The following is a 144,179-nucleotide window of genomic DNA, read 5'->3' on the forward strand; positions in this document are numbered from 1 at the left end:
GCGAACCCAACAGTGGTCGCAAATGTGAGGCTTGATCTCGCAATTGTGAGATCAGAGGCTCTGCAACAACACTGAAACACACCAACAAAACTTCTAAGTTCAAAACACTTCGTAGCCTATCCGAAACTCACCCGAGTCCTTAGGGCTCCAAACCAAACATGCACACAAGTCTTAAATCATCATACGAACTTGCTTACATGATTAAATCGCCAAATAACATCTAGAACTATGAATTCAACACCAAAACTCATGAAATTTCCAAGATAATTCAAACTTTCTATTTTCTCAACCAAAGGTCCGAATCACGCCAAATTACTTTTGTTTTTCACCAAATTTCACAGATAAGGTTAAAATATTAATACGGACCTGTATCGGGCTTCGGAACTAAAATACGGGCCCGATACCAACAAGTTCAAACATTATTCCATTTCTAAAAACTATTATATTTCTAGCTTAATAATTTTCTTCAAAAATTTATTTCTCGGGCTAGGGATCTTAGAATTTGATTTCGGGCATACGCCCAGGTCCCATATTTTATTGTGGACCCTCCGGGACCTTCTGAATATGGGTCCGAGTCCTTTTACCCAAAATATTGACCAAAGTCAACTAAAATCATCTTTTTAAGCCAAAAATCATCATTTCTTAAGTTTTTCACATAAAAGCTTTCTGGTATCGCGCCCAGACTGCACATGCAAATCGAGGAGAGATAAAAAGGAGGGTTTTAAGGCCTCAAAATACGGATTCAACTTTTAAAACAAGAGATCATCACATGTATGCATGTTTGTAAGAATCAAGCCACTCAACGGGCCCATATAATATACAATCAAGTCACTCTATGGGGAAAATCATGTCATATCATAATGTACCCGACCTCGAAGAGGACTCGGTCGTACCCGGTGTTAATAAGACTCGGTAATGTCTCATGTCATATCATAATGTACCCAGCCTTAAAGAGGACTCGGTAATGTCAAAACTAGCTGCAATGGTGCGCACATATAAGCGTTGTACCCGGCCGACTATAGTGCGACTCGTTAAGAAAATAGATACAGACACACACATACATACATATATATATATATATATATATATGTATGTATGTATATATGTATATATGTATGTATATATATACACGTCCAATGCAAGCAATGACTCTGAAGGGCCTTATGTAACTGTCTATATCAATTATCTGAGAGTCAAAAAGGATCATAATAAGACATAAGATTCAAGATGCTATCAAGGAGCGAAGTGATCCCAACAAAGAACAATAAGAGTCATGAACTATCACAATATGAAATAAAGAGGTGCATAAGCTTTAATCTTGAGAATAGAGTTTCTTTTGAAGTAACAGTGTTATAGTAACGTTCTTTGTCGATCATGTCAAAAAAAAGAAAGAGAGAGACTTAACGTACATTATACCGAATCCTTATGTATTCATATGAGCTTAGCCTCATTTACTCTGAATCTACAATCAATAATAAGGACACCAACATTGCCATAATGAACTTAACAACTTTTATCGAGCGACAAATTCATTCTATAACAAACCGGACAACATCGCCCTTTAATTTATTCACTTCCCCAAGTTTAAACAGCAACAACACACACAATAGCTTACAATATATTTTTAGAACCATACCAAGCTCAAAAAATCAACAACAACATGCCAACGATTTTCAGAAAATTGGCAGCACCTATATCACTTCCTTCCAATTCAAACCAATACCAAAAGCAACAAGAACAACATAAAAAATAACATATCCAAACTACTGCATCAAGAACCAACTGAAACTTAGTCAAAAATCTTCCAAAACAGCCCCATACGCACAATAGCTAAAACATACTTCCAACTTCAAGTTTAACATATTTTCCTTCAACATCTAGGCTTGCCATGGCCTAAAAACAACTTAACCCAAGTAGAGGGGTTAAGAGTATAATTTATAGAAAAAAATACCCAACTTGTAGAGCTTACTTCGTTGCTATGCATTCCTTAATCAGCCACATAGAGAGAAAGAGGCGAACTATCGACTAGTTCGGGTTCCTAAGGATTGAATCCACTATGTTTCACCTTCTCCATCTTTGATTTGGCTTCCAAACCCTAAGGATATGTTTGGGAAGACTGGAGAGAGTTTTAGGTTTGATTTGGGTTGAAACTTAGGCTTGGATACGAAGGCCACCACTTTATATAACAAGATATTCCCCACTAACCTTGTGCAGTCTCGCGGAAATGCTAATATCTCTTTACTCCAATATTGTATCGATAGACGATTTAATAAGTTGAAAACTAGACTTGTAGACCTTAAATTTGGTGGTGGAACATCCCATAATTCCAAATATATTGTGAGAAAAGCTCTACAACATTTGAACCAAATTTCCAGTTAATTTATTTGCGAATACTTTTCCTGACTTTTCTTTTACAACTCGCTTGACTTGAAAAATTAACACATGACTACTATAAAATTCAAATACCTCATAACATGACCTTCTTAGAATGCTAAATAATCCTAGTATTACCCCAAAAGTACGGGTTATAATATTCCCAACTTGATGACTTTCGACGAAACTTATTTGCTTCTATTTGTTTGATTTTTAAACCTTCCAACATGTTCTATGCATGGTTTATACACTCATTAACTTGGAATAATCTTGATCTTCGAATTATGTTGACTAAAATACGACACAATTTAACATGTGAAAATGCAGGATGTAACATCGGGCTATGCGTGCGTAGCGTTATTAGACATCGGGGAGTTGTTGGACACCGAAGAGCTGTCAGTTAATGTAGTGGTTGAGCTTTATCATGCATGGATATTCTGTACTTATGTAGAAGCATTTATACACATGCTAATTATTGCATATCTTCTTTATATACAAATGCAATGCCTTAATTTATGCATTTGATCGTTTTACCTGAAAAGTATACATATTATCTCGTGCTTTAACTGTTTTTATCTCATGCACTATTTCTTAGTTACTTCTTTACTATTTTGTTTGCTTAAGTACTACACTTGTTAGAAATAATGAGTATCTTTTGTCAAACCTCGCTGCTACTTTGTTGGGATTAGATTTGATACTTTCTCAGTATACTTTGTCTTTAGTGTTGATGCTATACTTTTGCATATTTTTATGTAGATCCTAGCATTGGTCATATCGGTATTTAGGAGGGAGCTTAGGAGCGTGATTTTAGATACTTCCTAGTGAGCTTTTGTGCTTGGATTCGCAGCTTATGAACTCTCCTTCTATCTTGTATTACTTTTTCTTGTACCAGAAAAGATTTTGTACTTTGGAGCTATGTTGTATACCGTTTAGTGGCTCCTAACTTATACTACCAGTTCTTGGGGATTGATGTACTATTTCTGCGCTTGATGTCGATCCGGAATTATTTTTGCATTTATCTATATTATGGCAGTTGAACATCCTTTATATTGCTTGTTATGGTTATTTGTGTGTGTTGGTTCACCTAGACGGTTGGGTTAGTTACCATCACAGTCATGACGGGGTTTTAGGCCATGCAAATTTAGTATCCGAGCTCTAGGTTCACAGGTTTTATGAGTCATGAGCATGTCTAGTAGAATCTTGCGGATCTGTATGGAAACAGATACACTTATCTTTGAGAGACTACAATGCATTTAGAAAACTTTCCTTTGTTTCTCTCCTTGTCGTGTGACCTTGTTTCATCTTGAAGTTTGAATCTTTACTCTTTTATTCTCTCACAAATGGTGATGTTACTTGCATCTATATCTGTTAACCAGGAGCTAGTATCCTAGTATGAGCCAGGAGAGGCGAGGGCCAGGGTAGGGCTGGAGCTCAGATCATGGCACGTATGACAGTACCCACGAGAGGTGGAGCACCCGCAGATGCTCGTGGTCGTGCTAAAGCAACTTTAGTTGGGTCATCTGCAACTCTAAAGGTAGATTATGTCACGAATCAGATCGCTCCGTCAGGTCCATCATTGGTTCTCGAGGGTTTTGTTGCTACTCCAGTACTTCAAGAGACTATGGTTCATATTTTGAGTTTCTTTGATAGTATGGACATGCGTGTATGATTCCTCTTATCTCAACTACTTCTCAAGTTGGAGGGGGACTATGGACCTGAACTACTCATTCCTAGAGCAAGTTACTGCTATGTTCTAGACTCTAGGAGTTCTACCTGTAAGGGTAGTTCAACCTACTTCTCCAACACAACCAGAGATTAAGCCCGCTATGACTGTGGAGGAGTAGAAGAGGATGGTTCAGTTCTAGAAGTTAGATCCTCCATGTTTTGATGTTAATCCCATAGCTCATCCTCAGGATTTCTTACACAGGTACCATGCCATTCTACGCAATTTGGGGTTTGTGGAGTTTAATAAAGTTAATTTCACTATTTTTCAGTTGAAGGGTCCAGCCAAGATTGGTCATTTTACTTTCTAGATCCCTATTCTCCTAAATAGACTCCTCGTATTTACTATTCTATGACTTGCGGAGATGGTTAGTTCGGGATTTAGAAGGGTTCAGGTTGAAAACGGAACACTTAATTCCTTAATATTGGTTTTAAAGGGCTAAGTTTGACTTGGGTTAACATTTCTAGTAAACGACCTCGGAATCGGGATTTGACGGTCCCAATAGGTTTGTATGATGATTTTGGACTTGGGCATATGTTCGGATCGGGTTTTGGATTACTCGGGAGCATTTCAACGCATAAAGTTAAAAGTTGGCGCATTAAAGGTTTTAAAGTTCTTTAAATTTGGTTTGAAGTATGTTTTGGTGTTATTGAGGTCCATTTGGGATTCCAAGCTCGGAAATAGTTCCGTATGGTGATTTAATACCTGCAAGCAAAATTTGGAGTCATTCCGAGTAGCTTAAGTATGATTCGGCGCGTTCGGAACAAGTTGGAAGAACTTGAAGTTTATAAGTTAGTTCGATTTAGTTTGGAGTGTGATTGTTAGTTTTGGTGTTGTTTTCCGTGTTTCAAGAGGTCAAGTAGGTCCATTTTATGATTTTGAACTTATTGGTATGTTTGGATGGGGCCTCGGATGCCATTCGGACGATGCGCGAACTCGTTTGGGCTTGGAAGAAGTTGTTGAAGCAGCACGACTTCTAGTGCGCTCACACCTGTGAAGGATTGGCTGCATGTGCGACACCGCATAAGCGGCTCATTGGCCGCATGTGCGCATTTGGCCTGTGTGGGGCAGTTGCGGATAAGGGGGCGCAAATGCACGACCGCAGAAGTGGTCAGTGGTCCTCAAAAGCGGGCAAGGTCGTAGGTACGGCACCTACGCCGCAGGCGCGGGCTCGCAAAAGCAAGCCATTTTTTGCAGATGCAGAAGCAGGCCAGCTGAGGGAGAGCCGCAACTGCGATGTATTTTCCGCAGATGTGGAGTCGTAGAAGAGGCCAATTCTCTGCAGAAGCGGAAATCGCTGGGCAGTGAGGTTCATTTAAGACGGGACTTAGGCCATTTTTGGTATCACTTCTTGGGCAATTTTGGAGCTTTATAGAGAGGAGTTTTCACCTAGATATTGAAGGTAAGTAATTTCTATCTAATGTAAGTTAAATACATAGATTATAGGTAGATTTTAACATTTAAAATTATGAAAATTATGGATTTAGTTGAAAAACTTAGGTTTTGATAACGGCCAAATACATAAATAGCCCCTTAAACTTGTCCAGAAATTCTAGATAGATACCTAAACTAAACCCATGACCTAGTGAACCCTCCATCTCTATTCAAATTGTGCCTATTAAACACAAGAAACAATAATATGCAAGAAAATAAAATGCGTGAACCTCACACATTAGTGACGTGGCAAAGCAGCTAATAAATTAAAGACACATGCTCTTAGTGACAAATATCCCAAATAAAATTAAAAAAACCTTTGACGGTGAGGACTAATGGTGGGTAAGTGCCACAACTTGCTGGCGGTGATGGAAGTCCGTGATGAAATAGGAGGTGATGGCATAAACTCATCAGTCACCTCAACACTCCTCGGTATATTCTTAAAGTTCTGAGTATAGGTAAAAATTGGTGATGAATTTTCTATTTGTGAATTTCCAGGTTTTCGGTGTGATTCAAAAGATGGCTGCTCAATGTCAAGCTTTCCATAGCTCTAAGGCGGCAACAGGTGAAGTTGAAAGGATCGAGAAGTATGTGCATTTGTGAGTTCATCCGTAATTATAAGCCTAGATCCATTGCAGGGGCGGTCCAAAAAGGATTGGCGGCCTAAAACCAATTTTTAATGTGGGATCCATCAGAAAGAAGAAAAAAAATTCATCTATATTTTTAATGGAAGTCTATTTTTCTATCTTTTTAAGATGTAAAGTTGTCAGTAGTTTCTTTTATAAATAATTTAATCTCTCCTAAGATATTATTGATCTTAGATAATTGAACTAGATTCAACAAGTTTATAACTTGATATCAAAATAATTTTTGATGTTCTAATATACTTGTTGAAATGCTTGAAACCTGAGAGGGAAAAAAAGGAAAAAAATGCGCAATATAGTTTTATTCAATGGTACTCTTCAACTCTTGTTTTTTATAGAAAAAATAAAATTCTTTTTTTTCTACAGAGAACAGCATAACTTATCGAGAACTTAAGTTTTTTTGTAGAAATCAAGAAGAGAATATAAGAATGTAGCACCCGTTTTTTGATGAGAAAGATAAAAAATAAGACTTGGACTATTGAATTGCACTTTTTTAGTGAGAAATGTAAAAGGAGAAGAATAATATAGGTACCTCACTAATGATGCCAATCGTCAAATTTATATAATGAAAAGTTTTATATTCGCGACGACGGTTTAGGGGGAGTGATTCTCTTTCTCTTATTTTTGCTTAAACGTTTACATCAATACTAAATTAAAAGTTATATTTACTTTTTATGAAATAATTTGTTTTTAATTTTAACATACCCAATATATTTAGACCCTACCTCTAAAGATTGTTGTGAGATATATATGATCCAACTTACATTATATTGGGTTCGAGTCATGTGGTTGAAATAAATGTTATTAAAATGTGTTCTCTCTTTTACTAGGTCTTATGCGATACAAATCTAGATTAGTCGGGGGCTCAATACAAATACGAGTAGAAAACAAAAATAAAAATTTGGGGGCCTAAAGCCTTTGCTTTAGTGGCTTGACCCTTGGGCCGCCCCTGATCCATTGTTTTGGCTGATTTTTTTTTTTATCTTATACTATTTTACACTTTAATATTTAATTTAGTTTTATGAGACTTAGCAATTAACTGTGATTGTGTATGAGAACCAAGTAGACCTTGATTTTGTATTCCATACTCGATCTCGTCTGATATTTGAGGAGAAGCGGAGTTCTTCGATAGACTGAGGTTGCATAGTGAAGTAATGGTGTTTGATTTCGTTGACGAAGAAGAAGACCTATTTAACTTTTTACCTTGTTCACGCGCTCAAAATAGGTGAGAGCTACGTTTTGTGCCAAGTCAGCTTCTTGTGTCTAATAAGAATAGTTTGAATAGAGATGGAGTGCTCAATAGGTTGTAGGCTTTGTTTAGGTGTCTATATAGAATTTCTGGACAAGTTTAAGGGGTTGTCTATGTATTTGGACTTTGAAAAATATGGGAGTTAACCACAAAAATAATTATAAAATTGTTATAGCCCCAGAAGATCAAGAGAAACGACTTTCACATGCCCTTATGGTACTTTTGCTTTCAAGTGAATGCCATTTGGTCTTTGCAATACACTGACCATTTTCTAGAGGTGCATAATATCATTCTCACCGATATAGTGGAAAAATTTGTAGAAGTATTCATGGATGACTTTTCAGTCTTTGGGTGTTCTTATAATGATTGTTTGAAAAGTTTGTCCAAGGTGCTAGCATGATGTGAAGAAATGAATTTGGTGCTGAATTGAGAAAAATGTCATTTTATAGTGCAAGAGGGCCTTGTTCTGGGATATAAAGTTTAAAGGAACGACATTGAAGTTGATAAGGTGAAAGTGAAGGTAGTTGTAAAATTGCCACCACACATTTCTATGAAAGATATCCTGAGTTTCTTGGGACATACAGGTTTTATAGACGTTTTAGTAAAGATTTTTCTAAAATTGCTACTCCATTGTGCATATTGCTCGAAAAGGATATGATCTTAAAATTTGATGAGGCCTGCCTGAAGGCGTTTGATGAACTCAAGAAAAGGTTGGTGGCTACACCAATTATTGTGGAATCAAATTGGTCCTTGCCGTTTGAACTCATGTGTGATGCAGTGACCATGCCATTGGAATGGTGTTGGGACAGAGAAAAGACAAGATATTTTACTTCATGTACTATGCGAGTAAGACTCTTGATGATGCACAGGTAAATTTCACCTCCAACGAGAATAGTTGCTGGCGGTTGTGTGGGCATTTGAGAAATTTCCAACCTACTTGGTAGGAACAAAAGTCACAGTCCACACCGATCATGCAAAAATCAGGTATCTCAAGAATAGAGTCCAAAGCTAGATTGATGTGCTGGGTTTTATTGTTGTAGGACTTTGATGTAGAAATACGAGATCGGAAAGGCATAGAAAACAAAGTGGTAGACTACCACCTATCTTGGCTGGAGAACCATGAGTACGTGGAGGAAGGGGAAAAATTAAGGAGACATTCCCCAATGAGCAACCTTTTGCTATCATAAATTATCTTGGCTCATGGTACGCGGATTGTATGAACTATCGAGGTGCATTCCTGAAAGGGAGGTGGAACAAGTGTTATATGATTGTCATGTCTTGCCTTATGTGGTTATCTTGGAGACGATAGGACAGCTGCAAAGGTGTTGCAGTCGGGGTTCTATTGGCCAATTTTATTCAAAGATGCCTATGCGTTTGTGAAGAAGTGTGACCAGTACCAAAGAACAAGAACAATCACAAGGAGGCATGAGATACCTTTGACTAATATCCTCGAGGTGGAGATTTTTTATACGTGGGGCATAGATTTCATGTGATCGTTCCCATTTTCAAGAGGAAACAAGTACATCTTGATAGCGGTGGATTACGTGTCCAAATAGGTGGAGGCTGTTGCTTTGCCGACCAATGATGGCAAGGTGGTGACCACTTTTGTGAAAAACAACATATTTTTGAGGTTTTGGACTCCACGTGCTTTGATTAGTGATAAAGGAACAAACTTTTGCAATCGGTTATTAAATAACCTTCTATCCAAATATGGGGTCCTCCATAGAGTCGCCACCGTGTGTCACTCCCACAGAAGTGGACAACAAAAAGATATTAGACAAAACAGTGAGTGTGAATGGGAAGGATTGGGCAGCAAAGTTGGATGGTGCCTTATGGGCATATAGAACTGCATACAAAATGCCAATTGAAACATCTCCGTACAAGCTTGTGTATGGGAAGGTATGTCACTTGCCGGTCGAACTTGAGCATAAGGCATACTAGGCAGTCAAAAAGTTCAAATATGGACTTGAAAGCTGCGGGCGAGTAAGCTCTTGCAATTATATGAGTTAGACGAATTCAGGATAAATGCTTATGAAAACGCCAAGCATTACAAGGAGAAAACCAAGAGATGGCACGGCAGGCGTATCCAACCCCATTACTTCGAACTAGGACAAAAAATATTATTATTCAACTCTAGGCTCAAGCTGTTTCTTGAAAAGTTGAAATCGAGGTGGTCGGATCTGTTTGAGGTGGTGAAGGTCATCCCATATGGTGCAATTGATATGCGTGCTTTAAATGGAGAAATAACATTTTTGGTGAACGGAAAATTAGTCAAGCATTTTTGGTGATGTGTGATTTATCGTCAAAGGACTAAAGTCATGCTCGTCGATGAGTAGGTGAGGCCTTGCGTCATGCCGCCATGTCAAATCAAAGCTTGTTGGAAGACAACCTAATTTTTATTGCTTTCATAGATTTATTTTTGTCTTTTTAGTTAGAATGTAGAATAGTGTTTTGATTTTTCTTGTAGTTGTAGAAGTCGTGGGTATAAATGTATAAAATGATGGGGTGGAACATGGAGCTATATATAAAAAATAGAAGCAGGTGACCCAACGCCAGGCCAACGCCTCGCGCTACACTGGCCCTGGGTCCATATTTGATTTTCATCCCCAGCACACAGGCAACGCGCTAGCCTAATGCCTAGGTAGGTTTTTTGAATTTTTTTATTTTTTTTATTTTTTTTATTTTCATTCTTTTATTTATTAACCTGTTGACCCCTACTCGTATACTCGTTTTTACTCACATAATAACCAATCCCCACTACCCATTTTTCTTTTACACTTAACAAAAAGTAACCCTAACCTTTTATTTCCTTTCTTCTCTCTTACCCTTCAGGCTCTCTCTTTCTCTCTCTCTCACTGTTCCTCTCCTCTCTCTCTAGTTATGTTCCTCTTTTTTTTTCTTTTTTTTTTGCTCTTTTTTTGCCCCTACCCCTCCATTCCCCCCCCCAAATAATAAGTTTCCCCACCCCAATTTCCCGTATATTTGAACTTGAAAAACATTGGTGGGTAATGTTTCATGTGTGGGAGTTGGATGTTTTGATTGTTGTGATTTGTTTATACGAGGTAGTAAACTATAAGCCCTACTATCTTGTTCACATTTGGGAGGGTAATTTGGCTACCCCATTATTGGACCATAGTGAACACATTTGATAAATTACTTGAGAGAAAAATTTATGCACTGGTGAAGTCTGAGTAGCCGAGCGTTTATGTAGGATGTTTCAAGCTAAGTGTGAGGCGTTTGGGGGTGGTTTGACAATGCCCATACCCATAATATTTTTTCCTTGTATGTTGAATTGAATAAAGTACTTTAGGATAGTTTGGTATATCATGTTGGTTTTTAGTAGTTGGCAGTCAAACGTCTCACGATTAAACTTGTACAAGTCCCGTTAGGCTCTATTTGAATGATTGAATTGGTAGGTTGTGTAATACGTGACATATTTTTATTTGGCATGGGAAATTTTTGAGTACCCATTGTAATTATTATACAATACTTATTTGGTATGTTATGAAACCAATGCGAGTATTTTGCATATGGCCTTCGGTTCTAAGTGTGAGGTCATCTTAGACTTTCACTTTAACCTTGGGCGAATTTCTTGATCGTCTCTCATGTGCGAAGTAATTCTTTTACAGGTTGCAATGGCTCGTGATGGCCCAGGAAAAGCAAAGGGTGCAAGGAAGTCGTCCACTATTGCTCCCCCTCCCAAGAAACGTAAGCAAGGGCAGGCCACTTCTAGTAAGAAGGTAAAAGGCAAGCAAGTAGCCGAGAGATCTGGGAACACAGCTTCGGGGCTGTATCCTAAGTTGAAATTGGTTCGAGATGATGCTATCAAATGGCACCACTCGTACGTGCCATATGGGAGGTATGTCTCGGATATGGGGATTAATGTAGCTGCTTTGGAACAGAACTTCTCACAGGTGCTGGAGCGGCTGAATAACTTGAAGATGGAAAAATTGCTGGAGTGTCCTAGGCATGCAAACTTGAGCATGGTCAAAGATTGTACGCAAATTAGAATGACAAAAGGTTCATGTCTTAGGTAAGGGGAAAGGAAGTACCGCTTGAGAGGGATGCTTTGTGCAAATTTCAGGGGTGGACAATCCAAACTTGAAGATTTTGACGAAGTTCATGAAAAGCCCAACCTACACTGCCATTCGTCACACACTTTGTATCATGGATTCTAATGCTAAGTGGACGAGGGTAAAGGATTGCACCCATAATGATCTTCTAAGGATGGACTTCAACAAGACTACCAAGGTGTGATAGAATTTTTTGCAAGCAAGGCTCATACCGGTGGAACACAATACTCGGTTGCACTTGGGCTCGGGTGTGGTTGATCTACTTCTTGATGATTGAGAGGCCGGTCTATGTTGGTGAGATTATGCTTGGGGAGATGTACCACACTCGGTTCAGCTGCAACATAAAATGGTATTTTTTTTGGTAATATTCTAATCCAATATATGTTATTTCTTGAGGTGCCTGGGTATCCAAGGTAGAGTGAGGTGGAGGAAGCTTCCAAGGGCTTGATGGATATCACGACACTGTTGGACACTAATACCAAGCTAAGCACTGTAGCTAGAAATGAGCGCAAGGAGAATTTCAATAGGTATATATATGGGTCACTAAACTTGATGATGCGCCGACATGGAGTGGATAATGATGAGAGGATACAACTGAACATTGAGTACCCGCTTTCTGAAGACACGAAGCAAATATTAAAGATTGTGCCTGGCAGTCTCATTCACCTGTCGGAGGATGAAAACATGCTTACTGGCTCGGATGTAGAGGGTGATGCTGATGGTGAAGTTGTCGGACCAATGGCATTGGTCCCTCTTACTCCAGATGAGGATGAGGTTGAAACTTCGGCCGGTGCACATTCTGATGATGGACAATCTGAGTATGACCCGGAGGGGTTGGATTAGCAGGGAGTCTTTATTTTTAACCTACCTTAGTTTTGTATTTTGTTATGCATCAAGGACTATGCATATTATAAGTGTGGGGGTGGGGAGAATACCTTTCTGTGTACAATACTTGTGAATAATATGTATTTTGTTTAGTAGTCATAATTCGTATTTTAGTATTAGTATAGTGTTTAAAGTTAGTACAAAAATATGAAAAACAAAAAAAATTGAAATATTGAAAGAAAAAAATCAGAACAGTTTGTGACTTTTTCCATCGATGGATATCTTGGACAACTTTCTTGAGGGATTAAATTTCGATTAAAAATACCAAAAAGATTTTCTGTTATTTTCACTAGTGGTAGTTAAGTAATAATCCCCCTCGGTCTTTCTTTGGGCTCACCGATTCTTTTTCAAGGAAAGTAAGTTAAACCGGGTATTTTTTTATCTTTGTAGGAGTTGGATAGGAAGGAAAAACTAAGTTCCTCTAGATACCTTTTGACGTGTTTGATGCTAGCATATTTAGGCTACGGTAGGTTATTTATTTTCCTGTTGTATTTTGTTTGAAATTTGATGCCTTAGTTAAAAATGAATAACCTGTTTGATGACGTAGACATTTCTTTGTTTGATCATGGATTTATCTGCCAATTACAAATAATTTTTTTTGTTGTTAGCCCATTTGAGCCTATAGACCTTTTCTTTGTCACCCATATTACAAGTCGTATCCTTATTTTGTTCTTAACTGAAACTTTTTTGAACCTTTACCTTCGAAGGCACTTATTCGCTAGAAAAATTAAGGTGAGATCTTAGGAAGTAGCTTTTGAGTGGAACCATGAAAGGTTCAAAAGGTGCACTAATTTTATGAAAGACCACTAGCCAAGAACTTTATGAAAATGACATAGCGTTCCTGATAGAAAATGATGACTCCTTCAAAAAACAAACTTATTCAAGTTCTTTTTCCCAAAGAAGTCCCACTCCGACTGCCCCTCTTTTCCTGCTACACCCGAAACACTATACTCAGGGTTCTAAACCTCCTGTAAGTGACTATAAACGATTATGTCATTGAGATTTTCCACTAAAAACTAGTCATGATGTGTGTAGAGAAAAAAATGAAAATAAAATAAATGAGAAAAATATTGATATGCCAAAAAGGAAAAATAAACCTCCTAATCTTCTTAATGCATTCTAGTGGAGACATAGATGTGCTTAAACGAAAAAGGCTAAATTGTGTATGATTTTGCGGCAAGGTGTTGAATTGGTAATGAAAGATATGTGCTTGAAAGTCAAGTGTAGTGTATTAATGTACTTAGGGGGGTTAGTCACTAATATCCAAATATATCCTACCTGTCTTTTAGCCTACAATACAACCCAAAAAGATCTAGTTGATCATAGACTTGGCAAGCTTAGATTAGTAGAGTTATACACTACGGACAACCCTATGGTACGATCACGGGGTACACATGAATTCCTTTGCGAGAGTGAGTGACTTTTGTTCAATCGTGTGATGTCCTTAATTTATGTTCAAGTCATACTTGAATGTGTGACTGTCTTTATATTCACTATCTTGTTCTATGGTGAGCGCACATGGTCCCCTGACAGATAGGTAATGTTGCTAACTTCTCTTATTGCGTGAGTGCACGAGTTGAGGATGCTTAGTGGTAACAAGCCGGCTTTTGAGGTAAGGTAGTTATGGGTAGCTTGTTTGAATTCTTTGAATTGGGATTTTTATACTTTGGCATGTTCATGATGGAAAGGATGTGAATTTTGTATGCATATGCTTAATTACCGGTATTAACCATAGTCAAGAATAGAGTGCATGATTAAAGGTGATTTGCTCCTCCATAATTGATGCGTGAAGATGTTGGGTATAGTAAGGAGTTAAATTACTCGAGGGAGAGCAAAAGTCTAAGTGTAGGGTGTTGATATTTGGCTTAAAGTATATATATTTATATGCATGTCGACTCATATTTTACTCGAATTTTATACATTTGCATGAGTATTGTGATGATTTGAGCTAAATTATGGTGTTGTTATGTGTAGGAGTTAACCAAAAGCGATGTGGAATGAAAGATCAAGAGTTAGAGCAAAAAAGAGAAGAAAAGAGAAAAATTGCACAGGTTAGCACCTAGGCCACCTGGGGCACAGAAGGCAGGCCTAGATCTTTTTATTGCTTTCAGCTTAGTGTAGGGCCAGTGCAACGAGCTTCCCTGGATGATGAGATGGTATTTTTCTTACTTTGCTCGGGATTTGATTTTGACAGTCCTACACAACTCTAACTCATATAAAAGGAGTTTAAAACCTAATTTGGAGGGGAGACGCCACTTTGAGAGCTGAATACATGCGAAGAGAACTCCAGAGCAAGGATTATCACTATTCTTTCATTCTTCTTAGTATTTTCAATCATCCAAACACTTGTGAATTTTTTTAGTACTATCATGAGTGGCTAAGACCCATTAGTTTAGGGTTTGTGATTTGGCGATGAATATTATTGTTTGACGTTAACTTCTTCTTCATTACAATTCATTATCATAGGGTTGTTTCTTCAATTCTATGCTTAATTGCTTGATTGTCTGGCCAACAGTTAAGTTCTATCAACTATCTAGATTATGCTTGATAAAGATACATTTAGATTAAAAAAAAATTGAAGAGAGCATGATCTTAACTCTAAAGTAGGGGGTCGATTTGCAGTTAGGATAGGATTATACCTAATCACCATGCTTAATCGAATATCGTGATCTTAATACGTTTTGATAGATAAATTTCATAGGAATATATGCTTTAATCTATTTTGGGCAGGCAAATAGTAAATCGGGAGAGTACTACAAGCACACACTACTCGGATAATTAACAACTATAAAACAAATTGCATAAAAGGGGCGTTAGCTAGAATACAATAGGATTGATGAATCGATCTCAATCCTGGAATATTATTCTCTATTGAATTCACAACCAATTTTCTACTGTACTAAATCATTTAATTGTTAATGTTTCTTCTTTAGTTAATGATCATGCCCAACTCTGACTTATAAAAAGAACTAAGCGGTAGCTGCAAATATATTTCGGTTTACAAGTCCGGAGTCGAATCCCACAGAGAACTAAGGCTTAACTACAGTTGTTGCCTATTACTAAGAAGACAAGCTCGAACAATTCCTAAGTTATAAATATTAAGATTCTTGTATCTAATTAACTAACAAATTAAATTAGTAGATTAACAACTAAAGATACTACAGGTTGGAGAAAAGATTAAGGAGGTCTAGAGTTATGATTTTTCTTATTGTCGGAATCCTTTCCACTACGTTTTTTTACAAATTTGCCTAAGTCTTCTCCACCGATCATGAGCACTCCGACTGTCGTAACTCTCTCCTGAGTAATTTCCACAATTTACTAGACATATTCTCCCGAATTATGCTAGCTGACATTAAGTACGGCTCACTCGAATCACACCAAGGTTTCGTGATCTCTAATCCCACCTTTAAATCCTCTGTATTGATCCCTCATATACGTTAGGAGTGATATTGTTCAATAACTACCTAAATATGCACTCTCTCCCGAGTAATGCAGACTAAAAAGGAACAGTTAATTGAGGTCCCTTCAATCAACAACAATAAGCATATAGTTGAACAAATAGAGAAAATACTATGTCAAATTTATATTAATGTAATGAGAAAATCATCCTTCAACAGGTTCCATCAAAACCCTAGATAACAAATTAGCTATTCATAATAGTATGCAAAACTAAAATACTAGAATTCATAACCAATAGTGGAAAATAGGAAGAAGGAAGTGAAAAACTCGTAGAAGAATTCTCCGCCTTGCTTCTAGTGTGTTCTTGCCTCCTTAGGTCGAATCTCCGGTATCTACGATGGCTACGTGATCTTCCTAGGTCTAAAGTGTGTCCAAACTCGATCTCCTCTTCAAAAATGGCATTTTTAGGTCTAATTATATATGTAGGAAAAGACCTAAACGTGTAAGCCAACTCGGTCTGGACCTTGTCTTAGGCTGGCCTCGCCAGGCTAAATCTTGGTTCAGCCTGGCCTTAGGCTGGCCTCGCCAGGCTAAATCTTGGTTCAGCCTGGCCTTAGGCTGGCCTCGCCAGGCTAAAGCCTGGTTGAGCTGGCTTTTGCATCGCCTCTCCTTTTCACTGTTCTCGCGCACACTTTCAACATTTAAGTATCCCTTTTTTGCTCTACTTTAATCTCCAATTCACCTACACATAAAATAGACTTCATTACGCGCAAATAAAGTGTAATTTATTATTAAAGCATATAAAATGCAAGACACATAATGCACGAAACTATGGAATTATAGCCATACATCAATACCCTACACTTAAACATTGCTCGTCCTCGAGCAATCAAGCTATACTTATAGACACAACCTTTTTAAGCAATTCTCCTAACTCATCACACCAAGAATATTTAAAATAGACTAAGCACAAGGGTGTAACATCTTCACCTCAAGATTTGACTCGCAAGTACCATACATTATTCACAATTCACTCACTTAATCTAACATGAAGGTCAATGACATTACCTTTCCTTCATGAATCAAGTGCTCTCATAATACAAATGCAATGCAAACACACGAGGCAAGTTCTAGACATCAAATGCAATGCACAGAATACAACAAACCTCACGCGCACATGGCACATGACTCACTCAAAATTGGATCATCAGGACACTCTATTCAAAGCAGTTAAGCGAATTAAGGTCACACAATTTAAGGTACTTCTACAAGAGTCAAAAATTGAGCCTAAGCGTCACAACCAAAGTACTGACTTGTCACGACCCTAAATCTGAATTCAGTCGTGATGGCGCCTATCATGAAACAAGGCCAACCAACACAATACCCAATTCATTTTAAACAATTATAATAACACAATTTAAGTCATTAACATGCTAATAATCCCAAAATAAAAGTGAACTAGTACAATTTGCAGAAAACCAACACAGCCCGACATCGGGGTGTCACCAGTCATGAGCATCTAACATAACTCTAAGAGTATGAAAGAGTTTATACAGTCTATTACAGAACTAGAACAAGGGAAGTAAAACAGGAGGGAGAATTACTGGTCTGTGAACGCTGAGCAGCTATCTAGTGGACTCCAAATAGCCTGCTGGGAGCAATCAACCCTTACTGGCAGGACCCAAAGCTCCTAAATCTACACGCATGGTGCAGGGAGTAAAGTGAGCACTCCAACTCAGTGAGTAATAAAAATAAATGAAAACTGAGCGATAATAAAACACGTAAAACACAACAAAATGCTACAAGAGGCAGTGTAAAACCAATACAATGCAATAGAATAGTGAAATCTTATAAAAACACCTTAGTTCACTATAAGCTTCTTTAAAACACCCTTTTAACAGTTAAACAAGTAAATGAAAAGCAATGAGAAAAGATAAACACATAAAATCAGCTCTTCGGGCACAATGTTAACAGAAATCAACCCATTAGGCAATAACCTGGAACAACCTCAGCCCCTCGGGCTATATCACATATCATACTAGATACCCACGCTCACTGGGGATGTACAAACTCAGGGAGGGGCCCCTTACAGCCCAAGCGCAATATCAAAAAGTCTATCAAACCACGTCCGAATAACCTGGAATTTTGCACACACATCCCGAATGACACAACGGACCTACTGCAACTCCCGGAATTCCATTCCGACCCCTATATCAAAATCTCACCTATCAACCGGAAAATGCCAAAATTCCAATTTCGCTAGTTCAAGCCTAAATCCACTCCGGACCTCCAAAACACATTCCGATCACGCTTTTAAGTCTTAAATAACCTCCCGAAGCTATCTGAACCATCGAAACTCACATATGAGCCCTTTAACAAATCTTACCAAAACCTCTCCGAACCCGAGCCAACCAATACGATAACAAATAGTACCGCTGAACAAGACAATAAGAAGCAAAAATGGGAGGAAATGGAGTGGTAACTCATGAAACGACCGGCCGGGTCGTTACATCCTCCCCCTTCTTAAACAAACATTCATCCTCAAACGAGTCAAGAAACATAGTTGAAGCCTCAAACAGGTGAGGATATATGTACCGCATCTCCCGCTCGGTCTCCCAGGTAGCCTCTTCCACGGGCCGACCTCTCCACTGCAATTTCACTTAAGCTATATCCTTTGACCTCAAACTTTCGAACCTGACGCTCTAAAATAGCTACTAGCTCCACATCATAAGTCATGTCATCATCTAACCGAACCATGTTGAAATCCAGAACATGAGACGAATCCTTACTATACTTCTAGAGCATAGAAACATGAAATAACGGATGCACACTCGACAATCTAGGTGGCAAAGCAAGCTCATAAGCCACCTCCCCAATCCTCCGAAGCACCTCAAAAGGCCCAATAAACCGAGGACTCAATTTAACCTTCTTCCCAAATCTCATAACACCCCTCATGGGTAAAACCTTCAACAAAACCTTCTCACCAACCATGTAGGGCATATCCCGAACCTTACTATCAGCATAATTCTTTTGTCTCGACTGCATTGTACGAAGACTCTCCTGAATTACCTTCACCTTTTCTAAAGCATCCTGCACCAAGTCTGTCCCCAATAGCCTAGCCTCACCCGGCTCAAACCAACCAACTGGAGATCTACACCACCTCCCATATAAAGCTTCATATGGAGCCACCTGAATACTCGACTGATAGATGTTGTTATAAGCAAACTCTACGAGCGGTAGAAACTGATCCCATGACCCTCTAAAATCAATGACACAAGCATGCAACATGTCCTCCAATATCTAAATAGTGCGCTTGGACTGCCCGTCCGTCTGAGGGTGAAAAGTTGTGCTCAACTCAACCTGAGTACCCAACTCTCGCTACACAGACCTCCAAAACTGCAAAGTAAACTAAGTGCACCTATCTGAAATGATAGAAACTGGGACACCATGCAAATGAATAATCTCCCGGATATAGATCTCTGCCAACCGCTCTGAAGAATAGGTAGTACACACAAGAATGAAGTGCGCGGACTTGGTCAGCCGATCCATAATCACTCAAATAGCATCGAACTTCTTCAAAGTCCGTGGGAGCCCAACTACAAGTCCATGGTGATCCTCTCTCACTTCCACTCTGGAATATCTATGCGCTGAAGCAAGCCACCCAGTCTCTAATGCTCATATTTTACCTGCTGATAGTTAAGACACCGAGCTACAAATCCTACAATGTCCTTCTTCGTTCTCCTCCACCAATAATGCTGTCTTAGATCCTGATACATCTTTGCGGAACCCGGATGAATGGAATACCGCGAGCTATGGGCCTCCTCCAAAATCAACTTTTGAAGCCCATCCACATTGGGCATCCGACCCTGCATCCTCAACACCCCATCATCACCAATAGTCACATCTCTGGCATCATCGTGATGAACTCTGTCCTTAAGGACAAACAAATGAGGATCGTCATACTGGCGCTCTCTGATGCAATCATATAAGGAAGACCGAGAAATCACACAAGCCAATACTCGACTGGGCTCCGAAATATCTAACCTCACGAACCGATTGGCCAAGGCCTGAACATCAACTGCAAGAGGTCTCTCCCCAATTGAAATATATGCCAAGCTCCCCATACTCACCGCTTTCCTACTCAAGGCATCGGCCACCACTTTGGCCTTCTCTGGACGGTACAAAATAGTAATATCATAATCCTTTAGCAACTCCAACCATCTCCGCTGCCTCAAATTGAGATCCTTCTGCTTGAACAAGTGCTGGAGGCTACAATGATCAATAAATACCTCACAAGACACACCATACAAGTAATGCCTCTAAATCTTCAACGCGTGAACAATGACAGCCAACTCCAAATCATGAACATGGTAGTTATTCTCATGGGGATTCAATTGACAAGAAGCATAAGCAATAACTCTACCCTCCTGCATCAACACACACCCAATACCAACTCTCGAAGCATCACAATACACGGTATATGAACCTGAAGCTGATGGCAAAACTAACACTGGAGCTATGGTCAAGGCAGTCTTGAGCTTCTAAAAGCTCTCCTCACACTCATCCGACCACCTGAATAGAGTACCCTTTTGAGTCAACTTAGTCAAGGGCGATGCGATAGTTGAGAATCCCTTCACAAATCGGCGGTAATAACCCGCCAAACCAAGAAAGCTGCGAATCTCCGTGGCTGAGGACGGTCTGGGCCAACTCTAAACCACCTCTATCTTCTTCGGATCAACCTGAATACCCTCACTGGACACCACGTGCCCCAAGAAAGACACTGAACTAAGCCAAAACTCACACTTGGAGAACTTTGCATAAAGTTTCTCCTCTCTCAACCTCTACAACACAACTCTCAAATGCTCCGCGTGCTCCTCCTGACTATGTGAATACACCAGGATATCATCAAATAAAACTATGACAAACGAGTCGAGATAAGGCTAGAACATGTTGTTCATTAAATGCATGAACGCTGCCGGGGCATTGGTCAGCCCAAAAGACATCACCAAGAACTTATAATGACCATATCGGGTCCTAAAAGCTGTCTTAAGAATATCTGAGTCCCTGATCTTCAACTGGTGATAACTTGAACGGAGATCAATCTTGGAGAACACTCTCTCTCCCTGAAGCTGGTCAAACAAATCATCGATACGAGGCAAAGGATACTTGTTCTTAATTGTTACTTTGTTCAACTGCCTATAGTCAATGCATATCCTTAAAGTGCCATCCTTCTTCTTCATAAATAGAACCGGCGCACCCCAAGGTGACACACTAGGCCGAATGAACCCCTTATCAAGGAGTTCCTGAAGCTACTCCTAACTCCTTCAACTCCGCTGGTGCCATACGATATAGTGGAATAGAGATGGGCTGAGTGCCCGACACCAGGCCAATACCAAAATCAACATCCCTTTCCGATGGCATGCCCGACAGGTATACAAGAAACACATCGGGAAAATCCCTCACAAGAGGAACAAAATCAATACTAAGAGTCTCTATACTAACATCTCTCACAAAGGCTAGATATGAAAGACAACCCTTCCCAACTATATGGTGGGCCTTCAAGAATGAGATTACTCTACTGGGAACATAATCAGTCGAACCTCGCCACTCAATCTGTGGCACACCCGGCATAGCCAATGTCACTGCCTTAGCATGATAGTCCAAAATAGCACGACACGAAGATAGCCAATCCATGCCCAATATAACATCGAAGTCTACCATATATAACAACAACAGATTCACTCAGGTCTCCAGAACCCCAATAGTCACCACATATGACCGGTACACACGGTCTACAACAATAGTGTCATCCACTAGAGTAGATACACGAACAGATGAAACAAAAGACTCACGGGGCGTATCCAAATAACAAGCAAAGTATGATGACACATAAAAATAAGTGGAACCGGGATTAAATAATATAGAGGCATCTCTGTGGTAGACTGAGACAATACCTGTGATCACGGCGTCTGAAGCAATAACATCGGGTCTAGCTGGACATGCATAGAAACAGGCCTGACCGCCACCTGATCGACCTCCCCCTCTAGGGCGACCCTTAGCTGACTGACCTCCACCCCTAGCTGGGTGGGTGGGTGGTGGTGAAGTAACTGGCGCTAAAGCCGATAGTTAACTCCTCTACCGAGATGAACCCCCAAGACGACGAGGATACTGCCTCCACATATTACCCATCTCTCCACACTCATAGCAACTCCCGAGTGCTGGAGATGGGGACTGAAGGGATCCCCTAGCACCGGAATGAATAGCAGATGCACCTGGCATAGAAGAGCCCTAAACTGATGGAGCACGGGACGAACTCTGAGCTACAAGGGCACTGAGTGATGACTGGCCCTAATGAGAACTGTGAGAACCATGGCCCAATGACGCCCCACAATAACTTGGGCAAGCTGGCTGAGCATGCTTGAATAGACGACCTCTGCCATGCTGAAACTGACCTCTCAAAGGAGCAACACCATATCTACCAGATCCCCGAGGCCTTTTGGCCTCCCTCTCATCTCGCTCCTGGCGATGAACTGACTCGATCTCACGAGCAATGTCAATAACCTCCTCAAAAGTAGCAACATACACCCTCTCCTAGGTCATGAGAATACGAAGCTGCTAAGTGAGGCCATCAACGAACCTCCTAATCCTCTCTCTCTCTGTAGGAACCAGACAAATAGCATGACGAGCTAACTCCGAGAACCTCATCTCATACTACATCACAGTTATCTCTCCCTGACGCAAACACTCAAACTGCTTGTGCAGCTCCTCTCTACGAGACTGTGGCACATACTTCTCCAAAAAGAGAACGGAGAACTGCTACCAGGTAAGGGGTGTTGCACCAACAGGCCTACGCCTATCATAAGCCTCCCACCAAGTGAAAGCAACTCCAGAAAATTGAAAAGTAGTGAAAGCGACCCCGCTGGTCTCCAGAATACCCGTTGTATGAAGAATCCTCTAGCACTTATCCAAGAAACCCTAAGTATCCTCGCCCTCTGCACCACTAAAAGTCGGAGGCTGAAGTCTACCAAACCTCTCCAACCTATGATGCTCATCCTCTGGCATGGCAAGATCTACATAGTCCTGAATAACTGCAACCGGCTAGGCTGGATGTGCCCTCGGTGTTTGAAGTCCTTGCACGACCTGCTCAGGTGTGCGACCGACGGGAGTCTGAGTGCCTCCCCAGCCTGAGAAGTAGCTGCGGTTGTGGTAACTAAGACCGCCTGAGCTATGCCAGTGCATACTGATAGAATCTGAGCTAGGGCCTCCTGAAGACCCGGAATCACAATGGCACAACTGGTGCCTAAACTGGTGATGCTGGATCGTCCACAACTGGGACCTGATCCTAAATTGGGGCAGCTTGTGGATCTGCAAGTGCTGTCATAGCTGTTGTGCGGGCCCCTCCCCTTCCCTTACCGTGACCATGACCATGTCCTCAGCCTCTAGTGGCCACAGCTGGTGGTACTGGTGGTCATCCATCCTGACCAGTAGCGCGTGTCCTCACCATTTGTGAGAGAATAGAATAACAGAAGTTTAGTACTCGGATCAACAGATTCGTACGACAAGAATTTCAAGAATACGAAGTTTTTCTAAAGGTTCTGTAGCCTATCGAGGATAAATACAGATGTCTCTGTACTGATCCGAAAGACTCTACTAAACCTGCCCATGACTCGTGAGACCTATGTAACCTAGGCTCTAATACTAACTTATCACGACCCTAAATCCGTACCCGGTTGTGATGGTGCCTATTGTGAAATAAGGCCAGCCAACACAACACCCAATTCATTTTAAACAATTATAATAACACAATTTAAGTCATTAACATGCTAATAATCCCAAAATAAAAGTGAACTAGTACAATTTGCGGAAAATCAACACAGCCCAACATCGGGGTGTCACCAGTCATGAGCATCTAATATAAGTCTAAGAGTATGAAAGAGTTTGTACAGTCTATTACTAAAATTGAACAAGGGAAGTAAAACAGGAGGGAGAAACACTGGGCTGCGAACGCCGAGCAGCTACCTAGTGGACTCCGAATATCCTGCTGGGAGCAATCAACCCTCACTAGCAGGACCCGAAGATCCTGAATGTGCACACATGGTGCAGGGAGTAAAGTGAGTACTCCAACTCAGTGAGTAATAAAAATAAATGAAGACTAAGTTATAAGAAAACACATAAAACACAGCAAAATGCTACAAGAGGTAGTGTAAAACCAATACAATGTAATAAAATAGTGAAATTTTATAAAAACACCTTAGTTCAGTATAAGCTTCTATAAAACACCTTTTTAACAGTTAAACAAGTAAATGAAAAGCAGCGAGAAAAGATAAACACATAAAATCAGCCCCTCGGGCAATAACCTGGAACAATCTTAGCCCCTCGGGCTATATCACATATCATACTGGGTACCCGCACTCACTGGGGGTGTACAAACTCTGGGAGGGGCCCTTACGGTCCAAGCGTAATATCAATCCATCTCGTGGCATAATCAATAGGCTCTCGACCTCATATCAAGCCACCTTGTGGCATACAACACAGCCCCTCGGGCTCATAATCATAATCAATACAACACTGCTACGGTGTGTAGCCCGATCCCATAATTATCCTCACAACACAGGCCCTCGGCCCTACTTAGTCAGAAATCTCTAAAAGCCACTCGGGCATAGTAAAATATGATACTCATCCCCAAAATATCATTTAAGATGTAAAAATAGAGTAAACATGGCTGAGTTATAAAAATAGTAAAATATAGCATGACTGAGTACAAGTATAAAGTCAAAACAGTGAGAAATCGTAGTAAAAATCCCCTAAGGGTCCAAAACAGTTAGCATTCGGCCCAAATATGGCATTCAACCCAAAACATAATGATAGCAAACAATTTTCAATCAAATACTCTGTAAAACAGTCATTCGAGATGGACTAATTCACAATCCCCAATGGTGCACGACCCCACGCTCATCATCTAGTGTGTGCATTACCTCAACATACCACAACGATGTGAAATTCGGTGTTTCATACGCTCAGGACAACATTTACAATCACTACTCACCTCTATCCGTTCCGAACTCTAGCCCGCGATGCCCTTGCCTCTCGAATCGGCCCCCGAATGCTCCAAATCTAACCAAAATCATTGCAAAACCATCAAAATATGCTAAGGGAACAAAGCCCACTAGAAAGAAATCAAATTACAACACAAATCCCGAAATTGGTCAAATCCGACCCCCGGGGCCCACATCTCAGAATCCAATAAAAATTATATCAATAGACTCCTTATCACTCCCCGAGTTCATTCATATCAAAAGCACCAAAATCCAACCACAAACGACCCCTCAAATCCCAAATTCTAGGTCTCCAATTACAAGCCCTACTTTTTCAATATTTAGGCTTAAATTCTACAAATTCCATGATTAATTAGGTAGAAATCACATTAGGATTGAGTATTAAGTCCATAAATCTTACCTCTAAGTGTTCCCCCTTGATTCCCTCTTCAATCCCCTTCAAAAAGCTTCAAAATCGCCCAAAAATGGAGGAATTTAGGCTAAAACTTGCTGAATAGGTCTTTTAAATCATTCTGCCCAGTTATTTTAATTCCTTCTTCGCGAACGCGGTCAATGCCTCGCATTCGCGAAACACAAACTTAAGTTGACCAGAAATTCCTCTTACGTGAACATGATCACCCCTCGCGAATGCGATACCTCAGCAACTTAACCCTTCGCGGACGCGGCATCACCCTCGTGAACGCGATGACCAACGAGCTCAACCCTTCGCAATCGTGGGACCTCCTTCGCGAACGCGAAGGCCAACTTCACAGGTTCCCATCCTAACCCTTCACGAACGCGAGGATCCACTCGCGAGCGCGAAGAACAACTATCTGCAACATCAACAACAGATTTTCTGCAATTTTATCCAACTTGAAATGGTCCGTTTAACCACCCGAAACTCCCTCGAGGCACTCGGGACCTCAACCAAACATGCCAACATATCCCATAACATCATTCAAACTTGTTCCAACCTTCGGAACGCTCAAAACAACATCAAAACACCAAATTTGCATCAGATTCAAGCCTAAGAACTCTAAAACTTCCAAATTCCGCTTTCGATCAAAAAGTCTATCAAACCACGTCCGAATGACCTAAAATTTTGCACACATCCCAAATGATACAACGGACCTACTTCAACTCCCAGAATTCCATTCCAACCCCTATGTCAAAATCTCACCTATCAACCGGAAGACGCCAAAATTCCAATTTTGCCAATTGAAGCCTAAATCCACTCTGGATCTACAAAACACATTCCAATCATGCTCCTAAGTCCCAAATCACCTCCCAAAGCTATCTGAACCATAGTAACTCACATCCGAGCCCTTTAACGCATAAGTCAATATCCGGTTGACTTTTTCAACTTAAGCTTACTCAAAAGAGACTAAGTGTCTCAAACCTTACCAAAACCTCTTCGAACCCGAGCCAACCAACCCGATAACACATAGTACCGCTGAACAATACAATAAGAAGCAAAAATGGGAGGAAACGGAGCGGTAACTTATGAAACAAACTGGCCGGGTCGTTACATCCTCCCCCTCTTAATCAAACATTCGTCCTCGAACGAGTCAAGAAACATACCTGAAGCCTCAAACAAGTGAGGATATCTTCTCCGCATCTCCCGCTCGATCTCCCAGGTAGCCTCCTCCACGAGCAGACCTCTCCACTGCACTTTCATTGAAGCTATATCCTTTGACCTCAACTTTCAAACCTGATGCTCCAAAATAGCTACTGGCTCCACATCATAAGTCAAATCCTCATCTAACCGAACTGTGCTGAAATCCAGAACATGAGACGGATTCCCAATATACTTTCGGAGCATAGAAACATGAAATACCAGATGCACACTAGACAAGCTGGGTGGCAAAGCAAGCTCATAAGCCACCTCTCCAATCCTCCGAAGCACCTCAAAAGGCCCAATGAACAGAGGACTCAATTTACCCTTCTTCTCAAATCTCATAACACCCCTCATGGGTGAAACCTTCAAAAGAACCTTCTCACCAACCATACACATCCCGAACCTTCCTATCAGCATAACTCTTTTGTCTCGTCTGCGCTATACGAAGCCTCTCCTGAATTACCTTCACCTTTTCTAAAGCATCCTACACCAAGTCTGTCCCCAATAGCCTAGTCTCACCTAGCTCAAACCAACCAACTGGAGATCTACACCGCCTCTCATACAAAGCCTCATATGGAGCCATCTGAATACTCGACTGGTAGCTGTTGTTATAAGCAAACTCTACGAGCGCAAGAAACTGATCCCATGACCCTCAGAAATCAATGACACAAGTACGCAACATGTCCTCCAATATCTGAATAGTGCACTCGGACTGCCCGTCCATCTGAGGGTGAAAAGCTGTGCTCAACTCAACTTGAGTACCCAACTCTTGCTGCACAGACCTCCAAAACTGTGAAGTAAACTAAGTGCCCCTATCTGAAATGATGGAAACTAGGACACCATGCAAACGAATCATCTCCCAAATATAGATCTCTGCCAACAGCTCTGAAGAATAGGTAGTACACACATGAATGAAGTGCACGGACTTGGTTAGCCGATCCACAATCACCCAAATAGCATCAAACTTCTTCAAACTCTGTGGGAGCCCAACTACAAAGTCCATTGTGATCCGCTCCCACTTCCACTCTGGAATATCCATTTGCTGAAGCAAGCCACCCGGTCTCTGATGCTCATATTTTACATGCTGACAGTTGAGACACCGAGCTACAAATCCCACAATGTTCTTCTTCATTCACCTCCACCAATAATGCTGTCTCAAATCCTGATACATCTTTGTGGTACCCGGATGAATGGAATACCGCGAGCTATGGGCCTCCTCTATAATCAACTTCCGAAGCCCATCCACATTGGGCACACATATCCGGCCCTGCATCCGCAACACCCCATCATCACCAATAGTTACATCTCTGGCATCATCGTGCTGAACTCTGTCCTTAAGGACAAGCAAATGAGGATCATCATACTTGCGCTCTCTGATGTGATCTGTCACGACCCCAAATACTGGTCGTGGTGGCGCCTATCACATTACTAGGCAAGCCAACTCAATCATCTAACCGCAACCCTTTTTCCTTACAGTAAACCATTTTATAACACATGTTTTAAATACCAAATTTTTATAATAAGCGTTTAAAACACAATTACATATGCGGAAGTCAAATAAACATGAAAACTACACAGCCCCCAAGTATCTCGTGTCACGAGTCTAGAGTCTCTACTACATAACTAACTGTCTAATACAACACAAGTCTAAAAAATGCGGAAAAGAACAAGATAAGAAGGAGAAAATAGGCTGCGGACGCCATACAGCTACCTTGAAATCTCCGGCAACCTCTACATCAGCTGAGGACCCTTAATCTGCCACTCAGGCATCTGGATCTGCACACAAGGTGCAGGGAGTAACGTGAGTACGCTAACTCAGTAAGTAACTAAGGTAAATAAGGTCTGAAAGCAGTGACGAGCAGTTAAAAATCATATGAATGAATAGACAACAGAATAATAGATCAAATTCTACAGTTTAAAACCAGTTTTGTCGAAAAATCATCAATTTCAATTTCAGCCTCTTAGTCACTCATGACTCAACTCTCGTTACTCAATACCCACTCTTAGCACTCAGGCTCATTAATATCTCACAGTACTAGAAATCATAGTAACTGTTGCGACGTGTAGCCCGATCCATAATTTATAGTCAACTACGCTCATTGGGGGTGTAAAGACTCCGGAAGGGCTGCTACAGCCTAATTGTCATATCACTGTGGCGCGCAACCCGATCCAATATATATATCGCTGCGGCGTGGAGCTCGATCCATATAAGTATCGCTGCGACGTGCATCCAGATCCATAATATATACATATAATATCCTCACAATTAGGTTCTCAACCTCTCTCAGTCATTAACCTCACAACCTCACGGGCACAATAATAGAAATTAGGGAACTCAGCCCAAATAGTCCTCTCAATTAGAAGTGGAGCGATAAAACCAGTTTTAAACATTTAAATAGATAAAACATGACTGAGGATATGCTTTCAACAAATAAAGTGAGGAAAAATAGTAAAAATACCCCTAAGGGTATCAATAGGTCGGTACAAGGCCCCAAACATGGCATACAACCCTAATACATTATAAATGACTAAAGTACGGAATATCATAAGGTTTCAAATCAAATACGCGGCTCAATAGTTTTTACGGGATGGACCAAGTCACAATCCCTATCGGTGCACGCCCACACGCTCGTCACCTAGCATTTGCATCACCGCATTTATCAAAATAAATCAAATACTGTCGTTTGTACCCTCAGTTCCAGATTTACAATGGTTACTTACCTCAAACCGGTGAAAATACTACTCCGCAATGCCTTTACCCCTCGAATCGGCCTCCACTCGCATCAAATCTATCCAAAATCAGAATCACGACGTCAAAATATGCTAAGGGAACGAAGCCCAAACGAAAATAATCAAATTATACCAAAAAATTCCGAAATTGGCCAAACTCGACCCCGGGCCCACGTCTCAAAACTCGATGAAATTACATCAACGGAATTCTTATCCTCCCATGAGTCCATACATATCAAGAACACTAAAATCGGAGTCCAAATGACCCCTCGAATTCTCATTTTAAAGTATCTTAATCTCAAGCCCCAATTCCTCAATTTTAGGCTCAGATTCTATGATTTATTAGGTAGATTTCACATTAGAATCGAGTTTTTAAGTTCAAAATTCTTACCTCCAAGTGATTCCCCTTGAATCCCTCTTCAACCTCCTTCAAACAGTTCCAAAAACGACCAATAATGGAAGAAATAAATCCCACATTCGCGGACAATATGACCTTTTAAACCTTCTGCCCAGGTTTGAAATCTTTCTTCGCGAATGCGGTCAAAGCCTTGCGTTCGCAAAGAACAATTTAATTTTGACCAATTTTCCTCTTTCGCGATCGCGACATCCCAATCATGAACACGATGCTTTGCTCAGACCAACCTTCGCGATCGCGTTCCGCCTCTCGCGAACGCGATGAATAAAATCCACAGAAGCTTAGCTGCCCTTTTTGCTCTATGCGAACGCGACTCCTCCCCCGCGAACGCGATGAACAAACCCTTAGTCCTTCGCGAATGCATAGCCTTCCTCACAAATGCGAAGTCTTAAATTCCACCTTCCTCAACTGACTCTTCGCGAACGCGAGGGTCCACTCGCGAACGCGAAGTGTAAAATACCTGCAACAGCTGAAACCAAAATGTGCAATTTTCTTCAACTAGAAATGATCCGTTCAACCCTCCGAAACTCACCCGAGGTCCCTGGGACCTCAACTAAAGGCACAAACATATCCCAAAACCTTATTCAAATTGGTACCAATCTTCAAAACACCTCAATAAATATCAAATTGACCTAAACACATCGGATTCAAGCCTAAGTTTCCAAAAACTTCTAAATTCCGCTTTTGACCAAAAACCCGACCAAACCACGTCCGAATGACCTAAAGTTTTGCACACACGTCCCAAATGACAAAATGGAACTACTGCAACTCTTGAATTCCATTCCAACCCCTATATCAAAATCTCACCTATCAATCGGAAATCGCCAAAAATCCGATTTCTCCAATTCAAGCCTAAATCTACTCCGAACCTCCAAAACTCATTCCGATCACGCTCCCAAGTCCCAAATAGCCTCTCGAAGCTAACCGAACCATCAGAACTCACATCCAAGCCCTTTAATGCACAAGTCAACATCCGGTGACTTTTCCAACTTAAACTCACTCTAAAGAGACTAAATGTCTCAAACCTTACCAAATCCTTTCCTAACTTGATCCGACCAAACCGATACCACATAAAATGGATAAACAAAGCATAAAGAAGTAGAAACAGGGAAAACGGAGCGGTAACTCATGAGACGACTAGCCGGGTCATCACATCCTCCTCAACTTAAACAAACGTTCGTCCTCGAACGAGTCAAGAAACATACCTGAAGCCTCAAACAGTTGAGGATATCTGCTCTGCATCTTCCGCTCGGTCTCCCAGGTAGCCTCCTCCACGGGCCGACCTCTCCACTGCACTTTCACTAAAGTTATATCCTTTGACCTCAACTTTCAAACCTAACGACCCAAAATAGCTACTGGCTCCACATCATAAGTCAAATTATCATCCAACTGAACCGTGCTGAAATCCAAAACATGAGACGGATCTCCAATATACTTCTGGAGCATAGAAACATGAAATACCGAATTCACACTCGACAAGCTGGGTGGCAAAGCAAGCTTATAAGCCACCTCACCAATCCTCCGTAACACCTTAAAAGGCCCAATGAACCGAGGACTCAATTTACCTTTCTTCCCAAACCTCATAACACCCTTCATGGGCGAAACCTTCAACAAAACCTTCTCGCCAACCATGTAGGACACATCTCGAACCTTCCTATCAGCGTATCTTTTTTGTCTTGACTGTGCTGTATGAAGCCTCTCCTGAATTACCTTCACCTTTTCTAAAGCATCCTACACCAGATCTGTCCCTAATAGCCTAGCCTCACCGGGATCGAACCAACCATCTGGAGATCTACACCGCCTCCAATACAAAGCCTCATACGGATCCATTTGAATACTCGACTAGTAGCTGTTGTTATAAGCAAACTCTGCAGGAGGCAAAAACTGATCCCAGGACCCTCCGAAATCAATGACACAAGCACACAACATGTCCTCCAATATCTGGATAGTGCGCTCGGATTGCCCGTCCGTCTGAGGATGGAAAGCTATGCTCAATGCAACCTGAGTACCCAACTCCCTCTACACAGACCTCCAAAACTGCGAAGTAAACTGAGTGCCCCTATTTGAAATGATGGAAACTGGGACACCATGCAACCGAACAATCTCCCGGATATAGATCTCTGCCAACCGCTCTGAAGAATAAGTAGTACACATAAGAATGAAGTGCGCGAACTTGGTCTGCTGATCCACAATCACCCAAATAACATCGAACTTTCTCAAAGTCCGTGGAAGTCAAACAACAAAGTCCATAGTGATCCTCTCCCACTTCCACTTGGGAATATCCATCTGCTGAAGCAAGCGACCCGGTCTCTGATGCTCATATTTCACCTGCTGACAATTGAGACACCGAGCTACAAATCCCACAATGTCTTTCTTCATTCTTTTCCACCAATAATGCTGCCTCAAATCTTGATACATCTTTGCGGCATCCGAATGAATGGAATACCGCGAGCTATAGGCCTCCTCCAGAATCAACTCCCAAAGCCCATCCACATTGGGCACACAAATCCGGCCCTGCATCCTCAACACCCCATCATCACCATTAGTCACATCTCTGGCATCATCATGCTGAACTCTATCCTTAAGGACAAGCAAATGCGGATCATCATACTGGCGCTCTCTAATGCGATCATATAAGGAAGACTGAGAAACCACACAAGCCAATACCCCACTAGGCTCCGAAACATCTAACCTCACGAACCGATTGGCCAAGGCCTGAACCTCAACTGCAGGAGGTCTCTCCCCAATTGGAATATATGCCAAACTCTCTATACTCATTGACTTTCGGCTCAAAGCATCGGCTACCACATTGGCCTTCCCCGGATGGTACAATATAGTGATATCATAATCCTTAAGCAACTCCAACCACCTCCACTGCCTGAAATTGAGATCCTTCTGCTTGAACAAGTGTCGAAGGCTACGATGATCAGTAAACACCTCACAAGACACACCATACAAGTAATGCCTCCAAATCTTCAACGCGTGAACTATGGCAGCCAAGCCCAAATCATGAACGGGGTAGTTTTTCTCATGGGGCTTCAAGTGATGAGAAGCATAAGCAATAATTCTACCCTCCTGCATCAATACACAACCAATACCAACTCTCGAAGTATCACAATACACGGTATATGAACCTGAAGTTGATGGCAAAACTAACACTAGAGATGTGGTCAAAGTTGTCTTGAGCTTCTGAAAGCTCTCCTCGCTGGACACCACGTGCCCCAATAAAGTCACTAAATTGAGCCAAAACTCACACTTGGAGAATTTTGCATAAAGCTTCTCCTCCCTCAATCTCTGCAACACAACTCTCAAATGCTCTGCGTGCTCCTCCTGACTACGCGAATACACCAGAATATCATCAATGAAGACTATGAAGAATGAATCGAGATAAGGTCAGAACACGGTGTTCATCAAATGCATGAACGCTACTGGGGCATTGGTCAGCCCAAAAGACATCACCAAGAACTCATAATGACCATATCGGGTCCTGAAATTTGTCTTAAGAATATCTGAGTCCCTGATCTTCAACTGGTGATAACCCGAACGGAGATCAATCTTGGAGAACACTCTCGCTCCCTGAAGCTGGTCGAATAAATCATCAATGCGAGGCAAAAGATACTTGTTCTTAATTGTTACTTTGTTCAATTGTCTATAATCAATGCACATTCGCATAGTTCCATCCTTCCTCTTCACAAATAGAACCGGCGCACCCCAAGGTGACACACTAGGCCGAATGAACCCCTTATCGAAGAGTTCTTGAAGCTGCTCCTTTAGCTCTTTCAACTCTGCTGGTTCCATACGATATGGCGGGATAGAAATGGGCTGAGTGCCCGGCACCAGGTCATTACCAAAATCAACATCCCTGTCTGGTGGCATGCCCGACAGGTCTGCAGGAAACACATCGGGAAAATACATCATAACCAGGACAGAATTAATACTGGGAGTCTTAGCTCCGGCATTCCTCACAAAGGCTAGATACGAAAGACATCCCTTCCCAACCATACGCTGGGCCTTCAAGAATGAGATCACTCTACTGGGAACATAATCAGTCAAACCTCACCACTCAATCTATGGCACACTCGGTATAGCCAATGTGATTATCTTGGCATGACAGTCAAGAATATCACGACACGGAGATAATCAGTCCATGCCCAAAATGATATCGAAATCCACCATACATAGTAATAAAAGATCCACCTGGGTCTCCAAACCACCAATAGTCACCACACACGACCGGTACACAGGTCTACAATAATAGTATCGCCCACTGGAGTAGATATATGAATAGGTGAAACAAGAGACTCACAGGGCGTATCCAGATAACGGGCAAAGTATGATGACACATAAGAAAAGGTAGAACCAGGATCAAATAATACAGAGGCATCTCCGTGGCAGACTGAAACAATACTTGAAATTATGGCATCTGAAGCAGCAACATCTGGTCTACCTGGGAGGGCATAGAAACGAGCCTGACCACCACCTAATCGACCTCCCCCTCTAGGGCGACCCCTAGCTGACTAACCTCCACCCCTAGCTGGCTGGGCAGGTGGTGAAGTAACTGGAGCAAAAGTCGAGGGCTGACCCCTCTATTGAGACTGACTATCATGAAGACGAGGACACTGTCTCCTCAGATGCCCAAACTCTCCACACTCATAACAACTCCCCGATGCTGTAGATGGGGACTAAAGGGAACCCCTGGAACCAGATTGACCAGTAGAAGGACCTGGCATGGAAGAACCCTACACTGATGGAGCACGGGACGAACTCTGGGTTGGGAGGGCACTGAGTGATGAGTGACCCTGATGAGAACTGTGAGAACCATGACCCGATGATGCCCCACGATAACCTGGGCGAGCTGAATGAGCCTGTCTGAATGGACGACCTCTGCCTTACTGGAACTGACCCCTCGAAGAAGCACCACTAAAGCTACCAGATCTCTAAGGCCTCTTGGCCTCCCTCTCCTCTTTCTCCTAGAGGCGAATTGACTCAATATCACGGGCAATGTCAACAACCTCCTCTAAAGTAGCACTTGTCACCCTCTCTCTAGTCATGAGAATCTGAAGTTGATATGTGAGACCATCAACAAACATCATAATCCTCTCTCTATCTGTCGGAACCAACCAGACCGCATCACGAGCTAATTTAGAGAACCACATCTCATACTGTGTCGCAGCCATCTCTCCCTGATGCAACTGCTCGAACTGCCTACGTAGCTCCTCTCAGAGGGACTATGGCACATACTTCTCCAGAAAGAGAACAGAGAACTGCTGCCAGGTAAGGGGCGCTGCACCAACAGGCCTACGCCTCTCATACGCCTCCACCAAGGGAAGGTAGCCCCAGAAAACTGAAAGGTGGTAAAAGCCACACCACTGGTCTCTAGAATACCCGTTGTACGAAGCATCCTCTAGCACTTATCCAAGAACCCCTGGGAATCCTCGTCCTCTGCAGCGCTAAAAATCGGAGGCTTGAGTCTACCAAACCTCCATAGTCGACGCTGCTTGTTGTCCGACATAACTGGTACCACATACTCTTGAGTTTGTGCAACCAGTTGGGCTGGAGGTGCCTCCGGTGTCTGGAGTACCTGCACAACCTGCTCAGGTGTGCGAGTAACGAGAGTCTGGGTGCCTCCTCCGGCCTGAGAAGTAGCTGCGGCCGAAGTAACTGAAACCGCCTGAGCCAAACCGGTACACACTGATAAGATCTAAGCTAAAGTCTCCTAAAGGCCTGGAATCATAATAGACATAGCCGGTGCCTGAGTTGGTGCTATTGTAGCATCTACAACTGGGACCTGATCCTGAACTGGGGCAACTTGTGGATTTGCAGGTGCTGCCTTAGTTGCTCTGCCCCTACCACGACCTCGACCGCATCCTCGACCTCTGGTGGCCCCAGCTAGTGGTACTGGTGGTCGTCCATCCTGCCCGGTAGCACGTGTCCTTACCATCTGTGAGAGAATGAAATAACCGAAGTTTAGTATTCGAATCAACAGATTCGCACGACAAGAATTTCAAGAATATGAAGTTTTTCCTAGAGGTTATGTAGCCTCTCGAGGATAAATACAGACGCCTCCGTACCGATTTGCGAGACTCTTCTAAACCGGCTTATGACTCGCGAGACCTATGTAACCTAGGCTCTGATGCCAACTTGTCACGACCCCAAATATCGGTCGTGATGGCACCTATCACATTACTAGGCAAGCCAACTCAATCATCTAACCATAACCCTTTTTCCTTACAGTAAACCATTTTCTAACACAAGTTTTAAATATCAAATTTTCATAATAAGCATTTAAAACACAATTACATATGCGGAAGTCAAATAAACATGAAAACTACACAGCCCCCAAGTATCTAGTGTCACGAGTCTAGAGCCTCTACTATATAACTGATTATCTGATACAATACAAGTCTAGAAAATGCGGAAAAGAACAAGATAAGAAGGAGAAAATAGGGCTGCGGATGCCATGCAGCTACCTTGAAATGTCCAGCAACCTCTGGATCAGCTGAGGACCCTTACTCTGCCACTCGGGCATCTGGATCTGCACACAAGGGGGAGTAACGTGAGTACGCGAACTCAGTAAGTAACTAAGGTAAATAAGGTCTGAAAGCAGTGACGAGCAGTTAAAAATCATATGAATGAATCGACAACAGAATAGCAGATCAAATTCCACAGTTTAAAACCAGTTTCGTCGAAAAATCATCAATTTCAGTTTAAATACTTGAATTCATATACTTAGCAATTTCTCATAACATAGGCTCATTTTAAGAGTGAAATCAGTGAAAATATCATAACTTGGCCCCTCGGGCAAGGTATCACTTAGAATATGGCCCTTTGGGCAGCCTCTCAGTCACTCGTGACTCAACTCTCGTCACTCAATACCCACTCTTAACACTCAGGCTCATTAATATCTCATAGTACTAGAAATCATAGTAATCGCTGCGGCGTACATCTCGATCCGTAATTTATAGTCAACTACGCTCACTGGGAGTGTACAGACTCCGGAGGGGCTCCTATAGCCCAAACGTCATATCGCTGCGGTGCGCAACCCAATCCAATATATATATCGCTGTGGCGTATAGCCCGATCCATATAAGTATCGCTATGGCGTGCAACCCGATCCATAATATATACATATAATATCCTCACTATTAGGTTCTCAACCTCTCTTAGTCATTAACCTCATAGCCTCACAGGCACAACAATAGAAATTAGGGAACTCAACCCCAACAATCCTCTCAATTAGAAGTGGAGTGATAAAACCAGTTTTAAACAATTTAATAAATAAAACATGACTGAGGATATGCTTTCAACAAATAAAGTGAGAAAAAACAATAAAAAGCCCCTAAGGGTATCAATAGGTCGTCACAAGGCCCCAAATATGGCATACAACCCATAATACAGTATAAATGGCTAAAGTACGGAATATCATAAGGTTTCAAATCAAATACGCGGCTCAATAGTCGCTACGGGACTGACCAAGTCACAATCCCTATCGGTGCATGCCCACACGCACGTCACCTAGCATGTGTGTCACCACATTTATCAAAATAAGTCAAATACCGGAGTTTGTACCCTCAGTTCCAGATTTACAATGGTTACTTACCTCAAACCGGTGAAAATACTACTCCGCGATGCCTTTGCCCCTCGAATCGGCCTCCACTCGCGTCGAATCTTTCCAAAATTAGAATCACGACATCAAAATATGCTAAGGGAACGAAGCCCAAATGAAAATAATCAAATTATACCCAAAAATCCCGAAATTGGTTAAACCCGACCCCCGGGCCCACGTCTTGAAACTCGATAAAAATCAAATAAATGGAATACTTATACTCCCACGAGTCCATACATACCAAGAACACTGAAATCAGAGTCCAAATGACCCCCTCAAATTCTCATTTTAAAGTCTCTTGATCTCAAGCCCTAATTCATCAATTTTAGGCTCATATTCTATGATTTATTAGGTAGATTTCACATTAAAATCGAGTTTTTAAGTCCAAAATTCTTACTTCCAAGTGATTCCCCTTGAATCCCTCTTCAACCTCCTTCAAATAGCTCCAAAAACGACCAACAATGAAAGAAATAAACCCCACATTCGCGGATAAGACGACCTCTTAAACCTTCTGCCCTGGCCTGAAATCCTTCTTCGCGAACGCGGTCAAACCTTCGCGTTCGTGAAGCACAATTTAACTTTGACCAATTTTCCTCTTTCATGATCGCGACATCCCCATCGTGAACGCGATGCTTTGCTCAGACCAACCTTTGCGATCGCATTCTGCCTCTCGCGAACGCGATGAATAAAATCCACAGAAGCTCAGCTGCCCTTTTTGCTCTATGCAAACGCAACTCCTCCCCTGCGAACACGATGCACAAACCCTTAGCCCTTCGCGAACGCGTAGCCTTCCTCGCGAATGCGAAAGCTTAAATTCCACCTTCCTTAACTGATTCTTCGCGAACGCGAGGGTCCACTCGCGAACGCGAAGAGTAAAATACCTGCAACAGCTGAAACCAAAATCTGCAATTTTCTTCAACTCAAAATGATCCGTTCAACCCTCCGAAACTAACCTGAGGCCCCAGGACCTCAACCAAAGGCACCAACATATCCCAAAACCTTATTCAAACTTGTACCAATCTTCAAAACACCTCAAACAATATCAAATCGACCAAAACATATCGGATTCAAGCCTAAGTTTCCAAAAACTTCTAAATTTTGCTTTTGATCAAAAACCCGACCAAACCACGTCCGAATGACCTGAGATTTTTCACACACGTCCCAAATAACACAACGGAACTACTGCAACTCTTGGAATTCCATTTTAACCCCTATATCAAAATCTCACCTATCAAGCGGAAATCGCCAAAAATCCAATTTCGCCAATTCAAGCCTAAATCTACTGCGAACCTCCAAAACTCATTCCGATCACGCTCCTAAGTCCAAAATTACCTCTCGAAGCTAATCGAACCATAGGAACTCACATCCGAGCCCTCTAACGCACAAGTCAACATTTGGTTGACTTTTTCAACTTAAACTCACTCTAAAGAGACTAAGTGTCTCAAACCTTACCAAATCCTTTCTGAATTTGATCCGACCAACCCGATGCCATATAACACGGATAAACAAAGCATAAAGAAGTATAAATGGGGAAAACGGAGTGGTAACTCATGAAACGACTGGCCGGGTCGTCACACGATCATATAAGGAAGATCGAGAAATCACACAAGCCAATACCCGACTGGCTCCGAAATATTTAACCTCACGAACCGATTGGCCAAGGCCTGAACATCAACTACAAGAGGTCTCTCCTCAACTGGAATATATGCCAAGCTCCACATACTCACTGCCTTCCTACTCAAGGCATCTGCCACCACGTTGGCCTTCCCCGGATGGTACAAAATAGTAATATCATAATTATTTAGCAACTCCAACCATCTCCGTTGCCTCAAATTGGGATCCTTCTGCTTGAACAAGTGCTGGAGGCTACGATGATCAGTAAACACCTCACAAGACACACCATACAAGTAATGCTTCCAAATCTTCAACGCGTGAACAATGGCAGCCAACTTCAAATCATGAACATGGTAGTTCTTCTCATGGGGCTTCAACTAACGAGAAGCATAAGCAATAACTCTACCCTTATGCATCAACACACACCCAATACCAACTCTCGAAGCATCACAATACACGGTATATGAACCTGAAGTTGATGACAAAACTAACACTGGAGTTGTGGTCAAGGCAACCTTGAGCTTCTAAAAGCTCTCCTCACACTCATCCGACCACCTGAATAGAGCACCCTTTTTGAGTCAACTTGGTCAAGGTCAATGCGATAGATGAGAATCCCTGCACAAACCGGAGGTAATAACCCGCCAAACCAAGAAAGCTGCGAATCTCCGTGGCTGAGGACGGTCTAGGCCGACTTTGAACCGCCTCTATCTTCTTCGGATCAACCTGAATACCCTCATTGGATACCACCTGCCCCAAGAAAGCCACTTAAATAAGCCAAAACGCACACTTGGAGAACTTTGCATAAAACTTCTCCTCCCTCAACCTCTGCAACACAGCTCTCAAATGCTCTACGTGCTCCTCCTGACTACACGAATACACCAGGATATCATCAATGAAAACTATGACAAACGAGTCGAGATAAGGCTGGAACATGTTGTTCATCAAATTCATGAACGTTGTCGGGGTATTGGTCAGCCCAAAATACATCACCAAGAACTCATAATTATCATATCGGGTCCTGAAAGTTGTCTTAAGAATATCCGAGTCCCTGATTTTCAACTGGTGATAACCTAAATGGAGATCAATCTTGGAGAACACTCTCGCTTCCTGAAGCTGGTCAACTAAATTTGTATCTTCAACATTCCTGGTTGACTCTAGTATTAGTTATTCAACATCGGCATCCTCAAATTCTAGCCGGTTAGAGTGTTGGGGTTCTACTTTGGACCCCTCCATTGACACCTCAATTTTCATCTCTAATGCACACTGCTCCTGGCTACTATCCATAATATTGGAATATTGAGCATTAAAAGCATCAACTAGTTGACTCACTTGAGCCTCCAAGTTGCGAATAGTTGCATCTTGCCTTTGTACCCGCAGTTGTATCTCATCATATTGTTCCACAAGGCACTTTAGCATATCCTCGATCTTTTTCAGGTCATCATCCCTAGGTTCTTTGTTCCTATTAACTTCACAAGAAAAAGAAGAACCATCAAAGTAAAGGGTTGGGGGAAGATAAGAAATATAAACACAACCATGAAATTGACCATCTTGACTACCACACATATCACACATATTCCACACATAATATTGAGTTGGTGCACATAACTCGCTCTCAGGAATATTTTGATAATTTTGCCCTGGGTGGTTTCCTCTACAATATGCATAAGGAGGATCAAAAGTAGAATTACCAACATCAAAACTCTCATAATTCCAAGATACCATGTTTTTTTAAAATCAACTGGTAACACAAAAATAAAAAAATAAAAAAATAAAAATAAAAGTTCAAACTTGAAACCTAGCACTATGTACACCTACAACTACACCGTTAGTTCCCTAGCAACAGTGCCAAAATTTGATCACGCCCAACTATGTCTTATAAAAAGGACTAAGCGGTCGCTGAAAATATATTCTCGTTAAGAAGTACGGAGTATAATCCCACAGAGAACTAAGGCTTAGCTACAGTTACAACTACAACTACACCGTTAGTTCCCTGGCAACAGCACCAAAATTTGATCACGCCCAACTATGCCTTATAAAAAGGACTAAGCGATCGCTTCAAATATATTCTGGTTAAGAAGTCCGGAGTCGAATCCCACAGAGAACTAAGGCTTAGCTACAGTTGTTGCCTATTACTAAGAAGACAAGCTCGAATAATTCCTAAGTTATAAATATTAAGATTCTTGTATCTAATTAACTAACAAATTAAATTAGTAGATTAACAACTAAAGATACTACGAGTTGGAGAAAAGATTAAGGAGGTCTAGAGTTATGATTTTCCATATTCTACAAATTTGCCTAAGTCTTCTCCACCAATCACGAGCACTCTGACTGTCGTAAGTCTCTCCTGAGTAATTATCATAATTTACTAGACATATTCTCCTGAATTACGCTAGCTGGCATTAAGTACGATTCACTCGGATCGCACTAAAGTTTTGTTTTCTCTAATCCTACCTTTAAATCTTCTGTATTGATCCCTCATATACGTTAGGAGTAATGCTGTTCAACAACTAACTAAATATACACTCTCTCCCGAGTAACGCACACTAAATATGAATAGCTAATTGAGAGCCTTTCAATCAACATCAATAAACATATAGTTGAACAAATAGAAAGAATACTATGGCAAATCTATATTAATGTAACGAGAAAATCATCCTTCAACAGGTTCCATCAAAACCCTAGATAACAAATTAGCTATTCATAATAGTATGCAAAATTACAATACTAGAATTCATAACCAGTAATGGGAAATAGGAAGAAGAAAGTGAAAAACTCGTAGAAGAATTCTCCGCCTTGCTTCTAGTGTGTCTTGCCTCCTTAGGTCGAATCTCCGGTCTCCACGATGACTCCGTGCTCTCCCTAGGTCTAAAGTGTGTCCAAACTCGATCTCCCCTTCAAAAGTGGCATTTTTAGGTATATTTTTACGTGTAGGAAAAGACCTAAACGTGTAAGCCAAGTTCTAGTCAAACCAGGAGATGAATAAGGCTTCAAAACTCGGACTAGACCTCCTCGCCAGGCTAAAGCCTAATTGATCTGGCTTTTGCCCGGTCTCTCCTTTTCACTGTTCTCGCGCACACTTTCAACGTTTAAGCATCCATTTTTGCTCTACTTTCATCTCCAATTTGCCTATAAATAAAATAGACTCAATTACGTGCAAATAAAGTGTAATTTATCATTAAAGCATATAAAATGTAGGGCACATAATGCACGAAACTATGAAATTATAGCCACACATCAGTTAATATTAACTAAATTCAACCATTGCTCGACTTGACTTAGTAACAAATTGAGTTGAAATTAATAGGTAGTTGAAGACAAGTCTTTGTGGAATTGACACTCTACTCATCATTATATTACTGGTTGATCACATATACTTGCGTGTGCATTTGGAGCTAACACCACCTCTTCCGTTTGTTGAAGCATTTGGATTGGAATTTTTTTAACTCAACATCATTTCTTTAGAAAATTATTAAACGGCAAATTTTAATGTCTAAGTGGCCGTCATTAAATTTCGGAAATTGGAAACATGTCTTGCAATCAGGAGATTATGTACCTGAATCTGAGATGCGGATATGTCCCTTACAGGAGAACCATTAATAATGCAGGCCATGACCTTTGGTTTCTTTTGTTTCAAAAACCATAAGAATCTATATAATTTATTAGGGGTGACAAAATTAGCTTATAAAAATATGATCTGCCCAACCGTCCAAGTTTTGGCAGGCATGATCCATTGTTTAGCCCATTTAATTTTGATCATCTCATTTCGGTTCAAGTGAAATTTGAACAGGGTCGGACAATAATTCATTTATTGAATCAATTTATTTTGATCCACCCAAAATCAGCTTATTCGTCCGTTTGTCACCCGAAACTTATGATGAAGTCAGCTATATTCCCTATTAGACATTGTTATTTATTACCAATTTCTCTAATTCTCCTGTTGCATTTCTATTTCTCTTCTAGTTAACTGTTTGTCATTCGCTATTGTGTTACATCGGTTAAGATTATCCGAGCTATATTAAGTTTTTCAATTGATGAGTTCAAAGTTTCTTTTTCCATTCTTATCCAAAACAAATGAAAGAAATTAAAATAGAACTCTGGCCAGCAGAGTATGCCATGCTCTAGCCAAATGAAACATCTAGGTTCTTCTCTTACAGTTTGTGAGTTAGCCCATATATAGAGAGAGAAGGAGCAAAAAATAAGCACATGACATCTTACAACTTGTTTGGATGGTTGTTACGCATTGTATCGTATCGTATTGTTACTTTAAATACAATGTTTGTTTTGATTGTTACTTAAATTTTATTGTATCGTATCGTTAAATCCGTCGTTACATAATGACGAAATGTGTCATTTTATGTAACGACCGAATTGGTGTGGTCGCGTCATTACATTGTCTTTTCTCTCAATCTCACCCTTTATTATTATTAAATTATTTTATTTTATCATTTACCCTATCTTTTTTATATAGTAATTTTACCTTGCATCATAATTTTTCTTTATAATATTGCAAGTTTATTCTTCATAATACTGGTGCTTGATATCATGAAACGATGACAAACGACACAATCTATCCAAACATTGTATTTATTAAATGATACAGTACAATACAATATAGTACGATACGAAACATTATGAAACGATGCGTAACAACCATCCAAACAAGCTGTTAGTTGCATTTTGTTACAATAATAAAATTTGAGGCTCAAACTTGAAGTATAAACTAACAGTGTTTTATACTGATCCTTTGAAGAACTAGAACTCCAATTCGCTGGAGTCGTTTGGTTGAGAAGCAAGTTATCCCAAAATTAGTTATCCTGAGATTGTTATCCCGTTCTCTCATAGAAATAAAAATAACATTACCATTTCTGAATTAATTATACGGCGATTTTATCCTAACCAAATATGGGACAAACTCATCTTAAATTTAATTACGGGATTAATTATCCTTTATTTCTCGAACCAAAACAAACCCTAATAGTATAGTTTATGTTATTAGTACAGTAAATGACAAGAAGGTCCTTTTTGTATGTTTAAGGATCTCTCTTTGATATTCATATAATGTATGATTAATGGGGACCAATTATTCTACATTCTATTGACTCTCTCTTTAATATATGTCAGTACAGGATTCATCCAATCTTTGCCTACACCAGACAGCGTCATTTCCTGTTAAAATTTTCTCTCTAGTCCTTGATTTCTAAAATAAAAAACAAAAGAGAAACCCCTTCTGTTCCCTCATTTATACATATATAAAAACCCTTTGAGTAATTCCTTCAATTCCAAACAAATTCACCAACCACACCATTGTTCTTTCTTTCTTCTTCTCAACCTCAAAAAATTCCAGTAAATTAACAAGAGGAAGGAACCAAGAAATTGATGTATAATAACATGGAAGAAAAAGCTGGCAAAACAAGAAGCGCAAGTCGTCCATCATCATGTTCAGCATTAGAGATGAACAAGAATTCACAAATAATATCCAAAGTGAAGCCCCAAATCCGAATAATTCATGTATTTGCACCAGAGATCATCAAGACAGACGTGGCGAATTTTCGGGAACTCGTTCAAAGGCTCACAGGGAAGCCATCACTGTCAGATAAGAAGAAGAAGAATAAGAAGAAAGAAACCAATATTTACAACATGAAGCAAATTCTTCCCGGCAAAAATAATAAGTTATTAGAGGAGCCGTCGACCATGTTGAACTGTGTGACCACCTTTCTTAACAAGAAAATGGAGTTAAGGACTGGATTTATTAATCCCTCAGAGTGGAGAGAAAGAATAAAAGGTGAAGAAGAGATATGGAGAAATGCAAATTCTGGTGGAGGTTTCTTGGATGGTTTGATGGAAGAGTTTAATCAGTTTCCTTTTCTTCCTTCAGATGCTGTTCACATGGATGCCCATGGAGAATCCCAACTTGCTTAATTAATATTGCTAATTAGTTCATATCTTGAGAGATGAGAACTATAAATGGAGTTAATTATTATAAGTCTAATGATGATCACTATTTAATTATTATTATTTGGTACTTAGGGTTTTACTTAATTAATTCTTTATATGATCATGATTAGCCCTTCTTCTCCCGCTATGGTGTTGACTATCTCCTACTAATGTTATGCAGAGGCTTGATACAGCTTTATCCAATGAGGCCAACTAAATCCACTATTTCTACACAAAATTCAGATTATACGTGAACAAATTATTTAAATTTCAATAAATATTATCTAAAATTTCACAAGCACGAAATGCATTATTGAAACCATCAAATTAAAATCTTGAATCACCTATGTGCAGGGCCTATTGTATACTCAAAAATTAAAATTTTGTTTTAGTTGTTTTTTAAAAAAAAAAAAATCAGGATATTAATTAGTTGTCTATCTCTATTTTTTTTTGTTATCTCAAGATACTTTACTAGGTTTTTGTTTGATCATCTTGGTGGGCCTTTCTTGTTTGCTTAAAATCTAATTAACGTATGGAGAAACACGATTTTGGTAAAACTATGAAGGTTTGATGAATATTTTACTTTTCTTGCAAGTTTCAGTATGGAGTATTTCTTATTTCATGATAGGATGAGATTTTAAAATGAAGAATAGTGCTAAAATAAGTAACCAAGTTGCTACTCAGTGTTGCATCCCAAATAAATGCAGTTATTTTAACCTGAATCAGCAGAATACATACAGTGAACGAGGAATGGAATAAAAGCTTATTATGTCGTCATGCAATTCGTAGAACTTATTAGGGTAGTCAGTGATTACAAGAAAAAGAAAGAAGTTCAAATATTAATGTAAAATTTAATCTTTAATGTCATGTCATAGAATAAGTTATACTCAGTTAAGAACAATTACCTCAACCGATACCTAGATGTATTATAATACCTATCTTTTTGCCTCCTAAATTGATTATTATTTTGTTTACCTCGAAAAATGGGATTGACAATTAAATATGATTTGTGGTTTTAATGATATGTGATTTATTCTAATATTAGGGAATATACAAATAATATTAGGTCTAAGTAAGAAGAATTGATGAACCAAACCAGTATTACTAGAGCAATAAGGACCTCGAGCTCGATTTTCTTAGGGGCCTCGAGGTGAGCTAAGAGCAATGAAATATGAACAGTAAAGTAAAAGCAATAAAGTTGAAGAACACTTGGTCATGAGCACGGTAAACAAGAAAAATAGAGTATAATATTCTATTGCAGTGAATAATGTGAGATGATGCTTACAAAATGATTGGGGCCCCCTTTATATAGGAGGAGAAAACCCCAATATAGTACATTTCTAATTATAATAAAGAATTCTATTGGTACAGTTGTATAACAACCTAGTACGGACTTGTACTATTTCGTATAGATCTTATCCTATAATTTCTGTCCTGGCCCACGTGTTCTTGAGAAATTCCTGCTCTTTCTTGAGTGTCTATGAGATAGTACTGCCCTCGATGTAGGTCATGTCAGGCCTTCGATCTACTTCCTCGAGGTGTGTATCCTTCAGTCGGGTTCGACCCCTACTTCGAGTCGCCCGAACTCGAACCCATGGCCCAATTTAAGACTTCGAAATTGGGCTCCTTGATTTTTACCATATACAGATAGTCCCCGTGTTTCTTAGAATAAGGTGATAAGAAACGATTTGATCCTCGATCTTCCCAAGCCTCTCAGGATGATGTCATGCTCGTGATGTAGGCGCTTTAAGTGATCGAAAATGTCATGTCAGCATGTTTCCCCAAAATATCAAATACGTTTCAGCTTTTTCGGCCACTTGCGCCGCCGGTTCCGTCGTCGGCTTTCTATAAATAAGGGGGTATTTGGCTGAACAAAAACTATACTCGTTCCTTCTTCATCTACTTTTAGCCCTTTCCCTGCTTTATCTCTTCCTCTAATCACTTATTTCTATGGTTCAAGTCTGTGACCACAAGGTCTCATAGAAGAAACTTTCCAGTTATGCCAAGCTTTCCTTTTTTAAAGCTTTGGCTCGAGACAACGAGAGAAGGGAACTGAATCCTTCCCGTATCAGAAGATATGCGAACTTTATACTGCTGCTCATCTCTCTTAACTTCAACCTGGTGTGGTGCTTCATTCCTTTTGCTTTCCATGGAATGAGGTGGCACTATTATCTACTAACTTTTGCATCCCACACCGGAACAGAGTTCCGAGGATGAACACTCTTGGATTGTTGCTTGTGCATCTTGCAACCCCTTTTGTTTTTTTCCTTTAGCTTGTTCTTTCTTAATATATTATGGCCAGAAATTTCAACGGAATGCTCAATCTCGGTTACTGAGGGTATAATTACAATTACCGAGGGTCTTCTGCCAAACATTTCCAAAGATCGGAAATGGTGCCCCCGAGAAAGGGATTTCTGGAGACACTCCTCACGAGATCGTGGCCTCAAAAGTGAATTAGGATCTTTGGCTTTTGTTTTTTGCTTCTTTGTTCCTGTGTAAGTATCCTTCGTGGGTGCCATAGTTACACTTTGTAATCATTTCTTGGAAGTATAAAAGGATCCCTTTGTATCCCTTTCGGCCTATGCTGAATTTTATTCTATCTTTATTCGTAAAAGACTCAATTTTATGATTTTAATGACCAGCCCAAATATCGAGCTTAGGACACAACAAACCCTTAGATTTTTAATTGATCAATGCAATACACTTCGAGGTTTTTGTTAATCCTTGAGCTGAGCTTAAATGTGAACTCAGAATGTCGGGATTCTCGAGCCCGAGTTAGGTGAGAGAAAAATCTCAAGTTGAAGTAAATCTTTAGATTTCCTTGCAATCCCCGAGTGAGAAACTTCTCCACCTCGGGTAGCCCATAGGCTTTTACAGTCGAGTGAGCATTTGCTCGAACTTGTAATAAGGATAGCCCTTAGGCCTTTTCACAGTCTTCGAGTGAGTAATTCCTCAAACTCGGATAGCCCTTGGGTTTAGTAATCCAGTGGATACCGTGCTCGAACTCGACTTGTAGGCTGCCCTTTATGGTTTTTGACAAATTAATCCTTGATGCCTTGATACTGATGCCAATATCGTAACATCAGCAGTTGAAGCGACTGAAAAGTTATTTTTGTACAATTTCTAAAATCATTAATTGGAGGCGGTTGGCGGTCGGCCTTTTAGCTTCCTCAGCATGCTTAAAAGACCTCTATAAATAGACAGATTTCACAACATTATAAACTTTATTATCATATTGTTCTAATAATCTCATTAGCCTTTTTCAATTTCCTTGAACTCTCCCTTCTCTCTACTATCAGCACTTTTCATTTTCTTGGAGTTTCCGCATTACGATGGCTAAAACCTCTAAATCGGTTCCCAGAAAGAAAAGGCTTCTTTATCTTCTCGATCGACCAAGAGTAAACCGGTAGTGCCTCCTCATATTGAGGAGTGCATCCCCCCACCATGTGAAATAACATCTGATTTCAAAATCGAAAAACCTGTATCGATACCAGGTCGATGCGAGCCCATGTCTCGATATGTTTGTTTGGTGACCAAGGCCGAGCTCAGGTAGGTAAAGGAGGATTGCAAGTGGGATAACAAAGAAATAGTGATTCCTTCCTTCGAAGAGGACATCACTACGTATAAAGCGTTGTACTTGAGCGTATATACTTACCCTTTTACGTTGGGTCTTGCAATTCCGGCTCAAGGTCTCATAAATCTAGTTATTCTTGACTTTTGCCAACGATGCCGAGTGACACTTGGCTAGATCTACCCCTCCTTATGGTGAATCGTTTACTTAATCAGGTTCTTTCTAGCCAAATTGAGGGTATGTCTTTTACCCTCAATCATCTGATCAGACTGTATAGTCCTCGACTTTATCTTTGGGGCTTGATAAAATTGCAATGTCGATCCTTAAAATCTTTCTTCTCTAGTATCGATGAGGACAAAGACCGTGGGTGGATGAGCCAGTTTGTCCGAGTCAGGACCTCCGATATAATTTCTGCTGATTGGATGTCGTTCCCCGAGGAGTGGAACATGAAATGTAAGTACGCAGTAGGTTTATACCCTGCTTTCTTTTCTCTTCCGCGGTTTCGTATTTTTCATTGGTCTAACCCTTTTACCATGGTGCAACCGCTGCGTGGTTTCCTGATGGGGTCCTAAACCTCGAGGGCTAGGTCTGAAAGCTGGCCTCCGCCTCCTCTTACTCGGAGCGTTGCTGACGAGATCTAGCTAAGGGTTGACGGGAGGCCAAAAACCATGGTGAGTTCTCTTGTTTATTTTCCTGTGCCTCTGTTACGGGATACTTACCTTGATTTCATATAGGTCTCGGAGACATCGTTGATTTGCGGCTGGCCCCGACTGAAGAAGTGGAGATTCCGAAGCCTTCTAAAGAAAAAAAAGAAGAAGAGAGTCATCTGAAAATCCCCTGAAGCTAAAGAAGAGTGTGGCTCAAAGGCCTAAGACCAATACAACGGCCTTATCTTCGGAAATGGCCCAACGCCTTCGGTATCAGGAGGAAGAAGAAAACGATGACAGCCTACGGGTAACCCATAAAAGAACAAATGTCGATACTTCGAAGCCCATCGAGCCGGTGGCGGCTGATGTGGCTCATTCCAGAGCAGAAGACATCTCCGAAGGGAATTCAAACAAAGTCCCCGAACTATCATCCTAAAAGAAGGTACCTCACCTAGGAGATCATTTGGAGGGCCAAGCCGAACGACTTTTCCCCGAGCCTCTTCAAATAAAAGAGAATGTCCCGAGTGTATCACTTGGGGTAATCAACGTGGATGATTCACCTCCTGGCCTCGAGTTCTCCGAGGGGAAAATCTAAGAGGCTCAGAATTTGAGGTCTTCTGAAGTGGAAACAAGCTATGAGGGGCATGACATCTTTCGAGAATGTCTCACAGGGCTTGAAGATGACCCCGACCTAGATGCTTTCTCCATTTTTGAACAAGTGAGTTTTCTGTTTTTATGCCTGCGCCTTTTTTTAGTTGTTTTGAATCTTCTTTCCTCCCTCTTTATGAAGGCTATGATGCTCCATAAAAGGGCATTTTCCAAGTCCCGAACCAATCTTGCTCGATGCGAGGATGAGCTTAAGAAGATTTCGAAAGAGAGGGACATTGTCAAAAACCTCTATGCTAAGAAAGAGATGGAGATCTATGATCTCCGAGTTGAGTTAATGCAGGCATGCCAAAGACGGGCCGAGTATGTTGAAAAGGTAATACAGCTCTCGAGGGTGGGTTATGCACTAGTTTATACTGGCGATCGGTACTTTTAATTTCATAGTTTCATTAGAAGGCCAACTTGGAGGCACAACTTTGGGAGGAGCTTAAAATGAAAGAGGCCGAAACCCTGAGGTAGAGACAAGGTATGGACAATCTTGCTTCTAAGAAGGAAACTCTGAGAGAGAAGCTAGCTTCACTCAAACGCTAGCTTCAAGATGTGAAGGAGGATAGCCTAGCTCGGGGTCTCGAGATCGAGGAGCTTAAAGTCAGATCTGCTGCCGAACTGGCCAAGGCCAAATCTGATATTGCGGTAATTATGACTTCATATCGAGCCGATGTCGAAGAAGCTAATGCTCGGGCAAGGGAGATCTCTACTGCAGTGGAGGATAAGTTATCAAGTACCCTTGACCATGCTAGGCAACAATCCCGGGGGATGACCCTCGAATAGGTACATGCTCGCGGCTTCGATCTTTCAGCCGATATTAAAGCGGCGAAGATTTTGGAAGAAGAGGCTGCCACTCTACTTTTCGATGAGGATGAATCAGCCAGTGGCTCCGAGAGTGGAGGAGACGAGGATGAAGCCCACGAGGATGAGGCTCTTGAAGATGTGACTCCTAAAGATGCGGCTGCCAAGGATGTGACCCCGAAGTAGTTTTAGGTTACTTTATTTCGTTTCTTTGTAAGACTTATTTGTGTATAGATCTCTTGTAATCATCTTTTGGAAATATGAGGGGAACTTTTTATCTTGTCTTTGGTTTGCGCTGGATTTAACATTGCCTTTGTTTATGGAAGACTTTGTTTGAATGATCAGTTTTGGAATTGGCTTGGGTTTGGGATATAGTAAACCCTTAGATGCTTATAGTAATCCTTGAGCCAAGTTTAAATCAATCTGACTCAAGCTCGAGATACTGTGACTCTTGATTCCGGGTCGAGTGAGAATGGAGTCTCGTATAATACATTTTTGGCCCTTAAGCCTTTCGAGGTTGGCCCTTAGGCTCTTATATATCGGCCCTTAAGCCCTTATATATCGGCCCTTGGGCTCTTATATATCGGCCCTTAGGCTCTTAAAGTTGGCCCTTGGGCTCTTAGAATGGCTATATAATTTTTCCCTCATTTCGCCTTAAATGACTTAGTGAATTTTAATTATGCCTTAGCATGTGTTTTTTGTACCCGTAGGATTTTCAAAGGTTCGACATATCGGAGCCTTATTGATAATTTGTCTGTGTAAACATAATCGAAAACCTCTTAAGGTATTTCCAAAGATTGATGTTATCGAAGCCTTTGGATATTTTGAGGGCTGAATTTATCGAAGACATTTATATTTTGCTTTGCTGAGGGTAGCCTAATTTAACTAGTTTTTACAAAGTGTTTGAAGGCCTTTAATTTATAGCGAAAGTCGGACATCTCCGAGCCGTATTATCTGGTCGTAGCCTTTATATGACCGTAGTCTTTAGTATGGTCGTAGCCTTCGTGTGTGTCACTTGGACTTGTTTTCCGATAACTTTTCGAACTTATTCGAGAAGTTAGTCCCTGAGAATATTGGCCTTGGCCTTTGTTTCGAGGGGATACCTTTTTGAGGTCTTATTAATACGAATTTTCGATGACAGTCCCCGAGTATTCGGGGTGTTTCTATGCTTTGGCTCTTAAGTCATTCCCGTAGGATGTAGAGTTCGTGTAGCGGTAGACTTCTTTAAAACACCAAATGCTTTTAACAGAATTAGCACATGTGTACATGCTTTGTTGTCAGGTCTTGACTTCTATATGGACATGGTTCATCTAACTGTTTGGCCCATTACAAAGTTTTCCTATCGAGGTTCTCTTAGGCATGAAGTATTTTCCTTGAAAATATGACCTCCGAGGGTGATGTCCGCCAGTATTTGGGGTTGATTGAAAAGAAACCCTGGATATTGTTGAGTGTTTCTTAGGCAGCGGATAGTTGTTTCCTCATTAAAAATCTTACCGGTAAAACCCATTTGGGACAAAATTTGAGTCAAGGGAAAAAGAGTGCAACACATGCTTTAAAACATATGGCCTTCGTGTAATAAGGGGTGTCTTCGAGATCGCGAGCCTTTGAAAGCTTCTATCATGCCGAGCTTGTAAGATCCTTTACCAACGACTCTGAGGTCTTGCTATCCGTGATTATGGTATCTTCGAGACCTTGACCTGGTCGGGGATGATTCTAATGCCTCGATTTGACATTATGAAGCCGAGAAACTCAATCGTGCTAACTTCGAAGGCACGTTTCTCTAGGTTGAGTTTCATGTCGCATCACCCCGAGACGTTGACTATTTCTTGCAAATGAATTAAAATGGTCCTCTTCACATAGGGACCTAACCAGTCATATCATCAATATAGGCTTTCATTATTTTACCTGTTTGTTCTTTGTACATCATGTTGACTGGATCATCATCCTTTTTGTTTTACAGGTTTAAACTTGGGACTATTACTCAGTCTATGTGTGGTGATTTAAGGTTAATCCCTGTCATATCTGAACGGGGCCAAGCAATGCAATCCATATTATCAATAATAAACTAAATGAGTTTTTTCCTGAGTTCGAGGGTTAACCCCGTTCTCTGGTGTACCTTTCTTTGAGCGGTTGACTCGGTAGCATCGGGCTTCTCGGTGACAACGAATGTTCAAGGAGCCAGGGAGTTCCCTTCTTCACCTTCAGTCACATGTTTATCCTGCTTCCGTCTAGACTTGGAGCTGTGATTGCTACTTAGCCACCTATTTATTTTTGGGGCTCGACTTCTCTGAGGTCAAGGGTTCTGACATCGGCACCACTTCCTCGATTGCAAACACCTCTTTTGCAGTATGTTGTTCTCTGTGGACTATTTTCACTCCTTCCTTTGTCTGTAACTTCATCATGTGATGGAGGGATGACGGCACTGCCCTCATATTGTGTATCCATGGCTTTCCAAGGAGTGCGTTATACCTCATGTCACCTTCGATGACATGGAACCCGGTGTCTTGTATGGTCCCAGCTACGTTTACTGGCAAAATAATTTCTCCCTTTGTTGTTTCACTTGCCATGTTGAAACCATTCAGCGCCCGGGTTGCAGGTACAATCTGATTTTGCATGCCGAGTTGTTTCACGACCATCGATCTAATTATGTTCGTAGAGCTACCTGGATCCACTAAAACATGTTTAACATAAACTTTATTTAAAAGGATAGCGATTACCAGGGCATCATTGTGAGGCTGGGATACGTCCTATGCTTCCTCATCACAGAACTATATGGCGTCTTCGGGCATATAGCTCCGAGTCCATTTCTCTTTTGTGATGGATACTTTGGTACGTTTGAATATAGGTCCCTGTGGGATGTCGACTCCACCAATGATCATGTGAATGACATGTTGTGGTTCTTCAGGTTCATTCTTCTTGTTTGCATCTCATTCTCGGAAATAGTTCTTGGCCAGATCATTGAGAAATTCACGAAGATGCCCTTCGTTGATCAATCGAGCTACCTCCTCCCTAAGTTGCCTGCAATCCTCGGTCATATGCTCGTAAGTACCATGATACTTACACATTAAGTTGGGATTCCTCTGAGAAGAATTGGTCTGTATAGGCTTGGGCCATCTAGTATATCTAATTTTGCCGATGGCTGAGATGATACCCGAGGCATCGACACTAAAGTTGTATTCTGACAATTTGGGTGCCTCCACCGGTCTCGAATGCCTGTCAAACCTGGTTTTTCTCATGAGTCCCTGGGAACTTTGGCCCCGATCTGCTCTTGGATCGTTCCGAGGTATGTTACATCTTGAAATGTTCCTTCGATCTTCGACATAAGGTTGATACCTTTCCCTTTTTGACCTTGGTTCCCTGTCTGCTTTTCCTGGATCCTTTGCTAATGACCTATTAGAATAAACAAAGCTCGAGGGGGCTCCCAATTGGTCATCCTCGACACTAATTTTCGATTAATACCTATTATGCACATCCTCCCAAGTCACAGCGGGGTACTCGATCAAGTTCTGCTTCAGCTGCTTTGAAGCAATAGAGCTTCGTTCATTTAGCCCCTGTGTGAAGGCCTGTACGGCCCAGTCATCGGAGACTTGTGGTAACTCCATTCGTTCTGACTAGAAGCGGGACACAAACTCCTTCAACATCTCATTCTCTCTTTGCTTTATTTTGAACACATCAGACTTCCTTGTTGTGACTTTTATAGCACCGGCATGTGCCTTTACAAATGAGTCTGCTAGCATGGCAAATGAATTAATGGCCTTCGGGGGTAAGTTATGGTACCAAATCATGGCTCTTTTAGACAGAGTTTCCCCAAACGTTTTTACTAAAACAGACACAATCTCATCGTCTTTCAAATCATTGCCTTTTATGCCACAAGCATATGTGGTGATGTGCTCGTTGGGATCAGTGGTTCCATTGAATTTCGGTATATCGGGCATGCAAAACTTCTTGGGAATGGGCATCGGAGCCGCACTTGGGGGAAAGGTTTTTGCACGAACTTCTTCGAGTCTAGTCCTTTCAAAATCGGAGGTGCTCCCAGTATCTGGTCGACCCTTGAATTGTATGTTTCCACCGTTTTGTCATTTTCTTGAATTTTCTTTTCTCTGGACTTGATATTTTTGGTTAGTTCTTTGAGCATTTTCATAATTGTGGGGTCAGTCCTCGAGCCACTTTCATCGAGCCTCTCTAGCTCTGGTTCAACACGCTGTGAGTTCACTAGTTCGGTTGTGTTTGGAGTTCTATTCTGACTCTGAAGTTGAGCGGTGGCGACTTGCTAGGCTTGCAACATTTCGATAATCACCTGGAGGATGACTCCTCCCTCTTCCATTCCTTGTGTTCTTTGGCCGTCAGGCCGAGCTTCCCTATGTGCATTCCGTACGGGGTCTGTGTCTGCATCCGTGTTTAGAGTGTTATGCGAACTGATATCAACTGGCTCCACATTCGGCACTCCCTCAGGGTTTATGGGTGGTACATCGACCCCTATACTATTTTTTTCTCCTAGACCTTCGTCCTCGTGAATAGGTGCATTCTGTGTGCTAGACATGATTAAGCCTGAAATCAAAGAATCTTTGGCAAGAAAAAGCGTGAAGAATAACGTGTGTTATCAGAAATCTAGCACTAAAATAATCACTATTATCTTTAGCCCCACGGTGGGTGCCAAACTGTTTATCTCGAAAAATGGGAGTAACAATTAAATATGATTTGTTGTTTGAAAGATATGTGATTTATTCTAATACTAGTGAATATACAAATAATATTATGTCTAAGTAAGAAGAATTGATGAACCAAACCAGTATTGCTAGAGCAATAAGGACCTCGAGCTCGATTTTCTTGGGGGCCTCGAGGTGAGCTAAGATCAATGAAATATGAATAGTAAAGTAAAAGTAATAAAGCTGAAGAACACTTGGTGAGCACGGTAAACAAGAAAAGCATAGTAGAATATTCTATTGCAGTGAATAATGTGAGATGATGCTTGTTGCATAGGATATAGAGCCATATCTTTGCTTCAGCGGTGAAGTCGATCGATTTCAAACCCCTTCTCTTGTTGGCCCATTTTTCTCTCATGCTTGCGGGATAGAGCTTAGACACAAGCCATTCTGTGTTGTTGCAATGATCTCTTTCTAGCACTGGATTGAGTGGGTGGTTAGGAATCCCAAGTGTGTCATTGATTTGCTCAATCTCAAACCTTACTGTCGTACCCCTTATTGTAGGTTGTGAGTCGGCGAAGTTTGTACGCTTAAGATTGGCATAAAATTCACGTACCCACTCCTCATTGACTTTGCACGGAGTAGGAATAAAGCATGACCATCCAGAGGTTTGTAGCCGGCCATAGAATTCTGGGAGTAGCTCGGCCAATTTCTCCTCAGCGATCCCTTTTTCTAGCACTATCTTTTTGGTGATGAGGTTATCATAATATCTGCGGTGATAATCAGCCGACATGAAGGGTGAGTTATCAAATGGTCCATCAGCCTCCTCCTCAATTTCATGATGTGGCTGAGCATTTTCGTTCATGTTTGGGTCCATTTTAGCTCAAAGTACCTTCACAAAATCAAAACAATGTTAGTCGGGCAATAGAATCATGTTAAGCAATTTAAAATAATGCAATTAGGCCAAAGAATCAAGTTGAACGGACCCGAGAAGCTTCAGTTGCAAAGCTACTGTAATTGCATAATCTGCCCAATTTCTGCACCTACGAAAAGACCATCGCAGGTGTGGTCCCGCATCTGCGAGTTTCACTCCGCTTCTGCGGTTTTGCTCAATCATGCCAAAAATCACACATGCGGAATAGTCAACGCAGGTGCGAGGCCGCATCTGCGGCACCTTTACCGCTTCTGCGATTTTCGCCCAAGGGTTCTAACACCCAGAATTCTTCAACTTTTTCAATTCTTAAACCTGATTTTGGCACCTAATTTATACTCAAGACTTCTAAATTGGTGCAATACAAGGACCAATGGCTCTATTAAAACTAATTTTGTGGTACTTAGCATATACCTTTCTTTTGGACAATTTATCAAACACATTGCATATAGTTAGAGTTTATGCTATTTTCACACGAATTTGGTTCTTAGATTTCCCAACAATTTGTTCTTCTTCATTAGCAGCATACACAAACCTACTCTCAACCAATTTTCCTCACTTCCTAAAACTAATAACAATTAAACAGAAAATAGAAAGAGAAAGAAAATAGAGTTGTAGAAAAATGAGCTTACACAATTGAAGAAGAAGAAGAAGAAAAAGAAACGGGAAGCAAAAGAGAGGAGTAGATGAGAGACAAGTTAACTGTGTGGTCTTGTGCTTAAGAAATTTGAGTGAGATTAGTTGTGTGAGGAAAAGTAGTGTGAGAGAGAAGAGGGAATTTTGGGTTTTGGGGGAAAAAAGTTCAGCACATACCTGATGAAATGAGGGTTCAACTAATTAATGTTTCCCAATTTTCTGCACCTCCGGTTCATTTTACGCTTCTATGCAGTCGCTTCTGCATTAAAGGGACCACATCTGCGGCTAGAAAACGGCTTTTGCGGTAGCGCACCTGCATGAATTTTCTGCAGGTGCGGTTACAACAGGTTCCAGTGACCAATTCTGGCCAGCTACTGTTTGGTGTCATTCCAACATCCCAAACTCTTTAATTCAACTCCAAAAAATCTGAAACTTGGCAGATTAGTCCAAAATAATATTTTAAGCTATTGTACAAAAGAAAATTTCAAAAAATGACTAGAAATTTTGAAAACTATGGGTAGCCTCCCACCAAGCGCCGCATTTAACATTGTGATATGATGCAAATCAACTTTACCACTTTTCTAGCCACTTGGACGATATGAATTGGGCACCCAACTTGGAATCAAGCTTGTGACCACGAGCGGTGGGGGATGGTAAGTAGATGATCAAGCCAAGCATCAATTTCTTCATTTTGCACTTCTTGGCTTTCATGTGAGGAATGTTATTTTTCCTTCTTGTTCCCTCAAATTGTAAAATGTATGGCATTTGTCTTTCCTCCTCGCAATTCCTCATTGACTCGTGTAGTTCAATTCCTATATCACCACACAATTTCAATGTTGAAAAATGCTTGGAATGTAATATCAAACCTCCAAATTACAATTCTTCCCGGATTTTGACATCCTCCTCCCCCCCTCTCCCCGATTAGATTCAATCTCAACCATATTTTCATGCACACCGGTTGACTCTACTTTCATATTTTTCTTGGCATCACTAACACTCATGGAGTCGGTTGGCAGATGTTCAATTCTTGATTCCTCAAAGTAGAGCTCACTTTCTTCCTCGTAGTCGAACTCTTCTTGACTTCTTTCCACACTCTCAAGTTGGTGGGCATAGTGAACCTCAACCAATATTTTCATTTGACTTTCCAAAGTGCGGATATTATCATCATTTTGAGTCAAGACTTGCTTCAAGTCCTCGAGTGCAAAGTTGTGCTTCTCCACATTTTCAAGAACGGCCTCCAACATGAGCATCATCTTCTCATTTTTAGCATTTGAGAGTTCTTCTTAGTTTTGATCAAGTGCCAAAGAAGGATTTTCAGCTTCAACCTCCAAAGAAGATTCTTGGCTATCATTAACTTCCAAGGCTTTTTGGACCTCTAAAGCTTCAAGCATTTCTTTTATTTGCAAGTACAACCTTTCAAGTGCTAAGTCATTTTGGAGACTATTTTCCAAAAGCTCCTCCAAGGCACTTTGTTCTTTGTTTCCTCCTTCAATTAGGTATTCTAACATGAGCTTGAACTCTCCATTTTGACCATGCTCAACTTTTCCATTTCCATAGCCCTATCATTTTCATCACAAAAAGTAGAATCATCATAGCAGGGGCTTGGGGAAGGGAAGAACAAATAAGCACAATACTCCCAATGACCATTTTGACGACCACACTTATCACAAATACTCCACTCATGGGTTTGAGATTGTGCGCACAATCCATCTCCAGGAGAATTTAAATAATTTTGCCACAAGTGTGGTCCTCCACAATAAGGACATGGGTCATCAAAGTATGAACACCTACCATCCGACCCATTTTTATTATATGATGCCATTTTTTAAAACTAAAAAAATAAACAAGAAAAATAGACGAAAGTAAGAAAAATAATTATACAAATATTCACAAGTTTGGACCAAAGCACTTACGCTTATTTATCAAACAACCTAAATTACGCCAAATTGTTCCCCGACAACGGTGCCAATTTAGATGACGTCCAAATCAACTACTAAAAAGTAAATAGACACGGTCGCATGCAATATAATTTACCCAACTATGAGTCGGGGTCGAATCCCACAGAGAACGATATATAGGGGATTAGGAATGTAAGAGAATTATCACTTGTTATGCAATGCCAAACACTTAGAATTGTTTCTAGAAAATATTTATACCTAAATGTGGAAATGTAAACTAACTTAGAAAGCAAGTAAAATAATCATTGGCTACAAGTATGGATGCATTAGGAATTACACACAAGTAACGATCCAATGTATTTTATGATTTTATAAATATGAGCAAGTTTATGTTAATTAGCCACAGATAATAATTCTATATTAGCTTCTTCCAAAGACTAACAAGACTTCCCAATTGAATTATCCCTAAATCAATTATGAGATTAAGCACACCCGGATATGGCTACAAGTAGTTCAATTTTATCCCTAGGTAGAATCTATAAAATGAGGGTTAAAACCTCAAGTTCTTGTTAATTAATCTTTTCCAAAACCCAAATAATCTTTCCCAAAATTAATTCGGAGTTAATGGGCGAATCCTAGGGTTAACTAATCTTTTTGGAAACATTAAGGAACAAAAATAATTAAAGAAACAATAACTCACTTCATAAAAAGATAAAAATCATTCAATACATAAGCACAACACAAGATATCTAATCCACATTTTAAACAAGAATATTTCCATAAACAAGATTCAAGTGTTGGATAAAATGCTACACACTTAGATATTCAATACAAAGCAAGGAAATGAAGAAATGAACATAAATGGGTAAGAAATTCTCAACCAAAAGCTTCAAATCTTCAAGACCAAAGTATGTGTGCAAACCCTGGCTCCCAAAACTTGTTCTCTCTAGTGTTTGAGACTGAAAATAAGCCAAAGATATGCCAAAAATTAGCTAGGTCGTGTATTTGTGGGTTTGGAAATGAGAAAATGTGAAATGTCATTGCAGTCCAGTTCTGATGCCCGTTGATCGCACCTGCGGAAGAATCCTCGCAGGTGTGGCTCCGCATAAGTGGATATCTTAATGCAGAAGCGGAAAATTTGAAGGAACTTCTGGTACCGTAGATGCGGGCTCTTAAGCACTAATGTGCAACCGTTTCTACGGTTCTCTACTCGCATATGCGATTTCTGGCAAAGTAGCTCAGCTCCGCAGATGCGCTCCATTTCTCGCAGATGCGGGGTCTCTTCTGTGACCACTCCTCCGCAGATGCGGAATCACAGAAGAGTTTTGCATTGTTTTCACCTTTTTTTTGCTCAATTCCACTTCAATTGAATTCAAATCACTTCATGGCATCATTTACCTAAAAATCTAACAATACACACCATAAACGACCTCATATTATAGTTAAAGGACATAAAAACTAAAGAAAAGAGACTAGAATGAGTGGTAAAATCACCACTCATCAATGCTTACAAAATGATTGGGGTCCCCTTTATATAGGAGGAGAAAACCCCAATATAGTACATTCCTAATTGTAATAAAGAATTCTATTAGTACAACTGTATAACAACCTAGTATGGACTTGTACTATTTCGTACAGATCTTATCCTATAATTTATGCCTTGACCCACGTGTCCTTGAGAAATTTTCGCTCTTTCTTGAGTGTCTTCGAGATTGTACTGCCCTCGATGTAGGTCGTGTCAGGCCTTCGATCTGCTTCCTCGAGTTATGTATCCTTCAGTCGTGTCCGACCCCTACTTCGAGTCGCCCGGACTCGAACTCATAGCCCAATTTAAGACTTCGAAATCGGGCTCCTTGATTTTGACCGTGTACATATTTCTTAAATTGAGCTAGCCATCTGTTTACGGGTTCGGCTGAACCCAGTAGCTTTTATGCAGATTCTGTATTTGTCTTGTGAAATTCATAAAATATGTACAATTTATTATTTTAGAACCTAGTAACTTAAAAGAACTAGAATTCCGAATCCATAAGCTTCAAATTCTGACTTCACTTCTGAGTATTCATATTGTGGTCTTGTGGAAATTTAAGTTGTTGAAACTTAAGTTTTAATGGCTTTTTACAATCTTAGAGGAATACAAAACCTATGCAGCAATAGAGGGAGCTTAAATTTCTTAAGAACAAAGATTACTGTATCAAAGCCGATCATTTCTTGTTCCCCAAATATATTTTCCTAATAAAACTCACCTATATTGGAGAAGGGGGGAAAAAGGAAGAGGCAAGTCGTACAATTAATACTACTCCTAGATGGGTAGATTTAACTTATGAACAAGAACACAATGTCAAGAAAATTTATACTATCTGTTTATAACTAGACATTTGCTAATCTTACAGGTTACCAAATTAGACTTGCTATAAACAATTATCTATTGTTTATAAGTCATTTTAATATGATAGTGTAAAAGTTTACTATTGAAATTGCACATAAGTTAAACTCTTATATAGGTGTCTACACTAGCTGATGTTAATGTAAATAAATATATTGTAATTGATCGCTTTACCAAACTATAATATAAACTTTTTGTCTTCCACGTACGTGCAGTCGTGCACCATTGTCGCATATTATTATCTTGAAATAATAATACTATGAGAAATCCCATAAATCCAAATAGAGGTGAATATAACATAAAGCACGTTCAATATTGTTTCATATTATTATCTTGAAAGTTTTACGCTTTTAACTATATTTAATTAACTATTATGTATTCTGAATCCATTTTATTATCCTTGATGACTACATGAGTATAATCTTAATACAAGGTTACACATACAGGAGTACTGTGTCTAAGGGCGAAGCTAGAGTGTCAAGAGCGGGTTCGGCCGAACCCAGTAGCTTTGGTTCGAACACTATATTTGTCGTAAAGAATTTATTGAATATGTATAAATTATTAATTTAGAATCCAATAACTTTAGGCGATAAAAATCCCGAACTCATAGGTTGGGATTCCTAGCTCCGCCTCTGACTGTGTCATAATTCAAATATATCTGTTCTACGTCCATTGTAAAAAAGTATTCAAATGACTTTATATTATACTACTCTACTTGTTTAATTTTAGTATGTTTTTTTTCCAGGTTTGGTTTTAGTATATAAACAAGAAAAACACAGATCTTTAACGAAATATTTATGACCCCTCGCAAAATTGACAGATTTGTGAAGACTCTACAAAGGAATTCATCAATATAGACGAATTTGTTACAGTATTATAAAAGTTTTATACATCCATTACGAATATTATTCTTGTCACTCGAATTTGTGACGTATTTTTCGGTCCAAAATATTATTTTTGCTTAAAGTTTTGGATTCGATGCTCATAATCTTTTAGTATATAGACCTGGAACATGTAGATATATACTTATAAAATTATGTTCTTTTTATATATTTCTAGTAGTTATATGTAGCAGGATTGACCCAGAAGCAAAAATATTCATGTCTAGACATGTGGATTCAAATTTGATATACTCCTAGGTACAAGTATTGTCACTAAGAAAGTTATAAATTATATTTGCTCTCCAAATTTATTTATTTTTTTACTTATAAGAGATTTGAAAATAAGGCAAAAATAATATTTACAAGATTATTCTTCCCTTCAATTAAAAAGGGTCCAATTGACCCATTTCCGCCTATAAATATTTTATCTTCTCAAGATGTCATCTCCACACGAAATCTCCCTCCCTCCATCTCTCTCTCTCTCAGAGTCATTCTTAAATAGATTATGTTAGGAAGCTACACTTCAAATTTACTTGACCAATTCTTATCTCTGACAATTATTTCAAGTTTTCTTTTTCTTTTTCCTTTTTGTAACATATATAGAGAAATTGAAAGCATGAATTCGAAGAAATAGAAATTTGACTCTATACTAACTTAGAAATGATATAAAATTACCTTGAAATATTAAAGTTTGATTTTAAAATGTTATATAATTAAATTAAAAAAGAAAAACTAGTTACACTCAAAGTGATATATAAATTTGCTATAGCTTATAAATAGTTGCAACTTTATTCTGCATCCAACTGGTGCAGAGCTCTAATTTCACCCAGAAGCCAAATTTGCTAGCTGCCCCATTAATTTAATATAATAGAAAAACACTAAATTTCTACAAAAGAGGAAAAAACGATTTTTTTTCTGCTATGAAGCCTAAGTCAAGTGACTCCTTCAAGTCAAAACACGTTATCAGTTAAGTTGATTCATATTTCACACTACGTCAACAAATTCCAAGATTTCTTGTTTGAGTGAAAATCTGCTAAAATACTTCACAAGTTGAGAACTTACTGAATCCTGGTCCACCAACACGATGAGAAGATAATAGCAGCATGCGTGAACCAAAGATGTCATAAAGAAACAATCATACAAACGTAAGATGGACATGTCTAATACCAACTCTGATAACAACCTTTCTATTTCTTACTAACATCAACCACTTCTTCCATGTCAAAAAGACTCATTCACAAAGCCGTGGCAAGTTTTACCACTTCTTTTCTACAATGGAGTGAGCTCATGTTCGTTGCTCATCGATGTGGCATTACTGTGTACAACACTTGTGAAAAGAAAGAATGAGGTAGGTAGGATTGTTGTGAAATTGATATACAACATATTTTCAGTGTTACCTAGAAGTGTGAGTAATGGAAGAAAGAGTTGTTTTTTCATACAAAATGTGCCTATAGTCAGTTAACTCTCATATTCAGTTATTGGCTCCGTTTCAGGCGGTGCCTCCAACCTTGTTAGGACCTCGGGTTCTCCTGCCGCATTTCTTACGATCTGCACCCAACCAGCAAATATCATGAGAGTTTCTTAGAAGTAAAAAAATATAGAGATGACTCACCAGGATCTCGTCGTCAAGGTAAGAAATCATAATAAGTCTCTGAAAGGTCCCTCCTGACATCGCAACAGCCCAGAGTGAGAAGCAACAGAAATAAATGCCTAACGCTAAGCAATAACATATAAATCTAGAAAAGATACTTTCTTCAATCTGCTATTTTCCTAATCCTCTTTAGCTTATTCCTTGTATTTCAAGATATTAGAGTATGCACTCATCATTAATAACATGAAGCCTTTAAGAAGCATAAACAAAGTAACCAAAAAAGACGAGATTTGAAATTCAAGAAATATCAATGTGCTGAAGTTGAATAAGTTCTCGACGGTGGATAAGCTGGATAAAATCAAACAATCAAAATAAGTCAAACTAAGTCTTGCTTGAAGCCAAGTGCAGGCAGATGAATAACTCCGAATGGCTTTTACCGATGCTATAAGATTTGAGCATTTGAAGAATTGATTGACTCGATCAATAGGCTTCGAAAAACAGCATCTTAATGAGGCAAATGCTTGTTGATATGTCGAAAAACTTAATTCTCCCTCCATCTCATCTTTACTGTCCCATTTACGAGAATTGACCCTAATGATATCCCCCTAACCAAAAAGAGATCCTTTATTTCAAACTACCTTTTTATTTGTAATGAGTAGAAAACTCAAAAATCATATAATTAGGTAGATGAAGAAAACAGGAAGAATTTCAGAAAATAAAGTGGATAGAGTAGAATATCACTTTTACCAATCAAAGTGTTTTGTGGATGAACAATATCATTTCGCAAGTAACCAAACAAGCTAGTGTCTGCAAAATCCTAAGCAAAGAAAAAAAGACTGCAAATTTCCAGAACAAAAGGGAAACAGAATTGGCCACAACAACATACCCAGTATTATCCCACACCGTGGGGTCTGGGAGGAAACAGAATTGGCAGACATTTAATAATCGGATATCATAATTCACAAGGCAAAAGATAACAAACTAAAATTAAAATTAAAAAGAATACTCCCTCACCCTCAACCCAATTTATGTGATGAAGTTTGACTGGGTACAGAGTTTAAGAAAGAAAAAAAAGACTCTTAAAACTTATGGTGTAAAATAAACCTAGATATTTATGTGGCTATAAATCATCTCATTAAGAAAAAATGCGAAGTTTAAAGTATTAAATTGTTTCTAAATAAGTATGACACTCTTTTTGGGCCAGACTAAAAAGGTAAGTACGAAGCATAAATTGGGACGGAGGGAGTAATTAATAAGGCAAGTCAGAGAAAGATATTCATAGTGCCTGAACACACTTTTCTCCATCTAAGGTATACACAGCAAACTGAATTAGCCCATTTTTGCTAATATTTGCACATATTATAGTTTTAGCTCTCTTAACAAGATACAGTATCTCTGCATTAAATGAGTAAGAACTAAGAAGTATGTTTTAGTTGATAACAAAGATCAAATCCTACGGTAATACTGAAATCTCACCAAGAGGAACTTTCACCCCACTGGAAACAGCATCTTTAATGGGGACAGGAAGTTGTTGCAAAGTGTTAAAAGCCTGGCCAAAAGCACCTCTTAGTTGTTCAGGTACAGCTTCCTCATTGACCTTTGGAGATTCAAATGTCCCTTCAACATACTCTTCCTTCATACGAAGAGGTCCCTCAACACTATATTTGGTGGAGATGATAAACTTATTCTCAATCTGCATTTTTACCACAAGTATTTTCACTTGTTCAGAATCTATGATCAGAATTCAGACATACTAATAATTCACTAACATTTCACAATGATCTCAGCTGATAAATTGAATGCAGCAATGCCCTGACTCCTTGATTAAGACTCAATTGATATTGACCAATGTAGAACTAATTGCCAGCTTGCAAGAATCAGGGGCCAAGCTTAAGTTAATGCGAGGCAAAAAGAATACTTATACTGGCAAAAGTTATGCGGTAATCTATATATAATTTTATGGAGGACAGAATGTAGAGCAGGAATAGTGTATTAGCAACACCTGGATAGAAGTATCTAAAGATAAAAAATATTTTAAAGGAACAATCCTTATAAAATTATTCACCTTATAGAAGTCACTACATTATTATTCATCGCATAATAATCCCCACATTATTAACCTCATAACTAGTTTGTGAACCAAACAACCCCTTCATTTGTAGAAATTTTTAGTATTGTTTACTTTCAACTTTTCTAGTAGAGGGAAGATTACTGAATACTAGCATGGACTTTGCATATCAAATTTTCCAACAAAGATAAATTACCGAATTTAGTAATTTGACTTGTGCAGTAGCAGTCCCATATCCATCCTTGATCAGCACATCTAATTTTGATAAATTTACCAACGTCGGAGGAATTCTCCTGCAACAGCATGATTTTGGTAGAAACATTATTAGCTGACATTCATCGAAGTAAACTAGAAGCAAAACCACAATCAGCTTCACCTAAATGTTCAGAAGATATCAACTGAAATTAGCACATTGGCTAAAAGTGAACAAGATGCACCCGCAACTTAAGTAATGTGCTGAATACAACATTTAAGACTCTAACAATATCTTACTCCCTTTAAAAGAAAAATGCCTTGCTAACAGAGAATCAAGCCAACAGATTCTGGTTCACAGCTCATCCAGCCAGGGGCGTATCCAGGAGGAGTATGGCTTCACGTGCACCCATGCTCTCCTCCCTTTACCATATATAGTAATGTTATATCTCTTCAAAACTAATATATGTGTGCGCGCCCGAGCTCAAAGAGTCTTATGGTGCAATAGTTACTGGGTGCACCTCTACAAGTGAGGTCAAGGGTTTAATTCCCACGCCCATCTTGCATTTTATAATTAAATACTTTTTTTCTTGGTCTTCCTTTTTTTGTTTGGTTTATACTTTCAAAATCTCCTCCTAGACCATATATGGTCAATGAGTTCAACTAATCAAAATATTTTTGACACGGAGTATATATGTAAAATGTCACTAAAATTTCAAATAAAAAATAGAACCTATAATTTCAAATGTATAATGGGGTCAATGGTAAGAACCTAAAGGTTGAACCCATCAAATTGAAATCCTAAATTGTGTTGATTAGCTTAGTTATTAGGAAAGATTTGATTCTGATTGATTGTAAAACAACAACAGCAACAAAAAAATCTAGTGAAATCCCACAAGTAGGGTCTGGGGAGGATAAAGTGTACGCAGACCTTACCCCCTACCTTATGACGGTAGAGAGGTTGTTTCCGCATGACCCTCGGCTCAAGAGAAGTGAAAAGGAAGCAATAAACAGACAGTAGCAACAACAAAGTATTTAGATATGGGCGCAAATGGAGATACGTGCAATAACAGAGATCTAAAAATACGACACTATAAGAATAGAGTCAATCTTGCTGGAAATAATGACACAATGAAATAGCAAGGGGCTAGGAATAGGAAATATGCAAGACGAGTACTAATACTACTGGGAAGACTAGATGAAACTCTAGACTGCCTGTCAACCCACAACCTTAATCCTCGACCTCCACACCCTCTTATCGATGGTCATGTCCTCGGTAAGCTGAAGCGGCGGCATGTCCTGCCTAATTACCTCACCCCAGTACTTCTTAGACCTCCCTCTACCCCTCCTCTGACCCGCCATGGTCAACCTCTCATACCTCCTAACCGGGGCATTGGGGTCTCTCCTCTTCATATGTCCGAACCATCACAACCTCGATTTTCGCAACTTATCTTCTACAGAAGTCACGTCAACCTTGTCCCTAATATACTCGTTCCTAATCTTATCTTTCCTGGTATGCCCACACATCTATCTCAACATCCTCATTTCCGCTACTATCAACTTCTGGACATGAGATTTCTTGACTGACCAACACTCGGTTCCATACAACATGGTCGGTCTAACTACCGCTTTATAAAACTTGCCCTTAAGTCTAGGTGACACATTCTTGTCACACAAAACACCATAAACGAGCCTCCATTTCACCCATCCCGCTCCAATACGATATGCGACATCATTGTCGATCTCGCCGTTACCCTGTATCAGAGACCCAAGATATTTGAAATTATCTCTCCTGGGGATGACTTATGTATCCAGCTTCACGTCCACTTCTACTTCATGATCCCAATACTAAACTTACACTCCAAGTATTATGTCTTCGTCCTGCTCAACCTGAAACCTTTAGACTCCAGGGTCTATCTCCACACCTCTAACCTAGCATTAACCCCCCAACGCGTCTCGTCAATCAACACTATGTCATCTGTAAATAACATACATCATGGCACCTCTTCTTGAACGTGTCGAGTCAACACATCCATCGCTAGGGAAAATAAAAATGAGCTAAAAACTGATCCTTGATGTAACCTCATCACCACTGAGAAATAATCTAAGTCTCCTCCCACAGTCCTCACTTGAGTCTTAGCTCCATCGTACATGTCCTTAATCACCCTAATGTACGCTACTGAAACACCACTAATCTCCAAATATCTCCATAAAACCTCCCTAAGGACTTTATCGTAGGCTTTTTCTAAGTCAATAAACGCCATATGCAAGTCTTTCTTCCTCTCCCTATACTGCTCCATCAACCTCCTTACCAGGTGAATGGCTTATATAGTCGACCGCCCTAGCATGAAACCGAACTGGTTCTCCGAAATAGACACTCCTTCTCACCCTCCTCTTCACCACCCTCTCCCAAACTTTCATGGCGTGACTCAGCAGCTTGATACTATAATTATTGCAATTTTGAATATCACCCTTGTTCTTGTACAACGGGACCAACAAACTGCGCCTCGACTCTTCGGACATCTTATTCGTCCTAAAAGTAACATTAAACAAAAACGTAAGCCAATCCAAGCCTGCCCGACTCGCGTTCTTCCAAAATTCCACCGGAATCTCGTCTGGTCTGGTCGCCGTACCTCTACTCATCTTCCACATAACCTTATTAACCTCTTCAGCCTTAATACGTCTACAAAACTCGAAATCACGCTGGCTTTTCAAGTTTTCCAACTCCCCAAGTACAATGATCATATCCTCATCCTCATTTAAGAGTTTATGGTAGTAAGTTTGCCACATGCGCCTAATACACGCCTCCTCTACCAAGACCTTACCTTCCTCGTCTTTGATGCACCTCACTTGGTCCAAGTTCCGAACCTTTCTCTCTTTAGCCTTGGCTAACCGGAACAGTTTCTTGTCGCCGCCTCTACCCCCAACTCCTCAAACAAGCATTCAAATACTGCAGTTTTGGCCGTCGTGACCGCTAACTTCGCCTCTTTCTTAGCCTTCTTATAAAACTCCCTATTTGTCCTCCCCTCCTCCTCATTGGCGCTCTCCATTAGTTTCACATACGCCGCTTTCTTGGCTTCCACTTTTCCTTGGATCTCTCCATTCCACCACCAGTCCTCTTTGTAACCCCCAGGTAGCCCTTCGTGACCCCTAACACCTTTCTAGAAGATTCCCTAATGCAGTCCGCAGTCGTGGTCTACATACAACTCACGTCCCCGTTGCTCCTCCAGACCCCATAGCCAACAACTTCTCCCTTAATACTTGAGCTTTGTCCTTGGTCAAAGTTCCCCACTTGATCTTAGATTGACCTTACACTGCCCTCTTCTTCTTTTCTCTCTTAATCTCCAACTCCATTACCAAGAGCCTATGTGGATCACGACTGCGGACTAATTAATTGATTGCAACTTATTTTCCTTCCTAAAATAGTCATAGGACCTAGTGTATAAATACATTTGCTTAGGTATGTAAGAAATATACAGAAATACAAGACGCCTTTTTTTCAAAATCTACATAGTATCAGAGTCATTGCCGCCTTTTTGAGGTGAGCTATCTCCCTCATAGCACTACGGTTCCGATTTTATCAAAGAGATCGAGTTTTCTCTCTTGGTGGTTGTCCACAACACAAACTCCTTCTGGTCCCGTCGAGACAAATTTGGTTTCCAGCGAGGCAGGTTATTTTTTGAGCAATTTTCTTCAGAGTTCCTTCTGATTGGACAGAAAATATGGAGACATTCAAGGAGACGGTTTCTGAAGAAATCTAGTTTTCGGATGAAATTCAGCTTCTCAGTCGCCTCCTAGCTTAACTTGATTCCGCTAACATTGCCACATCCAATTATGTGCAATCAGGTACTGCCTTTGCTGCTCCCCTTAATTTTTGGATTGTTGATTTTGGTGCAAATAGACACATGACAGATTCTTCTAAAGACGTTCAAAACTATTCTCCGTGTCTCAAAGAGATAATGTTAAAATAGTCGCTGGTTCTTTAACACCTATCTCTGGAACATGTTCTGTCATTTGTACTCTTAATATTAAACTATCATTCGTGCTCCATGTCCCTGAGTTCCCTATCAATCTTTTATCTGTTAGTGCCATCACCAAAGCTCTAAACTGTAAAGTCGAGTTCTTTCCCGATCATTGTATTTTTAAAGATCTTTGAATAGGGAACAGAATTGGTAGTGGTAGATTGCATGACGACTTGTATATATAAGATGGAATTCAAAACTCTGGTCAAGCCTTTTTTGGGAAAAGTAAGGATGTCAACCAAGAAATAATACAGCGGCATAGACGGTTAGGACACCTATCATTCTTTGTTTTGAAGAAGTAATATTTCGATTTGGTTTCAAGGACTCAATTTGAATATTTGTTCTGTGATGCGTGTAAATATGCCAAGCATACTAGAAACTCTTATCCTGCAAGTGATAATAAAAGCATAACTTTGTTTATGACTATTCATTCTGATGTATGGGGTCCTACCCAAACGGTTTCCTTGTCTGGTAGTCGATGGTTTGTTTCTTTCATTGATTGCTACACTAGGATGACTTAGGTATATTTGTTAAAAGCCAAAAGTGAAGTTTTCTCTTGTTTTTAGTCATTTCATAAGATGATTTGTACTCAGTTTGATGCCAAAATAAAAATCTTGATAACTGACAATGGCAACAAATACATGGATAAAAGATTTGGTACTTATTTGGAGTCCAATAGGATAGTCCATGAGACTAGTTGTCCTTACACTGGTGCAGAAAATGGAGTTGCTGAAAGAAAAACTAGGCATTTGTTAGAGGTAGCAAGATCTCTTATGTTCACCATGCATCTACCAAAACCTTATCAGGGGATGCTATTCTAATGGTTGCCTATCTTATCAACAGAATGCCACTTAAAACCCTCAATTTTCAAAGTCCTCTAGAAGCTTTAAAGGGTAAAAATGAATAAACTAATCCTCCTAAGGTCTTTGGGTGTATTTGCTTTGTCCACACTAGAAATTCTAAGAAACTTGATCTTAGAGCTATAAAGTGTATTTTCATTGGGTATTCTCCAACACATAAAGGTTACAAATGTTATCATCCTCCCTCTAGGAGATCTTTTGTTGGCATGAATGTTATTTTTTGAGAATCTGAGCCATACTTCAGTATTATCTCATTACCTCTTCAGGGGGAGAGCAGTAACGAGGAAGAGGTGATTCTATCTAGTTCCATTACTGGACCTCTTGATGACATTGTCATAGGGGAAAGTGAAATTGGAGAAAGAATTTATGGGGGAGACTATTGGGCGTTTGGATATGCTAGATTTGGAAACTTACTCAAGGAAAAATAGAGCAGAAAAAGGCATCATGCAATCTACTGAAACTGAACAATCTTCTATTGGTGAGTTATCTACATTTCCTAATGAGTTAGATGAACCTATTGCTCACAGAAAAGGAGTCAGATCTTGCACCATCAAATACCTTTTATCTAATTTTGTCTCCTATAATTCTTTGTCTCCCTCCTATAGAGCTTTTGCCTTGTCCATTTCTTCTGTATCTATTCCTTGGAATTGGAGGGAAGCTTTTGCAGATCCTAAATGGAAGCGCCTATGATTGAAGAAACGAAGGCCTTGTCAAAAAATGAGACTTGGGAACTTGTCACTTCATCACCCGACAAGAAGTTGGTTGGCAACAAATGGGTCTTCACTGTGAAGCACAAAGCTGATGGCTCGATCGAAAGATTCAAAGCAAGATTAGTGGCTAAGGTATTAACTCAGACTTATGGAGTAGATTATCAAGAGACATTTGCCCATGTTGCTAAGAAGAACACTATTAGAATTATTTTGTCTTGTGCAGCTAATCTTAATTGGGACTTGCAACAGTTTGATGTGAAGAATGCATTTCTTCATGGAGACTTAAGAAGAGGTGTATATGGAGATTCCTCTTGGATTTGATACTGCTCAAAGTCAAGGAAAGGTATGCAGATTGAAGAAAGCCTTGTACGGACTGAAGCAATCCCCCAGAGCTTGGTTTGACAAATTCTGCAAAGCAATGATCTCCTTTGGTTACCAACAAAGCAATGCTGATCACACCCTCTTCATAGACATCATACGTGTAAACTCACTCTTCTCATAGTTTATGTTGATGGCATAGTAATGACAGGAGATGACAAAGAGGAGATGGCCCGATTGAATAAATTGTTGGCACATGAATTTGAGATCAAGGATCTAGGAAAATTGCACAACTTTTTGGGAATTGAGGTTGCTAGATCAAAAAGAGGAATCTTTATTTCTCAAAGGAAGTATATTTTGGATCTCTTGAAAGAAACTAGTATGACAGGATGCAGACCCGCAGAATCGCCTGTTAAAAGCAATCACAAGTTACAAAGCGGAGTTGGAGAGTCAGTTAATAAGGAGAGATATCAGAGGTTAGTTGGAAGACTCATTTATCTCTCCCACATTAGACCAGACATAGCCTATTCAGTTAGCCTGGTAAGTCAGTTCATGCATGATCCTCGAGATCCTCATATGCGAGTTGTCTTTCATATTTTGCAGTATCTGAAGTCTACTCTAGCGAAAGGTCTACTTTTTCCCCAAACATGATCACCCTGGATTTCTGGATGACAGAAGATCTACATCCGGTTACTGTACGCTCGTAGGAGGAAACTTGGTTACTTAGAGAAGCAAGAAGCAAAATGTAGTTGCTAGATCAAGTGCAGAGGCAGAATATAGAGTTATGGCCCAGGGTGTTTGCGAACTGCTTTGGCTACAAAAGCTACTAGACGAATTGAGATTGTATGAAACAGGAAAACTTTCCTTGTACTTTGACAATAAGGCTGCCATCAGTATAACTTATAATCCAGTCCAGCATGACAGAAGAAAGCATGTGGAAATTGATCGACACTTCATCAAAGAAAAAATTACAACTGGTGTCTTGAGTTTATTTCATGTGCCATCGGAAAAATAGTTAACTGATGTGTTTACCAAGGGACTCAACAAACGGACTTTTCATACACTGGTTTGCAAGTGAGGCATGGGCGACATTTTTTGCACCAACTAGAGGGGGAGTGTTGATTAGCTTAGTTATTAGGAAAGATTTGATTCTGATAGAGAAAGATTTGATTCTGATTGAGATTTGATTTTTATTCTGATTGATTGTAAATTGATTGTAAATTGATTGTAATTTATTTTCCCTCCTAAAGTAGTCATAGGACCTAGTGTATAAATATCTTTGCTTAGGGATGTAAGAAATATACAGAACTACAAGAAGCCTTTTCTTCTTCTCAAAATCTACAAATCCACCTATTCATAATAGTGTACCCATATTCTTGAAATCCTAGACCCGCCTTTGTATCCAACTTATACATTTTTTCAGCAACAATTAGTCTTGTAACACCTTTTTGATGGATTTGTCAAATTGTAGTATTAGCAAGAACAGAGATCAATGATCGTGGCAGGAGCTTCATAGCAACATTTGCTCAAAGTCAAGCATTTGTTTAAATATGGTTTCTTAGAACGAATGGAAAACAATGGCTCTACAAGGAAGCTCATCAACTTTCTCCTTAGAAGCTAAGTTCTGTTTGATTAGCTCATTGACTTGATCAGTGGCTTTGCAGCATTCATAGAGAACTTGAGGGGGCAAGTACCTTACTGGAACAATATGCGCAAACATGATCAGGGAGCTCTGGCACTATATAGTTTCTTTGGGGTTGTCGCATGGGATTTTTTAACAATATAATGTATCATCTCTTATATTTTATTGCATGCACGGGATCATAGATACTTTTAGAGAAGTCTAGGTTTCCCTTTCACAGTTTTCAGCAATTGGGAAGATAGCAAGCATATCTACGTCTTGGTTCATAAACTAAAGAGTTGATTTAAGTTCGAACAGCGGGAAAAGGAGAGAACGATGTCCCAAAAAATAGAACTTACCCAAACAAAAATTTGGCAACAATGAGTACTGGGCTACCAGCTCCAAACCACTCAAAATTCCACAGGCCTTCCAAATTGTTAGACCTGAGTAATGAAACCACCAATGAATAACTTGTCAAGATGCTTGAAAGTTAAGTTTGTCAGTAAGATTTAACACCTTACGTTGTGGGACGAGGTGTCGGATTGAGCCTCTCGAGACCAATGATCCTCTCATTCACATCAATGCGTTGTACATCTGTTATCTTCCCAGTGACCAATGCCTCAAACCCACCAGCATCCTTGAACTATCATAGAATAATAAATTTGTTTTTTACTGCTTAAGGGGCAAATAAAAAGCATAGAAGAGCAATTCTTTAAAAATAAACAGTGCAGTATAATCAATAATATTGTTCTTCAAACCTCCCGGCCATACCAAAATTTTTGTACTCATACGTTATCCTATACCTTGCGATTAATATATGACACCAACTTCTACTCCCAACCTAACACTAAAAATGAACCAAAAACCAATTTCCCAAAAAAGATTCTTATAAAAAGGATTTTCAACAGAAGACATCTTCCTTCATACCAAACGACCTCATTTAGTAAAAAACAATCATCCATCTCTATATGATATTGTCTTCTCACACATAAAAAAAGCACTATAACATCAAAGAATTACTTTTCCCATTAAAACTAAGGACAAGATTGAAACTTCTAAAATATAGATACATACAAACAATCCTTCATCTTACAGTGATATCCATTTCTCCATATATATATTTTTATAGGCACCCTTTTCTTCTTACACTTAATGACCAAATATATACAATTGTATTCATATGGAAAAAAGATACTTCCTCTATTCCAGTTTATGTGATCCTATAACTTTTCTGGCGTGCTCCAGAAAGAACCATTCTTTTCTAAATTTCAAAACAATTTAACTTAAGCTTTTTCTTTACCCTAAGTTAAAGAAGTTTTTATAGTCACACAAATATTATGACATGTTTATGACTATAAGTTCAAAATATTATTTTTTTACTTTAACTTAGTGTCAAATCGTTTCACATAAATTGAAACAGAGGGAGTAACAAAATTGGAACTTCAAGCGTTAGGAGAACGAATATTGCAGGACTAAATCACAAAATAAATCTAAAATGGTGCTAAAAAAGGGGGAAGAATGACTACTGACAGCAAGAAGAAGAGACTCTTTAGCAGAAAGTCGTTCCATTTCTTTAGCAAAAGCAGAAGCAGCCCCTCCTCCTTGTACTGTCTGCTCTATCATTGCTCTACATATCCCCTTTAACTTGTTTCTTGCATTTCTGCGTCGGAAAATGGCGATAGGAGAAGAAAGGGATGGAAACGACGACGTATTGCTCAAACGCCGGCAAGAAAATGGTGGTGCTAAATTTTGAATTGAAGTAGCCATTCGACAATTATGAGGAAAAATCTGAATCGGTATTTTGGGGTCCAAGACAAATCGATTATATTTGGTTTTAAGAAGAGGAATTGGAGAATGTGGTTCTGCTGGAAAGTGGAAAATTTAATAGTTTGCTCTCAAGCTCGTGTACCAGTTTTTGTGTGACAACTGAAGGTCATATACCAGGGGCATTGTTGGAAAATAAAATTTGGGATTGGAAAAAGAATTTATGATCCAAAATAAATTGTACATATTTAAGTGATTATATATTATTTTAATAAAATTAAATAGGACGTTTAAACTTAAGTTATTTTTAAATATAATTTTTTTTTTTTTGAGATTTCTATATTATAGAAGAGAAAGAATTTCGACGTGTGTGTTTCATGTCATTTTTAAAAAGCTCGAGGATATATTAGTCATTTCGCATCAATTCTCAAAATATCATATACGTGGCTAGATTTCTGTGTACAAACTCTACGTGTAACTTATAAAATGGCTCCATGTGTATTTTTAGCAAATAACAGAGTATTAGGTTTTCTTCAATTCAGATTTTGAGTGATATCTTCTTCCTGATTCTCTTCACGCGCAAATCTAGCTAGAGGTATGCTTTCAATCAATTTTGTACATATCTTTTTTCTACTTTTTCCTTTGTATTTTGGGTTTCTTCTAGGTTCTCTTCATCATTGTTAGTTTCGATTCTGAAGTTCAGTGATTGTTGTAGGTTCTTTTCCCATGTTTTGCTATGATTTTTCTCAGATCCTTTTTTCTTCTTTTAATTTCTGCTCTATCTTCTTTTAGGTTTTCTAATTTTTAACTTTGCAATCTTATGGCAAGTGTGTGTTAAATCGAGTGGTAAAACTGTATTTTTAAACTCTAAGCATGCTGACTATTGGACTTTGTCTTCAACGTCTTTATCTAGCATTCCTCACAAATTCTCTCAGTTAGATCAAACTCAACGACCTGCCTCTACAGTTTCTTTTTTCATATTCTAATATTGTCTCAACTTCTCCTCCGTTTTTCGTTAATTGCAGTCTTCTCTGTTGCACTGCTCAATTTACGTACAATTATACGGTCAGTTCTGTTTTGTCTGGCTTTTTCCTTTAACTATCCAAACTATTTTTGGGGGTGAGGTTGGAACAACGATTGGTTGTTTTGGAAAAGGATCTGTATTTATTTATGTGCATATCTTTTTTAAATGAGGAATACAAACATATTTTCTATATGAAATTTTGGAATGTCTTTACTGGTTTGGTACCATGCCTGGTTGGGGTAATTAAGAAGCTTTTAGACCCGGTTGACTTTGGCTGACCAAAATGACTTTTTTCTTCGTTTATCCAACCTTTTCTGAATATCAGTGTTATCTAGATTTAAGATTGTGTTGGTTTCTACTGTGAAGAATGTCTCCTTATGATGTTTTGAATCTTCCATGGAAGATTAGCTTGCTTTCAATTGGTGATATGTTACGCCTCTATTTTTCGTGCTTCGTTTCGCTTCGCGCTTCTCGTGATTTAATCTTAATTTTCATATGTTTCAACTCTTTTAAAGTGCAATAAGAATGAATTTAAGTTTATGATTTAGACACTACATCCAGACTTGCATTAGAGGTATTTGAGAAATTGCCGATGAGAAAGAAGGGGTAAAGTATTTGAGAATGGCGAGGAGAGTTGAGAAATTTCACTGTTTTGAAATTGCCACCGCCCGAGCCTAAGAAACCTAAGACCATTAATGTCAAGCTTGCTTAAAATAGGGGAAATATAGACAAATTAAGTTTGGTTCTATGGGTATTAATTTGGACCTCGGAGAGGTTAGAAATACTGTTTTATAGTAGTGCTTATGATGTTTTTTGGACTGTTTTGTGCTGTGTGTAAGACCTTTTGGTCTATGAACTGTGAACATTATGAATAAATTTCCTTGAATTTACTGGAGTTTTTGCATCTACAGGAAAAAAATTAAAGCCACTAACATGTAAAAGGAACAATTCTGTAGTATATCTCCTAAAGATTTTAAATGTTCTTGTTGTATAAATCTAAGGAAATGGAGATTGAAACTGATAAGAAATAGATTAATGTTGTTGAATGGCATAACATATGCAAGATTCACAGACTATTGAAAAGAAACAACAGCAGACTCATTCACAACTTTGCTCAAATAATGATGAAGTTGGTTAAAAGGAGACAAAAAGGAATATAAATAGTGTCTACTTCTTTCTCACTTGCTTCCATATTTACATTCTCATCTTAAACTATTGGGCTAGGTTATAAATATTTGTGTTGCAGATCACTTTGTGTAAAGACAAACGAATATTATGTTCGGATCCTACAACTTCTTCAATTATAGTATTCAATTCAACATGGTTCATTTTAATCTCTATTTTTGTTCCTTTTAACACTGAAATAATTGAGCAGCTTAATGAAAAAACCTAAAGCCTAGAAAATGATATATGATAAGTTATTATACCTTTTAATTTTTTGGCATGTATTAATTGCTCATATATGTTATTTTTGGTCTTTGTTTCTGCCTCAATAGTGAAGGAAAAAGAATCATTTGTGATGCTACTTTTTAAAAGCTCAAGGCTTCTCCATAAGCTGATATAAATTGTGGGTATCTCTTGCAGTTTGTACGTCAACTGAAAGGCTGTTTTTCTGACGTTTGAGCTTGATCGACAAGCTGTCACCACTTCAAATTGAAGCTCTTGGTTTTGCTCTCCGAGAATCACTAAAAACTTGACACTCATGAAAACGAAGGTCTCTCCATTCTGAATTCCTTATCTATTGCAATTTACGCCATATCTCAAGGTAATTTGTCTTTTCATATTTCATTTGTTGTCTTAGTTATGTAACTGCTACTGAAGGTGCAGAAATACCAAGGTGTAACTTAGCAAAATCTGCAGATACCAATATCTCCAAAATCTATTAGTTTACATTGATTCTTTATCGTATTTGGTGGTAGATGCTTAAATTTGTTTTAAAGTTCTTATGGAACATCAGAAGACCATATGTGTATTATTTTGTATTTCTATTCACAACTTTGGAGATTAAAAACACCCCCGTTTCAAATGTTTACAGAGTAACACCTTTCTTATACACTTACTTGCATGTGCTTTCTGTTGACATGAAGGAAATAAAATCTCTCTCCGGTGCATTTATCTAAGCTCGCTTTCTTTTCTTTGTTTCTTTTTCTCTGAAGATTCAAAAGAACATTAGAATTTATGGTATATTATGCTCATTAGTAAACAAAGATAGACAATGTTTGAAAAGGTATGTAAATTACAAATAAAATCTGCAAAAGCTAATGTAGTTCCATTATAAAAAATTTAAATTGTCCCATTTAAGACATCTAATGTTTTTCTTATTATGTAAGACAAGAACTATATCACTGAGACAAGTTTGCGCTCAATCTAACATATGGACACTAACATTTAATCATTACTTCACGATTTTGCAGGTGGTATTTTTGGTCAAAGATTGACACGAATAATGCATCACTTTTTGCCAATATGTAAATAGTACTCCTATATATATATATATATACATATATATATATATACCAAGCTAATAAAAAAATAGTATTTTCAACTTTTATAATATTGGGCCTGTGCTGGCACATGCCATCACAACCTAGCAGACTAAATAGAAAAGTGTATTATGGAACATAAATATGACTTTCTGGACCACTTATTTTGTTTATTTTCTATTTTGGTTGATAGAAGGGTGGTTAAAACATTATTTGAAAAAAATGTAACACTTTCACTTTGCCTACCATAACACAAGGTCGGTAGTGGAGTCAACAACTCAATGGACGGATGATTTGTCTTTTAAGTATAAGAGAAGATGTTTGAGTGAAATAAACTTTTGTCTTTTAGGAACACAAAGCAAAAACTGTCAGATTATCTTTAAATTTACTAAGAAAAATACTTCTTTTTTTGGTAATAAGGAAATATACGTATTGAGGCACCAAACCAGTTATTGCAATATAACTTTAATCACTTACCGAATGCGGGTAAATTATTAATATATTTATATTTACATTAATTGAAACCCAATTATATGTATCCTGGCTAGCTACCTAATCTGACACTACTTTAACAAAAAATGGATATCTTCAATTTGGTTACAAATAGTCTACTGTTGATAGTAAGTTATGTCAAATGACTATTTTTATGAATAGTGGATGTCCCGGTTCGCGAATGTAAGGACCCGTTGGTTGGTCCTCGCGTTCGCGACATGGTCCTCGCGTTCGCATAGGGTCTGCTAGTGTAAGCTACTCGTTTGCGAGTGGACCTCGCTGTTGCGAAAGAGGAAATTGGCCAGCAGGACTTTTGTTCATCGCGTTCGCGATAGTAGCCTCGCGTTTGCGAAGAAGAACGCACCTGGGCAGATATAAGATTTAAAAATCGAGGGTTTAGCCATTTTTATCAGAACTTAAGCTTGGGAGCTCGGATTTGAGAGGGATTTTGAGGGATTTTCAGATATATCGATTGGTGGGTACGAAACATGTGTTTGTGATTATCAGTTAAGATATGTTTTTTCTATTTTCTTTGGTTCCATCGCCTTTTTTCTCACTTTGCTCCGACTTAAACATTGTCGGTGAGTTCTAGTGATTGTGTTGTTCCTTGCTACTTCCTCTCTATTCTTTCCATGTTCTTCGTTCTTCTTTGCGGGTTTTCCCTTTGAGTCTGCTTTGCACACATCTATCTTCATTTGTTTTTTGATTTCAGCAATCCAAGATGTAATAATCAGGAACAACTTCAGTACTGAAGATCTCAACTAAGGTAAAATACTATTTTTAAGCTCTTGTACTTAAAGGATCATAAACCCTATCCAATAAACACTTCATCTGCTTACCTCTATGTTTTGTGGCAAAAAGTTTTGATTGGGGTGTTTTTGTTTCTTTCGTGTTTAGTAAATGGTTTTGAATTTCTCATATTAATTAAGAATAATTGTTTAATGCTGAAGAAAGACCAGTAATTGTAATATTATTTAAATGTCAAGTGAAGAAGAGGTAACATGCCAACAAGAAATTGGTACTATGATTTATACTTTTCGATATTCTAAGAAATTTGAGATTTATGGATGTGCAAGTGGAAAAGAAACGTTGCAGCTTCAAAAATAAAAATAAAGATAAAAATAAAAATTAAAACTGAAATAGTGATGCTATTTTTTTTTTTGGCAAAATACATAGTTTGCCCTCGGAACTTAGGACCAAATCCCTGTGACACACCTTCTGAGCACGGACAACTTTTTACACACCCAACCTTTTCAAAGTGTGCCTAATACACACCTTTTTTGTCAACATGGCTAGTGCGTGTTTTACCAATAAAATAAGGCGCGTGAACAGTAAAAAAAATTATTTTCTTTCTTTATTTTTTTTTTCATTTTCCTAAACTAATTCACTAGCTATCCTCCGCCAAATCCAACACTCACCTTCCATCGTCGTTTCTCCACAATTTCTCCACCATCCTAACCAACACCCACCTGCCAAGAACCACCATACCTTCACCATTGAAGCCCGTCTATTTTCTCTCTTTTTTTTTCTTCTCAAAACCCAGTTGTTGGTAGCAGCCATGGAAGCCCTTACCTTCTGCATAGAAAATAGAGCAGTTTGAGTTAAACCCAAAAGCTAAGATCTTCAAGCCATGCCATTTCTGGATTCCATCTTTGAGTTTAAACAAATATTATGCAGTTTGATGTTCTTGAGTTATAATAAAGACTTGTAATTTCTTCATTTAAAAGTGTTTTGGTGGATCTAATTATGTCAGGTTTTATATTATGTGGGTTTTTTCTTTTATTTTGTGAGTTTGAGTTGAATTCTCATTCTATGTAAAAAAAAAAAATTACTCCTAATTAAAGTTTTTAGAAGTGTAGAGACATACTTCAAAGATGTGATTTTTTTTTATTTCTAAGTGTTTTTCTCTTTAAAATAGACTGTATTTGTTGAATTCTTGTTATTAGCTATTGCTCATGTTTTTAAAGTAAACAAAGGGGAGGGATTGGAGCCTTACAGGAGTAAGTCGATGGGAAGGGGGCTCGGAGAAGAGGGTAGACAGTGGAGGAGGAGGAAGCTGATGACGGAGGGGAGGCTTGGGGAAGATTTTTTTTTTTTTTTTGGGGGGAGGGGGGATAAGGTGATATAATATTTAATTTTATTGGAAAAAGTTTAATCAATTAAGGTTTATTTTAAGTATGTATTTATTTATAGTTGAGTTATGACACGTGTCGCATTTTGACTGGTACGTGGATGCAGTCTCCAAACAAAAAACTGGTCCATAAAAAAGTAGTGTCTTATACACACTTTGAAAAAGTTAGGCGTGTAAAAAGTTATCCGTACTCAGAAGGTGTGTCACAGGGATTTGGTCCTAAGTTTCGGAGGAAACTATGTATTTTGCCATTTTTTTCCTTTTCATTTTGGATTAGAGAACATGAATTTTGATGGAATAATATAAGAATACGAAAAGATTGATAGTCACTAATAACACATGTATTTACTTTTAAGCCACCGTTTAAAATTTCTTTAGTCTTTTGTTATTGCTTTAATAAACTTTAATTGTCGGACGAAAATACTCTTCTGCTCATGTCCTTAACTTTTGAACTTAATTTCAGGACTTCAGCATTACATGTCCTTAACTTTTGAACTTGGAACTCTAAGTTCAGAACTTTTGGACTACATGTCCTTAACTTCAGGACTACATGTCCTTAACTTTTGAATTTGTAACTATAAGTTCAGGACCAAGTGTCCTTAACTTTTGAGCTTGTTAGTCTAAGTTCAGGACGTATTGTCCTTAACTTTTGGGTTTTTTAGCCTAAGTTCATGACCTATTGTCCTTATCTTTTGAGCTTATTAGTCTAAGTTCAGGACTTCAGGACCTATTGTCCTTAACTTTTGAACTTGTAACTGTAAGTAGAGGACCTATTGTCCTTAACTTTTGGGCTTCTTAGCCTAAGTTCACGACCTATTGTCCTTAACTTTTGAGCTTGTTAATCTAAGTTCAGGACTTCAGGACCTAGTGTCCTTAACTTTTGAACTTGGAACTCGAAGTTCAGGACCAAGTGTCCTTAACTTTTGAACCTGTAACTATAAGTTCGGGATCCATAACGTAGCAGAAAACCAAAAATGCATCACAGAAATCACAAACCGAAACATTGTGTCCAATCCATCACACCTTTATGCAGAGTTCAATTTTCAATTAGCAGATGATCGTTCTTTTGGTAGATTTTACGGTACTGCAACTGATCAAGGCATTGACAGTATTGGGATTTATGTGAAGACCATCACATCCTCCACAATAAGTAGAATAACATCCAACGAAACGACTGACGCGGCCAAAAGGAAAGAAAATCATTCAATTCAACATATGTATATTTGATGTTCATGATTTTTTCATATTAGATCATTTGTTGCTTTTGTTAAGTTCATTACGTGAGAATCATGAACTGGTCTAGTTTATTACCCAATGAGTTGAAAGAGATAGAAGAAAGGGTAATACAATTTTTTCATATTAATTTTAATAAACTAGTAATTACTATTGTTAAGCATTAAAAATACTGGATAAAAATAAATATCAGTTTAAAAAGTGGCTACCCACGTGATTTTTACAAAGTCACGTTTGTTGTTTTGTTAAAAAGGGTCCTTACTTTTTTTAGGCAAAGAGAGATGTAAGATGTTTCTTTCCAAGCTCTAACTAGTTTTAAGAACTCGTTTGGTCAAATTGTCAAAAATTATTTATTTTGAGAAATAATTTTGTTCAAAATTACTTTTTAAAAAATTACTTTGGGAGAGTTACTATTTATATTTAGCCAGTTCATTTAAGAAGTGCTTTTTACAATATATGATAAAATAAATTAATTTTTTAATTTTATTTAATTAAAATATAAAAGATAAAGTATAAAAATATAACAACAACAACAACCCAGTATAATTTCACTAGTGGGGTCTGGGGAGGGTAGTGTGTACGCAGACCTTACCCCTACCCTGGGGTAGAGAGGCTGTTTCCAAATAGACCATCGGCATCCTTCCCTCCAAGAACTCCCCACCTTGCTCTTAGGGTTACTCGAACTCACAACCTCTTGATTGGAAGTGGAGGTTGCTTACCATCAGAGCAACCCCGCTTGTCAACAAAATATACTAGAATTTTAATCAATATAAACTATATTATTCAAAGCAATAACACTAGATATCAGGTATTACTTATTGTTTACATGATGATTTAAGTATATCAATATATTTATTCAGTATAAATTAAAAATCTACTTCCTAACTTTCTATATAAAAGATATTAGAGAGATTACTTCAAACAAGAATAGGAGAATGAGAATAAAAATACAATAAAAATAAAATAAATAAAAAAGAAGAAAGGGATGCTAAAAATAAAAAAGAAATAGGAAAAAGTTAAATAATAAAGGATAATTTAAAAAATATAATTTATATTAAAGATACTTTATCTAAAACAAATAATTTCCTGCTTATGTTTATGCTTCTACTTCTTGAAAGAAGCTAGAATTTATAGTTTCTTCTCAAAAGTAAAAAAAATTGCTTCTGTTGCACAAAATTGCTTTTCGAGTTCTCCATCTCGACTAAATATATCAAATTTCCAAAAAAGTACTTTTGATGGCTTTTGATCATAAATAGCTAACTTAATAAAGGAAGAAACTTTGTCTCATAGATTCCGCTAATCATTACTCTGTATATTCAACTAAAGTTAGTTTCAGTTCTATAATTTCATCATCTAAATTTCGCAATTATCATGCCTCCTTTTCAATTTTATCAAGAACATAAAACCTTTACTGATTTAAGAAATTTTTTGATTTTTTAAAAAAGAAAAGCTATTTTCAAGTTCATTCTTTCTTTTCCCCCATCATTTTCAAGTTCATTCTAAAAGACACAAACATGGTATGTTAATTAATATAAGAGAAGTTTTTCTTTCTCCTGAGCAAAATACTGAGCAAAATACAAGTTGTTCTATTTTTTTAATCAATAAGAAATACTATAAAAAAAATCGATAAACCTAAAAAGAATAAATTGCTTTTGCAACAGTGGAATCCAATAACTACATTTTGAATCATAAATTTAATTGATTTTAAAATTTTAAATATTAGAAATAATAAAATGGCAACTTTTTATTTAATGTGAAATCAACTATAATTTTAATTATTAAATATATTTTTAGTTTAAACTACGTAGGAAGTCCTAATATTAAAACTTTAAAACTGATTAATATCTCACCTTATATAAACTCTTCCGTAGAAATACCTTTCAAATCCTAACTCTATGTAACACAAGTATATTAAAATTTTGTCTTAAATTTAGGATTTATTAATCAATTAAGATTTTGTCCATAGTATTTCATATTGGATATACTTTATTCTTTCCTTATTGCATTGGACTCCTTTTGACCGTAAAACTGATGTTACGTATATTTAAAGCCATTTGTTTGACGGCGAGGATTTACCTATAGAGAATTTTGCCAAAATATTAATGTAACGATCCGACCGGTTGTTTTGAGAATTAACATCTCGTTCGGTGGTAGAAGATCTCGAGCATCTCCGTATTATGTGTTATAACTTGCATGCGTGGCTGAGTTCAGTTATCGGATGATTCGGAGTCAATTTGGAAGAAGGATTTTTGTTTTAGAAGCTTGAGCGGTAATAGTTGATCAGAATTTGATTTTTGTGTAAACGACTCTAGAATGATATTTTGATGATTCCAACAGCTTCGTATGGTGATTTTGGACTTAGGCGTATGTACGGATTTGGATTTGGAGGCCCGTAAGGTAATTTGAAGCATTTCGGCAAAATTTGGAAAAGTTGAATTTTGGAAGGTTGAGAGGTTTGACCAAGAGTTGACTTTGGTGATACCGGGGTCGAAACGCAATCCTGAGAGTTGGATTAGCTCTGTTATGTCATCTGAGACTTGCATGTAAAATTTGGCATCATTCTTGATTGATTTGATATGTTTCGGCTCGAGTTTTGGAAGTTGGAAAATTTGAAAGTTCATAAGTTCGATTCATGGTGCGATTCGTAGTTTCGACATTGTTTGATGTGAATTGAGACCTTGAGCGAGTCCTTGTTAGGTTATGGAACTTGTTGGTATGGTTAGACGGAGTCCCGGGGGCCTCGAGTGTGTTTCGGATGGGCTACGGGCCATTTCTCCATGTTGTTAGACTTCTGTTTTGTTGGTACCTGGTTTCCTTAATCGCGTTCGCGTCAATTCCTCCACGTTCCCGTAGTGTAATTTTGGAGGAAGGAATATTTGTTTTTCGCATTCGTACATACCTGTCCGCGATTGCATAAGTGTTCATTTCCCTTCTTCGCGTTCGCGTAGCTCAGCTGGTGATTCCCTTTTCTCCTTTGCGATCGCATGTGGCTTCACGCGATCGTGTAGTTCAGTCCTTGGGCCATCAGAATTTCCCTCTTCATGATTGCACATGTCTTTTCGTGATCGCGTAGCATTAATTCCGGTCAGTAGCCATTACCTCTTCGCGATCGCAATTGAAATTCTGTGATCGCGATGTACTAACACCTGGGTAGAATATAAAAGTACTATATTTCGAGGGCTAGCCATTTTTATCATTTTTGGAGTTGTGGAGCTCGGTTTTGAGCGATTCTTCATGGGTTTTTCAAGAAAATCATTGGGGTAAGTGTACCCTTTCTCCTCTAAAAATCCACAAAACAATAGCAAAACACGCAATCCAACAACAACACAAAACAACCCACGAAATAGTTCGCTACAAGTTGAATAACTCGAACTCACGGCTTCCGATCACCGTCCCATGAGTTCTTACAATTATAGAACAATTTTTCATACATTTTCAGCAAAAAAAAAACATGAAAAAGAGCAGTAAACTTACCTTATTTGTTGAATATCTCAGATCCTATCTTGGTTCTTTAAACCCTAGGTTTTTCCTCTAACTAGAACTTGAAAAGGAGAGAAAAACAATTAGGGTTTGTGTTCAATTTTTTGGAGGATTTTTGTAGGGACTTATGTCTGGTTATTTTGCTATATAATGAGTTTTATATTTGCAGGAGATAAGCCCTTAAATGGGCTCTTTGGCTGACGCGAAATAGCCCCTTTTGGACATATTTAATCCTCCCATTTAAGCAGGTAGGTGACGCACCTACTTGTCACCTAGCAGTCTGTGCAGTCTTGCAAAAATGCATATATCTCACTACTCTCATATCGTATTGATAAACGGTTTAATGCATTCGAAATCAGACTCATAAATCTTCAATTTTATGGGTGGAACACTCCATAACTCTATGTATATTGGAAGAAAATCGTAGTGACATTTGGCCCCAATTTCAGTAAAACTTATGAATGTAACTTGTGATGACTTTCATCGACTTTTGTTTCACAACTCGCTTGACCTCAAAACATAACAAATGAATATCATAAGACTAAAATGAATTATAACATAAACCTCTTATCATGTTAAGAACCCTAGTCTCACCCCAAAGGTATTGGTTATAACATTTCCAATTTGTCGACTTTCGAGAAATATTATTTTCTTCAATTCATTAGCTTCTTAACCTTCCAACCCTCTTTTTACTTGTTGTTCATGATCTTCAATATTTGTAACCTTCGAGGTAACATGATAACTTACTTTATATACTTCCAAAGATGATTTCATTTTTGGTCTTACATTAGTGTGCTTACGAGACACTTTTACGTACAAAAATATGAGGTGTAACATGAGCAGATTGTTTTGGTGTTGGCGCCAGGTATTTTTCGTGTGGATATTGTGGTGTGATGAAGTTGTAGCACCATGTCTTCATCGTGCGGTTATGATGATATCATTGTTGTTGTGGCACGAGGCCTTTGTCGTGCTGTTGTAATGATGATGTTGTGGAAGGAGGTCTTTGTCGTGCGAATATTATGGTGTGATGATGTTGTAGCGTGAGGTCTTTTACGTGTGCTTATTGTCATGACTGGAAGTTTTTTTCGTATAGTGTGTGGATATGGATCCATCCCCTTAAGGTTGCTCTCTCATGTTTCTCTCTTGATGGCGTACACGCAGATTGTGGTACTTTGACTAATGTTGTTGATTCTGATGTGGACACGGATGTTGGGAGTTGAGTGTAAGGGTGCAAGTTTGGCCATGCAAGTGAATCATTTATGCCTTTCAGTACATTTAATATGCTTTTATGTTGAAAATTTAACATGTTATTCTATGCCTCTGTTTTGATTGTCACGATTGATTTACCTGTGTTGAGTTGAGTTGATGACATTACATCTTGTTATATTCTTGTTGCCATTTATTTAGATATATAAAGCATAGGTGCTTTGCTTAGTGAGTATCGCATGACTTGAACCTCGCCACTACTTCACCGAGGTTAGTCTTGATACTTATTGAGTACATGTTGTTTGTACTCATACTATGCTTCTACATATTTCTGTGCAGATTTGAGTGTTGGTAGTAGTGGACCTAGGGAGTGAGATGTTGATCGAGAGGATTTAAGGTAGTGTTGCATGGACGTCGCAGACCCTTGGAGTCCCCTTCCCTTATCCTATGCAATTACTTTTCATTCAAACAATATTGTACTATAGAAATATACTCTGCATTCGGTGTTAGAGCTCATGAATCTGTATTACCTAGTTTTGGAAGTTTGATTTATGTATCATTGTATTAGCTATAGTTGGAAATTTACCCACCCCCTTTTCTTTCAAAGACAGGAACAATTTGAGTTCAAGAACACACACTTACACTCAAAACTTTCTCTTTTTTCTCTATTACTACTTGTGCTACTGCTTTGTCTAGCCGGCTGAAATCCAAGGCTAGGCTGTGAAAATTTGCTTACTCTTCCTTTCTGCACTTTGTTTCTCTACTGGTATGTCCTAGTTAATTTTCAAGCATCAACAACAACATGTTTCTTTAGCTGTTTCAGTTTCTTTCACTCTTGACTACTTCTGCTTCTGTTTATGCAATCGAGTTACATTACTAGCATGCTATAATATGTTCTCCTCCACTTTTTGAATTAATGTTTCCCTATGTATGTACTCTGTCAGTCACTTGTTATGTGATTTGCTGACTTATGAATCCCAAACCCCCACATCCCCCTATGTGCTTGTGTTCTCTGGCTGGTTTGTGGGCATGCCAACATCATCTATTGTTGTACATGACCAAACCTGACCTTTTCTGGGATCATACGCTTCATACAATATATTCCCAAAACCCCCTTGACCCCTTTGTGTAACTACTGATCCTGTGTAGTTTGAGCTTTACTACTATTGTTTTCAAATCACCCTTACCACTTGCTATTTCCCAACCCAGTTTTAAATAAATCTCTTTCAACTATGTTCTGCACTTCCACTATATTCTTAGAACCTAGGTTCTGCCCCTCTTGTGTGAGCCTTGATTTGGGACCCTTGAGCTCCCTCTGAACTTGGATACATAAGGGCTGGCCCTTCCACACTGCACTCATCTCTGTCTGGTTATGCAACCTGGGTGTAAGCACTGCCCGGGGTCCCTTGAGACCCTTAGGGAACTTTGACACACCCAGGTCTGAGAAAGACTTTGAGAACATTGGCATTTGAGGTAGTTTATTCCATAACTCAGAGAGGAAGTCAAGAATCAGGCTTGCTATGGTTGTAACTCCTTGTTTTTGCACTTTTCTGATGTAATTCATTCATTTTTGGTCTGTAATAATTTGTAACAAATATTGGGGTTGGCTAGTGAAAAGGGATGGGGTGATTCTGCATGCTTTAGCTATTAGAAGGGTAGATAACATGCATATAGGATCTGTCTAATAAATTCTGCGTGTTTTATTTCCACACTTAGATAACACGCCTATAGGATCTGTCTAATAAATTCTGCATGTTTTATTTTCACACTTAGATACCATGTCTATAGGATCTAAATGGTCATAATCAGACATCATGACTACAAGGTTAAAATCAGCTTCGAAATTAGATGTCATGCCTATAAGGTTAAAATCGATTTTTCATAGAAATCATGCCTATAGGAATTCCGTTGTGATCAAATAAATCCTGCCTGCTTCATTTCACATTCGACTAGATACCATGCCTATAGCCTTAATATTTAGATACCATGGTAGTAGGAATTAAAATCAGCTATAATAGAAATCATATCCATAGGATCTGAAACCAGTTTAGTTAAAAATCAGTTTGACTCGTACTATTCTGAATCAGTTTGAACAACCTACTCCTTTTATTAATACGGTTTAGAAAGCATGCCTATAGGATCCAAATCACCTGTTTAAACATTAACCGCTGCTCTCTTGCACTCCTAATCAGTAATAGATATCATGCTCATAGGACATCACCAATACGCACTTAGGCAAGCCTTAGGTAATAATGATAAAACTGAATCTTCCTTTGTTAATTTGCAACTGCTACAACCAGCAGGCAGGCCTGATTCGGACTTCTTATCCAAGTTATGTAATAAATTGGTCTGCTTCAACAATTAAAACACCCTGCCTTAGTACTTTAAATTTTGACCTTAATTGTGTTTAAGTCATGCTATTTATGTGCATTGTCTACGGAGGTATATATGAGCCTCTTAATTGTTTATATGTTTCATCTAATCTGCAGTCCTACGTGTTTTCTATGTTGCCTTAGCCTTTTTACCTTTAAAACCCAAGAGTCAGCCTAAAATCTTCCCTCTTAAAGGAATAGTAATCCTAAATTCCTTCGGGACTGATAGGAATGGAACAGGTAATAGCATGCAATAGAGGTCGAGACAAATCCGCGTTTTAACACCTTAACAAGGTGGGAAGGGTAGATATGAATATGAAGACCGGTGCGCTAATACCACGTGTATCCCCTCTTCTGAGGAGTGTCATCCCGGGTATCGCATTGATGTGATCCATATTATAAATAAACCTAGGACCCCCCCCCCCTCCTTTTATATTCTCAAGTATTTGTAGAACTGTAACTCCTTTTCAAAATTCACCTTTTAATAATTGTTTTCTAACTCTTATGTGTTCAAACTTAAATCTCCTACTATTTGAACCTATATTTGTCTGTCTGCTAATTGTACAAAATTTACAAAATTGTCTGGCCGGTAACCACACTAGTGGATTCTGAGGGGTGCCTAACACATTCCCCTTAGGATAATTTTAAGCCCTTATCCTATCTCTGGTTATCAAATAAACTTAGAAATGAACCCTATAGGTGTCCTAATGCACCTTAAATCATTAGGTGGCGACTCTTCAAAAGCAAACCCAGTTCCCAAAAGGAATGAGTTATCCCATACCCAAAATGTCATAAACCCGAATTTTTCGATGTGAAGAGGGAAAAGAGGGGGCGCGACAGCATGGCTACTCTGCTGGGGATCTTAGGCTTTTACCACTTCAGATTGTTTTTGTGAATTTATACCCTCCCTTATGTGCAATTACTTGTTTAATTCCTTTAAGCATTTAATTTCTTTTCAAAAGTAAAATTGAGATGTCTTCTTGTTTCTTTCCTTTATTGCCGCTTTAAATTACGAAATTGTTGTATTTTATCGCTTCCTTAATGTGCAAATACATTCCAACATACTTGTAATTATTGCATAATCATGCTCAACATCATACTCCACTCTTGCCAAACAAATACCATAGCAATGCTTATAATGAGTGGTTGCACTCTTCCTATATCAATGCCCCCTAAATTCGGAAAGACATATTTGCGGTAAAACTAGTCGATCAACGGTGCAGTCGACAGTTTCGTGCCTTCCCCCTTGAGTTGTCCGCTCAAGGGTACCAGTCTAAAACCCCATAGAAACCTTACTCTGTTCAAATTGTGCATGCATCATGGTCAAACCTAGCCGGGTCAGTTATGTTGTCCACATAATGGTCCTTTAAGATAGCCTTGTCCAAAGTCCATTGGGTTTCCCTAAACCCAAATGGGCATCACCACGTTTTGTGCATTTATTTGGAGAACTAAATGCTTCATGCTAATTGTTGGTATTAAATAGTCGAGTCTGGTGTGGGTAAAGGCCTAACCTTATTTGTTTTACAGAAATATGAGGCACGAAGTCCCTAGATTTGGCATGGTCACCAAAATCCACCCAAGACTACTAAGCTGGTGGAGAGATTTACCCTCCAATGACCAAACTCTCGTCCGAAAATATTTGGGAAATCTACCATTTTTTCTGGAGATCCAACCTAACAACAAGATCATAGAAGTTGTCACACTGTTTTGGGATTGTGAAGGGACTGTATTCCGCTTTGGGAACATTGAAATGACACCCTTGCTAGAGGAGATAGGAGGATTGGCCGGTCTAATGTGCGAAACTCGGGTTTGTTAATGCCTGAGAACCGCAAGGGCAAGGGTTTTCTCAAAATGATGGGTTTGAAGAAGAATCCAAAATTGACGTGCCTAAAGGAATCATACATCTCTTTTGACTATTTGTATAAAAGGTACGGTTGTCATACCTCCTTTTTCACTACACCCCCGTAAAGGGGGTGTATAAGAGAGTTTTTCCAATTTAAGTGACAATCGAAACGGGATTATTTTATGAAAAGGAAATTCAGAGTCGCCACTTGGGATACTTTATGGTGTCCCAAGCCACCGGTTTAAATCCTGAATCGAGGAACGATTGACTTTGTATTACAGTCCATGAACACAAAAATTCTGGTAAGGAATTCTGTTAACCCGGGAGAAGGTGTTAGGCATTCCCGAGTTTCGTGATTCCAGCACGGTCGCTCAATTGTTACAATTGGCCTATTATTTGATTTTAAAACACTTTTGAACCTATGTGCATTTTTACTTTAAACCGCTTTTAATTACTTTAAGGAAGATTTCAACGCCATCTAAAACATGTCTTTGGACCGCGCCACATGAAATGCACCCGCAATCCGAAACACATTTTATTCAACATTGTTAAGATTTGGATTTGGGTCACACGAAATGCACACCCGAGTTTAGGAAGGTAATATTATTAAAATAACGCGCCTAAAGCAACTACACATTTTTAACTTTGCGAGGGCCATGAGAAATTTGTTAAATGGCGCACCTCGAGTCCTAAGGATTTAAAAGAAATAAATAAATGAGGGCCACGCATTTGAGATTTTATTTGGCACGGCACGCCTCAATTTATTCTAACCAAAAGGTTTTTAAACTAACTCATGAGGGCCATAAATTGTTATTGGTTTTGAATGGCACCCCTCACGTGATAATAAAACTAGATAAAATGAAAACCCGATTCATGTCTCGTGTTAACCACCCGCACTTAACGATCAAAGGGTTATGTGAAAGTGCTGCATATTTCTCATTTTAACAGTCCTTTACGATGCACTCTAACTAATCAACATTTCCTAATCTATTGAATGCTAAATGCAATTAAGAGTTCGCTCAGAAAGCTTACATAAGAAAATCAATTACTTAAACAAGTGGCTTGGGCCCACAATAAATAATGGAAGATGAGTCAATGAAGGTGGAACAAGTCCAAATCTCTGTTGTGAAAATGTGCCCAAGTATAACATAAGAGAGGACACTCAAAGGAGGAGTGTCACTTTCTCAGACCCACCGTTAAGCTCTTATTGCCTGGGCCAAACGTTATGATTCAACGTTCCAAACCAACTATTGCTTCACCATACGTAATGCCTATTAGTGATACCACAGGAGACCTGAGACTAAGCCTAATATATTTGTTTTTGAGTTTTTAACTATTCAGGCATAGAAAAAAATAGGCTAACATTCTGAATTCAAAGTTTCTCAAAATCAGAGGAGTATTTTGGTAATCATGACTCACGTTCCAAATTTACTTAAATTTATCCTCAATACAACAGCTGTAACTCCAAACCTACTTGCCAAAACTAGACATGCAGACAAAGCTCAACTTGGTTAAATCAGCACAAACGACAATCTAAGGCTCAACCTCTAACAAATTCGAAAGGAAAACAGAGCTGAAGCAACATTAATCCTCAGTAAAACTAAATAAAGTCCAGAATCCGCAAGCAACCAATCAAACCTTTGTTGCAATAGTCCCAGCAATCTCATGCTAATATACAGTGACAAGAACTGAATTTGCTGAAACATAACATTAAGGAGAAATATAACTGAAACATAAATAGGTTAACACTATGCTTTAATCCTCCTGCTTTTCATTTCATTTCTTCAAATCCACATTCACAATTAATAGAGCTTTACAATGTGTACCTGGATACAAACCAAAGAACTACAGAATTTCAGCAGAGGAGAGTGGTATCAGCAGTAGTTTGGCAGCAGAAACAACCAGTAAAATCAGCAATTTCAGTCCATTTTTGAAATCCAAAACCAGCAGAATGACAGATCCTTTTCAAATCCCAGAAAATCAGCCCCAAATTCTAATTCAAACCATTTTTTAAAAAAACTCCAAATGAATTACAAGTTGCCTCAGAAATTGAAAACTTCAGGAATCAGTGAAGGGAATGCAATGGAACATTATTTTTCCCCTCAAAGTTCTAGCCGTTTTGATGTTTTCAGATTCTTAACTCTTCAGCTCTGCCTTGAAAGGCAAGATAGAGATGCCTTTATAGGCAAGGACTAGGGCAGCCTATTAGAGACTCAATTGTGCCCTTAGGCCCCTTTTGAATTTTCTTTTTTGCTTATCAACCCCAAGTCAATTTTCCTTTTTTGCTCAACTAACCTTAGTCCAATTTCAGTTTTATCAGACAATTCCCCTTCCCCAACTTCCTAGAAGCTTCCCTTTTTTGTTACAACAGATTCCCTATTTACAATATCCAATTTACCCCTTAAGCCTCAGTTATTTACCCTTCAACTCATGGGTTGACTTAAACCCAATCCCACACCTAACTCATGGGCTGGACAGCCCTCTCCTCTCATCTCCTCTATGGGCTCCTGACCTTCGAAGCCCTAGACCCTAATTTGAAAGAGCCTAACCCAAAACCAAACAGGCCGGGGGAGTTATAAACTCCTGATATTGTGAATCCAATGAAACCAAAATTAAACAAATTTTAGCAAAATCAAACCATGACAACAAATGGCCTAATAAAATTGGTTGAACTATGACCCCAATCTTAACATACGAGAAAAATGAATTGAAATAGAAAACAGAAAGAAAAGAGAGGAATCAGAAATAAACGAAGAGTTGAAAGACACCAAGGACGGAAATAAGAATAAAAGAGGAGAAATACCCAAAAGGCCAATAAGCCTGTATGGAGCTCCGGCGTCTCTGATTTAGACCAAAATTAGAATTATCCGCATGCTCTCCTCGAGAAGAAAATTCTCTTTTCTTCTTCTCTCTTTTTAGATCTAAAATTGACTGGATTCGCTGGGGGGTTTTGCAGAGATTTGTACCAGCATAGCACTTGAAGGATTATGAGGAGTATAGGGTTGATTTTTGGTGGTGTTTGGGAGGTCAATCGCTTGTGAAAATGGTGGAATTCCTAAGGCTATACTAGGGTTAAAGACTGATAGAGATAAGAGATATGAAAACAGTATAGGGGTGCTTGGGTAGACTGAATATTCTCTGAAGTTTCGGACATTATTAAGGGTTTGAAGAGATATGTTTTGGACCGTTTGATGCATCAAGATGAACGGCCTAGATCTGTCGAGCTCGAACGGCATCATTTGGTTATAAGGCGAAATTGGACCGGGTATTGGGTGGACTGGGCTGGATTTTAAACGGGTAAAAGGGAACCGAGCTGGGCTTAAAAGCTTTGAACATGACTTGGCCCAGACCTGATTTTTATTCCTTTGCTTTTCATTTTTCCAATTTTCTTTCTTTGCTCTTAATTCTTTTTCTTCCTTTTTTCAAGATTAAATCTAAATCTAAATTGAATCCTAAAACTTAATTAACCTATAAAAAACACTAATTAAACCCAAATAACAATTACCTCAATTAAAGAAAACAAATTAAAAGAAAACTACTCAAAATTCAAAATTAAAAGTAAAAGTGCAAGTTAAACCATTTTTTGTGATTTTCCTTTTTTATAAAACAACTAATTAATTAATTAATCCTAAAATGTTAAATTAAATCCTAAATGCAAATGCACATATTTTTTTGTATTTTTCATTAATTAAATAAAGTAAACATGTATAGACAATATGCAAACAATAACAGAAAATGCCACAAAAATCCACAAAATTGCAAACAATGAAAGAAATTATTTTGTTTTGCATTTGTGGGAGTAATTAATATAGGGCAAAAATCACGTGCTCACAACGGTCACAGCAAATCCTACCGTACCTACCCTGACGAGTTCGCCATCACATCCTTGGGGCACATCTATCGAAGGGTTTTCGCCTTTATGTTTTGTTTCCTGGGTCTGATCGTGTTTCCGATGAAGAAAGCAAGAATCCATACTAAGTTGGCTATGGTAACTAAGACCCTAATGGAAGGTATTGGTAGGCAGCCAATCAGCATCGTGCCGTTGATCATTGCAGACATATATAGAGCCTTGGAGAAGTGTCAACGAGGAGCAAAACCCTTCGAAGGCTGCAATTTATTACTTCAACTCTGGCTCATGGAACATCTCCAAAGGGGCGAATACCGACAAGAGATTCGGCGAAGGGACTGGGATGATCACATCGCTTTCCATCATCCAAAGCTAATGAATTACATCCCCAATATGTTCACTTAGCCTGAGGATGCCAAAGGATGGGTGGAGCTATTTGATAATTTGGGTGAAGAACAGGTTCAATGGATGTTCGAGTAGTTTCCGACCGAGGAGTTCATCGCCCGATCCAGAGATGCACCTTTCCTAATACTGATTGGTCTGAGAGGAACATACCTTTACGTCCCTCTCTGAGTTATGAGGCAAGTTGGTAGGAAGTAGGTTATACCCTGGGTCGACAAGATGAGTCATTTCCGGGCTGACTTCCAGAATGATGATAGTTCCTACAAGTACCAAGCTCAGGATATGTGGCATTGCAAGATCGTAATGGGGAGAGATACCATTAAACCAGACAGGTACCATGCTGGTTGTGCTCCTTTATACTCCGGTTGGTTGGAAGACAATCATGATGGTTTGGGCCAACCAGGGTTTGCTCGAGGCCATAGGATTATAGATGAAAGGCCGGGGCAAAGGTCAAGTACAACCAACTTCGCAAAAGGATCCGGGAGTACGAAAGCGAACACCGCGAGATACAAGAGTTCAACCAGAAGCTGATTGAGGAATGGAAGGACATGGCTGTCAGTGCCAATAAACGACTAGGATACTTGGAGCGAGGCATAGTGGAATTGGAGAGAAAGTTTCTCAAAAGGGTCGAAGACTGTCAAAATGCTGAAGGGACCGAAGGCGGACACCTAGCCAGAGCATACCTATTGCTGGGACTTCGCGAGTTGGGGAAGCTGTTTGACGAAGCCAAGGATGCCAAATCTGGGAAAGGTCCTTCTGGGACTAAATAGATAGGAGTTTATCTTTTCGCTTTTATGAATGTAATAAGGCCAATGGCCATTAGTGACCTTTTATTTCCTATTTATTTAGTGTCGATTTGGGATTCGTCTTATTTTCTATCAATAAAATGAGGTATTTAGTATTCTAAGTTCTCCAAAAAATTTGTCGCTAAGCCTACCTCAGGCACAAAGAGGTTCCCAAATTAGGACATGATTTACATCCCTGCACTATGTGTTTGAATATTGCAATACTTCTTATGATCCTCACTAACTTTGTTACCTTTTGTTTTTACTTTTTGTTTTATTACTCCCCTCCCCAAAGGTTAGTTCGCGCACTCTGGCAACATCATCCTATTCCACGAGATCCAAGGGCCCTCCACCCACTCCTCCTCTTAGTCCTGTCAAAAACAAGAACAAAGGTAAGATGGAAGATTTGAACAACGTCAGAAAGGAGAATACAACTGAACGGGTAGAGGCCACTAATGGCCATGGTACTCAGGTTACTAAGGAGAATGTATCCTAACTTGAACAGAAATTGCTGAAATTCCAAGAAGAGCTCGATCAGGTTCGGACTCTGGCAAGCCTATCATTTTCCCTCAGCACCCCAGATATCAACTTTCCCAACACTCAAAACCCTACACCTCCTTAAAATATCCCAAAGCAACAAACTCATCTCGCTCCTCACCACCACACTGTTCCGCCAAAGACCCAATGCAACACCTGCCATATCCCAAATAATACTCCACTACTCATTCCAGAACCCCAAAACTCCAAAAACAAGATCACTTTCACACCCACCATAACACCCATATCTACATGGAGACCATGCCACACTCCACCCAACCTATCTCGAGCACACCTGAGTTTGATGAAAAAGATTTGCTTATCAGAAACCTGGCTGAGAACCTTAAGAAATTAACTAGCCGGATTCAGGGCGTTGAGGGAAGCAAGGGAATTGAAGGGCTGAACTGTGAGGATCTTTGCATACAGCCCGATATCGAACTGCCCGAGGGGTACAAACCTCCGAAATTTGAGATGTTTGATGGTACAGGTGATCCAAGGGTCCATTTGAGGACGTACTTCGACAAGCTGGTTGGAGTAGGGAAAGGTGAGAGAATCCACATGAAGTTGTTCATGAGGAGTTTGAAAGGAGATGCACTATCCTGGTACATCCGCCGAGATCCAAGAAAATGGTCAAGCTGGGTAGGCATGGCCTCCAATTTTATGGATAGGTTCAGGTTTAATACAGAGAATGTGCTAGACATGTTCTATATTCAAAATCTAAAGAAGAAGCCCACAGAGACGTTTCGCGAGTATGCTAATCGCTGGAGGTCCGGAGCTGCTAAGGTCATACCTTCCTTAAAAGAGGAACAAATGAACAAGTTCTTTGTCCGGGCTTAGGACCCGCAATATTATGAACGACTGATGATGATCGAGAACCACAAATTCTCTGACACTATCAAACTGGGTAAAAGAATTGAAGAGGGTATCAAAAACGGTATGGTTACAAACTTCGAGGCCTTGCAAGCTACAAATAAGGCTTTACAGTCTGGTGGTGTGTCTAAGAAAAGGGACGTAAGGGTCGTGATAGTTGCACAAAGGACCAAATCTCCCCTCAAATACCAAACTTACCCAACACCTCCACTCACATATCAGCCAACCCCAAACTACCAAGCACCCTCACCTCCTACCAAGCTCCACCACCAACTTATCGATCACCTCCACCTCCCACACATCAACCTACTTTACCCAGATACTCCCAACCCGCTCATGTTTACCAAACCTATAATGCTCAACCATCCCACTATCAAGCATCTCTTGCACGTCAAAACTTCCCTAGACCTCGACCTAATTTTGATCGCAGGCCTCCAAAATAATATACGATCATTGCTGAACCCATCAACCAGTTATACAAGAGACTCAAAGCCGCTAGTTATGTTACCCTCATCCCTGCTGCAACCCCTGAGAACCCTTCTCAGTGGGTTAACCCAAACAAATCATGTGCATACCACTCTGGCATGAAAGGGCATACCATCGATGAATGTTGTTCCTTGAAAGACAAGATCCAGTCTTTAATTGATAACAATATTATTGTGGCAAAGGAACCCGCTCCAAATGTCTGCAACAACCTTCTGCCAGACCATAAGGGTGGAGGTATCCACATGATTGAAATAGAGGATGATTGGGATCCCGAGGGATCTATTGGGTTGATCGCAGAAGGTGATGACCCGAAAAGGCCAGCAGTCACTCTCAATCCAATCATAGTCCAGATACAACCGTCTGAGGATACTGAGGTAAACTTGTCTGTACCACTTGAATTTGAAGCAACATCGTCCACAAAGATACCAACACCAATTGAGGTTGAATTCATGTCTCCGGTAAATGCATTTGCACCATTTGAGGTTGTAATTTTACCACCCAAGGCACATGCTCCATTCGGAGTGAGGTTAGCCACGCCGATCCCGATGGAAATGTTGATCATGACGCCATTCCATACAAAGGTTGTACACTGGGATTACATAGCCGAGGCAAGGAGGAAAGGCAAGGTCAGGTTCGAAGAGACCATTGCAGCACAAGGTATGATAAGAACTGGTAGAGTTTATACCCCCTACTATCTAGCTGAGTCTAGCAAGCAGGCCTCCAACTGGCCACCCCTCATTGAGACAAGTGCAGACGACCTCTGGAGGAAAATACAGGCCAAGGAATACTCGGTCATTGACTAGTTGAACAAAACACAGCGCAAATCTCCTTTCTTGCTTTGGTACAAAATTCTGAGGCACACAAGAATGCTCTGCTAAAGGTGGTGAGTGAAGCATGCGTACCAAGCAACATCACTGGCGGGGAAATGTCTAACATGGTAGGACAAGTGTTGGAAAGCCATAAGATCACCTTTCATGAGGACGAGCTGTCACCTGAAGGATTGGGGCACAACAAGGCGCTGCACATCACCGTGCAATGTGAAGACTATTTTATCACCAGGATCCTGATCGATGGAGGTTCCAGTCTTAAAATCTGTCCGCTGGTAACACTTAAGAAGTTGGGTAAAGGACTACACAAGATAAAAGATGGAGTTATCAATGTGAAAGCCTTCGATGGTTCCTAGAGGTCCACCATTGGTGAGATTATCCTATGCTTGCAAATGGGACCAACATGGTTCGATGTCGATTTCCAGGTGATAGACGTGCCAGCATCTTACAACCTGCTATTGGGACGGCCATGGATTTATGCTACTGGGGCCGTAGTATCAACACTACATCAGGCAGTAAAATTCGAATGGAATCACCAAGAGGTGATCATTCACGGCGACGGTAGCAACCCTATATACAGTCACCAGACCATTCCGGCAATCGAGAGAAGAAAGAAGCTAGGTGGAGAGACTTACCACCACATTGAATGGGTAAATGATGTTGACAAAGATAAATGGTGGGATAACAAAATCGAGAGTATACTTAATTGGAGTGGGTACGAACCTGGCAAGGGGCTCGGCAAGAACCTCCAAGGAATCGCTAAGCCTATAAAACTCAAGAAGCATGGCACTACCTTCGGTCTGGGATATGATTACACCTGGGAAGAATTCAATAGCTGGTTGCCACCATGGTGCGGTCCTTACTATCCACTGGAGCAGCTAATACCGCGTTTGGAGCAGACTTTCCAATAGGCCGACATTGTTTATAGGTCAGACGAAGAAGAAGCAATAGCCGCAGTGAAGAACTTGTTCCTAGAAGACAACAACATGGATTGTTGTATTGTTCTCGAGGAGGAGGGGGAGGAAGGCCCTTCATACAGGTTGTGAGTAGAGGGGCACACCTCAATAATTGGACCATCAGGACAACCAGAGCCCAACGAGCCTCGGGGTAGCAAGGCTAAAACAAGCATCATGCACTGTTTTTTTTACTAAATAATTTTCGTCTCGCATTTTAATTCTCGCAATAAGATCTTCAATGTTCAAAACAGTTATGCAATTTATTAAAGCATTTTGATTTTTCTTATGAATCAACACTCATTATTATTTTTCTCTTATTACTTTACATATACAGCATTACTATTACTTATCTTGATGAACCAATGACCGTGACATGCAATGAAACAACGCAACAAATGGACATTGATTCAGAGGAAGATGGCATACCTGACGAGATTGTTAAGGAAGTTGAGAACTTTGAGAACAGACCTAAGTCCAACCTAGACGAGGCAGAAACTGTTAACCTTGGAAATGCAGAAAAAGTCAAGGAAACACGAATCAACATTCACCTATCGCCATTAGAAAAGAAAGAATACATAGATTTTCTAAAGGAATATGAGGACATATTCACCTGGTTGTATGATGACATGAATGGCCTGAGTACGTCTATTGTGGCTCACAAACTGCCAACCGATCTGACGTATCCACCAGTAAAGCAAAATCTCAAAAAGTTCAAGCCTGATATGAGTTTGAAAATCAAGGAAGAAGTCACCAAGCAGGTCAAAGCTAAGGTTCTCAGGGTAGTAGAATACCCGACATGGTTAGCCAATATCGTGCCAATGCCAAAGAAGGATGGAAAGGTCAGAGTCTGTGTCGACTACCGGGATCTCAACCGGGCCAGTCCAAAAGACGACTTCTCTTTGCCGAACATACATATCCTAATTGAAAATTACGCCATGCATGAGCTGCAGTCATTCATAAATTGCTTTGCTGGTTACCATCAGATCTGGATGGATGAAGAAGATGCTGAGAAAACGGCTTTCATTACGCCATAGGGAATGTATTATTACAAGATGATACCGTTCGGCCTAAAGAATGCAGGGGCCACCTACATGAGGGCCATGACTACCATTTTCCATGATATGATACACAAGGAGATAGAGGTATATGTAGATGATGTTATCATCAAGTCCAAGAAGGACACTGACCACATGGAAGATCTAAGGAAGTTCTTCAATAGATTACGGAGGTACAACCTGAGGTTTATTGTAAACCGCTGAGGGATTGAGCTGGATCCATCAAAATTCAAATCTATTCAAGAACTACTACCGCCAAAGAACAATAAGGATGTGATGAGTTTCTTGGGAAGGCTCAACTACATCAGTCGATTCATAGCGCAGTCTACAATTATTTGTCAGCCAATCTTTAAGATGTTGAAGAAGGACGCCGCTACCAAATGGACTGATGATTGCCAAAGGGCCTTCGACAGAATCAAGGAGTACATGTCAACACCACCAGTCTTGGTCCCGCCCGAGCTAGGTAGACCCTTATTACTCTACCTTGCAGTATTGGATGGAGCTTTCGGTTGCATTCTGGGGCAGCATGATGAAATGGGGAGGAAGGAGCAGGTCGTTTATTACCTCAGTAAGAAGTTCACCCAGTACGAGGCCTAGTATTCTCTATTAGAGCGCACCTGTTGTGCTTTGACTTGGGTAGCCCAGAAGCTGAGACATTACTTTTGTGCCTACACTACATATCTCATATCAAGGATGGATCCTTTGAAGTACATCTTTCAGAAGCCCATGCCCACTGGCAAGCTAGCCAAGTGGCAAATCCTGTTAAGTGAGTTCGACATTGTTTATGTAAATCAAAAAGAAGCCAAGGGACAAGCACTGGCGGACCACCTTCCTGAGAATCTCGTGGATGGAGAATACGGACCCCTGAAAACATATTTCCTGACGAAGAGGTATCATTCATAGGAGAAGACATTGCAGAATCCAATGATGGTTGGAGAATGTTCTTCGATGGAGCAGCAAACTTCAAAGGAGTTGGCATAGGAGCAATGCTAGTATCAGAAACCGGTCAGCACTATTTGGTGTCTGCCAAACTCAGGTTCCCCTGCACCAACAATATAGCCAAGTACGAAGCCTGCATCTTAGGGCTCAAGATGGCCATTGAAATGAACATTCAAGAGTTGCTAGTGATTGGAGATTCAGACCTACTCATACATCAGGTGCGTGAAGAATGGGCAACCAAGAATTCCAAGATACTCCCGTACCTACATCATGTACAGGAATTGAGAAAGAGATTCACAAAGACGGAGTTCCAGCATGTTCCTAGAGTCCAGAATGAGTTCGCTGATGCATTGTCTACCCTATCATCTATGATACATCACCTAGACAAAAATTTCATTGATCCCATTCCAGTCAAGATCCATGATCAGCCAGCTTATTGTGCCTATGTTGAAGAAGAAGCAGACGGAAAGCCTTGGTTTCATGATATCAAGGAATATTTGGCAAAAGGAGAGTACCTCGAGCTTGCAAATCCTACTCAGAAACGTACATTTCGGAGGTTGTCCAACAATTTCTTTCACAGCGAAGGAATCTTGTATAGGAGAAGGACTATTAAGGTGTGTCGACGCAAAGGAAGTATCCAGGCTACTAGAGGAAATTCATGCTGGGACTTGCGGTCCACATATGAACGGTTTTGTCTTAGCAAAGAAGATACTCCGAGCCGGTTACTTTTGGATGACTATGGAAACGGACTACATCCAGTATGTCCGGAAATGCCACCGATGTCAGATACATGCAGACATGATAAAGGTACCTCCAAATGAGCTTAATGCAACAAGCTCACCATGGCCTTTCGTCGCCTAGGGAATGGATGTTATTGGACCGATCGAGCCTACCGCTTCCAATGGGCACAGGTTTGTCCTAGTAGCAATCGATTATTTCACCAAATGGGCCAAAGTAGCATCCTACAGAGCAGTAACTAAGAAAGTCGTGGCAGACTTTGTCCGCGACCACATTGTTTGTCGATTCGGGATTCCAGAGTCAATCAATATTGATAATGGCTCCAACCTCAATAGTGACTTGATGAAAGCTATGTGTGAAACCTTCAAGATCAAACACAAGAATTCCATAGCCTATAGGACTCAGATAAATGAAGTTGTAGAGGCCGCCAACAAGAATATCAAGAAGATATTGAGGTAAATGATAGAGAAGCATAAACAGTGGCAAGGGAAGTTATCATTTGCTCTAATGGGGTATCACACCACAGTTCTCACATCAACCGGGGCAACCCCTTATATGTTGGTTTATGGTACATAGGCAGTCATTCCCGCCGAGGTAGAAATTCTTTCCCTAAGGATCATACAAGAAGCCGAGCTCGACGACGCAAAGTGGGTGAAAAGTCGTTATGAGCAACTAGCCCTTATAGATAGAAAAAGAATGAATGCAGTTTGCCATGGTCAACTCTATCAGAACAGAATGTCCAGGGCCTTCAACAAAAGAGTCAAACTAAGACAATTCACACCGGGGCAGCTGGTGTTATAGAAAAATTTTCCGCATCAAGATGAAGCCAAAGGGAAGTTCTCTTCCAACTTGTAGGGTCCATACATGGTTCACTGGGTTCTGACACGAGAAGCCCTCATACTTGTAGAAACAGACGGAGAAGTTCGACCAAAGCCAATTAACTTAGATGCAGTCAAGCGTTACTATGTGTAATCTTTATGCTTCCCTTATATGGTGTAAATTGAACTACGCCTGACCTGATTCCCACTTAAAAGGGGATACGTTGGCAGCCCTATGGGTTCGGTCACAATTCAAGAAAATTTTCATTTCCCCCCGCAATTGGAAACTGGGGCAAAATTTTGAGGAGGACCCTCAAAATTCTGTAGCAAGAAAGGTTGCAATGTCCTGAACCACGTCACAGTCATCGGTTCATCTGAAAAGCTATCTTAATTATATACTTATGTCATATTTTGACAAAATCATGCATGTTTATTACTAAAATTGCTTTGTTTAGCAATGCTACCTCAATGATACATATAGTATCACCAGATCCAAGCCGAGCAGGTCAAGCAAAGCCAACGGGGATATGAACTAACCTCCCCCCTCTACAAAACTCACGATTTTTCTTTGGATGCATGCACTTGGGTTGCGAAATCATCAAACATAATATTCACTCATGGACAAACATTATTCAGGAACACGACTCTTCGAACCATTACACTTGCAAACATTTTCTATCAGCATACACCAGTGACATTTTGTCTATCACAATGCTCTCAATGATCACAATATCGCAACCAGCTATCAGCTAAGAAAATCTGCTATCATTTGTATTTTACTTCCTGCATAAGGCTACCAGTCTGCCTTCCGAGGTTAAGCTCTAGCGCCATCTACATTTGCATTGCATAAGGCTACTATTTTGCCTTCCAACTTGTATAAGGCTATCATTCTGCCTTCCGAGACTAAACGCTGTCTCCATCTGCACTCTTGCATAAGGCTACCATTTTGCCTTCCGAGGTTAAGCTCTATCTCCATCTGCATTTACATTTCATAAGGCTACCTTTCTGCCTTCCAATTTGCATAAGGCTACCATCCTACCTTCCGAGGTGAAGCTCTACCTCCATCTGCATTTGCATTGCATAAGGCTCCTATTCTGCCTTCCAACTTGCATAAGGCTACCATTCTGCCTTCCGAGGTTAAGCTCTACCTCTCTCCGCATTTGCATCTTTGCATAAGGCTATTATTCTACCTTCCGAGGCTAAGCTCTGCCTCCAATTTTCTTCGAAACTAAGCACTATCTCAAGCATCGTTTATTTCATTTCTCTTACGGGTTAAGCTCTGCCCTTCAAATCGCAAGACTAAGCTCTGTTTTGTCCGCATCATACTACTACATCTCATAGGCTGAAAGATCGCCAAATTATCCAAAGGCGTAATCGTTCGGAGGCACCATCTTCATAGCCCGAGAACACCATGTCATGGCCTGAGGATCCTTTTAATCTTTTGCATATCATTATTCAAAGGCATCATGGTTCGGAGGCACCATCCTCATAGCCCGAGAGCATCATTTCATGGCCTACGAATCTTTTATTGTACCCTTCATGGCCCAGGACGTCATGGTATAAGGACGTCATCCTAACCGTCTGAAGACAACATTCATGGTCCGACGGGAATTTGCATCATGTTTAAATTTATGCGGGATATATGCTTGTATTGTTTCTAATTGCAGGTAAACCGGCGAGCAACAGCCATCCCGGCAGGAGCAGCCCCGCTCCAGTTCCCGCATCCATATCAAACCTTAACCATTCCCACACGTTGTCCACTCACCCCCTCCTGGATATTGCGTCCGTTCTTAAAAAGTCTCCATCGGCATACTCCGCCGACGGATCCTGAACTACATATGGCCTGATTCCTGTAAAATCAGGGATATGTAGGCAGCTCAGAAGCCACGGTGTGGCCTATCTACCTCAAATCGTTTCGCTCGGTCAAAATTGATCATCATATCTTTACCTGACAACTCTTTCATCCTTCTCGGGTAAAGGGGGCAGCTGTTGACACGCAATTTTTCCCTATATATTTTCAATATGTAAAATAACTTCAAAATGGCATATATATGCGTATGTAAGCATATCCAAGTGTTTTATTATTTTTCCATAATTTTTAAAGGTTTTCAAATCAATTTATTTCCTTTTTTATCCATAAAAACCCAATAATTATTTCCAAAATTATTATTTTGGTAATTCATTTGTAGGACTTTTATATTTATGCTAAGATATAGTTAAGGTAATTTTTGCATATTTTTACAAATTTATTTAGTATTTTAAGCTAAATTGCTATAATTGTAATATTAGTCCTTTTTAAGATTTAATTGTGTTTTATATTCATAAAATTAAGTCATTTATTTTTAAATTGTTAATTATATGTTATAAATCATGTTAGTGCTTTCAATTTATTTTTCATAAATTAATTTTCTAATTTTATAATTTTAAACGAGGAGAATTGGCTATTTAAATAATAGCCCAATTACATTTCAATTGTAGCCTAAATCTGATCCCCAAATTAAACCCAATTTCCCTGGCTCAATTCCCATTCAAACCCAACCCCTAACCCAATTAAATGACCCAACCTGGATTCCCCTACCTACCCTCTTTAATCCAGGCCGTTGATCATTCAGATCAACGGCCAATATTCGCCCTTACCATTTTTAACCCTGAAAGACCCCTATACCTACCTCATTCTTCACCAAATGCCACCCTTGAATCCCTCTTCTCTCAACTCTCTCTGAAACCTCTCATGAACCCTAGCCGCCTCCATCTAATCCCACCCTTATCTACCTCAATCCCTGCCTAATCCATGGCCTCCCATGGCTATTGGAGATGTGTATATGCATCCTATGTCTCCTGGGTGTTTGTTTCTGTGGTTTCATGGCCAGTCCTCGAAGGAATCCGGTCCAGTCCTTGCCTAACCTTCATCTCTAATCTTTCTCCGGCCAGCCATGGCCGTTCCAGTGAAATCCTTGACTTTCCTGGTTAGATCGGTAACTTTCAAGGTCTTTCTCACCTTTTCTGGGTTTTCTGAAACCCTAATCTTTAAGATCTTTTGATTTTTCTTTCAGATCTACTATAGATGCTTACTATGAATTTCTTAAGTGTTTTCTCCAAGGTTCTTCAACTTTTCTTTCAAAATGACTCTTCATTTTTTTCAACGATTAGGGTTTTCCTTTAAGTTTTTCAAAAGATTTCTTCTCTGATTTTAATGTTGTTTGTGATTTTGCTATGTTTAAAACGACTTGCTCATGTTGTTCTTCTATCTATTTTAGCATGTTAAAAAAAACCTAGTTCCTTTTAGTCTTATCCGAGTTCTGAAACTGTTTGTTTAAATAGGTACTTGTTCTTTGTTCGTAACTCTCTTTTCCTTGTTTGACTTGTTTGATTTTGAGATCTTATCATCTTTAAAACTCGACTACCGTCAAAGCCCTAATTTCTTAAAAGGTTTTCCTCACTTGATACTGTGAGACCTTTACTTGTTTCTGATTCTCTTTACCTGTTGCTATGTTTTCTTCACTATTGATGCTATGTGACTACTTGACCTACGTGACTACTGTGCTCTGAAAATTTTTCTTACTGTTGAATCCTAGCTTACCCTGTTGCTACTGTATGCATGTGTTATCTCTTTTGCCAATGTGTTTGGCCTCGCATGTCTGATGCTTCTGCTCACTCTATTTATATACTGAAGTGCGGAATCATGTTTCTTCCTTGATTGATCTTGATCTTGTGACTGATTGCAAAAGCTTTTCCTTTATGAACCCTAATTTCACTCGCTTGTTTAAATTAATTGATTCCTTTCCTTTACTCTGATGTTTTACCTTGCTGAATTCTTTCCCAAAATAAACCTATTTTGTACTTAGACTTGATTATTTACTTCATACTTTTACTGCCCCTTATATGGCAATAATCAATCTGTCCCCAAACTGATTTTTTTTCCTTAATTAAACCTACTACTACCTGTTAAATAGTGATTCCTTAATTAAAGGGAATCACTTGTGTTAATTGATTCTGATTATGATTATTTCCATGTTTGTGTTTAAGACTTTACCTCTTCTTCACTTGTTTTCAAAACTATAAATACCTACCCCCTCTTCTTTCAAAGACAGGAACAATTTAAGCTCAAGAACACACACTTACACCCAAAACTTTCTCTCTTTTCTCTATTACCATTTGTGCTACTGCTTAGTCTAGTCGGCTGAAAGCCAAGGCTAGGTTGTGAAAATTTGCTTACTCTTCCTTTCTGCACTTTGTTTCTCTACTGGTATGTCCTAGTTAATTTTCAAGCATCAACAACAACATGTTTCTTTAGCTATTTCAGTTTTATTTACTCTTGCCTACTTCTGCTTCTGTTTATGTAATCGAGTTACATTACTAGCATGCTATAATATGTTCCCCTCCCCTTTTGAATTAATGTTTCCCTATGTATGTACTCTGGCAGTCACTTGTTATGTGATTTGCTGACTTATGAATCCCAAACCCCCACATCCCCCTATGTGTTTGTGTTCTTTGGCTGGTTTGTAGGCATTCCAGCATCATCTATTGTTGTACATGACCAAACCTGACCCTTTCTGGGGTCATATGCTTCATACAATGTATTCCTAAAACCCCTTGACCCCTTTGTGTAACTACTGATCCTGTGTAGTTTGAGCTTTACTACTACTGTTTTCAAATAACCCTTACCACTTGCTATTTCCTAACCCAGTTTTAAATAAATCTCTTTCAACTATGTTCTGCACTTCCACTATATTCTTAGAACCTAGGTTCTGCCCCTCTTGTGTGAGCCTTGCCTTGGAACCCTTGAGCTCCCTCTGAACTTGGACACATAAGGGCTGGCCCTTCCACACTGCACTCATCTCTGTCTAGTTATGCAACATGTGTGTAAGCACTGCCCGGGGTCCCTTGAGACCTTTAGGGAACTTTGACACACCCAGGTCTGAGAAAGACTTTGAGAACATTGGCATTTGAGGTAGTTTATTCCATAACTCAGAGAGGAAGTCAAGAATCAGGCTTCCTATGGTTGTAACTCCTTGTTTTTTCACTTTTCTGATGTAATTCATTCATTTTTGGTATGTAATAATTTGTAACAAATATTGGGGTTGGCTAGTGAAAAGGGATGGGATGATTATGCATGATTTAGCTATTAGAAGGGTAGATAACATACCTATAGGATCTGTCTAATAAATTCTGCATATTTTATTTCCATACTTAGATAACATGCCTATAGGATCTGTCTAATAAATTCTTCATATTTTATTTTCACACTTAGACACCATGTCTATAGGATCTAAATTGCCATAATCAGACATCATGCCTATAAGGTTAAAATCAACTTCGAAATTAGATGTCATGCCTATAAGGTTAAAATCGATTTTTCATAGAAATCATGCTTATAGGAATTCCGCTGTGATCAAATAAATCCTGCCTACTTCATTTCACATTCGACTAGATACCATGCCTATATCCTTAATATTTAGATACCATGTTAGTAGGAACTAAAATCAGCTATAATAGAAATCATATTTATAGGATCTGAAACCAGTTTAGTTAAAAATCAGTTTGACTCGTACTGTTTTGAATTAGTTTGAACAACCTACTCTTTTTATTAATACGGTTTAGAAAGCATGCCTATAGGATCCAAATCACCTGTTTAAAAATTAATCGTTGCTCTGCTGCACTCCTAATCAGTAATAGATATCATGCTCATAGGACATCACCAATACACACTTAGGCAAGCCTTAGGTAATAATGATAAAACTGAATCCGCCTTTGTTAATTAGCAACTGCTACAACCAGCAAGCAGGCCTGATTCGGACTTCTTATCTGAGTTATGTAATAAATTAGTCTGCTTTAACAATTAAAACACCTTGCCTTAGTACTTTAAATTTTGACCCTAATTGTGTTAAAGTCATGCTATTTATGTGCATTGTCTGCGGAGGTATACATGAGCCTCTTAATTATTTATATGTTTCCACTAATTTGCAGTCCTACGTGTTTTGTATGTCGCCTTAGCCTTTTTACCTTTAAAACCCAAGAGTCAGCCTAAAATTCTCCCTTTAATAGGAATAGTAGTCCTAAATTCCTAATTGATAGGAATGGGACGGGTAATAGTATGCAATAGAGGTCGAGACCAAGCCGCATTTTAATACCTTAACGAGGTGGGAAGGGTAGATATGGATATGATGACCGGTGTGCTAATACCACGTGTATCCCCTCTTCTGAGGAGTGTCATACCGGGTATCGCATTGATGTGATCCATATTATAAATAAACCTAGGACCCCCCTCCTTTTATATTCTCAAGTATTTGTAGAACTGTAACTCCTTTTCAAAATTCGCCTTTTAATAATTGTTTTCCAACTCTTATGTGTTCAAACTTAAATCCCCTACTATTTGAACTTATATTTGTCTGTCTGCTTATTGTACAAAATTCACAAAACTGTCTGGCCAGGAACCACACTAGTGGATCCTGAGGGGTGCCTAACAGCTTCCCTTTAGGATAATTTCAAGCCCTTACCCTATCTCTGGTTATCAAATAAACTTAGAAATAAACCCTATAGGTGTCCTAATTCACTTTAAATCATTAGGTGGAGACTCTTAAAAAGCAAGCCCAGTTCCCAAGAGGAATGAGTTGTCCCATACCCAAAATGTCATAAACCAGATTTTTCCGATGCGAAGAGGGAAAAGAGGGGGCGCGACAGAAATGTTTAAATACCATACCGTACTGACCAACGAACACCCTTAGAGATAGCTATATGATGAGTATTATATGACTCAAGACTATGCTTAGATGGTTTGAATGTGACAAAAAGAATTTTCTTGGGCTGTAAACGACTATGGATGCTTGATTTCTAGCTGATATGTTGTACAATCTCGAGTTATGAGTGTTTTGAGGATCTTTCAGTTATTTATTTGTGGAATAAATTATATTCTTATGTCTTGTTGACAAGTTCAGTCTAGGAAAAAATTAAGTGATTATATAGTGTTTGTAACCATGATAGGGCATAAAGAGATGTCGGTTTGAGGATAATCAGATAGGTTATCTCCTGTAGGATGTTTTGAGGTTGTGTGATCCTTATTGATGATTTTGTGAAGAGGTTTTTTTTCTATCCAATGGGATGTATGTGATCCTTATGATGACTAGTGCTACATGAGTTTGTGAAGACTCAGCTGAATAAAAGTATTGGATCATGGCACTAAGTCTGGGGAAATCCATCACCATATGTCTGGTGTCGCCACACTCAAAACAAGCTCTTGGCGGGCATGGCTGCTGAAACTGATTCTGGCCTGGTCGACTGGATTGACTGCTAAAGAAACCCCGTGCAGGAGGTGCACTAGAAAGTGGTTAAGCAAAGTGTGGAACCTGAGACCTCGGAGTAGTCGGGGTACCACTAGAAACTGGAAGTGTCGAATGAACTGGATGGCTCACATAGCCTCTACCATGAGGGGATGTAGCTGCAGCGTGGCCACCTCTAAATTCTCTAGTACCTTGAGGCCTTTTGGCCTCCCTGTCCTCCCTCTCATGGCCTCGCATACCCTCAAACCTTCGTGCGATCTCTACCACCTGCTGATATGGGGTATTTGTCTCTAACTTTCGAGCCATGCTGAATCTAATGCCATAGTTGAACCCCTCAATGAATCGGCGGACTCGCTCCCTAACTGTAGATACCAAGGTAGGTGTATGTACGGACAACTCACTGAATCTGATGGCATACTCTGACACTGTTGTAGTACACTAGCGCAACTACTCAAAATCCGTGCGCCATGCATCTCGGAGGGTCTGGGGAACAAACACTCTCAAGAACATCTCTGAAAACTGTGTCCATGTATGAAAAGTTGTAATAGCTAGGCCACTGTAAGTATGAGGATGATACTTCTTGAACCTCTCATGTCTAAGCTGTTCCTCCTCACATGACACTAACCTAACCTCGGGCTGAATCGGAATAATAGGTTGCACTGGCATAACCTATGAGACCTGATTGACCTAGACCCGATGCTCTAGAGTATGGGCCGTGAGAGTTTGAGCTCCTCATCCAGTCTGAGATGTGGTTGGTGCAAGTGGAATCATCTCCGCCTGAGCTAGAGTACCGAACATGCTCAAAAACTTTGCTAGGGTCTCCTGAAGTGCAGGGGTAACAACAGGCACCTCGGATGCCTGCCCCTAACTAGAGCTACTGGTGGCTCCTCAATCGTAGCTAAGGCAGGTGCTCTAGCTATACCAAGTGCCCATCCTCGGCCTCTGCCCCGGCCCCGGCCTCTCGCAGGTCTAGCAGGGGGCGGGAATCTGATCATCGAATCCAGCAGTGCGTATCCTCACCATTTATGAGAGAATAGAAAGTCAAAGATTCAGATTTCAAAGTCAACCAATGTGCACGATAAGGAATCAAAGAAGTGGAGTTTTCCTAACATTTCTGTAGCCTCTCAAAGATAAGTACAAACATCTCCATATCGATCCACAAGACTCTACTAAACCTTCTTATGACTCGTAACACCTATGAACCTAGAGCTCTAATACCAACTTGTCACGACCCCAATTTCTCACTGTAGGATGTCGTGATGGCACCTAGTCTCAAAGACTATGTAAGCCTAACATGCATAGAAAAATAGAAGAAATAATACTAAAACCTCAAATTAAACCTTCTATTATAATAAAATTCAACAGTATAATAGCCAACACTTTTCCAAAACCTGGTGGAACAGAGTTATAAGCTCTACGAAATAATCTAGAATGTCTACTATAACACTGTCTGAATAAGAAAACAACAAATGAATAGATAATGAAAGGTGACTCTGAGGCCTGCAGACGTCGAGCAGTATACCTTGAAGTCTCCAGAAAACAGCTAACAAGTCAATCACTAACGTCCAGCACGAGCAAACGTACCTAAATTTGTACCAAAAAATGTGTAGAAATGTAGTATGAGTACACCATAACAGTACCTAGTAAGTAGCGAGCCTAACCTTGGTAGATTAGTGATGAGGCCAGGTCAAGACACCAACTAGGACATGATAAATAGAACAAAACAAATAATAACGAGATGTAATGGAAAACAGATGAATGAAAAATACAATGAAATCTAATAATATAAATTAATGACAGAATTGTAGGCATAAAGACAACAAGAAGGAAGCAAATAATGGGAACCACAAATAACCAATTACGGACAAAACTAGTAAGACAAGAAAGAACAAAAGCAATAAGAACTGTTCAACCAATAACTCTTTTCAACATGAGATTCATAATAAGAATCACAACCAAGGTACCACCTCGTATTCACATTTCTCAATTTCAACCACAATATTTCCTTATACCACCGCGTGAACCTTACATTTAAATAGTTTTTAAAAACATTTTTTTTTCGAAATAGCTACATGCACTTTAGCCCACCTTATGTTGCTGCGTGGCTTCAAGTTATTCCCTTACTAGCAACACGCGCATAAATCCCACCTTATGCCGCTGCATGCACATTAACCCTTTTCCTTATATCGTCATGTTGCGACCAAACACACACGCAAGTATACGCGGTCGTCAAGTAATAAAGTGACTAAAAGTAGGATGTCGATCCCACGAGGACTTGTGATTAACTATTAACTAAATTAGACTATCCTAATTGTCTATACAAGAATTAAACCTAGAAGTATTTGATTCTAAACTAATTAAAATAAACAGAAAATAAATAATGAACTCTGAGCCAAAGGATAGCAGATTTTTATGATATCAATGTAATGAGAACGATCTAAGGTTATGGGCTATCTAACAATCCTATTGTATTCTTCTATTGAATTGACTAACTAATTTATCTAGTTTATTGGTTGACAGGGTTAATATTGCTCATAAGAATCTGTCGAGTTCTTACTCGCCTATTCAAGCTAACCTAACGCCTATATGTCTATGGAGTTAGAATCAACAAGAACGCATTTATAATTCCTGTAAATCAACCAAGCAAGGCAATTAGGTATAGGTCTATCCCAATTGCAAATCCGTTCCCCGATGCCCAGGTTCAAGAACTTGCTCTATTCAATCCTATATGCAATCTAGAATTCCCACTTTTGAGTTCAATTCAAGATTCGTAGATAGTATTCAATTGGTGATCAAACAATCAAATAATTAAGTGGATGATTGAATAAATAAACCAATATTATAAACTAAGAAATCAAACTCAATATCCGAATAACAATAGTCATGAAAGAACCACAACCCCAGAACGTGAAGTTTAGCTCCACATAGACAAGGTAGCAAAACAACAACTCATACAAAGAAACATAAAAATTACTTAAGTTTGGAGGAAGAAAGATGAAACCCGATGAATTCCGGCCTCCACGGAGGCTCTATGCTCGTGTTTTCCTCTCAAAAACGTCGTCCTTGCCTCTCTATTTCTTGCACTAAACTATGAAAAACCTTTATTATTTAACCTTGGGCGAGCTTGACTTTATATAGGTTAAGTGGGTTTCCCTCCAGATTTCCAATTTTACCCCTAAATAACGTTTTTCCGGACTGGACACGCGCGAGCTCGCGCATTTCTTCGCGCATGATTCTGCCTCGGCCTTTCTTACGCGCGAACTACTGCGCGACTTTGCGCGTTTCTTCGCGCACCTGGAGCTTGATTTCGTCCATTTTTTGTCTCGTCCTTGCGCGCACTCGACTCCGAGGGGTTGTTCTTGCTCATAAATCATTCCAATATCCTCTTGAAAGCATCATATCGGCTCCTCATCCTGCAATATACATATCACAATTAGAGCCTATTTTTCATCAATTAACCATAATATGTCATTGGAATATAATCAAGCGGAAGCATAAACAATAACTAAATCACCTAGATTTCGCCTATTATCAACACCTCACACTTAATTCATTGCTAGTCCTCGAGCAATCAACTATACTCTCTAGAGAATCCTTCACTCAACCATTTCCCTTAACGCATTACACCTAGAACAATGTACATGTATTATGCCTAGCAGTGAACAATCCTAGCCTCAAAGTCGACTCTCAAGTGCCATACAATATTCACACTTCCTCAAACTACTCTACACAGAAGTCAAGACTTGCTTTTCCGTCACGAATCATATGCCCTCACAATTACATCAACAAAAACTGAGTTCAATCCACCACATTCAATTCATATACTCACATATATCAAGGAAATCACTCACTCTCACAAAAGAGGTCACATGCATGCAATTGGTATCATACCCTTGCCCTTAATGTAAATCTCTACTAATGTAGGCTAGCTCGATTCAAAATCAATTAGGACTGTTTCATGGTTGTAATGTGGGCTAAGGGACGGGTAGGATGTATTTAGGAATAGTGACTCAACCCCTAAGCATTTTAACACATCACATGAGTAATTTTTAGCGCAAATTCTTCAACCCACTTCTCATTCACACACAGTATCATCCCACAAATACTCCCTTCTTCTTTAAGCACTCTATTAATTCATTCCCACTAGCTGGAACAAAACACAATGTAATCATCTCTTTTTTTTCAGTTTATTCTTCTTGTCACTCAATTTCTGCTAGTGGTGTATTCGTTTACAACATAAGTGCACCTTTCATCCTTTTATTGGTTCCACTCAAAAGTCACCCCACACTTATTTCCTTCTTACTTCTTTTAGCGCTCCTCTCACAATTAAAGTGCTTTAAGAGGTAAAAGGATCAAAACAATGTCAATTAAGAACAAACGAGTATAGGCTTGTAATGTGGGTGCCAAACAAAAGTCTACAGGATCAAAAGGGTTAACTAGGGACAAATTTTATTTGTGATAAGCAATTAAGCTCAAAAAGGTCAAAGAAAGCCTAACATCATTCAAACCGAGCATCACCTAAAATTTCGCTTCAACTCACATACCGGGCAAGTTCTAGACATAAGTACAATACATGGACTACACAAAACTCACCACATATGGCATAAGACTCATTCCAGATCAGCTCATCAAAACACTCCATTACGAGCATTCAATTCAGTAACAAACATACAAATTAAGGCACTTTCAGTGAGATTCAACAATTAGGACTAAGCATTACACTCTAGGGTCTATTGTGTTCAGGTGTGTCAACGCTATGGGTTCTCTTTCAATTTTATAGCTCGTAGCCTATTACCCTAATCTACAAATCAAAAAGAAAACAAAAATAAAAACTACTTATGCCCGGTTCAAGCTAAAACCTTGGAAAAGAACCGCGGCTTAAAGAAAAACCAAGGGGGAATTGCTACACTACCTAAGAAAAAAATAAAAAATCTTTTTGTTGTTTTCTCTAGACTCACTTCCCTCAAGAAAATCGTCTAAAATATCCGTCATCAGGAAGAGCCTACAATTTTTTCAGTTTTTTTTTCTCGACTCAGTCCCTCAAGAAAATTGTCTTAGAGATCCATCGTCGGGAAAAGTCTAATTTTTCTACCTTTTTCAATATTTTTTTTTTGATTTTTCTTGTTTTCCACATAAAAAAAATTAATCTACAAAAATACTACACAACTACGAAGAAAAGAAATAAGAAGCTAAACTACTAAAAAGCTAAGTATCCAAAGGAATTCTCCTACCCCACACTGAAAAGAGTGCAATGTCCCCAATGCACAAATAAAGCAAAAATAACAAGGGTGGACAAGAAACTCCCTGAAAGGCCAAAAGCCGAAGCACTAGTAGCTCACGGGGTACTCAGACTTCTCTCAAGGATGGTCCTTTGTGCGGGTACCTCACACTAGTTACAACCAGCTGGCTCGCATTTGCACACTTTCAATGGCTTTTCTTCTATGCTCATAATCCTACAAAAAATGCTACAAAGATAGAAAACTAAAATAAACAAAAATAAATAAAAATAAAAGAAAGCAGTAAAGCTGGGTTGCCTCCTAACAAGCACCTAATTTAACATCGCGGCACGACATGAACCACTTTTTGCCTCCACCTCGAACTTATAAATTGAGCCCCCAATTTGGCTTCAAGTTTTTTGCTATGCTCTAGGGGTGGTGAGACAAATTTAACAGGGCCAAGCAACCAATATCGTGTTCTACACTTTTTGGCTTTCAAATGAGGTATGTAATTATGTCTCTCTGGCATGATAAATTCCAGGATATAAGCACCCAGGTCCTCGTACATTGGCTCCCCCAAAGGCTCAGATGACTCAATTTCCATGTCATCATCCAAACACAATGTTGAAAAATGTATGGAATGAGGAGCAGTACGCCCCAACTCTAGAATTGTATCACTAGTTACATCCTCATATGTACACACACTAGATTCTTCAAATATAATATTATCTACTTCCTCACATGACTCTAGAGTGCTTTCCTCAACATGGACATCATTAATAAAAGTACGCTCGAATGATTGACTCTCCAATTTTAGCTCCTCGAATTGGCGTATAAGCTCCTTTTCAGTTTCACACAACTCAAAACTATTTTATTGGGCATTAGACACATCAACATTTGCAATCAATTGAGCTCCCAAGTCATGAATAGCAGTGCCAAATTTTTCGATCTCTTTTCCTATTTTAGCTCTTCCTTCTATTAGGTCTTGTATCCCATCTGTAATTTTCTCACGTTGAGCCTCATATATCTCCAATCTTTCAGCTTGTTCCACCAGCCAAGTTTGACTCAAAATCTCCTCTTTTTCAAAATTTTCCTCTTGCTGGTACTCACTATCTTCATTCAATTCTTCTATATTGGCCTTCATTCTTATGATTGTTGCCCTCATTCTTTTCATATCTTTTTTGAGTTCATCTTGTTGCTCTGCTACTTGCTTTAAAATATCCCTAATATATGCATCAGGTTCCATATCGTGTACTTCATTGCCCCTATCAAACTCACAAACATTATTAGAATGATCATAATAAGGGCTTAGAGAAGGATGAAAAGAATTAGGACAACCATCCCAGTGGCCATCTTGACCACCACACATATTACAAATATTCCACTCAAAGGATTGAGATTGTGCGCACAACTCATTTCCGGGAACATTCTGACAATTTTTCCACCAGTGCGGTCCTCCACAATATGGACAAGGATCATCAAAATAAGAATAACCATCATTCGAATAACTTTCATTCCAAGATTCCATGTTAAAATAAATAAAAAATATTAACTAAACTAAAACAAAAAAATTAATAAATAAAAAATTCAATGTCTAATCTAGAAGAATAGTTAATTTCTAAGTCCCCGGCAACGGCGCCAAAAACTTGTTGCGACAAAACACACACGCAAGTATACGCGGTCGTCAAGTAATAAAGTGACTAAAAGTCGGATGTCGATCCCACAAGGACTTGTGATTAACTATTAACTAAATTAGACTATCCTAATTATCTATACAAGAATTAAACCTAGAAGTATTTGATTCTAAACTAATTAAAATAAACAGAAAATAAATAATGAACTCTGAGCCAAAGGATAGCAGATTTTTATGATATCAATGTAATGAGAACGATCTAGGGTTATGGGCTATCTAACAATCCTATTGTATTCTTCTATTGAATTGACTAACTAATTTATCTAGTTTATTGGTTGACAGGGTTAATATTGCTCATAAGAATCTGTCGAGTTCTTACTCGCCTATTCAAGCTAACCTAACGCCTATATGTCTATGGAGTTAGAATCAACAAGAACGCATTTATAATTCCTATAAATCAACCAAGCAAGGCAATTAGGTATATGTCTATCCCAATTGCAATTCCGTTCCCCGATGCCCAGATTCAAGAACTTGCTCTATTCAATCCTATATGCAATCTAGAATTCCCACTTTCGAGTTCAATTCAAGATTTGTAGATAATATTCAATTGGTGATCAAGCAATCAAATAATTAAGTGGATGATTGAATAAATAAACCAATATTATAAACTAAGAAATCAAACTCAATATCCGAATAACAATAGCCATGAAAGAACCACAACCCTAGAACGTGAAGTTTATCTCCACATAGACATGGTAGCAAAACAACAACTCATACAAAGAAACATAAAAATTACTAAGTTTGGAGGAAGAAAGATGAAACCCGATGAATTCCGGCCTCCACGGCGGCTTTATGCTCGTGTTTTCCTCTCAAAAACGTCGTCCTTGCCTCTTGCCTCTCTATTTCTTGCACTAAACTATGAAAACCCTTTATTCTTTAACCTTGGGCGAGCTTAACTCTATATAGGTTAAGTAGGTTTCCCTCCAGATTTCCAATTTTAGCCCTAAATAACGTTTTTCCGTACCGGATACGCGCGAACTCGCGCATAACTTCACGTGTTTCTTCGCGCACCTGGAGCTTGATTTCATCCATTTTTCATCTCGTCCTTGCGCACACTCGACTCCGTGGGGTTGTTCTTGCTCATAAATCATTCCAATATCCTCTTGAAAGCATCATATAGGCTCCTCATCTTGCAATGTATACATATCACAATTAGAGCCTATTTTTCATCAATTAACCATAATATGTCATTGGAATATAATCAAGCGGAAGCATAAAGAATAGCTAAATCACCTAGATTTCACCTATTATCACGTCGCATGCACATCAATATCAACTTGAACCACAAATTCCCATATGCCGCAACTTGACAAAAAGTCAGCAACACCAATGTTTCCATAACAAATAGCCCATGGCTCAACCACAATATGTATAAGATTATCAAAAATAACAAATGAATGTGAATTGCTCAACAAGAAAGATGTCTCAACAATTAATAACTTTGCCTCAAGGTGATAACAGCTTTCACAAGAAGATATTTCACGAAATAATAACTTCAAGTAAAAGTAATTCAACAACTAAAGATGTATCAAGGCAATAACTTCAACTAAAGCATATAAGAGCAAAGTATCAAGTAAGAGGTAGAACAAGTGTTAACAAAGTCAAATAAAGCATATAAGGATAGACTAACACATGTAAGAGTAGATTAACATTGAGGATTAAAACATGATATGGCAATTCAATTAAAGGCATGAAAAGAGTCTATATAACCTAAACCGTTCAAATACCACATATAACCCGCATACCTACTTTTCACCTTGCGTACACGCTTTCATTTAACACAAATAGCACAATCAATCCAAATCCTAAGGCGTAGTTCCTCACACAAGTTAGGTAAGATACTTACCTCAACTAGCCCAACTTAACCCTAGAAAATAGCTTTTTCCCTCAAATTCACCTCCACATGGATCAAATCTAACCAAAAGTGACCTAATATCATCAACAAATATAAGGGATAATAATTACAATAGATAAAGCTTTGATCTTTACAAAATTCACAAAAAGTCAACAAAAGCCAACTGCGGGCCCACCAACCAAAACCCGGGTCCAAGAGTAGGTTCCGAGTACCCATAGCCCCACGAGTCCATATATGTGACGAGTTTTCAAATCCAATTCCAAATCGACTCTCAAAACTCAATTCTTCATTTTTCAAAAACTTGACAGATTTTCCCAATTTTTCCTCTTTGATTCTCATGAAGTTAATATTAAATCTAAGATATAATCATGAAATATAATTGGAAATTGATTAGAATCACTTGCCCAATGTTTGTAGATGAAAATCCCCTCTCCACATTGCCTGCTACTGAGCCTAGGGTTCTAAAATGAGAAAAATGAGATGAAATCCAGACTTTTCTAACCTTATGTCCAGTTGCAGTTGTCGCAATTGCGACATGGGTTCATAGTTGTCACAATTGCGACGTGGGTTCGCAATTGCGAAACCAAGCAATTGAAAAGAAAAGCTCGCAATTGCGGCATGACAATAGTAGGGAAAATCTCGCAAAAGCGAAAAATGGGTTCGCAAATGCGAACCTTGTTCCCTTCGCAAAAGCTACACATATATCGCAAATGCGAATCTAGCCCAACCCAAGTCATCTTCGTAATTGTGATACCTGTGATACCCCTGCTAAGATCGCAATTGCAACCTTGGTGTTCGCAAATGCAACACCAGAGGTATCATCACACCAGATTTTCTATTTTCAGGCCAAATATTCCGAAACATATCTGAAACTCATTGAGCCCTCGGGGCTCTAAACCAAACATCTACACAAGTATAAAAATATCATAAGAACTCACTCGCATGATCAAAATACAAAAATAACATCTAAAACTATGAATCAGACACCAAAATATATGAATTTCAAAGTAAAGTTCAAGAAATTCTAGAATTGCAACTAAGCGTCTGAATCCTTTCAAATCAACTCCAAACTATATCAAATTTTGTAGACAAGTTCTAAATATCATAACGGGCCTATTCCAATTACCAAAACGAAATTCTGAACCAGATAGCCAAAGGTCAACCTACGATCAAACTTTTAAACTTCAAATTTCCAAATTTCAGCAAAACAACACAAATCAACCTACGGACTTTCGAATTCGATTCCTAGCATGCGCCCAAGTCCAAAATCACACTACGAAGCTATTAGAATCATTAAAACACCTTTTGGGTTTGTTTTCACAAAAGTCAAAAATTGGTCAACATGATCAACTTAGGTTTCTAGGCCAAGAGCCCAAAACCTTCCTGGAACGAAATCAATCAACTCTGTAAGTCATAAAATGAAAATTACACATGTGTGAAGCATCAAAAGGGGAAACATGGTGCAAATATGTAAAACGACTGGTCGAGTCGTTACAATTTGTAGTCAGAAATTTCAAACCTGCCAAATCCTCCAAAAATCCTTCAAACCCAGTGAAATCACCATTGAAACACACTCTTTCAACCCCAAAAATCTATCAAACTTAACCATTGATTCTCTCCAACCACCAAACTCCTTCCTATTATGCATAAATTATAATATTTTAAATAAATTTTCATAAATCACTATTGTTTAGAGCCTAATAGCGATAGTTTGCTTAATTACCATTCGTAGCTATTATTTATTTATTACCAACTTGTATCACTTATATTCAAACGCACAACAAATACAGTCTGTGTCAATTATATTTGTTCGCACAACGAATACAACGTGTATCAACTGTATTCGTTCGTGCAATTATATTTATTCGTGCAACAAATATAATGTGTATCAACTGTAACCAAGCAAAATACAAAGTGTATACAAAGGATACAACTTGTATCGACTGTGTACATGGTTGTATATAAAGGATACAACATGTATCGTCTGTAATTGTTCGTGTAACAAATATAACTAAGGTGAGATACAGAATACAGAAAAATAAAATGTTTCTTGTTGAGAGTCGAACTCAAGACCTCTGCTAACTAAGTAGGCCCTCTAACCAGTTGAGCTACGAGAGCTTTTGCTCTATTGTTTCAGTTTAAAGCACTTAATCTCTTATTTCATGGATTTGCTATAAAATTCAAATATAGTTACGAATTTTCAATTTGCTAAAAGAATATATACGAATGATAAATAAGCGTAAATGTTTGATGTGCGCATAATTTTTCCTATTTTTTATATTTTACTAAGAACCCAAAAAAATTTATCTAATAAAAAAATATGATATTGAATAAGCAAAAATACTCAAGATATAAGAAGAAAAAGAAAAAGTGATATATACGTTGTACACACAATATACACATTATACACTAGTATAAAGTGTATATACACTTTTTATACATCGCAAAATAAAAATATATACTTTTTTATACATTGTAGAACTGTGACAACCCGACCGGTCGTCTTAAAAATTAATGTCCTGATCCCCTATTAACTGAAAGTTGAAGGGGTGGTTAAGTGAAAGTTGGAAACTTGGAGTTTGCAGCTGAAGTTCTTTGGGCTGTTGTCATAACCGCATATGCGGTTGAGAGGCTGCAAATGCGACTCGCGTAGATGCGGAATTAAGCCGTAGAAGCGGCCAGCTGAGGAAAAACAGGGAACCGCAGAAGCGGGTGATGTACCGCACGTGCGTGACCCAGATGCGGATTCTGGGTCGCAGGTGCGGCGAAGAGGTTTTAAGTGGAAATCACAGGAGCGGTCTCCTTGACCGTAGAAGCGGTGCCGCAGATGCGGAAGGTGGACCGCATATGCGGATTTGCTGGGTAGAAAATCAGAGTTTCGAGGGTTTAGCTTCAAAAAGTTAGAAATTGATTTGGGAGTTCGGGATTGGCGATTTTGAGAGAGATTTTCACCTGGGTGTTTTGGTTAAGTAATACTTACTCGGTTTTGATTGTTTTCCACGAATCTATGCTTAAATGCATCCTTTAAATTTGAATTTGGAGTGGAAAAATTGAAGAAAAGTTGGAAAAGTTCTTAGACCTAACATTTAAACTTGGATAACGATTTTGATGTCGGATTGAGATAATTTTGATATAAATGAACTCTTGAGAGTGTGTGGATTCTGGAAATGTAGATTTTACCCGCTTTTGAGACGTGGGCCCGGAGGGTGTTTTGGTCATTTTACTTAATTTCGCGTATTAGCTTAGAATTTATTTATAGAATCAGTTACTTGAAGTGTTATTTATATTGTGCAATTAAATTGAATAGATTCGGGCCATTTGGAGTCAAGTACTCGTGGCAAGAGCGTGGTTTCGGATTGATTTGAGCTGGTTCGAAGTAAGTGGCTTGCCTAACCTTGTGTGGGGGACATTCCCCTTAGGATTTGGTATTTGTGGTAATTGAAATGCCTACGTGAGGTGACGAGTGCGTACTGGTGCTAATTGTTGAAAATTTGGTTTTCACTAAAGTAGCTTTAATTGTGTTTTCCTTTCCTACTTATTCTATTTGAAATTTAAGCTTGCTATTAGCTTAGAGAAACATGTTTAATTGATTTAATTGCCTTATTGTTTGAATTTCCTTATTTGTATTATGTGAAGCATGTTAGGTTAGAATTACCTGTTTTACTTTGGTACAAAATTGAGTTTAATTGAGTATTCTTTGTGTTATTGCTATGTGTTTTACTTTGGGACTACGGGACGGTATCCCGGGAGATCCCCTGTACGTATTTTATGATTTGAGATGAGGTGCGGGATACCGAGAGATCCCCAGCACGTGTATTGAGGATACCAAGAGATCCCTAGCATATATTGAGAATACCAAGAGATCCCTAGCATATATTAAGGATACCACGAGATCCTCGGGATACCAAGAGATCCCTGGCATATATTGAGGGTACTAAGAGATCCTCGGAATACTGAGAGATCCTCGGTTATTATCTTGTGAAGAGTGGTATTCCTGGTAATTATTTTTGCCTCTGTTTCAGTTGTAGTTATCCTTATTATCCTGTATTAATTCTTATAATCATCTTTCAATTGTACTGTTTTATCTTATACTGTCATGCCTTATATTTTATTTAATCTCAGTAGGGCCCTAACCTTCCTCATCACTACCCGATCGAGGTTAGGCTTGTCACTTACTGAGTACCGCTGTGGTGTACTCATGCCCTTTCTGTGCATGTTTTTCATGTGCAGATCCAGATACCTCCACTTAGACTTATCACGCTTGAGACGAGGTACTTGTAGAGACTCCGAGGTATATCTCCCGCGTCCGCAGACCGAAGAGTCCCTTTCTACTCTCCCTTTTAAGTATTCGCCCTTCTGTATTTTCTTTCCTTTGTTAGATATTCTGGAGTTAGATACTTGTAGACATTCAAAGGCTTGTGATCATGAGATTCCAGGTTTTAGAAAGTGTATTTATTTTTCGAGAGTTGATATTGTGTATGCCGAGCGGCAAACACTGTTTTATTTCACTATTTCGGTTTTTAATATTTCTTCCACAAATTGGTTTATTTTCCGCATTGTTAGGCTTACCTAGTCGTAGAGACTAGGTGCCATCATGATGGTTCACGGAGGGCGAACCGGGGTCGTGACAAGTTGTTATCAGAGCTCTAAGTTCATAGAAGTCATGAATCACAAACTGGTTTATTAGAGTCTCGCGAATCGGTACGGAGACGTATGTACTTATCTGCGAGAGGCTATGTAACTGTTAGGAAAATTCCACTTCATTTGATTTCCTTGTCGTGTGAGATTTGATGTCACAATTCTAAACTTCTGTCTTTTATTCTCTCACAGATGGTGAGGACAAGTGCTACCCGAGATGATCAGGCACTCGCGTCCCCTACTGCAGCCGTCAAAGGCTGGGGCTAGGGTAGAGGCCGAGAATGCGCACGTGGTGTAGCCAGAGCACCTGCGCGAGCTGCCACCGAGGTACCACCAGAAGTTCCAGCCTGAGTCCAGGCACCTGATATGCCTATTGCCACTACTACTCCAGCACTTCAGGAGACTCTAGAACAGTTTATGAGCATGTAAACCACTTTGGCTCAGGCAGAGTTGCTTCCCTTTGCTGCAGCTACATCTCAGGCCAGAGGAGGAGCATAGACTCCCACCGCCCGCACTCCTGAGCAGCGAGTGCATGTTGAGAAGGTCCTTGAGATTATTCTTGTACAACCCGCAGTCCGAGATCAGCCTGAGGATATGGCAGTGGTTTTCAAGGATGAGCAGCTGAGGCTTGAGAGGTTCAAGAAGTACAAGCCTCCTGTATTCAGTGGTCTAACATCGGATGATCCTCTTGGATTTCTAGATGAGTGTTACCGTATTCTTCGTACCATGGATATATCAGGATTGAGCGGGGTTTCCTTCACTACTTTCTAGCTTCGAGGAGCCGCCTATGAGTGGTGGTGCACCTATGAGTTAGACAGTCTGGATGAGGCTGTTTCATTGACTTGGACTCAGTTTTCAGTTCTGTTCCTGAGAGATTATGTTCCTTAGAGCCTCAGGAACGCATGGCACGCATAGTTTGAGCATTTGCGCCAGGGTCTTATGACTGTCTTAGAGTATATTGTCTGTTACACTAGTTTGGCTAGACATGCCCCAGCCTTGGTTTCTACTGTTTATGAGAGGTTTCGCCGGTTTATTAAGGGGCTTATTCCTAGAATCAGGTCTAGCATGGCTCGTGAGTTGGAGATGGATATTTCTTATCAGCAGGTGGTGAGCATTGCTAGGAGGACTGAGTATACTCATGCTAGGGAGAGATAGGAGAGGGAGGCCAAGAGGTCTCGAGAGTCGGGCATTTATTCTGGTGCTTGTGCCCCAACTGCAGGTCGTCATGGTAGGGGTTATATGAGTCGCTCTATTCATTCAGCTCTTCCAGTAGCTAGTGGTATTCCAGCTCCTCCTAGGCCTCAAGAGCCTTATTATGCACCTTCTGTATGTAGCGCACCTCCTACGCGGGGTGCTTTCAGAGGTCAGTCCAGCAGACCTGCCCCGAGCCAGTCAATGCCACCACGTCCTCCCAAAGCTTATTTTGAGTATGGTGACACATGCCATGTGGTGAGGGACTGCCCTAGACTTGGGAGGAGTGCGCCTCCACAGACTTCTCAGCCACAGCGCGCCCCGCAGAGTTCTCAGGCTATGGGTACAACTCTAGTTGTTACCCCACCTACTCAGCCAGCTAGAAGTGGAGGTCGGGAAGGTAGAGGTCGCCCTAAAGGGGGAGGCCAGGCCAGATACTATGCCCTTCCTACCCATACCGAGGTTGTTGCCTTCGATTCTATCATCACAAGTATTATACTAGTTTGTCACAGAGATGCATCGGTTCTATTCGATCCAGGATCCACTTACTCTTATGTTTCTTCTTATTTTGCTCCGCATTTGGGTGTACCTCAGGATTCTTTGAGTTCCTCTGTTTATGTTTCTACTCCTATGGGAGATTATGTTGTTATGAACCGCATTTATCGGTCGTGTTTGGTTTCTCTTAGTGGTTTTGAGGCCAGAGCTGATTTATTGTTGCTCAGTATGGTAGATTTTGATATTATCTTGGGCATGGACTGGTTGTCACCCCATTATGCTATTCTTGATTGTCACGCCAAAACCATGACACTGGCTATGCCAGGTGTATCGCGTGTTGAGTAGAGGAGTACTTTAGATCATACTCCTAGTAGAGTTATTTATTTCCGTAAGGCTCAACGAATGGTTGAGAATGGGTGTGACGTGTATCTAGCTTATGTGAGAGATGTCAGTATTGATACCCCTTCAGTTGATTCAGTCCTAACAGTACGGGATTTTCCTGATGTGTTTCCAGCTGATCTTCCGGGCATGCCTCCTAATAGAGATATTGATTTCGGCATTGATCTGTTGCCGAGCACTCAGCCCATTTCTATTCCTCAGTATCGTATGGATCCTCCTAAGTTGAAGGAGTTGAAGGATCAATTACAGGAATTTCTTAATAAGGGTTTTATTCGGCCCAGTGTATTATCTTGGGGTGCTTCTATCTTGTTTGTGAAGAAAAATGATGGTTCTATGTGTATTGATTATCATCAGTTGAACAAAGTTACAGTGAAGAACCGTTATCCTTTGCCTCGTATTGATGATCTGTTGACCAGCTTCAGGGTGCACGAGTGTTTTTTAAGATTGACTTGCGCTTCGTTTACCATTAGTTGAAGATTCGGGAGCCAGATATCCTGAAGATTGCTTTCAGGACTCGGTATGGTCATTATGAGTTCCTTGTTATGTCATTTAGGCTGACCAATGCCCCAGCAGCCTTTATGCATTTGATGCACAGTATGTTCCGGCCATATCTTGACTCATTCGTCATTGTCTTTATTGATGATATTCTGGTGTATTTCCGGAGTCGGTAAGATCATGAGTAGCACCTGAGGATAGTGTTCCAAACACTGAGGGAAAAGAAGTTATATGCAAAGTTGTCAAAATGTGAGTTTTGGTTGGATTCCGTAGCATTCTTAGGCCACATGGTATCGAGTGATGGTATTCAGTTGGATTCGAAGAAAGTATAGGTAGTGCAAAGTTGGCCCAGACCATCCTCAGCTATAGAGATTCGTAGTTTTCTTAGCTTGGCGGGTTACTACCGTCGTTTTGTGGAGGGGTTTTCATCAATTGTAGCCCCTATGACCAGGCTGACCCAAAAGGGTGCTCCGTTCCAGTGGACGGAAGAGTGTGAAGCGAGCTTTCAGAAGCATAAGACAGCTTTGACTACAACCCCAGTTTTGATATTGCCTACAGGTTCGAGGTCTTATACTGTCTATTGTGATGCCTCGAGGATTGGCCTTGGAGCGGTTTTGATGCAGGACGGTAGGGTGATTGCCTACACGATCAGACAATTGAAGGTTCACGAGAAGAATTATCTTGTCCACGACCTTGAGTTAGCTGCCATTGTTCATGCCCTGAAGATTTGGCCTCATTATTTGTGTGGTGTTCCTTGTGAGATTTATACTGATTATCGGAGCTTGCAGCACCTATTCAAGCAAAAGGATCTAAATTTACGCTAGAGGAGATGGTTAGAGTTGTTGAAGGACTATGATATCACTATTTTGTATCATCCGGGCAAGGCCAATGTGGTGGCCGATGCTATGAGTCGTCGGGCAGAGAGTTTGGGGAGTTTGGCTTTTTTACCAGCATTAGAGAGGCCTATGGCGATGGATGTTTAGGCCTTAGTCATCCAGTTTGTGAGATTGGATCTTTCGGAGCCTAGTCGGGTTCTAGCTTACGTGGTTTCTCGGTCTTCCTTATTTGATCGTATCAGGGAGTGTCAGTATGATGACCCTCATTTGCTTGTCCTCAAGGACAAGGTTTAGCATGGTGATTCCAGGGATGTGACTATTGGTGATGATGGGATATTGAGGATGCAGGGTCAGATTTGTGTACCCAATGTTGATGGGCTTCGGGAGTTGATTCTATAGGAGGCCTACAGTTTGCGGTATTCCATCCATCAGGGTTCCGCGAAGATGTACCAGGATTTGAGGCAGCACTATTGGTGGAGGCAGATGAAGAAGGATATAGTTGGGTTTGTAGCTCGGTGCCTCAATTGTCAGCAGGTGAAGTATGAGCACCAGAGACTGGGTGGGTTGCTTCAACAGATAGAGATTCCAGAGTGGAAGTGGGAGCAAATCACCATGGACTTCGTAGTTGGGATCCCACGGACTTTGAGAAAGTTTGATGTTATTTGGGTTATTATGGATCGGCTGACCAAGTCCGTGCACTTCATTCCTGTGTGTACTACCTATTCTTCGGAGCGTCTAGCTTAGATTTATATCCGGGAGATTGTTCGTATGCATGGTATTCCAGTTTCCATCATTTCAGATAGAAGTACTCAGTTCACATCACGGTTCTGGAGGGTCGTACAATATGAGTTGGGTACTCGGGTAGAGTTGAGTACAGCATTTCATCCGTCTGGTGGAGTTGAGTACAACATTTCACCCTCAGACGGACGGACAATCCGAGTGCACTATTCATATACTTGAGGATATACTCCGTGCATGTGTGATTGAGTTTGGAGGGTCTTAGGATCAGTTCTTGTCATTGGCAAAGTTTGCCTACAACAACAGCTATCAGTCCAGCATTCAGATGGCACCGTATGAGGCTTTATATGGTAGGCGGTGTAGGTCCCCGGTGACTAGTCCAGATAGAAGAGCTATGCGGACCAGAAGGTTCGTGATGTTTCCTATATGGTTGGAGAGCGGGTTCTGCTTCGGGTATCGCCTATGAAGGGCGTTATGAGATTTGGGAAGAAAGAGAAGTTGAGTCCGAGGTTTATTGGCCCTTTTGAGATATTAGGGCGTGTTGTCAAGGTTGCTTATGAGCTTGTCATACCTCCCAGCTTGGCAGGAGTACATCCGGTATTTCATGTTTTGATGCTTCGGAGGTATCACAGTGATTCGTCGCATGTGTTGGATTTTAGTTCAGTCCAGTTGGACAAGAATCTATCCTATGTTGAGGAGCCAGTGGCAATATTGGACAGGCAGGTTAGTAAGCTGAGGTCAAAGAACATTGTATTAGTGAAGGTTTAGTAGCGAGGTCACCCGATCGAGGAGGCGACCTGGGAGACCGGGCAGGATATGCGCAACCGTAACCCTCATCTTTACACTACTTCAGGTATGTCTCTATGCTCATTCGAGGACGAACGAATACTTAAGTGTAGGAAGATGTGACGACCCGGCCAGTCGTCTTAACAATTCATGCCCCGATCCCCTATTAACTGTTTTTCCCATGTTTGTTTCTGCTATTGTGAGTTGCTGGGAGGAATTATGTGGAGTTTCGAAGAGTTTTAGGACACTTAGTCTCTAAATGAGAGCTTAAGTTTTGGAAATTTGACCAGTCAGAACAGTGTGAAGACGGCCTCGGAATGGAATTTTGATGGTTCCATTAGCTTCATTGGGTGATTTCGGGTTTAGGAGCGTGTTCGGATTGTGTTTTGGAGGTCCGTAGCTAATTTAAGCTTGAAATGCCGAAAGTTGAATTTTTGAAGTTTCCGGTTAGATAGTGAGATTTTGATCTGATGGTCGGAATGGAATTTCAGAAGTTGGAGTAGCTCTGTAGTGTTTAATGTGACGTGTGTGCAAAATTTCAGGTCATTCGGATGAGGTTTGATAGACTTCTTGATCGAAAGCGTATTTTGAGACTTTTTGAAGTTCTTAAGCTTGAATTCGATGCTAATTGGTTAATTCGATGTTGTTTGAGGTGTTTTGGAGATTTGCATAAGTTTGGATAGTGGTCTATGACTTGTCCGTGCTTTTGGTTGAGGTCCCGGGGGCCTCGAGATGATTTTGGGTGGTTAACGGGAAGTTGGAAACTTGGAATTTGCAGCTGAAGTTCTTTGGGCTGCTGTCATAACCGCATCTGCGGTTGAGAGGCTGCAGTTGCAACTCCCGCAGATGCGGAATTAAGCCGCAGAAGCAGCTAGCTGAGGAAAAATAGGGAACCGCAGAAGCGGGTGATGTACCGCACGTGCGTGACTGCAGATGCAGATTCTGGGTCACAGGTGCGGCGAAGGGGTTTTAAGTGGAAATCGCAGGAGCGGTCCCCTTGACCGTAGAAGCGGTACCGCAGATGCGGAAGGTGGACCGCAGATGCGGATTTGCTGGGCAGAAAATCCGAGTTTCGAGGGTTTAGTTTCAAAAGGTTAGAAATTGATTTGGGGGCTCAGGATTGGCTATTTTGAGAGGGATTTTCACCTGGGTATTTTGGGTAAGCAATTCTTACTCGGTTTTGATTGTTTTCCACGAATCTATGCTTAAATTCATCCTTTAAATTCGAATTTGGGGTGGAAAATTGAAAAAAAGTTGGAAAAGTTCTTAGACCTAACATTTGAATTTGGATCACCATTTTGATGTCGGATTGGGATAATTTTGATATAAATGAACTGGTGAGAGTATGAGGATTCTGGAAATGTAGATTTTACCCATTTTCGAGACGTGGGCTCGGAGGGCATTTTGGTCATTTTACTTAATTTCGCGTATTAGCTTAGAATTTATTTATATAATCAGTTACTTGAAGTGTTATTTACATTATGCAATTAAATTGAAAAGATCCGGGCCATTTGGAGTCGAGTACTCGTGGCAAGAGCATGGTTTCGGATTGATTTGAGCTGGTTCGAAGTAAGTGGCTTGCCTAACCTTGTGTGGGGGACATTCCCCTTAGGATTTGGTATGTGTGGTAATTGAAATGCCTTGTACGTGAGGTGACGAGTGTGTACTGGTGCTAATTGTTGAAAATCTTGTTTTCACTAAAGTAACTTTAATTGTGTTTTCCTTTCCTGCTTATTCTACTTGAAATTTAAGCCTACTGTTAGCTTAGAGAAGCATGTTTAATTGACTTAATTGCCTTATTGCTTGAATTGCCTTATTTGTATTATGTGAAGCATGTTAGGCTAGAATTACCTATTTTATTTGGTACGAAATTGAGTTTAATTGAGTATTCTTTGTGTTATTGCTGTGTGTTTTACTTTGGGACTACGGGATGGCATCCCGGGAGATCCCATGTACGTATTTTATGATTTGAGCTGAGGTGCAGGATAGTGAGAGATCCCTAGCACGTGCATTGAGGATACCAAAAGATCCTCGGGATACCAAGAGATCCCTATCATATATTGAGGATACCAAGAGATCCTCGGGATACCAAGAGATCCCTAGCATATATTGAGGATACCACGAGATCCTCGGGATACCAAGAGATCCCTGTCATATATTGAGGGTACTAAGAGATCCTCGGGATACTGAGAGATCCTCGGTTATTATCTTGTGAAGAGTGGTATTCCTGGTGATTGTTTTTGCCTCTGTTTCAGTTATAGTTATCCTTATTATCCTGTATTAATTCTTATCGTTATCTTTCAACTGTATTGCTTTATCTTATACTATCACACCTTATATTTCATTTAATCTTAGTACGGCCCTGACCTTCCTCGTCACTACCCGACCGAGGTTAGGCTTGGCACTTACTGAGTACCGCTGTGATGTACTCATGCCCTTTCTGTGCATGTTTTTCATGTGCAGATCCAGGTACCTTTACTCAGATTTATCACGCTTGAGACGAGGCGCTTGTAGAAACTCTGAGATATATCTGCATCGTCCGCAGACCGAAGAGCCCCTTTCTACTCTCCCTTTTAAGTATTAGCCCTTCTGTATTTTCTTTCCTTTGTTAGATATTCTGGAGTTGGATACTTGTAGACATTCAAAGGCTTGTGATCATGAGATTCCGTGTTTTAGAAAGTGTATTTAGTTTTCGAGAGTTGATATTGTATATGTCGAGCGACATTTTTAAACACTATTTTATTTCACTATTTTGGTTTTTAATATTTCTTCCGCAAATTGGTTTATTTTTCGCATTGTTAGGCTTACCTAGTCGTAGAGACTAGGTGCCATCACGGTGGTTCACGGAGGGTGAACCGGGGTCGTGACAAGAACAGTATATATACTTTGGATACACTAAAATGCTTGGGATACACTAAATACTATAGGGGTACACTGAAAAATATAGGATACGCTTTATAAACTAAATTTATACAATGTAATATAGTGTTTGTATGTGTATATATATATATAATTTTTATACTTGTATAATAGTCTATATATAATTTTAATAATATACACTGAAAAATACATAATACACTTTATATACAAAATTTACACAATATAAGAGCATATGTATAGTCTTTATACATTGTATATCAGTCTATATATAATTTTTATCATAACATTATTATATAGAATGTAATTATATACCTATAAACGTGCATATACAACTTATATACAGAGTGTATATTAAAGGTTTATATGAAATTATAATGTATCTTCCAACTACCATTAAAATTCTAGCTCATCACTCACTTCAAAAGATCTTTATTATAAAAATACCATTAGGACCCAAAAATGAAGAAGAAAAAGAAGATAAAGAAAAAACAGTCACATCAACAAAAATAAGAAGAGTAAGAACTAATTCTTTGTACAGAAGAAGCAAAATTATTGTGTTTCTTCATTTTTTTAACTAACATCTCAGCCCATCTTAGGAAGATGGGCAATGATGAGAACCTGAACAATATATTTGAATTTTTCGATGAAAACCAAATTGGGTAATAAAGATTCAAGAGTTAAGGGAGACATTATCCGACGAGATTGAAACCAACAGTGATGAAGTTATTGATGAAATTGTGCACATCCAATTTTATACAAATGTCTTTGTAAAAGTCACTTGCTAAATGCTAAGTAACCAAAAAAACAAATAAAATATAAATGAGAGAGAGAAGTAAAAGGTATTGGGAAAAGAAAAAGTTGGGGGGGAGGGGGGGACGTAGAAAGAGAAGTAAATTACATTGAGAAGGGAAATATACCCTCCGCAGAGAAAAAATAGGAATTTTTACCTACTTATACTATAATAATAGAAACTTATTTATCAACTTTATTTAGGTTCCTTATTAATTACTTTGTATATCTATATTTACAAGTTATATACAAAACCATAAAAAGAAGAAAAAAATCAAGATCCCTTAATTTTAGCCAGTCAGTTACACGACACCTATCCCTCATTTTTAATAACCCCATACATTTAAGATTCTGTTTCTTTTCCAAAAGATGTCAAAAGCATTTTCTCTCTTTCTTAATATCCACCCAAAATCTCTCGTTTATTTTTATACACTCCCCTGTCACGACCCCAATTTTCATCCATAGGATGTCGTAATGGCACCTAATCTCTAAGAGTAGTAAGCCTAACACACATGCAGAATATAACTGAAATAACGAATAACTCTCAAATACTCAACGATTATTATAAAGAAAACTCTGCAACTCAGCATGTACAAACCTCCCAAAACCTAGTGATAACAAGTCACAAGCTCTACAGATAGTGCTGAACATCCATATAAAACATTGTGTCTATAAAAGGAAAAAAAGAAAATAGACTAGATAAAAGGAGACTCTCAGGCCTGTGGACACCGACAGGTATACCTTGAAGTCTATGAGACTAAGCTCATCTCACTGTTACTTGGACTGGTAGGAGGTACCTGGATCTACACAAAAAGATGTGCAGAAGCATAACATGAGTACACCACAACAATACCCAGTAAGTGACAAGCGTAACATCGGTAGAGTAGTGATGAGATCAAGTCAAGCCCCTACTAGAATAAATACGAAACCGAACAGGTATATAGCAATGTAATGATGATAATAATAGAAATGAGACAATAAAGAAATACACCGAGAATATCTACACTGAACTAAGGCAAATAATGCATCACGGAATAAAGCAAGGAATGTTATGACACGGAACAAAGCAACAAAACACAAATGAAGTAATAGAGAAGTATCAACAAGAATCACTACCGAGGTACCGCCTCGTAGTCCCAAATCACAAATCATTCCACAATCTTTCTTTATATCACCGCTGGAGCCTTGCATTAAATTTTGAAAAAACATTTTTCCGTAAATAGCTTCCCGTATTTTAGCCCACCTTATCACACTGTGTGGCTCCAAGTAGTTCCCCTACTAGCAGCACGCATATCAAGCCCACCTTATCTCACCTCATGCGTTTCAATCCAAAAATCTTATACCACTACATGTGTATCAATATCATAACATATCACAAATCGCACTTCTAGTGCCCAATATCATAACTTGCCAAGAAACCAATAACAATTATGTTTTCACAATAAGTAGCACATGGTTCAACCACAATATGCACAAGAATCTTAACAATAACAATCGGAAGTGAATAACTTAAAAAGAATGGTATTTCACAACTTTACAACTCTACCTCAATGTAAATCATAGCCTTTATAACTCAATACCAATTTCAAAAACACGATATTCCAAAAATAACAACTTCAAGTAAGGAACTCAACGGATAAATAATGAATAAGGAATAGAGGAAATGGTACTTCAATTAAACATGTAAAGGCATTTAACAAGTAAGAGATAAGACAAGTAGAGCTTGTGAAGATAGACTAATGATGATGATTATAACATGATAAGGTAACTCAATTAAGGCATGAAAGGAAACTACATAGCTAAAATCATTAAATTTTTGCATTTAGCCCATGCACAAACTCGTCAACTTGTATACACGGCTTTCATATATCACAATTGACACAAACCAACATCAATCCTAAGGGGTAATTCCCCCGCACAAAATTAGACAAGACACTTACGTCAAAACATGCTAACTCAATCCACTAGTAAGCCTTTCCCTCAATTATCCAACTCTGAATGGCTCGAACATAGCCAAAAAAAATTCATACCATAAATATAAACTATAGGAAACTATTCCGAACAATAAGGTTACGATCTTTAAAGAAAAATAAAAAGTCAACTCAAAAAGTCAACCCTAGGCCCGCGTCTCGGAACCCGACCAAATGTGATGACCAGGCCGGTCGTCTTAAGAATTTATGTCCTGATCTCCTATTAACTGCTTTCCCCATGTTTATTTCTGCTATTTTGATTTGTCGGGATGTTCGGTTGTGAGTTTCAGAGAGTTTTGGGACATTTAGTCCCTAAATGAAAGCTTAAGTGTTGGAAAATTGATCGTAGTCGGGACAGTGTGAAGACGGCCTCAGGATGGAAATATGATGGTTCTGTTAGCTTAGTTGGGTGATTTTGGTCTTAGGGGCGTATTCGGATTGTGTTTTAGAGGTCCGCAGCTAATTTAGGCTTGAAATGCCGAAAGGTCAAATTTTGAAGTTTCTGGTTCGATAGTGAGATTTTGATCCGAGGCTTGGAATGGAATTCCGGAAGTTGGAGTAGCTCCGTAGTATTGAATGTGACGTGCATGCAAAATTTCAGGTCATTTGGACGAGGTTTGATAGACTTTTTGATCGAAAGCGTATTTCTAGAGTTTTGCAGTTCTTAGGCTTGAATCCGTGGCTGATTCGGCGTTTCGATGTTGTTTAAGGTGTTTTAAGGATTGGTATAAGTTTGGACAGTGGTATTGGACTTTTTGGTGCCTTTGGTTGAGGTCTTAGGAGCCTTGTGATGATTTCGGATGGTTGACGGAAGGATTTTGGAGTTATGAAGTTGCAGCTTCAGCTATTTTCTGTCATAACCGCACCTGCAAATGTGGGACCACAGGTGTGGAGCTGCAGAAGCGGTGGATCAATCGCAAAAGCGAAAATGGGGAAGTTCAGCATGGACAACAGAAGCGATAGAATTTCCGCAGGAGCACTACCGCATCTGCGGATAAGTAGTCTCAGATGCGGAAAATGGGTTTTAAGTGAGAAGTCGCAGATGAAACCAGTGTTACTCAAAAGAGGGACCGCAGAAGCTGTCCCAGGACCACAAATGCGGTAACAGCTAGGCAGAAATAGGAAATTTCGAGGATTTAGTTTCAAAAGTTGGAAATTCGATTTGGAACTCGGGAGAGGGCGATATTGAGAGGAAATTGAAGAGGATATCATTGGGTAACAATTCTTTAACCCTTTCTAGTTATATTCCATCAATCTATAGTTAGTTTCATCATTTAATTTTGGATTGGAGATGAAAATTGGGGAAAAGTTGGAAGAAAGTTCTTAGACCTAGAATTCGACTTTTGATTGGAATTTGACCTTAGATTTGGATAATTTTGGTATACATGAACTCGTGAGAGTATGAGGATTCTAAAAATATAAGTTTTACCCGATTCCGAGATGTGCGCCCGAGGGGCATTTTTGGTCATTTTACCTAATTTTGCGTATTAGCTTAGAATTTCTTGGTAGAATCAGTTACTTGAAGTGTTATTTACATTATGCAATTGAATTGAATAGATTTGGGCCATTTGAAGTCGAGTACTCGTGGCAAAGACATGATTTCGGGTTGATTATTGAGCCGGTTCGAGGTAAGTGGCTTGTCTAACCTTGTGGGGGGGACCTTCCCCTTAGGATTTGGTATATTTGATATTTGAAATGCCTTGTACGTGAAGTGACGAGTGCGTACTTGAGCTAATTGTTGAAAATCCGATTTTTCTTTAAGTAATTTCAATTGTGTTCCTTTTCCTGTTTCATTTTACTTGTATTTTAAACCTGTTGTTAGCTTAGAAAAAGCATGTCTAATTAACTTAACTATTTATTTGCTTAAACTGCCTTAATGAATTACGTGAAGCATGTTAGATTAGAATTACCTGTTTTCTTGATACGAAATTGAGCTTAATTGAGTATTCTTGTGTTACTGCTGTGTGTTTTTACTTTAGGACTATGGGACGGCATCCCGGGAGATCCCCTGTACGTATTTATGATTTGAACTGGGGATACCGAGAGATCCTCGGGATACCAAGAGATCCCTAGCATATATTGAGGATACCGAGAGATCCTCGGGATACCAAGAGACCCCTAGCATATATTGAGGATACCGAGAGATCCTCGGGATACCAAGAGATCTCTGGCATATATTGAGGGTACTAAGAGATCCTCGGGATACTGAGAGATCCCCGGTTGTTATCCCTGTGATTGTTTTTGCCTCTATTTCAGTTATTGAGTTCCTTATATTCCTATATTTAATTCTTATTGTTCGCTTTCAACTGTACTGCTCATCTTATACTGTCATACTGTCATACTTCAGTTAGTGTTTTTGCCTTCTTATTGTTCGCCTCTATTTTATCTCACTACCCGACCGAGGTTAGGCTTGGCACTTACTGAGTACTGATGTGGTGTACGCATGCCCTTTCTGCGCATGTTTTTCATGTGCAGATCCAGGTACCTTGACTCAGACTTACCATCCTTGAGGCAAGGCGACCCTTCAGAGACTTCGAGGTATACCTACCGCGTCCGTAGACTGAGGAGTCTCTCTCTATTCTCTCTTCTAGTTACATCCCTTATGTATTTACTTGTTTTAGACTATTCTGGAGTTAGAACACTATGTAATATCCTTAGGCTTACCTAGTCGTAGAGACTAGGTGCCGTCACGATGGTTCACGAAGGGCGAACTGGGATCGTGACAAGTAGGTATCAGAGCTCTAGGTTCATAGGAGTCATGGATCACAAGCCGATTTATTAGAGTCTCGTTGATCGGTATGGAGACGTCTGTACTTATCTATGAGAGGCAATGTAACCGTTAGGAAAAATTCCACTTTATTTGATTTCCTTGTCGTGTGAGATTTTGATATCACAATTCTAAACTTTTGTCTTCTATTCTCTCACAGATGGTGAGGACATGCGCTACCCGAGTTGATGAGGCACTCGCGCCCCCTACTGCAGCCGTTAGAGGCCGAGGTCGGGCTAGAGGCCGAGGACGCGCACATGGTGCAGCTAGAGTACCTGCACAAGCTACTGCCGAGGTACCACCAGCAGTTCCAGCCGGAGTCCAGGCACCTGATACGCCTACTGCTACCACTACTCCAGCTATTCAGGAGACTCTGGCATAGTTCATGAGCTTGTAAACCACTTTGGCTCAGGCATGGTTGTTTCCCCTTGTTGCTGCTACATCTCAGGCCGGGGGAGGAGCACAGACTCCTGCCGCCCGCACTCTTGAGCAGTGAGTGCATGTTGAGCAGGTCCCTGAGATTATTCCTGTATAGCCTGCAGTCCGAGATCAGCCCGAGGACAGGGCAGCAACTTCCGAGGATGAACAGTTGAGGCTTGAGAGGTTCAAGAAGTACAAGCCTCATATATTCAGTGGTATAGCATCGGATGATGCACTGGGATTTCTAGATGAGTGTTACCGCATTCTCTGTACCATGGGTATATCAGGATCAAGCGGGGTTTCCTTCACTACTTTCCAGCTTCGATGGGCCGCCTATGAGTGGTGGCGTACCTATGAGTTAGACAGTCCGGATGAGGCTGCTTCACTAACTTGGACTCAGTTTTTAGATATTTTCCTGAGGGAGTATGTTCCTCAAAGCCTCAGGGACGCATGGCACGCAGAGTTTGAGTATTTGCGCCGGGGTGCTATGACTATCTCAGAGTACACTGTCTGTTACACTAGTTTGGCTAGACATGCGCCAGCCTTGGTTTCTACTGTTCGCGAGAGGGTTTGCCGAATTATTGAGGGCCCTATTCCCAGCATCAAGTCTAGCATGGATCGTGAGTTGGAGATGAATATTTCTTATCAGCAAGTGGTGAGCATTGCTAGGAGGATTGAGGGTATGCATGCTAGGGAAAGAGAGGAGAGGGAGGCCAAGAGGTCTCGAGAGTCGGGCCATTTCTCTGGTGCCTATGCCCCAACAGTAGGTCGTCATGGTAGGGGTTATATGAGTCGCCCTGTTCATTCAGCTCTTCCAGCAGCCAGTGGTACTCCAGCTCCTCTTAGACCTCAGGAGCCTTATTATGTACCTCCGGTATCTAGCGTACCTCCTGCGCGGGGTGCTTTTAGAGGTCGGTCCAGCAGACCTGGCCCGAGCCAATCACAGCCACCACGTCCTCCCAAAGCTTGCTTTGAGTGTGGTGACACACGCCATGTGGTGAGGGATTACCCTAGACTTGGGAGGAGTGCACCTTTATAGACTTCTCATCCACAGCGCACCCCGCAGAGTTCTTAGGCTATGGTTACAGCTCCAGTTTCTACCCAACTGCTCAGCCAGTCAGAGGTGGAGGTCGGGGAGGTAGAGGTCGTCCTAAAGGGGGAGGCTAGGCGAGAAACTATGCCCTTCTTGCCCGTACCGAGGTTGTTGCCTCTGATTCTGTCATCACAGGTATTATATTGGTCTGTCACAGAGATGCATCGGTTCTATTCGATCTAGGATCCACTTACTCTTATGTGTCTTCTTATTTTGCTCCACATTTGGGTGTATCTTGGGATTCTTTGAGTTCCCATGTTTATGTTTCTACTCCTGTGGGAGATTCTCTTGTTGTGGATTGCATTTATCAGTCGTGTTTGGTTGCTCTTAGTGGTTTTGAGACCAGAGCCGATTTATTGTTGCTCAGCATGGTAGATTTTGATATTATCTTGGGCATGGACTGGTTGTTGCCCCATTATGCTATTCTTGACTGTCACACCAAAACCGTGACTTTGGCTATGCTAGGTGTATCGCGTGTTGAGTGGAGGGGTACTTTAGATCACATTCCTAGTAGAGTTATTTCTTTTCTTAAGTCTCAGCATATGGTTGAGAAGGGGTGTGACGCGTATTTAGCCTATGTGAGAGATGTTAGTATTGGTACCCCTTCGGTTGATTCAGTACCAGTAGTACAGGATTTTCCCGATGTTTTTCCATCTAATCTTCCAGGCTTGCCGCCTGATAGAGATATTAATTTTGGCATTGATCTGTTGCCGGGCACTCAGCCCATTTCTATTTCTCCGCATCGTATGGCTCCTCCCGAGTTGAAGGAGTTGAAGGATCAGTTATAGGAATTGCTTGATAAGGGTTTTATTCGGTCCAGTGTATCACCTTGGGGTGCTCCTGTCTTGTTTGTGAAGAAAAAGGATGGTTCTATGCGTATGTGTACTGATTATCGCCAGTTGAACAAAGTTACAGTTAAGAACCGTTGTCCTTTGCCTCGTATTGATGATCTGTTTGACCAGCTTCAGGGTGCACGAGTGTTTTCTAAGATTGACTTACGCTCAGGTTACCATCAGTTGAAGATTCGGGAGTCAGATATCCCGAAGACTACTTTCAGGACTCGGTATGGTCATTATGAGTTCCTTGTTATGTCATTTGGGTTGACCAATGCCCCAGCAGCCTTTATGCATTTGATTCATAGTATGTTCCAGTCGTATCTTGACTCGTTCGTCATTGTCTTTATTGATGATATTCTGGTGTATTACCGTAGTCGGGAAGATCATGAGTAGCACCTGAGGACTGTGCTTCAAACTCTGAGAGAGAACAAGTTATATGTTAAGTTCTCGAAATGTGAGTTTTGGTTGGATTCAGTGGCATTCCTAGGCCATGTGGTGTTGAGTGAGGGTATTCAGGTGGATCTGAAGAAAATAGAGGCCATGCAGAGTTGGCCTAGACCATCCTCAGCTACAGAGATCCACAGTTTCCTTGGCTTGGCGGGTTACTACTACCGTTTTGTTGAGGGGTTTTCATCAATTGCAGCCCATATGACCAGACTGGCCCAGAAGGGTGCTCTATTCCAGTGGACGGAGGAGTGTGAGGCGAGCTTTCAGAAGCTCAAGACAGCTTTGACTACAACCCCAATTTTGATACTACCTACAGGTTGGGGTCTTATACAGTCTACTGTGATGCCTCGAGGATTGGCCTCGGAGCGGTGTTGATGCAGGACAGTAGGGTGATTGCCTACGTGTCCAGACAGTTGAATGTACATGAGAAGAATTACCCTATCCATGACCTTGAGTTAGTTGCCATTTTTCACGCCCTGAAGATCTGGCGCCATTACTTATACGGGGTTCCTTGTGAGATTTATACTGACCATCAGAGCTTGCAGCACCTGTTCAAACAAAAAGATCTAAATTTGGACCAGAAGAGATGGTTAGAATTGATGAAGGATTATGATATCACTATTTTATATCACCTGGGCAAGGCCAATGTGGTGACCGATGCTTTGAGTCGTCAGGCAGAGAGTTTGGGGAGTTTGGCTTATTTACCAGCATCGGAGAGGCCTATGGCGATGGATGTTCAGGCCTTAGCCAGCCAGTTTGTGAGATTGGATCTTTCGGAGCCCAGTCGGGTTCTAGTTTGCATGGTTTCTCGGTCTTCCTTATTTGATCGTATCAGGAAGCATCAGTATGATGACCCTCATTTGCTTGTCCTCAAGGACAAGGCTCAGCACGATGATGTCAGAGATGTGACTATTGGTGACGACGATGTATTGAGGAGGGTCGAATTTGTGTACCCAATGTTGATGGACTTCGGGAGATGATTCTGGAGGAGGCCTATAGCCCGCGATATTCCATTCATCCGGGTGCCACGAAGATGTATCAGGATTTAAGGCAGCACTACTGGTGGAGACAGATGAAGAAGGATATAGTTGGATTTGTAGCTTGGTGCCTCAACTGTCAGCAGGTGAAGTATGAGCACAAGAGACCGGGTGGGCTGCTTCAGCAGATAGAGATTTCGGAGTGGTAGTGGGTGCAGATCACCATGGACTTTGTAGTTGGGATCCCACGAACTTTGAGAAAGTTCGACGCTTTTTTGGTGATTGTGGATCGACTGACCAAGTCCGCTCACTTTATTCCTGTGTGTACTACTTATTCTTCGGAGCGGTTGGCGGAGATTTACATCCGGGAGAAATTACGTCTGCATGGTATTCCAGTGTCCATCATTTCATATAGGGGTACTCAGTTCACATCACGGTTCTGGAGAGCCGTTCAACATGAGTTGGGTACTCGGGTAGAGTTGAGTACAGCATTTCACCCTCAGACGGATGGACAGTTCGAGCGCACTATACAGATTTTTGAGGATATGCTCCGTGCGTGTGTGATCGAATTTGGAGGGTCTTGTGTTCAGTTCTTACCATTGGCAAAGTTTGCTTACAACAATAGCTATCAGTCTAGCATTCAGATGGCACCTATGAGGCTTTATATGGTAGATGGTGTAGATCCCCGGTGGGTTGGTTTGAGCCGGATGAGGCCAGATTATTAGGCACAGACTTGGTTCAGAATGTCTTGGAGAAGGTCAAGGTGATTCAAGATAGACTCTGTACATCTCAGTCCAGATAGAAGATTTACGTGGACCAGAAGGTTCATGATGTTTCCTATATGGTTGGAGAGCGGGTTCTGCTTCGGGTTTCGCCTATGAAGGGCGTTATGAGATTTGGGAAGAAGGGAAAGTTGAGTCCGAGGTTTATTGGGCTTTTTGAGATTTTGAGGCGTGTTGGGGAAAGTTTGCTTATGAGCTTGCCTTACCTCCCATCTTGGCAGGAGTTCATCCGGTCTTTCATGTCTCGATGCTTCGGAGGTATCACGGCAATCCGTCGCACGTGTTGGATTTCAGTTCGGTCCAGTTGGACAAGGATCTATCTTATGTTGAGGAGCTAGTGACAGTATTGGACAGGTAGGTTAAAAAGCTGAGGTCAAAGAACATTGCATCAGTAAAGGTTCAGTGGCGGGGTCAACCGGTCGAGGAGGCGACCTGGGAGACCGAGCAAGATATGCACAGCCGTTACCCTCATCTTTTCACTACTTCAGGTATGTCTTTATGCTCATTTGAGGACGAACGAATGTTTAAGTGTAGGAGGATATGACGACCCAGCCCCTCGTCTTAAGAATTTACACCCTGATCCCCTATTAACTGCTTTCCCCGTGTTTATTTCTGCTATTTTGATTTGTCGGGATGTTCGGTTGTGAGTTTCAAAGAGTTTTGGGACATTCAGTCCCTAAATGAGAGCTTAAGTGTTGGAAAGTTAACCGTAGTCGGGACAATGTGAAGACGGCCTCAAAATGGAAATTCGATGGTTCTGTTAGCTTCGTTGGGTGATTTTGGGCTTAGAGGCATGTTCGGATTGTGTTTTGGAGGTCCGTAGCTAATTTAGGCTTGAAATGCCGAAATGTCAAATTTTGAAATTTTCGGTTCAATAGTGAGATTTTGATCCGAGGGTCGGAACGGAATTCCGGAAGTTGGAATAGCTCCGTAGTTTTGAATGTGACGTGCGTGCAAAGTTTCAGGTCATTCGGACGAGGTTTGATAGACTTTTTGATCGAAAGCGTATTTCTAGAGTTTTGGAGTTCTTAGGCTTGAATCTGTGGTTGATTCGTCATTTCGATATTGTTTTAGGTGTTTCAAGGATTGGTATAAGTTTGGACAGTGGTATTGGACTTGTTGGTGCTTTTGGTTGAGATCCCGGGGGCCTCGGGATGATTTCGGATGGTTGACAGAAGGATTTTGGAGTTTTGAAGTTGCAGCTTCAGCTGTTTTCAGTCATAGCCGCACCTACGAGTGTGGGACCACAGGTGCGGAGCCACAGAAGCGGTAGATCAATCGCAGAAGCGGAAATGGGGAAGTTTAGCAGGGACCGCAAAAGCGGTAGGATTTCCGCTGAAGCGGTACCGCATCTGCGGATAAGTAGTCGCAAATGCGGAAAATGGGTTTTAAGTGAGAAATCGCAGATGCGATCAGTGTTCCGCAAAAGCAGGACCGCAGAAGCGGTCCCAGGACCGCAAATGCGATAACAGCTGGGCAGAAATAGGAAATTTCAAGGGTTTAGTTTCAAAAGTTGGAAATTCGATTTGGAGCTTGAGAGAGGACGATTTTGAGAGGAAATTGAAGAGGATATCATTGGGTAACAATTCTTTAACCCTTTCTAGTTATATTCCATCAATCTATAGTTAGTTTCATCATTTAATTTCGGATTGGAGATGAAAATTGGGGAAAAGTTGGAAGAAAGTTCTTAGACCTAGAATTCGACTTTTGATTGGGAATTTGACCTTAGATTTGGATAATTTTGGTATGCATGAACTTGTGAGAGTATGAGGATTCTAAAAATATAAATTTTACCCAATTCCGAGATGTGGGCCCGAGGGGCGTTTTGGTCATTTTACCTAATTTTGCGTATTAGCTTAGAATTTCTTTGTAGAATCAGTTACTTGAAGTGTTATTTACATTATGCAATTGAATTGAATAGATTTGGGCCATTTGGAGTCGAGTACTCGTGGCAAAGACATGGTTTCGGGTTGATTATTGAGCTGGTTCGAGGTAAGTGGCTTGTCTAACCTTGTGTGGGGGACCTTCCCCTTAGGATTTGGTATATTTGATATTTGAAATACCTTGTACGTGAGGTGATGAGTTCATACTTGAGATAATTGTTGAAAATCCAATTTTTCTTTAAGTAATTTTAATTGTGTTCCTTTTCCTA

At 39.7% G+C, this 144,179-nt stretch overlaps 2 protein-coding genes and 2 long non-coding RNA genes across 11 annotated transcripts; 3 read left to right on the forward strand and 1 right to left on the reverse strand.

The window, feature by feature from the left end:
• Positions 1-5,824: 5,824 nt before the first annotated feature.
• Positions 5,825-6,373, forward strand: LOC138886852 (uncharacterized). Its single transcript, XR_011405778.1, has 2 exons — positions 5,825-5,923; positions 6,029-6,373. It is a non-coding gene; the product is annotated as an uncharacterized lncRNA (long non-coding RNA).
• Positions 6,374-44,186: 37,813 nt separating this feature from the next.
• Positions 44,187-44,717, forward strand: LOC104249697 (VQ motif-containing protein 25-like). The gene has a single exon (XM_009806169.2). The coding sequence runs from the start codon at positions 44,187-44,189 to the stop codon at positions 44,715-44,717; it is 531 nt and encodes a 176-aa protein (XP_009804471.2).
• An 18,221-nt stretch (positions 44,718-62,938) lies between these two features.
• Positions 62,939-75,064, reverse strand: LOC104249698 (probable plastid-lipid-associated protein 13, chloroplastic). The gene is made up of 7 exons (XM_009806170.2): positions 74,690-75,064; positions 73,681-73,802; positions 73,519-73,602; positions 65,633-65,729; positions 64,845-65,061; positions 63,390-63,442; positions 62,939-63,325 (listed from the first exon to the last, which is right to left on the reverse strand). The coding sequence occupies exons 1-7, from the start codon at positions 74,924-74,926 to the stop codon at positions 63,236-63,238; spliced, it is 900 nt and encodes a 299-aa protein (XP_009804472.1). The 5' UTR covers positions 74,927-75,064; the 3' UTR covers positions 62,939-63,235.
• A 346-nt stretch (positions 75,065-75,410) lies between these two features.
• LOC104249699 (uncharacterized) lies at positions 75,411-87,593 on the forward strand. 8 transcript variants are annotated; one of them, XR_011406009.1, is made up of 5 exons: positions 75,411-75,518; positions 77,532-77,712; positions 78,362-79,688; positions 85,936-86,014; positions 86,610-87,150. It is a non-coding gene; the product is annotated as an uncharacterized lncRNA (long non-coding RNA). The 8 variants fall into 8 exon arrangements; XR_011406008.1 differs by having other exon boundaries at positions 86,632-87,150; XR_011406005.1 differs by lacking the exons at positions 85,936-86,014; positions 86,610-87,150 and adding an exon at positions 87,312-87,593.
• The last annotated feature ends 56,586 nt before the right edge of the window (positions 87,594-144,179 follow it).

The sequence above is a fragment of the Nicotiana sylvestris genome, chromosome 3, assembly GCF_000393655.2.
Source record: "Nicotiana sylvestris chromosome 3, ASM39365v2, whole genome shotgun sequence".
Taxonomy (NCBI): domain Eukaryota; kingdom Viridiplantae; phylum Streptophyta; class Magnoliopsida; order Solanales; family Solanaceae; genus Nicotiana; species Nicotiana sylvestris.

Bases quoted from the DNA above. Each gene is read 5' to 3' on its own strand.
- LOC104249697 (XM_009806169.2), top strand. From the start codon at position 44,187: ATGGAAGAAAAAGCTGGCAAAACAAGAAGCGCAAGTCGTCCATCATCA.
- LOC104249698 (XM_009806170.2), bottom strand. From the start codon at position 74,926: ATGGCTACTTCAATTCAAAATTTAGCACCACCATTTTCTTGCCGGCGT. The intron at 65,730-73,518 runs GTAAGTTCTATT...ATGCTGTTGCAG, and splicing joins GTTGCCAAATTTTTGTTTGG to GAGAATTCCTCCGACGTTGG. The intron at 63,443-64,844 runs GTGAGATTTCAG...TTGCGATGTCAG, and splicing joins TGGGGTGAAAGTTCCTCTTG to GAGGGACCTTTCAGAGACTT.